This window comes from Argiope bruennichi, chromosome X2 (genome assembly GCF_947563725.1).
Source record: "Argiope bruennichi chromosome X2, qqArgBrue1.1, whole genome shotgun sequence".
In the NCBI taxonomy this organism is placed as follows: domain Eukaryota; kingdom Metazoa; phylum Arthropoda; class Arachnida; order Araneae; family Araneidae; genus Argiope; species Argiope bruennichi.
In genome coordinates, this window is record NC_079163.1 from 59,350,752 (window position 1) to 59,462,677 (window position 111,926).

The 111,926-nt window shown below is 30.5% G+C and overlaps 1 protein-coding gene across 1 annotated transcript; it reads right to left on the reverse strand.

Moving 5' to 3' along the window:
* Positions 1 to 18,210: 18,210 nt before the first annotated feature.
* On the reverse strand, positions 18,211 to 97,545 carry LOC129959786 (synaptic vesicular amine transporter-like). Its single transcript, XM_056072678.1, has 15 exons — positions 97,440 to 97,545; positions 86,671 to 86,938; positions 83,758 to 83,816; positions 81,498 to 81,581; positions 78,588 to 78,680; positions 78,428 to 78,517; positions 78,310 to 78,350; positions 78,164 to 78,227; positions 72,670 to 72,765; positions 62,580 to 62,658; positions 62,415 to 62,466; positions 31,243 to 31,306; positions 25,415 to 25,534; positions 25,001 to 25,137; positions 18,211 to 18,340 (listed from the first exon to the last, which is right to left on the reverse strand). Exons 1-15 carry the CDS (start codon positions 97,543 to 97,545, stop codon positions 18,248 to 18,250), a joined length of 1,446 nt encoding a protein of 481 aa, XP_055928653.1. The 3' UTR covers positions 18,211 to 18,247.
* Positions 97,546 to 111,926: the final 14,381 nt, after the last annotated feature.

The window sequence follows — 111,926 nt, forward strand, 5'->3', positions numbered from 1 at the left end:
AAAATAGCATAAAAGGACGAGAAAATAATATAATGGCCTGGGCGCTGTTTAGAGTTTATAAACCAATGAATGTGACTGGGGAGGGAAATCATGATGCGTCCCGGACGCCAATATCCCTCGCTACACCACTGTTCCACAATGTTTCGTTTCGTAGATCAGGTCAAAATCAAATTGCACTATTCTTAAATTTTTCTTAATCTAATTTTTCAAGGAATACTAATATATAAAACGTAATTACAGCATTCCCAAGAAAACAACAACACAACCAGCTTGATATAAAGAATATCTCAGAAAAATCCAAGTTCTCATTATTTACACATTTATCTGTAATTTTATTTTACATTGCTTTTGAAGCCTTTCAGAAACAAATGCAATGAAAATCAATTAATTTTAGTATTACAAACATGTATAAAATAAGCAATACTGTAAAAGCAGCTCAGGAAAGAAATAAAGATAATCCTCTAGACTTTTATTAATCTTAGCTCAGAGCAAATTATCAAGCAAATTTATTTGTAATCAATTTATTCTTAGAAGTATGTTTTATATGTATTATTCTTTTGGAAGTACATCCCATTTATAGTCTGTTTAAAAAAAAAAAATAAGAAACTATCTTCTTCAGTTCAAAAGCAAAAGAAAAAAATCAATAAAAGATTGGTATCCGAAGAAGAAAATCTAAGATATAGTTTTTTGAATAGCTCGCTCGAATTTTGTTTACCCTTATTTCAGTTCACGTTATGCTCGAGAGAAAAAAGAAAGCACAAGAAATGGAGAACTTCTATTTTATACTCCCAAAATTCAATCCTTCTGGAAAGGTTTTAAATTCGTACCTAATCCATTTTCCATCACTTTAAAGTGTTCATGGGTAGGAACTTCCTGTACCTCGGTAACTGGATTTCAATAGAATATACATCTCGGGCAAAACAAAATATGAAAGAAGAGTCACAGCTACAGAAAGATAGTTTATTTATTTTTTCAGTTTCCATTAACGGAGATTGCTTTTCGATTCACATTTCATAAGATACGATATCTTCCACAGCAACAGGATTTACATGCTTGTTACAGTAAAATTTTCTATTTTAGTGAATACGTGCAAAGTGAAGCGAATGCTTTTGAAGTTGAAACATCTAACGCGGTAGTGACATAAAATCTGTGAATGGATAAAAATGGAAACTATCAAATGAAGGCAAAATAATTTCAGAAGTTTTTGTGTTCTTGAAACGATATCTTCCACAGCAACAGGATTTACATGCTTGTTACAGTAAAATTTTCTATTTTAGTGAATACGTGCAAAGTGAAGCGAATGCTTTTGAAGTTGAAACATCTAACGCGGTAGTGACATAAAATCTGTGAATGGATAAAAATGGAAACTATCAAATGAAGGCAAAATAATTTCAGAAGTTTTTGTGTTCTTGAAACGATATCTTCCACAGCAACAGGATTTACATGCTTGTTACAGTAAAATTTTCTATTTTAGTGAATACGTGCAAAGTGAAGCGAATGCTTTTGAAGTTGAAACATCTAACGCGGTAGTGACATAAAATCTGTGAATGGATAAAAATGGAAACTATCAAACTGAGGGAAAATAATTTCAGAAGTTTTTGTGTTCTTAAAACAATTTATATCAAGCATACTAAATTAACTGTTCAGTTAATCCTTTTCTTACAAATTTATTAATAATAAAACATTGCATTCAATGAATTTAGTTATTTTTTATTTAAATAAAATTCTGAGTCTTTAGGTACAAATCCACAATATCAAAAATATGCGAGAACAATTGAAACCCTTAAACAGTATTTCAAGAAAATTTACAGTTTTTATATCTTAAGAAGACAAGTTTTATTGCATCTTCTTGATAAGTGTAGAATGAATCTGCTAATAGCATTTACCTGTTTCCTGATTGTGTGGGTAATTTGTAAATCAGGATTAGGAGTTGCAGTACAATTTTTAATTCAGAGAAGTTGGAATGACTGAAGTTGAAAGATTCCGTGTAAAATGATTGTCTTAATCGAGGTATTCTAACATTAATACAACCAATCAATTAATGTGTATTGCTGTAAAAGATATTTCTTAAAGGCTCAGAATTTTTTCTTTATTCAAAATAAATATTTTAAAGAATTTATCTGTTTAATGTTTGTATTTAGCATCAGATTCTAAATCTTCACAGAATTACTTGACCTTTATATTATGCCTTGGAAGAAAGTTTTTCGTAAAGGATATTTATCAGGAGTAAACAAGTTTATGATCCTCACGTTTTAGGACTTGGCTTAGTTTGGTTATATTAACGTCCCGTTTTGAAAGAACACTAGGGCTATTTTGGGACGGACCTCGTAATTTTGAACCGCAGTCAGATGACGAGGATGACATCTGAGCTGGCATCCTCTCTCTAAACTTCCACATCACGCCAGAGGGAGGACGTTTGGCCCCGACGGATTTAAAGTACACCAGGCCCACTTACACGGCGGTTCTTCGGTGGAATCGGGTCTCGCACCTGAAATTCTACGGTTCCGAAACCGAGACCTTACCACCAGGCCACCACGGCCCTTTTAGGATTAGGATTATACTATCAGCGTTTTCCATCTTTAGAAAGTAATCTACTTTGCACTCACTAACAACACTGAACAGAACGATGCAGTAAAACGATCAGTCAGCGGACTACCAAAAGGACAAAATAGTACAATGGTGTGATTGAAATTCTAATCGATCACTGGTGTAGTAGTTGTATAAAATACCGCATGAAAAGACAGAAAGTTGCAGCTATACCATCAGTGAGTAAAAGGTTAAGTATTAATCTATGTGTTAACAACTTATTCATAATCTATTAAAAATAAGCATAAGGAGTTCTTTCTCCTGATAAAATAAAATAAAGCTAATATTAAAAATTTCGATGCAAAGGAGAGAGTTGAATGAGCGTTCCCCTTATTTGACCTTAAGCTCTAAGTGGCTTCCAACTTTGCATTGAGCTGGAAATTTTGCAGTAAAAATTTGGATGTAATTACATCTCTCTTTTGCATTGGTTTCCAGACACGATGATGAAATCAGTAACCATGAAAGGATTTTCTTTTTTCATCCATATAAACTTTGACTTCGTTTAATTAAAACTAATTATTTTCCTTTTTTCAATGAAAAATGAATTCTGAAAAATGTAAATAATTTTAATCTTAGACATGGTGTTTAGGGAAGTCAGGGAAATGGAAAGAATAGGGTTTTCAGCTAGAAGAATGCACTAATCATTCATGATGCTTTGGTTTAAACATACTCTTTTTCAAATACAACATAAAGTGCTGGTTTTAATTTACAACTATTCAATATACTAAAAGAGCAATTTAAATTATTCAAAATCAAATAAAAGTTGATAGTTCTTTGAATCACTCTCAAAAGTAAATTACTCCAACAAATGCTTTGATTTCTAGTCGTGCTTCTAAAGTTTTTTTCGCTGAAATATTTTTCCCATACTGCACTTTTAACATGCGATTTAAAACACTTCACTAAATCTTCAAGATCGTATCCTCTACTAAAGAGAACTGAGCATTAAATTCAACTATGGAGTACCCTTTGAAGAATAGGAGCTATGCTTATGATGTCATCAAGAAGTATAATTGTATCTAAATATTAAAACCAGACAAAATGAAACGAGCATTATCTATAGAATACAGAAATTAAATTAACATTTAGGAGATAAGGAGACACTTATAAGACTAATTTTGAATATTAATTTACAAGTTCCACTTTTCATCCTATCATCATCATCAATTCGTAATATCAAATCTTTTAAAGGAAACAATTTTCTTGTTCAAGATATCATGCAATAATACTTTTATAATATAACATTCCATGAAGTCAATAAATAGAGTTAAAGTGTGCTAATTAAACGAAGTGGGTTTCTGGTTCCATCATCGTTTCTGGAAATAATCACATTGGATAATGTGATAATTGGATAATTCATAATGTGCAGGAGTTTCAACTTCAGACAAAAATGGAAAGTAATTGATGCCGTTGGTAAAAGGATTCAGAAGAACGCTAAGCTAATCTCTCTTTTATCCTGTTGCGTAGGTTATGAATATTCACTTTAATTTTTTTTAAAAATATAAGTTAATTTTTTTGAATCTGGTGAATGGAACAGTTTCTGCTCCTTCATAATTTATTGCAAAACAGTAGTTTAGTTAAGGGTTTGTATTTAAGCTTTTCCTTTCAAGCGATATGGATGCAGTTTTATTTTCTTTAACTTTGCTAATGTACAAGTAAACAATTAAAATTTCAACTCCACAATTGAATCTTTTTTGTCTTTGCTCTAATTAGCTAACTGATCATTTTACTCCCCTATCCTGTTAAATACCCAATGAAATTATTAACAATTCAGTCACAAAATTAAGTATACGCCTTTTATCTCCATATATTCTAGTTATATATTCTAAAGTTTTTCTAACAATTAGGTTCAAAAATTACTCTGGACGGTATATTATTCATTGCATTGGATATCAGCACTAAACAAGAGAAGTACTGATGCATCTTTTTCAATTTTTTAACTCATTTTCGTTCCTGCCACTAAAATTTAACCTTTAAAAATTATATAAAAATATACACTCTTGGAATTTGAAACTCCATAAAGCTCTAAAAAGGTCAAAGGTAAAGCATGATAACATTCTGCACTCGCTTAGATTTCAATGGTAATTTTAAAATCTGTTGCTTCATTATCATAAGATAGGCGCTAAAATTCAATGATTCACTAGTGTACCTCTTGGAAAAGAAATGTCACAGAGCTGTAAAATTTAACTATAAAAAATTATTATGAAGGAAACTTCTGAACAGAAAATTGATAAAGAACCCCTGTGACAATCGGAGAAATATTGAAAAGTTGCAGGCAGAGGGAAGTACTTGAAATAAGCCAAGAACAGGGCGACCGCTCATTAAAACAAGTCGGATGATTATACGAGAAGTTAAAGAAATTCCGATTTATTCAAAAAAAATGTTCGCACGCCAAATTAATATTTGATGTAATAAATGAATTTGAAATGTTATGCAATCATGTGATAATTTCTGTTTGCTAGGGAAGCCAGAACACATTAATCGAAATAAAACCGTTAAAAAACAGAATTAATCGGAAAGACTTGACTTTGCAAAAAAGCATGAAAAAAAGGACTCAAAATTTTCGAATACTGTGATTATTTTCGCATGAGAATAAATTCAACATCTACATCTCAGGTGAACATAAAAAAATTTGGAGAAAACTAAAATAAGACCTAATAATATGAGGTACAATTATGGTTTGGGCTCCTATAAAGACTTCTGAACTAAGTAATTTGGTTATAATCAAGGTTAGAATATATAGACATAGCTGTTTGGTGATTTGAAAAGGTTATGTTCATAAAATTGCCTCTAAATTAGAATATGAGATGTTAAATGTCTTGCAACAAGATTATGATCCCAAGTATCAGGAATACCTGCCCTGTGAAAACGGCTCAGAATGGTGCCAGGAACGACTAGGCACCATTAAGCATATATGTGACTAATTGGATTGTAAATTATAAACCAAAACATCAAAACTAAAAATCATCTCAAGAAAGTTCTTCTAGAAAATTGTCAGAAAATATCATCTTCTGCTCAAACTCAGAAATCAGTGCCCTGAAGAAAAAAAGAAAATTATTAAAGTCAAGGGTATACAACAAATTGTTTTTAAAAAGGAAATTTGTAAAATTTTCTGTTTTTTTCACTTTATTCTGTTTGCATACTTGCTTTTCCGATGTAAAGGAGTTGCTTTTTTACGATATTTTTAGAAATAGATATTTATATTTTGTAATAGTTTGTTATTTTGGAATAAAGTTTAATTTCACTGTTAATGATTGAAATCATTATTTTAGTGTGGCTATAAAGAAAACTGATTTTTTTCCCGAAATATATCTTTACTACTACTTTGCTTACTTACCTTTGTGAATATATGTATTGTTTATTTTTATTCACTTTTCTTAATAATTTTGCGTAATTTGTGCTTTTATTATAGTATTTTTCTAAATTTCTTCCTCTTTTTATTAAATTTTATCTTGAGAAGAGATTGATAATGAAGTTATTTTACCCCAACTAAAGTTTTCTAAAAGTGAGTTAATAAGGGAAGGGAGAAATTCAATCTAATTTTCTTCGTCTCATTAAGCTATAATAAACATTATTCCTTAAAAATTGGCATCATTGCAGTAAAATATACAGTTATCAGTAAAACTGACAAAAAAAATGAGATATTTCATTCCAAGCATCTTAATAACATTCAAATGAGCGAAATTCATTATTGGTGCTATTGCATCTAATGGAGAAGTAATCTTTTGCGTGCTTTAAAAATATAAATTTTCTGTTGTTAAAAAAAAAATCAGCTGAATTATCATGATGAAAAATAATTTTCATTTATATACTTCAAAGTACTTTTAAAATAGTTTGAGAAAGAATAATAAGATATTAAAATACCTTATCAAACAAAATAGGAAAAATATTTCAAGTTTTTCTTATGATTTCAAAATTTTTTAATTTGCATAAAATATTAATAATTGCTTGCGTGAGTGCTCAAACGCGCGTGTGCGTGTAATTAGAACAGAATTTTACGTGTGCAACACAAAATTTGTGATCTAATTAGATGACTTCTTCTGTTAACTTTTTTCAATACATGTGCAATCCATTTCATATTTTTGATAAACATTAAAAAAAAACTTTATCAGCGCCAAAACATTTAAGTTTGAACTCGTTATAAATATTGTCATTTTCTTCAAATGCTATAAGATTATCGCTTAAAATTATCAATGGTCCATTTCAACGAAGTCATATTCAACCATAAAATGATGAACAACATCAGTCTTCGTTATTTGAGGCACGCATAAATAAAATCAGAAAATAGTCGGTATCAATCTTCTCAATATACAACCATAACTTTTATTTGGATGCTACAAATCTTTATTATTTATATGGCATTTTGACTGACGCTCCAATTTCATTTAAATTAATTTTATTTTTCTTTTTTTCTCATCTTTCGCATGTGTTTAGACATGTGTGTTTTTCGCATGTGGACTTCAAAACAAAACAAAATAAACAGTTTCTTTTTTCTGAAGCACCAACTAACGTTAAATATTCTATTTTGGGTTTAAAGGAAGTTTAGTTTTAGTTTAATTTTTACTATTTACTGGTTTGCTAGATAAAACTTCTGATAGATAATTCTCTAGATTCCTTAACGAAAGCGATATTTTACGAAATTTGATTTATTTTCACCAAAATTTAATTGAATCTTTTATATCAAGTATCAGGAATCGTCAGTTTCAATTTCCACTGTCTACTACATTGCAAATTCAATTATTCATAACTTTTTTTGCAATATTATTGAACAAAAAAAAAACTAGAAGACATGTCAGCAACAACATTCAGAGATTCTAAAAATCGCAACGAGAATAAAAATTAAATAAGAGATTTAATATTTACCCTCGATTTTTTTAAAGAAATTAAATTTTAAATAAGTACGTATATCTGACTTCATATTAATTTTGTATACTAGTCTGATAAACTAAAAATTAGTCATAAACAGAAAATTAAAAAAATTTCATTTTAAAAATATTAAAAAAAAGAAAAGAAATACTACTGTTTCAAATGGGCTTAAAGAATAAAAACTCATATAAATCTTGTTACGCATGATTTCATTTTGAGAATTGACTATCACAACATTTCTAATTTAAAACGACTTAAAAATAAAACTGATATAAATGGACAATCTAGATCAGGAGTTCAAGAAATAAATTACAAATCAAATCTTTAAAACCCATTACGTTTCTATTCTCTCAAATTCACGTAAAAAAAACTAGTGGCTCCTTGCGGAAATGTCTTTTTATCCTAAAAACTTTGCAATGTTTCATACATTCTATGATATTAGATACTGATTTGGTAGATTCACTCATTAACACTTTATTTATATGACAAATCATTAAATTTACTTCAGAATCGCTCTTTAATTAATGCAAGAGAAGATGTTTTAATTAATGCAAAGCTTAATGCAACAGAAGATTGTTCAACTAAACAGAATCCTGAAACTGCGGTTGGGGCTGTTCCATGTAAATAAGTTTTTAAGTAGGTAAATTCTTTTATTTTAATCCTTATTGTACAGAGATACCTCAAATGAATTCCAGAAATTCTCTGTAATCTTCTCTAAATATAAAAATATCCAAACAAGGTACATTTAATAGCATTTCATTTCTAGCAATTCTGAAACATAATCCCCATTATTATTATTTCGAGTTTCGTTTCTCCGAATAACATTTCATTCCTTTTAGAATAATGAAAACAGCTCTCAAGCTTTGTTTTTTAAAAAATGATGGTCCTTTGATATTTATCATTAATAATAAGTTCGCTTCTAAATCCTTAAGCTCAATAATAGCTTATATTTCATATCTAATCTATTTAATTCATCAATTTTCTTCGTTATTTAGTTCAGTAAATTCGTCATTAGTCGGCAAATAAATCGAACGCTCGATTTTGTTTACAAATTTCATAAACAACTGTCTAATTGATGCTCCCTTAGCTTTGATTCTATTCATTGTTTACCATTCTTTAACAAAAGGTTTAATTAGCGTATCAAATAATTAATCTGAGGAACTTATTTCTATCAAAAGAATCACAGCATTATATTTTATTATTTGTCTAAACATAATGCTGAAGTTCTTTGTTCACTAATTGCATCTGAAAGTCCCCAAGATATTGTATCAAATTCGGTTTAAATATGATTCCGATAGCTTTTCTTATTATTTATTAATAAGCGCATGTAGAAATTATGACATAAACATGCAGATGAAATAATTATGATATAACTGAAATCACATAGCATAGAGCCACATCCTAATCTATATTTCCTCCACTTCCTTCCAGAGAGTGGATTCAATTTCGATTTCACAAAAATATGAATAAAAAAGATTCTTCAATTGGATTATCTACTTTTTCATGACAGAAAGTCACAATAGGCTCTGTAAAATATTTCTTAGTTTGCTAATTAACAAGTGTGTCATAAACAGCTTCAAAAATATATTTTTTTCACTTAAGTACCGTTTGAGTACTTCGCTTGAAATTGATCGGATGGCGGCTTTTCAATATATTTTACCAATATTTCGGCAACTGAAATATTGAGCAAATACTATTGATCCTTCAGATTAGTATTTTTTATTCATCTAGAGGACTGGATGTTCCATAATACTTTTTGTTTAATATCGGGATTATGCTGTTAATACCGTCATTGTAGTTCGTCGTAGATTTTCAAGTGGCATTTCGGGAAAAGAAGGAATAAAATGCCATGCAAAAAACATGAAAGAAGTGCGTTTTAATAACATAAGCTGTATTTTAAATAATTATCTGTTGATTGTTATTTCTCCGTGCATTCATGTCATTCGCTCTTAAGTAAAAAATGATAATGCTATTTAAGATATTAGTTTTACAATTTGTTATCATAAATAAAAAATAAATTAAACTAATGTATTTCTTGGTCTTTTATTAAAGGTGATGATTAGAGTTTAGGGTTTGTATGTTGTTGCAATTTCAAGGGTTTTTTTTTCCGAGAAAGACTTTGGCAGGAAGTTACTGTTTAAATAAAGTTTTTAGTTTTAAAAAATATTTTTTATTCTTAAAAAATTGCCTAGTAATAAGTAGATAAGGCAAATTTTACATTTTTTTTAAATTAATAAAAAAACAATTGATTTTCGCCACTTTTTATGACTTTCAAAACTTTTGCGGAAATAGAAAATTTCTTCGGTTTATTTTTCACCAATTTGCAGCTTTTTCGGGATTTACTGTTATGAAAAAAAATAATTTAGATTTTTTTTCAGTCCATCCTATTAAATGTACTAAAAAATTGTGTATGTACAGTCAAGGGGCACAGTCTTTTATTTTCTCTATATCTGATATGGAAACATGAAAATTTAATTATTACTGAAATATAAAACCAGATTACTTATCAATAATCTTAGATATTAGTTAAATTCTATACACTTACATATAGCACCAATACAGTTCGTCTGCTGCAAAATTACCCATCATTGCGTATGATACATGGTCTAATAACAAACTTGCGCTGTCAAATCAAAGTTGCAAATCAAATACTATTTTCCCAGCTTATGTGAATACTTAGTTTCTTTTGACAAAACGAAAATTAAAAAATCTCTTAAGTTATAAGGAAACGGCACATCATTGTATTTACTTAGAATGCAACTTGATCGAACTCCTCGAAGAAACTTTAAATTCATCAAATCCTGGAATAAAAAAACTATCACTGTGCTTTCATATATTATAAGAACGAACTGTGGAAATTATTAACTGACTTTGATTGCCAGCTAGCTGAATAAAATATTGGATTCGGAAATGCATTTTTTATCGAAGGCATTTTTTATTCACTCAGAGAACTGGATGCTCCAGCAGCTACCCAATCGTCTACGTCCTAGTTTGGCAAGAAGCCAGCATCATTCGTAAGAGAATAGAAACTTGTTATTTATCGCATTCCTACGAAGACTATAACTGTCACATTCTAACAAATCTTGATAATGAGGCTGTTATGGTACACATTGCAAAACTAATTTCTAAGAAGCTATTATTAACAGAGAAGCATGATTTCTGACTCAATTTATATCTATTCGTGAAACAAACTATAACTAAAACTAAAATTTTAAAACGAAAGGTGTATACTGGAAATGTTATTTTAAAATATTAATTTAAAATTTCTATTTCTTTTCAAATTACGAATTAGGATTGGAATTTGATAGATGGCTTGTTTCTGTGACTTTTGAAACACACTTTTGAAGTACATCTTGGTTTCAAACAGTTAAATTGAGATATAATCAAATTACTTGAACGAAAAGTTGATAAATTTAAGTGATGATCAGAAAATAAAAGTTCCTAAATATAAAATATATAAGAATTTTACATATCTAACTTTTTTTTCCCTTTCTAGTACCTTCCAAATTTCTACTAGAGATTTTCCATCCCTTCCATCATTCAGTAATATTTATAATGTGGAATGTCAAATCAGAAATGAGGCTTTAAGAAACTTTAATAATATTTAGATTAATAAAATGAAAACAAATTTGAATAAATTACCGTAATTACAGATGATGCAGAAACGTTTCGTATTAATTAAAGTGAAAGTGTTTCAATTTATTAGTATTTAATTAAATAAATTGCATTTATTGCAACTTACATTTAACCTTTGGGTACATTTGACGCATCAGAACGTTTGGTATTTAAATTTATGTTTCCACCTTCTCTTTTGTAATTTTAATTAGCTTAATTCATCTCAATATCATGGAGAAGTATATATTCTGAATAATAAGGAATAAATGAATTCTTACGTAAAAGCTGCTGCCTTCACATTTTCAAAAAATTAAAAGCACTTCAAATACAAAAGTCGTTTCAAATAAATGTGTTGTCAAAGGGTCAATATAAAACGTAGACGAGAGATTAAAGCTCTTTCGAAAAACGAATATGTATTCTTTCCCATTATTCATAAATAAATAAATTAATTAATTAATATCTAACCTTAATTTCACGCAGTAACTAACTACATAAATTGTATATTTCAGAAGTGCTTGTCATGCAGATAATGATATTTTTTCTATGCGCTGTCTTTGTCTATGTCTGTATACTAAAATGTATAAGAAAAGAAAACATGAGAAAATAGAACTCACTGTTTACCCGTTACGTAAGAAATTTGCTCTTAAAATTTGCACGTTACCTTTATTTATAACGTTGATTATGTTTTAAAATAAATTAAAATAATATGCTAAGAATTCATGAAAGTAATAAAAGTTTTTTGTTTCCTAATCTAGTAGAATTAGAAGAATTGTTATTACAGAATGAATGCAAACGATATGCCTTGAATGATCATTTGGTATAACTCCTTCTGATAATGTCCAGTAATTGATTGTTTTATATTAAATCTCAATATTTTTCTTCAAGTTTTAATATTTCTACATATATGGGTTCCAAACTATTTTTTCGTGTTCAGGAATTTACAACCCCCTCCCCCCCGATCATCAAATCGTCATGTTACCTACATGCAAAAACACTTTTAAGAATGTGCTTTCACTTAAAAAAATTCGTTGTTAAAACAACATTTGTTATTTTTTTATAAATTTTTTATAGTTTTCAACAATTCTCGGCATTTGATATTTTTGCGATTTTTACCTACTAAAGTAGGGACTCTTTGCTGTATGGTGATTTTTTTTATTCTTTTGGTGCCTACTGTCATCTCTCTGAATTTGTTGGTCGAATTTAACAACACCCTGTTTTTGCTCTGATTTCTTGTACCATTCGTATTTTCTGACAGCTCTTTCTAATCGCCAAAAGTAGGTCAACAAATAAAAGAGTCCCCGCTATTAAAAAGATTAAAAAATTATAGAACTCTTTTATAGGTGCACGCGAAACTGTATTTTCAAAAAAAATATTTTAACTACTTTATATTATAAAAAAATATTACTAAAAAATATATCCCTGCTGGGAAAATATTGAAACAAATCTTTAATTTATAGTATAATTATGTGAGTCACTCTTCTGGAATTTTATTATTCAGAAAAGTGCAAACTGATGTACCATACGAAATGAGTTAATATAGATGCACAACTTGTTAAAATTACTCATTTTATACAGTTTGATAATCTGTATAATCTAATACCTGTAACCCGAAAATGTTGTCTGCGACTCAAAAAAAAAATCATACCAGAGTTAATTTTTGTTTTCTTTACAAAAAAAAAAAACTATCTGTTCTGTGAAAACAGCGCCTTTTTGTTTTTATCAATTTTCTAATTAATAAGTTTAAGTTTGTTTTCTTACCTTTGGATCGTGGTTAAGACTAGTTAAATTTTATTCAAGACCCATAAATAGTAAAGAGAGTCGCAGAGATGAAATGACCTTCAATAATCCTCTAACTACTATTCAAAAAAACAAATTGAAACGAGCAGAATCAGGAAATTTTCCAAATTTATAACATTGAAGTCATGGGAGTTTTTTATTGGTTTGCCTTGCAATAACCAAAATTCTGGGAACCAATGTTTTATGTTTTGATTTTGAGTTAAAATGTTCCAAATGTCTAACTTGTCTTTTCTTTTTAATTACTCTGCTCATTTAGAAAATACTACGAATCCATGCTCTTCCCATAAATAAAATATATAATTTGGCAAAAATGTTGTCTAGTTCCACATGTGCTTTGAACTCGGTTCATCACTCTCGGTTCAATGATTTCCAATGAGATTGCCATGCAGTGGGAAATAAACGTCTCATTTCTGAGTCTAAAAATAAAACTCGGAACAAAATCTATACGTTGCAGTTTGACGTTGGATCACGCACACCGCTAAGGCACGCTTATTCAATGAAATCACATGACTGGTTGCCTTGACACCAAACCACACGAGGTTCAATTCAAAAAGAACACAAGGTAGCATAGCGATATATGAATACCAAGCTTTTCATTATGCTGTAATTGTAAAAATCATCAAATCTTAGTGAAAAACGCAGTTATATTAATGCATATTTATTTAATGATACTAATTCACATATTGTAAGCATAAATACAGGGTGTTTATAAAGTCCCGGACCCATTTTGATGTTTAATAACTCATAAAATAATAAAGATATAAATACACTTATGACATTTATTGATGGAATAACTCATATATTTTCCTTTTCAGGTTTGAATATTTTTACTTTTGTAAATATCGTCTGCGCGTGTGGTTAATTTCAGATAATTTCATTTTCCAGTCTAAATATCTGTACTTTTCTAAATATTGTCTGCTTATTAATTGCATTTTTCTCTCTTTTGTTTTTGGCAACTATTGCAATGTTATGTTTACTTTTGATGTGTTTGTTCTATGTAGTACTTTTGTATGTAATGTTTTATTCGAGAGGATATTAAGGAGAATGCATACACCACAAGAGAAAGCACAGATTTTATGGTGGTTCATAGAAATGAAATCGATAGTGCAAGCACAGAGAAATTTCAGAAGAATTTACCAAAAAGATCCTCCATCCAGAAACAGCATCTTGCGGTGGAAAAAGAATTTTCTAGAAATTGGAAGTATCGAAGATAAGAAACGTTCCAGACGTCCTTGCACAAGTGGTTTTGATGTTGAGCGTGTCAGAGAGACATTTTTACACAATCCTAGAATATCTGTGAGATCAGCGGCAACAGAATTGGATATGCCAATTTCGACGGTGTACAAGGTTATCAAGAAAAAATTAAGACTGCATGCATACAAAGTTCAAATTGTTCAAGTTTTGGAACCGAACGATAGACCTAGGAGGATGGCCTTTGCAACAGATATGCTAAGGAGGATAGAAGATGCTGCTGATTTTCTGAAGAGCATAATGTTCTCCGATGAAGCATCCTTTCATGTTTCTGGCATTGTTAATCGCCATAAAGTGCGCAAATGGCTCTGTGGATGCCGACATGCTTGTCTCTACCTGGCGTGAAATTGACTATCGACTTGATATTCTCCGTGCGACGAAGGGGGCACACGTGGAAGTTCATTGACAAGGGTCATGAAACTTTTTGAGTCTATTTAACCATTTATGTTATTAATTTAAATCTATCTTTATTATTTTATGAGTTATTAAACATCAAAATGGGTCCGGGACTTTATAAACACCCTGTATTTATATATTACCACAAATCTCACGAATATGCTTTAATACAGAGGTAAACCAGACCGTCGAGTTTTTTTTCTGTCTCAACAAGTTTTTTTTTTTTTTTTTTTTTTTTTGAAAAATCGTTTGTCCCCTCACCTCTTTTTGATTACAAATCATTTACTTTAAACCTTTATTTACCAAATTATTTTACCATCATTTTTTTAATTTATTGCTGAACCATTAGTTAAGTTTTGGTGCAGAATAAACCCAGGAAGAAGAAGAAAAAACATTTTTAATCAATTACAATAATTTAATTAATTAAATTAATAAATAACATATACTGCTTTCTATTGGAAACACATTCTTCGTGTTCTTTCAAACACTGTTAGAAAAAATAGTCATATTTTATATTGTGAAGATATCAGTCGAATTTAAACTGTACTTAAAAGTACCGTCGGTAAATAAAGGGTTAAACCATCACAACCTATTATGAATATCTCTACTTCTATAAAATGCTTTCACTTACCTTCGAGAAAGATTACTTGTATTATTGCATTGATAAGACTAAAAAAGCCCTTAGCGTTTCGAAAGTAAATAATCTTATTTTCTGATTAGCGTGAAGATTTAAATCAAATCATAAAAGCTAAAAGTGCTTGTAGACAAATTGCAAGCCTGAATTTTAATCACCTTTATAAGATATTTTAATTACATTAATGTTAAGCTATTTACTTTCTTTTTATATTTATCGTGGTTTATTTCTTTAAATACTTCACGCTTCTAAGATTTCATTTTGATATATATATTTTTGATTTTTTTTAAAAAAAAACTTTCTACTAAAAGTAGATGTACTTTAATAAAAAATGTTAATAAATATTATTTTCTACTTTTTATTCTTTAGCTTTTTATAATTCTTTATTAATAATGTTATGGAATATTTAAAATATCTTTTCTCGTTACTATGAGATGGCGCGGCGCATTTAGAATTAATATTTATTTTTGATTAATAGGATAATTCAGAGTTCAATTCTAAAAATATTAAAATATATTTCTGAGCAAGCAACTGTATAACAAATTTCAAAAACAAAATGCATCAAGAAGTGAGTGAAAAAAAAAATCGATCATAAAATTCTTTTTTTACGAATATGAAACAAATCAAGTTAAATAAAAATGTGTCAAAAGCTCTGCTGGACCTCTCTCATACACGGTTAAGGGAAATTTTCTGTTATTAAATAAAGACAATTTGTCTTCATATTGAACTTTATGATTTTACTTGGATATTTTTAAGTGCTACTCATAGGAAGTAGACAATTTTATTTATTTATTTTTGCAATGGCCGTGTAAAAAAATATTAAAAAAATTAACATTATTGAAAACTATTATTTTTCAATATTATTGAGTGTAATCGTGCTGCTTTATAGTAAGCAAAGTATAAAATAAAATTTCCCATTCGGCTAATTTTTAAAAAATATTCCACAGATAAAACTATACATGTAGGAAAAAACTATATATTTATAACTTATGTTTATATATGTATATATATAATGTATTTATTTTTTGTGTTTTATATATTTAATTTATATTAAATTTTGTCTCCTATGTCACTTATAGCGTAGTTGCGTAACCACTAACTTCAAAATAAATTGCTTCATATGCACTAATCAAATTATTCTATTTCACTTCATTTTCTTTATTGATCTTTGTTTGTTGACTTTCAATCATCACTATATTCTCGTCACTTCTAGGTCTTCTCCTTTATAACTATACTACTTGGCCTCTTCTTTTTCTTTGGTTAACTTTCTCTTATCTCCTTTGAAATCTGGAATAAAAAGCGTCTGCGTTCCTTTTCAAGAGAGAATAATATCGCAACTTGCGATACCCCAGACATCTGACGTGGGTATTCTGCAGATATTTTTAACTTCAAAACAGACAATGGATTCACTAGCAGCAGGGGCTTCGCTAGCGCATTGGAAATAAGGATTCCATATCATTGTTGTCATTGAATGATATAGAATTCATATTATATTAATTCAAAAACTACTTTTTACAAAAAAAGAATTGTACATATCCCAGAATATATATATATATATATATATATATATATATATATATATATATATATATATATATATATATATATATATATATATATATATATATAATTTCCTTCATTGTAGGCTTGTAGGCTAATGTGAGATAATACAGCTGAGATTTAAATGATGTGATTATTCTGTGAAAACAGATAAGATTTCCCTTTTTTCCATGGCATATTATTGAAAATTTACAAACACTTCATTTAGGATGTAAGACTTGAATAAATGTAACAAATAAATAATAAACTCATTTGAAATATGTAGCTAATTAAAAGAAGAAACATAAAACAGAAATGGATAGTGAGACATTGGTGTAAAGAAGCCAGTATTTATATAGCTAATCTTGTACAGTGTAGTGAAAAAAATGTACAGTCTTTGTAGTCTTTCCTATTCTTCGATGCTATTTGAAAGATATATTTCCTATTCTGATTCGGAAGTTCCGACAGTACTTAGAAGATTCAAACAGACTATAAGAATCAAAATCAGTTCCTTCAATAATAATTCACTCTTCATTTGTAAGAACATTACCATGTGAATAAGCCGCGATGATAATGGAATAATTTTTGCCATCGATATTAATTATAGTAGTTTCTATACTGGAAAGAATATGTGTAATTTTACGAGCAAAAGTTTAAAAAAAATTGTTAGTATACGTGTTGCCATTTATCGAGTGCTGCATTGGAAAAAATTATTTTAAATATTTAGCCATAAAACCTGTCCTATTATTCCATGCATGTAAACGGAACCTACAAAAACACATGACCAACATTTTCTTTATCTTTTATCACTTCAGGGTACATGGAAATGAATTGTGAAAGTGAGATCTTCACAGGGAAAATAGACCTGGGAATGTTTCCGAGCATGTTAATCTCCCCTCATTAGAAACCAGGCGCCGAACCTGTCTCATTTGATGTCGGAGGATAGATCTCCCAATTCACCCCCTACATAGTAGATTCGTATTTCAAATTTATTTTATGCTTTTATTCACTAAAATAATCATTATAGGAGAGTCACTCTTTTTGTGGGATATTCATAACAGTAGAAGTTCATAAATTCCGGAGCATTTTGGAAAATTCTAACCTGGATTGTTTTAAAGTTAATGATATGAGAATAAAATTCCATGTAGAATAAAATCATGCGCACAGTACAATCGAAACCATGGGCACAGTACAATCGAAACCATGGGCACAGTACAATCGAAATCATGGGCACAGTACAATCGAAATCATGGGCACAGTACAATCGAAATTCATGGGCACAGTACAATCGAAATACTGAATGGTGAATGCTGTTTGAAAAAAATGAAACAATTATATGCTTAGAACATTTATTGAAATCAAGAATTCCTTAGTAAATCTGTCGTACATTTTTTTTCTTTTTGTTTTCAGCAAGATGAGGAACGCAAATCAATATTCTGCTATAACAGCTTGCGTTCATTCATTTTGTTGCCTGCAAAACTACTCCAGAAATTATTAACAACTATCGAATTTAAGCAAAAGACACTTTTATTGTATCTGTAGAATCTTTTTTTTTTTTAATATTACTTATTCTTCATTGGCGAAAGAAAAGTAACTAGCCCATCCATCAGTTTTAGTTGGTTCTTTTGAGTTGCATTCAGGTCCGTTTGAATTTATAGGCTGAAAATAGAACAAAAAATAAATGAATATCTTTTAAAGATGAAAAGTGAACTATAAATACTTTTATTCAGTAAACATATCACTAAATTTAAAATAATTCTAAACAATGCAGGTGAAGTCATTTTGGCTAAATTTAATTTAGTTCAGCTACATTTACAATCAAATCTGAAGCAACATGAGATATTTTGAGAGGGTTCTGATAATTCTGAAACGTAGTCAACTGATGAGATTAACATCTGATCCGGTGCATCCTCTCCAATTTCCACGTCATACCAGCTGGAGGATATTTGTCTTCGAGGGACTTAACGTGCACCAGGTACGCTGACAAGTGATTAGTCAATGGAATCGGTTTTCAAATTTGGAATCCCCCCGTTTAGGAAGTCGAAACCATCTCACAAAGCCATCGCGACCACATGTGGTATCGTTTTATTAGCTTCATTATTTGTGTCTCCGAAATAACTTTTGTATTGGAAATTCAGAGGTGAATGTTGGTGATGATGTGGTACATATCGAAGTAAATGAAATTAAAATTACTGAAATCAAATAACTGCTGAACTCTGGGACAATGTTAATGTCTTTATTTGCGTAACATTAATACTTTCTTTCAATTTTGCAATACAAAGGCAGAAGGCACAATGGTGGATAATTGGTAGCCACTGAAAAAAAGATGGTATTCAAATCTTAAATATTCAGATCTTAAAAATAACAATACACCGTCGGTGCACACTGTCAGGATGAACTTCCAAACTACGCACATACAAAAATATTAGATATTAACAGAAGAAATAACTTATAGCAGATATAGCTAAATTGATAAAAATAAATTATAGCTAAATTGATAAAAACTCTTATTTCCACTCAACTTACCACACTGAGATAAATATCAAAATACTTCACAGAAATGTTATAGACGGAATGTTAAATAGAATAAATTCATATTCATTATAAAGAATGCTATTATATTTTCTTATAAATTTTTCATCATAAGATTTGATAACAGAAATTACAGTTACCTCAGAAGACTGGCGAATTATCTGGGCATTACAAAGTATTTATAGAATTGTTTCAATAAACAACATGAAATACACTTAAGCAACGCTGGATCCTCAAAAAAGTGGAACAAGTTTTAATTTCCCTGAATATCACGCTTAGGCATATACTTCCAAATACAAATTTTCATTAAATCAGGTGAAAAATTGTATGAAAACACAATGGATTTTGTAGAAGTTAAAAGTGAGAATTTTAAGAAATTACACTTTTATGCATTCCCTCGTAACGAGAAAGCGACAATTAACAAATTGTTCTTTTTATATTCATCTATGCACACACAAAGTTGGAGAGGGGGTGCCAGCTCAGGTGTCGTCCTCGTCATCTGACAGCGGTTCAAAATTACAAGGTTGGTCCCCAAATAGCCCCAGTGTTGCTTTAAAACGGGACATTAATATAACTAAACTAAACTAAAACAAAACACACAGTTTCCCGTTTCCATCTAAAAATTTGCACAGGTTCAGTTATTTCTAAATTTTGAGAAACATATCACAAATTTCGATGGAAACATGTATTTCAGAAATGCAGATTTATTCGAAAAGGACTCTGCCATATGCTAATATTTGTCTATCAGTACATCGTCGCAACAACATGACTTGAAAGAAATTTACTAAACACACATAATGTTTTTTCACTTTGATTGGTCGACAGTTGTAACTTCGACTTTATAAAGAAAGGAAGAGAAACTTGAAAAACTGAACATTTGAGATATTTTAGAAAAGAACTGGAATTATGATAAAGAAAGTAAAATTCTTTGCTCACATCTGTGCACTTTTTAAAAGAATAGCATATTTTAGTAATAATGAAAGTGCGGAAATGCTGACAATTTAAACAATACTTAATAGTAGTGATTTCTTGAAGCATACGAACATCGCTCTCTGAATTCGCGGTAGGGTTTATATAAAAACCGACTTTTTGAAAAACCGGTTTTCGAATTCGATATTTCCAAAAAAAAACCGGTTTTAGCCGGTTTTCGAATTTTTGTCAAAAAAAAAAATGAATAGGGAAAAAATAAAATATTTTTCCCTATTCTATTTTTTTTATTTTATTTTAATTTATATAAGATAACAAAAAACGAAATCAATATCAAAGTCAAAATATAAAAAACAAAATTAAAGATTACATATACATATTACTGACACAAAATAACGAAAACTCAAACAAAAATTTCAAATAATATTTATATTATTTTCACTAATTTTATTTTCTCCAAAGAAAATAGGATTTTAAAAAATATAAAATATCCACTGAACGGTGGCCAAGTCTCGTTCTTATTTTGGACACAATATTGCCTGAAATTGAAAATTCTCGTTCACTAGTTACTGAGTTTAAAATCAAATTGCAAATCTAAGGGTTTTTTTTTTTTTTTTTTTTTTTTCTTTTCTTTTATTCGTTTGTTCAAATAATGAAAATTCAGCTTTCAGTGTCCTTGGATTTGTAAGTTTTTCTTCAGGGTCTTCAAGAAACTAAACAATTATATTATTTCCGACAATTATTTTATTAATTGCTTTCAAATGATTATCTAGATTGCTCGTAGATGATCCTTTGCAGCTCTACATCTTATTACAATGATTTCAGATTGCCTTGTCTATCCCGAACTTTTTGAAACTATCCAAAACTTCCGACTTACTCATTTTTATCTAAAAATGAAATTAAAGTTATTGAATAAATATTTTGACGTTTATTTTGCAATTTTATTATTTTAACTATTAATATTAATGCAATTTAAAATAATCGAATCTACACATTTTCTGGGAATTTTGAAAAAAAAAAACACTTCTTAATCTAATTCCGATGCTTGCTAAAGACATAATTTATGTTAAAACGTTGCGAAAGAAAATATGGAATATTTTAACACCCTGTGTTTTATTTAAAATTCCATTAAACAGAAGCCAGAACTTCTTAACTTACACTAATTTTTGATAGAAGAAATTTATATAATAAAATTTAAATTTTAAAATGTAAAATAGAAAATATAAACCTAAAAATTAAACATACTTAATACTTACATTATTTTTACCAAATTTAACAGCTTTATATTTTTGTTTCCTGTTTTCAACTTCACAATATTAAGCAAACCTGTCGTGACTCGAGACGGATCGGATTCTGAGACCACATTTCGACAATTCTATTTCATTAAGGGGTGAGACGCGGAACGATGAGCACATTTGACCTTGGATTTCTCGCATTAGATACTTTTTTAGATCTATTTTTTTTCACGTGTATATGAGTGTTATGTCATTTCTGACAGCATTTTATTTTAACTGAATATTTCGTATTGATATGGCTAGTTCAAGTGGTGTAAAAAAGCTTTCAGGAGTGGTACGAAGAAAATTTTATGTGATATCATTAAATACTGTGGTCAAGAAGCAGAAAACGGGGAATTATTTATTCCTTTCACACGTTCTTCGAAACGAGCCAGTCAAATTGCTGACGTTTCTATTAACACCGACTTCATACCGATAGACAAAACATCCGACTAGAAGCAAGAGATGAACTTTATCAAACTTTTGTTTCACCTAGAAAAAAAAGTGAAAAGGGATATTCATGAAAAACATAAATTGATGAATTCGATGCGCAACTGTGCAGTGCACAAGCACTGACCAACGCAACTTGAAACGTTAAAAAAATGTGTTTGCTGCCCGTTGCATAGAATGAATAGCAAATCAAATAAGTTCAAAATTAATTTTTACATGATTATATGAATTATTAAAACCAGTTTTCTTAATGTAAAAACCGGTTTTAGAATGTGACTAATTTACTTTAAAAAACCGGTTTTTTAATACCGGGTTTGAAAACCGTCAAACCCTTGGGAAGTATCTTTTCTGAACGATTTAAGTAGTAATAAGCAACAGTATCTTTACTTTCCCAAAAAGGAACGAAGAAGATAGACGTTACACAAATGATACAGGAATTGATATTTAAGCTTATTTTTCAAGTTACTCTCATGCTTGAATACGAACAGTCGGTTCAGAGCTCAGCATTTCAAAGTGATAGTGCAGACAATATTTAAATTAATAGCTGACATTCAAGCGGCATTCGTAAAGTCCATGGACTGTTACAGCACTTGCATGAGCAATTGCACGATCGATGTCTAGAATTTTACAACTGGGCCCTACTTCAGGGAAAATCACAACCTCCTTTCCTAAGAAATGTAATATGGACAGAATAACATAGCTTTCATAAACAAAGAAGCCTTTTAGGATTCGATTGGATTGAATTTTGGTGTTTATTGGCGCAAGACCATATCTGACTATATTGCGCCAGACATAGTAAAAAAGAAGCCTTTTAAACGATCTCTCTTGGGGCAGTAAAAATCCATTCTTCGTACAATAGATCATTATCAGTTAGAATTTTCGATAAATATATTGTATGGCTTGTTTAGAACCTCGCTGGTTAGTCCTCTTTTACACAAAAATGTTTATCGTTCAACTGATTATGATTTGTATTATGTCTGAACTAAGGAATGAATTTCCTTTGGCAATACACACTCTACAGATCTTTACTGACAAATTCAAAAAGCCGCCTTTATGTTGCAACTTATGAACAGGATCATGTATACATAATTATTATTTAAAAAATATAGCTTTATATAAATGTTGAAGAATGCGTTATTATTTTTTGATTCTGTCATTTTAATAATATTTTGTTATATGTATATTAACCCTGAAAATTACAGTGGAAGATTCGTTCATACATGGTCAGAATCAAAAAATTATCCAAGGCAATAAATTTGTCTTTTAATATATCGAAAAATTGTATAAATAGAAGCATGAAACTTTGTGTCCTTATAGATTAGTGTAGTAAAAATAATTAAGTCATTAGCACATTTTGCTATTGGAACCACACAATTTTTTTTTTTTTTGAATTTACTATTTTTATTCTCTACGGAAGTTAAAAAATTGGGCACTTATTTGATGAAACTTTGCAACTGGAAGAATATAGGTGATTGCAGTAGTTAAAGAGATAAACACCTCTCTCGTCTTTTTGCGATACCCTGTATAATATATTAATAGGAAGCAAAATATATTTGAAATGCGTTTATTTTGTCAATATTTTTCCCTCTCTAAAATATTGCAAGAGGGACAAATTCTCATTATAATGCAAATGATTTTCAATAAATAGTAAATCCAAAGGAAATGCAGTTAATTTATAATCTCAGAAGCCTGATGATACTTTTATGTATTTCGAATACTGGAATTGATATTTCCGAATCAGTCCAAGATCCACAATAGAAACCCGGTAGTCGGGTGATTTTTTTAAGAAACGGAGAGTAAACCTTTTGTGATTTCAACGAAATCATTTAGTCTTTATTCTTACTCTGTATAATTCCTTGATAAAATGTTTTCTCAAAATTGACAAACTATTCTATTGTGCTTGTTTTATAGCCCATCCTACAGAATTCTCAATGAATATGAACATATTATTAAATAATACTGCTTATGACATCTTTAGATTGTATTCTTTGGTAATTTGTTGAGTTATTAGACAAAGAAGGATAGAAAAACATTACATTGATGTAATGATAGACTGACTACTCCGTACCCCCTCCCCCAGAAGGCACACGGAAAAAGAATCACCTGATCGCCGCAACAGCAATACTAACTGGAATTGTGGTTGAGTTCAAAGGACTACACCGGCCACGGTACAACCCTTCCCTAAGGAATTACGTCGCATCATCGGTGGAAGGTAGTCAACCCCCACCTTTTCATACACCCACAAAGGTGGAGAGAAGCAACCACCATGCCGGAAGTTTCTCATCCTCAATCACGAAGTGCCCCCCACATGGGACAGTACATTTCTGTAAATTGGATTTTAATATAAACGATTCTATTGAATTCTATTTTCCCTGTTAGATGAAGGGATAATACCATATTACTGTTCACTCGATCCTCTCACTTTTTGAAAATGCTTTGTTTGGAGATGAATCAGGCTCTATAATTATTTCAAGAGCTTCTGTATCGTACTCCTTATTGATTTTCTCATCTGATGAAACTGCAGATAATTGTTATAAGTATACTTTGAATTCAGAAAATCTCTGTCATTAGTTCTGTTTGCACTTAGCTTGACACGAAAGTTGAACTTAAACTTATGATGAGAAAGAAAATAAAAATGTTGAGTGGGAGTGTTCTTTCTTCAATTTTCATTTTCCTCTAAAATTCGGTACAGATCTAAAGTTTTGATATAAGATCACGTACCGGTTATGTATTGTTTCAGTTATGTATTGTAGTTTCGTCTGTTCGATGAAGGGCAGATAATGCCATATTACTGTTCACTCCATCATCTCATTTTTTGCAATCGCGTTCTTTGTAGATGAGTCAGAATGAATCAGTTCTTTAGAGATGAATTCCTTGATTTATCTTTTCACATACACGAATAAGCAGACAGTGTTTCTCAAACATAAAAGTATTGGCTCTGAATAGATTATTTTTTAATGCTTGTATTTAATAGAGGAAACTGAATGGCATTTATTTCGCTGTTATATTTATACGAACGATGAACCCAATGAAGCATAAAAGGTATTGACCTATACCTTATACATAAAAAATATAATGTATATAATAAATAGAAAATGCAATATATTTTTTAAAATATTAAGTTGGAAGGTCTTACCCTATTCTCTCCTTTTTGACGAGGGATTTCTCTCAAGAAATAGCAAAGTGGACAGTAGAGTAGATTTAGAATTCCAATGCATCGCATGACCCAGGTAAATCCCATCTTTTTAACCAAATAACCTCCAAACAAAGGACCTTGAAAATTTCATATAAATCATAAATATATGAGAATCTGAAAATTTTTTGATTAATTTAAAAGCATTTTCCTCAGCTAAAAATCCTATTCACTTGAAATTTTATTTTCCTTATAAATTTTTCTGATAATGATTAAATTTATAAAAATACAAATTATCTGATATTGCTGATTTTAAGGGATGTAGTTAATAAAAATTATTAATGCCCTGTCTTATTGATTGCTATATTTTCATCACAATTCAACTACAACAACGCAAAATTATGAAATCCATTTTACCTATAGAATAAGCTAAACACACTGCCATCTCAGCAATTGCATATACGCTCCCATAAAGACCCATATACCTCACATCCACTATGTTTGCAAGCAGAGGCATAAGAGAAGCATCTATAACTCCTGAAAAGAAAAAGTTTCCTTCTTGAAATATTGAGTAATAGAAATCTTTCAGCTGATGCATTATCACTTCCCAAGAAGGAGGAAATTCAAAATTTCTCTTTCAAGGAAAGATTTTCACTTGCCGCCATTTAAATGTGAATTTCATGTAGAGTACTTATAGACAATCATAAGCCCCGTTCCGATGCCCTGTTGCCTTTACGGATATGGTCGTAAATCTGCCAACTGACCCATTCTATGACCACCCCTGTCTGTAGGCGTCGGTCGGGAGCTTCCCGCAAATTGTCGGTAAAATGAATCGACATCAAAGAACTCCGGAAAACCATAAGAGAAGGGAAAGATGGCAAAATGTGTCTATCTCAAGACACACACAGGTCGTCGGAACTGGGCTATAGACTGACTACTCCGACCCGCCCGAATGTACGCGGAAAACCTTGAATGACCGGACCGCCGTGACAGCAACACTGGCGGGAATTGTGTTGAGTCCTAAGGGTCATCACCGGCCACGATACAACCCTTCCCTAAGGAAGTATGTCCTGTCATCGATGGGAGGTATCCACAAGGGTGATGAGAACCAACCACCATGTCGGAAGCTTCTCATTCTCCATTACGAGGTGCCCCCATGGGATTCAATATTCATAGACAACAACAATAACCAGTTCCTTATTTGTTGAATGCTTATTAATTCATATTAAATCTGTCATTTTTTTGTTACTGTAGTCAGTTTCTTAGCAAAATACATGTAGTACGTTTATTTTCTCTTTGCTGAAAAATGTTCGCAGCTTTTATCTTCAATACAATTTATTCTCACGAGCGAACTGATTTATCGGTGGACCTTCAAACTTTAACTGTGACAAATGCACTGAATAAATATTTTTTAATTTTTTTTTTCTATTTTTGACAATAGAACAAATAATCTTCAAGCAACTAAGCGTCCTTGAAGTGAGACGCACTTAAATAATATGTAGTGTTAAACAGTGAAGAAAATATTTCATTCTCATATGACATTTAAAAGAAAGACATCAGATGAGTCACCCCACATTTGAGAAATATCACTATAAGCAGCTCATCGGCGATTCATTCGAAGATCCAGTATAAGAATTATTTAATTTCTTCCCAATTAACCAATCACTAAGCTTGATTCCCAAAAAAAGCAAATAATATTATACTTCATCTTTAAAAGTTATATTTAGAATTGTTAAATATATTTTTCAGCTCAAAATATCTGCCATCTCTTTTTTATAGAGTAGAATTCTCCTCAAAGAGTGACCTTCAGAGACCCCATTCATAAAAGCAGCAGCCTAATGCCTGCCGCTGATGACACTGGCGTATTTTCAACAAAGTCCAGGTCATTCAGTAATTGAAAATTGATTGCCGCCATCTTATTTTCAGAGTACATGAAGAGAACGAGATGAGGATAGAAAAATTTCAGCGATGAATGCAGCTTTTTTCAGCAAGAAATAAATTTCTCTAGCCATAAAAGCATATGAATTCAATAGCGTTGCTGGATGAAAAGAATTCATCTTGAAATATTAAAGCAAGCAGAGTCTGGGATTTGCTTCCTGCATATCAACTGTTTATACTTAAAAAATGATTTTTTTTAATGTGAAGAAGTATAAAAAATAATATTGGAAATAGCAACTAATATTATTTTTACTATAACATGAATCGCAAGCTTTGGAGGAAATCCTCCAAAACTTTCTGGAATTCATGTAACAGTAACGAAAGATTAACTGTGTGTTTTATTAAATTTTATAAATATATAATTTACTTTCTCTTTAAATTTGGAGCTATTATTTTAAAACTTTTCTCCACACCACTATTCCTTTATAAAAAGAAATCTTTAAAAAATTTTAATGTATTAAAATAAAGCGCGTATTCAACTTTTTTACTAACTATATTTTATTCTATGATTATTATTTTTTTTTTTCATTTTCTCGAATTGCATTTTTTTTTATTTAAAAAATAGAATTCTCTAACTTTAGAAAAAAAAAACCTTAATGATAACTTCAGTTAGAAAGTACAAGAGGAAATATTAGTAAATAATTTATTTAATCAAAAGATTACTTATGCAAGGTAACTAAATATTTTCACTTATATGTTTTGGAATTTTATGCGTTCGAATCATGTTTAAATATCTTTATTTTTAGCAGTTGTCACAGAATAAACATGTAGCATGTATTTACAACTAAAAAAACGGAGCATTTCAAGCAAAAATCTATAGGAGAGTTCATCTCTCGACTTTCTCTTTCACAGTATGTTTCATCTTACAGTGAAGAAAGAGCTCTTAAATACCCCGTTTTATTAAAATCCAGAGATTTCATTTTCTAAGGATTACAATATTTTATCTTTCTAAACTTCGCATGAGAAAAAAATAAAGACAGAAATAGAAAAATTCTGAGACTAAAACTTTTGGGGGAAATCTCATTTCTCCTTACTTTTTTACACGTAGCAACTGAAACTCAACTCGTCGAATGAAGAAAACTTGTAATGATTATAGTGTATCCTATCTAAAGTGATTAAAGCAATAAAATATTATCCATAAATCTTTCCTTACTTAAATTTACCTGTCACAGAAAGAGCAGTAACTGCATATTGTCAAAATACAATTTTCTTCTAATCCTCTAAAACTAAGGAAACATATAGCATAGTGTCTGTGATTCTGCTGTAAGCTTCCTCTTTTTAAAGAAGCAAAAATGAGAGTTACAAAATAATATATCATTTTTAATTATATAAATAAGGTTTTAATGAAAAAAATCTTGGTCTGAAAATATTCCTAAAAAACAGGCTAAAGTTATTGGACAATGATTGGATAAATGTCATCTACAAAGTATTCTAGAAACAGATGCTGTCAAAATAAGAAAATATCTAAAAACAAATATCTATAACATTTATTTATTCTTGAGCATAGTAAAGGACATCTTGAAATTTCTCAATCTCATGTTTGTTGCCAAAAAAAAACGAATTTCAAAGCTTTCTTTCTTTTCTTCAAACTTAAAAAAAAAACGGATTAAGAAAAAGGATTCTTAATACGGTGGAGAAAAATTCAGGTTACAATACTGTTAAGTGTTTAAAGCTCATTAGTTGTCAAAAGTTTTAATCTTAAAAAAGGAAGGTGGGGATAATTTCTGTCAATTTGCTGTGTTTATTTTATTGATATTATGTAGCTTAACAAAAAAAAAACCCTCCCTTAAAGAAAAGGTTTTAATGGTTTTGCCTATGCATATTGTTCGGTTTCAACAAAGAATTTAAGCCAGAAGCATTCTGAGAAATTCCTGACCTCAAGAATGAAGTGATTAATTATTTAATTCTCCGGCACTAAGCTCTAGAAAATATGCGCTGTAATTTCTAAAGGTCCAACCTTGAATTCATTGCAAACTACTCATTAATTCCTTTCTGTGATTAGTTTAAAGAAGATGAGACGGTCAAATTAATATTTCCCTTACTTTCTATTGATTTTATTCCTCGAATATTTTTTATTACACTAATTAACATTGAAACAAGATTTGTTTTCTCATTAAAGTTAAAGCAGTTTAGTTTTAGAGATCAATAAGGAATTAAAATAAGGAATAAGGAATTCGGGAAAAGGTGAAGTTTCGTTTATTTCCTTAGTATCTTGTTGGCCACTTGTCTCCGAAATGCGGTTTCTGCGCAAAAACTGTGAGGGACATCAATATTGTATTCTTACTGAGTTTCATTGTATATTTTAAAATTTCTATTTAAAAGAAGATTGTGTGTTATTTGAGCAATTCTTTTAAGAATCTTTTATTTTATCAGCACCTGTTTAACCTGTAACCGTATATTAGAGATTACATGGTTTAATGAGACCACATAGTTAAATTCTTTTTCTTATTTGGCATCCATGAAAAATTTCATAACCTTCTCGAGAGTGCCAATTATTCTTTCTAAATCAGGCTTTTCCTTTAAAATCTTCCAGGAAACCCAAATATCGATTGGTCAAACAGAAATATATAAAGCATACCATATGAAAAGCAGGCAGAGTTGTCTATATCTTTTAAAGGTTTTTCTTTCTAGGGAATTAAAATTATTCCTGCAATTTTCTAAAGATTTCCTCCAGAATTTCAACTCATCACTCGCTTTAACCTGTAGCGCCATTCTGTTAATACGTAAACATGCAAAAGCAAATGAAATCTTAAAACTGGGAAATCTCAACAAAATAAACCCACTGTAATAATCATAAATGTGGACTAAACTCAACTGAATTCTACTCGGTAAAATGTTTTCTAGTTGATGAATAGTTTTTTCTACAATATGAGTGAAAAATTAAAGAACTCATTCCTTTTAAAAACTTATTATCAGTTTTTGAACAACATGATAATAGATGACGAAATAGTTTGACACCAATTAATAACTAACCTAAAGATCATTAGTTCTTGTTTTGACTTGCCCGTGTATTTTAGCTGAGGAGATTCCAGAATGGTGAATAATTCACATATCATGATGACTACTGACTCTTTTTTAAGTATTTCAAAGCATCATTAATAATTTTAAAGCATCAAAGATTCTTCAAAGCGTCAATAAATTTTCGTGCATTTTCTACAAACTACTCTATTTGAGTGAAAATGTCCTAAATTTTAATGTTATCATCTTCTAGATTTCTTTCCTTCCTTAATTAATTGTTATTTTTTTAAAAATTTTTTAAAAGATTTTTATTTTAGAAACATTTTAATCAATTAATTATGAAGCAAATGGGATAAATTATTTTAGTTTTTTAAGGATTCTTTAAGTTTTTCAATTTTCAGATTAATCCTACAAATTTTTAAAAGTTTTTCAAATCACAGTACCTGATTTGTATTCTACTTCTTTCTTCCACTTTATAGCAATACACAAAAAGGATTTGTATTCTACTTCTTTCCTTCACTTTAAAGAAATACATGAAAATGTTCATTTTAAAATCAATATGCCGATTAATATGACTATGCTTGTGTTCTTTCTTCCATTAAAGCCGCTTACCCGTAACATGCCCATAGATATATCACTGAATATATGTGGAATGTGAGGGTGCTGTACCTGCAGATGAAAACTGATCACAAATTTTTCCCAGATTAAAAGTTTAGGCCTTTAAAATATTCTTTTTAAAATAATAAAATGATCATTTTAGATCAAGAAAAAAAAAAGATTTTTAAGCACTTGAGAAAAATTCAAAAATTAAATTGTTTACTTAAATACGGCGATTACCCCTTCACTGAAGTTGTTCATTCATTAACGTTTGCTTTATTTCACTTTCTAAACTTATTAATATAATTTTAAACTTCCCGTCAAGCAGTTATTATTCTACAGTATCTTTTGCAATGGTTTAATTTCTTTTCTTATAAATGACTTCCGTTGAATAGTTTCAATTAACTAAGATGAAAGATTGTGTATCATCTTAGTTGAGAATTCTCGAGGCATCCAAAGATTTTATTCTTTCGATTTTTTAACTATTCAGTTTAACTAATCAAATACGTAGGTGTGAATGTACACATGCAAACTTATCAGAGTAATCGTTGTAAAAGGTATTTCGCTAATGATCATTACTCTATTAAACTATATTACTATCTAATTTTTCTTTCTTTTTTATAGGACCAAATGAACATTTCTCACTCACAAAAGTAGCAATTTTTCAAGCTTCTAAATTTTTGTTTTAGGAGTCATTAGGAATTCGGTTTTCAATCTTTTAATTAATAAAAAAAAATATTTGAGTTCCTTACCAATGCCCAATCCTAAGCCAAAATGTGGAATCACAAGTTGCAGAATATGAGTCGAAATAGGAATCTGTAAAAGAATAAGAAATTATACAAAATTGTACCGCAATACAAAATATTTCGCAGCATAATATCTTCGTTTACAAACTGAACACATTTAATTATCTATTTATTTGCAAGTTAACAAAAGATATAAAATAAAAGTGAAGATTTTTTTCCCTACATTTTCAGTCATTATCACAAGAGTTTTGTGAATTATGCATTTCAGTCATTATCACGTGATTTTTTGTGTATAAAAGGATTCTCTTTCCCATGAGTTCCTTCGATTCAAAGGGGCCGCGGTCGTCTGGTGGAAAGGTCTCGGCTTCGGAACCGGAGAGATTCAGGTTCGAGACCCGATTCCACTGAAGAACCGTCGTGTAAGTGGGTCTGGTGCACGTCGGGGCCAAACATAATCCCGATGATGTGGTGTGGAAATTTGTAGAGAGCGTACCAGCTCAGGTGTCGTCCTCGTCATCTGACAGCAGTTCAAAATTGCGAGGTCCCTCCCAAAATAGCCCCGCCCCGTGTTGCTTTAAAATGGGACGTTAATATAACTGAACTGAATTGAACTAAACTAAACGACCGAAGTTCATCAAGGCTACCGATTCAGCTACGTTATGTTGCTGAAACATCATATTCACTGTTGCAAAACAACCAATGCGTGTCGATTATTTTTTATTTACTCCTACATAAGATCGTTGTTTTTTTTAAAAACAATTAGTTTTCTACCTCACAAACAAAATTTCCTTATTCCCAACTTTGTAAACGCAATAATTTTTCCTTTTCAACCTCTTCTATTTCATTTTTGATAAAACAGTTTTTGATTATATGTCTGTTTTTTATCGAAGTCACAATATCGCCTAGTTATTTTCAGCAATTTATTTCATATACAAAAAGATAAAAATAACACAATTTCGCCTTATTCCGTAAGTGGCTTTTAAACCTCAAAGGTTGGCAGGAGTTGTATGCACGCGAAGTGTTTTTCGAATTTTCCTCTTTCATCACACCCTTCCTCACAACTGCAATCATGAAACATTTTCCTCCAGGAATGAAGAAAGCTACGCTTATTAATTGGGAACTGGAACTTTCCTAGGAAAATAATCTTTACCTCATTTTATATTTAAACCATCATCCCCTTAAAAATGCAGAAAAAAATTCAATTGACCCAACATAATGATTACAAAATTATGTATGACAGCGATTATGTATCAAAACTTTAAAAACAAATTTAAGGCAAGAATTTTCTATACTCAATGGTAAACAAAAATAATTTTTTCAAAAAAAAAATAGGAGCAAAAATGAGTTTTCGTTCAGATAAGATACACAAAATTATAAAATAAATATAAGAAGACGAATATGCCTCAATAATTTTCAATAAATATGCAATAAAGTCACTCATTATTTTGGTAATAGAATTGATGCGAATGCCTAATGCATTAGAGAACAAAATTTTTTCCAAATAATCTGATTGCATCCATAAAAGATGATATTCTATTTTTTTTTAAATTATTTCTTGACATTAATTTCCTCAACACAAAGAAGAACAAGATCTCAATATTCTATCCCTTACATCAAATTCATTTCCAATTAAGTCGAATTTTCATATGTTTTTAACATATAGATTAAAAATGGGAGCAAACAAGTTGGATGGAAGTAATCTCTTTGATACTCGAAAAAAAACGGCGATTATGTATATTTATAGGCATTTCATCTAAGGTTAGACCTATTTAGCAAATTATGATATGCAAATTGAAATTTTTACTTCTTTGTCATACTAAGTAAAAAAAAATGTTTATCAAAGTTATGAGTTCAATTTTTTTAAGGTTTTTTATACAGATTCATCAAAAGATAATTTGATTATTGAATTTTGAATATTTTAACTTTAATTTGAAATCAAAGTAATCAAATTAATTTGTTGCTTTTTATCTTCGAAGTGAAATGGGTTTTTTTGTTGTTGTTTTTTGCTACGCGATCTCTTGCTTTGAGTGAACACACTGAGCCGCTTGTTTCAGCCAGTCATTTCAAAATGATTGGTGACAATCATTTTGTTTAAATTGCTACAACCAAAGAATGGTAGCTCTACAGAGCTTTATTATATCTTTTGAAATTTTTCTTATGATTCGTTGGATTTCATTCCAATTAAAATATGAATAATGTTGATTTCATTTTTCTGTTTTCAAAAGCTATATGCTTTTTAAATTTTTTAAGATGTATAATGGAAAGATCTAACGACTTTCCTCAAATTTCTTCGCTTTTCTTCGGATTACTGGTATTTTGGTTCATTAGTTACTTTTAATGCGATTATTTTTTAAATATTTGTTTGTTTCTCAGTTTTGACTATAAATATTTCAGCTTGTTAATTTTTTATGACTTACTTGAAATCTTGAAGGATTTTCAGATTTATTTATTTTTTCTTATAAGAATTCTTCTTTAATGATTTTGCATTTCAACTTTTATTCAGCACAACATAGCCAAAACAGTCTCTTGTGCCATAAAATGCATTATTCCATTCCATTCCATCAAAAGATATAATATTTAAAAGTTTTGATTAGAAATATTTCAGCTTGTTAATTTTTCATAGCTTACTTGAAATCTTTTTTAAGGATTTTCAGATGTATTTATTATTTCTAATAAGATTCTTCTTAAATTATTTTACATTTTAACCTTTATTTAGCACAGCATAGCCAAAACCGTCTCTTGTGCCATAAAACGCAATATTCCATTCCATCGAAAGATATAACATTTAAACTCAACAGAATTCTCTCGAGTGCACTTTTACTAATTACAAATGTAATTCTTATTTTTCTAAAACAAATAATATCATCATATTGTTCAGTAAACAACATTTATTCACATTCGAGTAATTCGAGACGTGCAAACAGAAGACGCGCATAGAAGATCAAATGAATAAATCTAAAGTTAGAACGAAAATAATCCAACCAATTACAAAAGACTCGGAATTATAATCAAATGCATTTACTACAACTTCGGTAATATTATTTTTCATTCTAATTCCTGGAATCTTTTGAAGTCGAAGCATTTAGTTGCAGATATTCCGTTGCTTGGATACTTCCTACTCACAGCGCCTCATTTCTAAAAATCATTACAAAAGTAAAATTACTTTGGAAAGGCTTAATTAGATTAATCAAATTACTAATGGGTTTTTTGTCGACTGCGGTCTCTTTCAAAGAAGAAAGATGAAATTAAGCATCTTATTTCATTTTCAAAGGAATTCGACTTTTCATATAAGGGAGCGTGTGTTATTACTTTCTAGAGAGAAAGACCGTTTTGATCATTTCTACACTGAACTTAAGATAGTAAAACAATTTTAAAATTTCGATTTTTACTGTAAATTATAACTAAAACTGAGGTTAAAATAAAGTCTTCAGTAGGGGAAATGGAAAGAAAACTACTTCTTATTGTAACATAATTTTAAAAAACGTTTCTATATAAGCAGCACGTAAATAAAATACGTGATAAAATTGAAAAAAAATGAATAAGATATTTTTAAAAAATTCGCAAAAATAATGTCAATGAAGAATTTTTTAACTTAAATTGATGAAGTGTAAAATAAAATATTCCATTATTATTTTATTTTACAATTTTTTGACATTATCTATAAAAAGGGAACTTACAATACTAGATTTTTAGGGAAATAATAATTTTCATTTTCACAAAATAAATATAATAATAATAATTTTCATAATATAAATAACAATTAATAAATAATTAAAATAAAATTAAAAAATTGATAAAATATATAAAAATTCGTGTGCCGCCAAAGTGGTGTCATCGGCATTTGCTCGATAGTTTTCACGCAACGCCAACGTGATGTCACCGAGCGACATAGTGGTTTCTTCATATTACGATCGTTTGAAAATAAGAAAATTCTTAAGAACTTGAATTCATTTCGTTTAAACTCTTCATGATTAACATGAACCAACAGAGACTTTTTTTTAAATTATTAATGAATGCATATCAACAAACTGTGACTACAGAAAGTATTTTGACCTCAAGAATTACTTGTGCCTTCTGTATTTAGTTTAGTTTAATTATATTAACGTCCCGTTTTTTAAAAGCAACACTAGGGCTATTTTGTGACGGACCTCGAGATTTTGAACAGTGGTCAGAAGACGATGGCGACATCTGAGCTAGCACCCCCTCTCCAAACTTTCACGCCACACCAGCGGGAGGACGTATGACCCAAGCGGATTTAATGTGCACCAGCCCCACTTACACGATGGTTCTTCGATGGTATCGGGTTTTGAACCAGAAACCCTCCAGTTCCGAAGCCGAGGACTTACCACGAGGCCACCTCGGCCCTCGTGCCTTTTGTAAGTGCTTTCGTATGTGTAGGTGCCGTCGAACTTCAAGAAATGAAAAATTATTCTTCACTTTCGTGGTATTTGTTTCTTTTTCAAGATTCCAAAGTAGGAAAAAAAGTATATTGGCCTTTGAAGTTGACATATTTTTCTTTATTTGTACATTGAGCATTTTCATGATTTTCTGCAGTGCAGAACGACTCAAGCTAGGGTTCCTCGGAATCAACTTTCGAATAACCAATAGGGTTAAGCGCCGCACACCTGTGGCTAAGAGCCAACCGCCTCGAAGAGGATGCCAATTCGGTGAATTTACCAGTGATATGGATAGATTATGATAAAGATAGCAATCGGCCACAACAGATCCTGTCTATACTGCTTCGTTCAGTGGTGGCGGGTAGTACGGCTGTATACAAGAAGAAGAAGGGTTAAGCACTGCAGGATATTTGGAATAAAAGACCTACCTCCTATTTTATATATCCTTCTGAAAATGTAAACGATTGCAACTTAAATCAGCTTAATGCAAAAACTAGATATTAAATATCAAGGATTTTTTCCTGCTTCTTATAGAAATACATGGGTCTCTTATTTTTTATGGAGGTGGGTGAGGTGTGAAAATTTGGAGTGGGTGCCAGCTCAGATGTCGTTCTCGTCATCTGACCGCGGTTCAATATTACGAGGTCCATCCCAAAATAGCCCTAGCGTTGCTTTAAAACGTTACGTTAATATAACTAAACTAAACTAAACTTCTTATGAAGATGCATGCATCAATTCTTCATTTTAGAGTTAGTCTGCAATTTCCTTTAAAGGAATGTTGCGGCATTTCTCCATATAGCGCACCTCTTAATATATTGAGAATTCTGAGCGTTTCAACAGTCATTTGATTTGTTCACAAAGCCTTTATCTACATGATCTCCAAGGTTTGCCAGCAAGAAAAATTTCTAGAATGAATTAGTAGTAATGAACTTTATTTCATCCAAACTTTCAATCACAGTCTCTAAAGCCTTAATAGGAGCCACGGTTTTAAAATGTTAGTTTGTCGAATAAATTTGATTGAAAGCAAAAAATTTATCAAATGTTTTTCATACGCTTTGAATTTCTTTTATGGGTTTCTTCGTCTTTTAAGTTCAAATGGTGGTCACTTAAGAGACAGGATATCTTGTTGCATGCACGCCATTAATAGAAATTCAGGCACAACAGCACGGTCCACCTTCGAATCCAACGTAGGAAAATAGCCATTTCTCTAGATATTACCAATAATAATACTTTCTTTGGTACTAACTGAGATCTACAAGCTTACAGATTGTTAGTTTCATAATAAAAGAAGAGCTAATAAAGAATGCAATCCTAAAATATAAGATATTGTTTCAATCTGGAATGGAAACTTGAAAAAAATATATTGGCATTTGGAAAGAATATTGATTATTCTATAAAAAAAGAGAGGGAGAGAATGGTAAGAAAAAGAAAAATTAGAAAAACAAAAATTGAGATCGGGTCCAATCGAAAAGTGCAGCCTTTAGAACAATATAAAAAATATATATATATTTGCTAATGATAATCAAGGGATCACGATGTTTAGTTATATTAACATTCCACTTCAAACCAACACTATGGCTATTTTAGGATGGATCTCATAATTTTGAACCTCGGTCAGATGACGAGGACGACACCTGAGCTGGCACGGACGTTTAGCCCCGATTGATTTAGCTTGCACCAGACCTGCTTACACGACGGTTCTTCGATGGAATCGGGCCTCGAATCAAAGGATCACGAAGGGCTACTCCAGATTCGAATCTAATTATATCTGAATGTGACATTCGATTATCACTCTATTTAGACCATGAAGTGTTGAACTTCGGCAACACATGTCTGGAAACTCAAAAGAGGATTGTTCCGAACACAACATTAGAATATCTCCTTGAATTATTAACACCAATTGGAATTAACTTTGTTTTGAAGCAGAACCTTTCGCCATATCAAGACTGATTTTTCAATGGATAATCATAAGTGCGATTTGAAAACTAATTCCTAGCTTTGTTACATGTGCAATAGAAAGATTATATTAACCTTTTGTACTCGAAAAAGTAATTCGGTGTATAATTATTCACTTAATACATAGACTTATTTATTACTCCAAAAAATAGATACAATTGTTTTAAGTTGAATTTCCCAGAAAAAATGAATCTACATCTTTATACCATTCTGCAGGTATTTTTAACAATTAAAATAAAAAAATAAATTAAAATATCAAAATGTTGCACCTTCTTGAATGGTGAGTGAAAGGCACCATCCGAGTGCAAAGGGTTAATTTTCGTCCAATATTGTAATGTGTTCTCTACAAACGCATATATTTCATGCGGACATTCCATTTGAAAGAGTAGTCAAATTTGCCTCTTGCGCCACTAAATCCCACTATCCATCCATCCATCCATTTGAAAGAGATTAATATTTTTATTGTAAATAAAGCCTCAAGGTCAAGAAAATACAGCTCCTTGAAATGAAGAAAAAGTAAGTTAATTTTTTATATATATATATTTATTATTGTATGAATATGTAAATACTTGTTGATTCTAATAAGAATAGATGTTTAAATTCTTAGCAAAAACAAAGATAAAATTATTTTAAAATACTCGATATGAACCTTAGATTTGAAAGAGGGAAACTAACATAATTTAGGATAAAATTTTTCATTTTTAATTAACCATTTTAAGTAATCAACTTTTCATAAATTGCTACAGGGTAACTTAGCAAATCATTACACAATTATTTTAAAATCGCCCTCATTTTAAAAATTTCTAAGGATTAATTGTAGCCTGGATGCGTTTTCTTGTAAGCAATGTACTTTTGTTTTTAACTAATCATTTTAAATAATCAATTTTTCATAAATTACTACAGGGTAATTGAGTAAATCATTACATAATTATCTTAAAATAGCCCTCATTTTAAGAATCGCAAAGAATTAATTGTATCCTGGATGCATTTTCCTGTTAGCAATATGCCTTTGTTTTTAAAAGCCGATTTCTTCATGAGTTTTATTTTTTCAAAATATTTAGCCTGTTGACTTATGACCCTAGTGTTACTTTATTAAACACATATTCGTATCTTTTAACACTTTAAAGGGCCATTTTTTCTAGTCATATTATGTTAAAATGTTTTTAGGCTTGACATTAAAACAAGAAAAGGGATTCATTTAGCTTATTAGATAAATTTAATTTGATTAATTAATAATTAAGTATTAAATCAAGACATATCATTTTGTGTAAAATAAAGAACTAAAGCATCTAAGTTTCTGTCTTTCTAAAAAAATTTGTCAGAACTTATGCCAACCTACATAAATTCATACGAAGATTGATAAATTTGGTGGGAAGCATACTTCCCATGGCCCTAGAAAGGGTTAACTGAGAACGGAGCAATGAACCGACAGTTCCAATAGTTCTGATTATTTTACTAATGCGTCAAAATTCGTAAGTAAAAATATATATAATAGAAACTATATCAAATAATTCTTTCTTCGTTTTAACCTAAAAACGTTCAGTGCAATGTAATATATTCTATAATTGATTATAAATTCCATTCCTGTCATTTGTAGCGAAGGCAAAAACGGGACCCTGCTTCTTGAAATCTACCGCATGTTACTTTCATAACTCATTAAGCTTCTCTCCCTCTCTCATGGAACAGTGCTTATTTTACTAATGCATCAAAATTATTGGAGGCATTCCTAATTAAAAAATATATATATTAGAAACTGTACCAAGTAATTCTTTCTCCATTTTAACCTAAAAACATTCGGTGCAATGTAATATCTTCTATAATTGATTATAAATTCCATTCCTGTCATTTGTAGCGAAGGTAAAAATGGTATCTTGCTTCTTGAAATCTACCGCATGTCACGTTTATAGCTCATTAAGCTTCTCTTCCTCTCTCGTGGAACAGTGCTGAAGGTGAGAAGCGATAAAACTGATGCCTCCTGTTTAGAATTTTTCTTCATATCCTCCGATCTATTTTGAAACGATTTTTTTCCCTGCAGTGAATATCAATGCCGATAAACGTTATCGATTACAGCCATCGATTCCAAAGACTTTTGAGATTTTCCAGCTCATATAAATTTTTTCCACTCCCTTTTTGATTTTAGTTTTCTTATTTTGGTCTACATCACAAGAAAAGTTTGATTATTTTTTTAGAAGCATTTGTCGATTAAAGAATATTAATGTTTTATATGCGATTCTCTTGATTATGGGGAATGATCTCTGGATGTGCTGCCACAAATAAATAAAAAAAAATCATCACACTCTATTTGCCATCATGCTTTCTCCCAAAAACCATCATTGCATATTCTTTTTTTTTTTTTTGCGAAATAAATCAAGGAGATATAATTCATGCTCCAGATTAAAGGGAAAATGTTTAAAAAAATCCTTGTATAAATATATAAAATAATTAAAAACAGTATGATGGAAATATCCATCCTCATGCAAATTTACATGCTTATCTCAGTACAAAATCTTCAATGTCCCTCCTTTCTAAATTTCTCCACTTTTATTAGCAAACAAACCTCAGATTAGTTATAAAAAAATATTCAGGAAATCGCACATTTCTTCCAACCATAACAATCAGCGTAATGACAAACTCAAACCTCTGTAATGATTGTGACATTTGATTTTTTTGACAGTCACATTCCTTATTACGCAATAGTCGTGAAAAAAATTGCCAGCAACAACCAATTTATAGTACACCTGTTTTGAGAACAATTTTTTGTTCACTAAATGTTGTGATGGAAATTTCCATCATCATGCAAAGAAGAGTTAACGTTTTATATGCGATTTGCTTGATTGTGGTGAATGATCTCTGGATGTACTGTCACAAATAAGCAAAAAAAAAAAAAGAACAATCAAATTCCATTCGTCGTCATACTTTCTCCAAAAAGCCATCATTTAAAGGGAATTGCTTTGTTCTAAAACATTTCTCGTTTAAAAAATTTAAAGACTTTTACATGTGCAAATAGAATCCGACTTTAAAATTTTCAATAATCACACCCCTTTTTGCCGCTAAATTTAATCATCATATTAAAATTTATGCCCACATATCAAATTTCATTGCTTTATTTCTATTAATTTCCAATTATTATTATTATCAAATCTTATACCAGTTTTCAAACTTGACAAATATCAAATTTTTAATGTTCATTTTTTAATCAGAAGTACGAATATCAAAAGGTGTCCTGCATTTCATTGATTTGGAACCCTAATTCCCTCCAGAAGGAAAACATAAAATTCCGCAATTCTTTTGAACTAGAATCCTTTCCACAATCTACCTCAATACTAGATAAACAAAATAACAAGGCATACTTTGGATAGAATGCACTTTTTTAATGTTTTTTTTTATTATTATTTATTTCAGTGGTGATTCAAATTAACTTTGCAGACTGATTCTACGTGAACTGTGAGGTGCCCTCTCTTCGATTTAAATACATATTCCCATTATTTTTCAAAGCCAAATGACGAAAAAAACAGTTATTGGTAGGCATATAAAGCATTCTTTTTAAAGAGAATTTTCTCCACATTCTTTCAAATCGATTTTTTTACAGAAGTTTTCTCTTTCCAGACATTCTCTCCTGAAAATAATAACACGGCAAAAAATCGAGAATACTTGTTTGAGATGAAACACTTTTCTTGATTCCTGGGGAATATCAGATGCCATTCAAAATCTCACGGGAAAATTTTTCGCTTGGAAGTACTCTGCACAAATCAAACTTCAGAATTTTCTTTCGCCTGTTCTTATGAATTCGTTTTCCGTTTCATTTACTAAAAACAAAATTTAATTCCATGTCAACATAAATTCGCATCACAATGTTATGTACATTGAATAATTAACAGAAATCCTGTGAATTAAAATTTTGTCTACCTTAATCACGAATATTGTGCAGTAAAATAAGTTTAATGATCGTAATCTATATTTTTCATAGTTTTACTCTTTTAGTGCGATTTTCAAACGGCTGGTACCGCACAAAAATGACATAAAATTACAATTTAACCTGAAATCCCTCCAATGAGCTGCTATTATATACTTACGATATGTTGCATGTAACCAAGTCATTACTTGAGAAATAAAAAAAGAATAAACCAAGCAGGGGTTTTTTTTTTCAGTCTTAAACCGAATGGCAGTAAAAATTGAGTCAAACTACGATCGTCCTTAAAATCAACATTGGATGACATAGCATTCAGTATGTCAATAATATTGAACTGAAGAATGGAATCAATTCGTGCTCACGTGATATGGGTATGCTCCGAGGCATTTCGAATCCATAGCTTATCTTGTGGAGAAAAGAGTCATGACATAAGAAAATCTGTAGTTAGATGTCATATAACTGTGACGTCACCGAAATTGATGCAAATATTGCATTATGAAAAGAGTAGGAGTATTATGTAAAATGTCAAAGTCGAGGCTTCTGACGATGAGGAGAGAAAATTTACAAAGGAGTTTTTCAAGCCGAAATTATGAAATAGTTTAACCCTTTCTAGGGCCGTGGGAAGTATGCTTCCCACCAAATTTATCAATCTTTGTATGAAATTATGTAGGTTGGCATCAGTTCTGACAAATTTTTTTAGAAAGACAGAAATTTATATGCTTCAGTTCTTTATCTTACACAAAATGATGTCTTGATTTGTTACTTAATTTTTAATTAACCAAATTAATTAATTAATCAAATTAAATTTATCTAATAAGTTAAATGAATCCCTTTTCTTATTATAATTCCAAGCCTAAAAATATTTTAACATAATATGACTAGAAAAAAATGGCCCTTTAAAGGGTTAAACAAAAGATTCCACATTTCGATATAAATTCAGAAAAAAAAGTAATGCTCTAGGACTACGATGCCTTGCTTGTTGGACGAAAGATGTAAAGCAAACAAAATATTTTTAATGAAATTCGAAGATATATCATTTCATAGAAAAGAAAAAAAAAAGGATAGATTAGTATATAATATAGTAGAACTTTGGTAATCCGAATACCAGGAATTCGAACTCCTTCTTATTTTCAGAAGTTTTTACTGAGAATTGAAGAAGAAATAACAACACTGATATTTATTCCTAACTTAAAAGAATATCCTGAGAAGGTATTTATGAATAAATAAGCACTTTAATAAATATAAACAAAATCGGTCATCTTTTGTTGATGCAGGGAATTATACCTACTTGACGATCCAATTGTACCTGTCATAATCAGTCAGATGCTCCTTTTTTAATCAAAATCTGCTGTTACTTCTTTAGTTAATTAATTCTGTAAGATTTCGTACAATTTAAACAATTCGTACAATGGAGATATTGGGAAAATGATTCTGCGCGTTTCATTTTTCATAATATTTCGACTTTCAACTCGGTAAAACTTTTTATAACCGTATTGCATCTATTTTTTACGCCCTCCTTGGAAGGGACACTCACTTATTTAAATTCTTGTCCTCCCTTGTATACTATATACTTTTTTTAAACAAGCAAAATTGGCGATAATTCCTTTTTTTTTTTAACATATAAAGGATTTAAAGAAGGAGACATTGTATTAAGGTCAAAGAAGCCGCATTAATCAGTTTAAAAGAATAAATCATTTCATTGTTTTATTAATTATAATGACTAAATTTTGTTTTCATTTAGCTTTGAATTTATCTATTTCCCACTTTTTCATAACTCATGCACTAACAAATACATGAGAAATAAATGTTTGGTAAATCAGTTTCAGGATTTTATTGAAATGGATATTACTGTATTTTTTCATAACAATCGAAGAAATTTGCTCGCCACTTCTTTCTGAGAATCTTGTTTTTAATTAGCATTTAAACGCCGTCGCTTTTATGGATGCCAATATCATGTTTATTCTTAATAAAAGTTTTCATTTCTTAATAAAAGTTTATGAAACAATTGTCATGCACTTACATACGTTTTTGAAAAATAATGTATTAATTGAAAAAAAACTGCATTTATCATACTTCTGATGGATTATTGAATATTTTTATTTAATAAAATTAACATATAATTATTGCTTACTGATAGAAGTTCAGCTAAATTATTTTCAACTATGAAGATTCTCAAACTTAAATCTTCATAGTTTTAAATAATTTAGCTAAACTGCTATCAGAATAATTGTCGAAATAATTGTCAAAATTATTGATTTTCTTTCTGTACCAAATATTTCAACAGAATTTTTAAGTACTACAATATTTATAAATAGAAAAAGCTTTATTTCTGCTAATGGTATAGTTTTCTAGTACTTTGCATATTTAAAGTGCCTCAACTAAAATCCATATTTGAAGTCATCTGAATCGGTTAAGAAATAGAACAATCAAAAATTGGATTAGAATTTTCATTTTTGTATTTTAAACTTATTAAAGGTTTTTATTAAAACCTCTTTGATGAAATGTAATTTTTACGTTCATCTCTGATTAAATTTTTTTTTTTTTTTTTTTTTACGAATTTATTTTGTTAAATTAAATTTCTAAAATTAATCTGCCAGTTGACAGTATTAATGAAAACCTTATTGAAATTTTAAAAGGTAAATACATTTTAAATACTTAAGATTTTATAATAAGAGCATTAAAAAGATAATAATTTCTGGATTTTTTCAGTCTATCGATTTCTATATCAGTCGAGAATCTTCCATGTTATTTCGATATTCTGAACAAATCCATAAGATAGTAAAATTTCATACATCAGAAAAAGTGAAATTCAAAAACTGGAGAAAGCTTACAAATATGTTATCCTTAAGGAGAATTATGAGATTTTTCATACATTTTTCACACTTCAAATGCTGCATTCGAACTTTCTTTCTTAGTGAATAAATGCAGCAATAAGCTATCATGGCGCCATCTATTGGCAATATAAAACACTAAACATTATTGGATTTTCTATCTTAAGTTATATAAAACGCTATATTGTCGGATTATTTAATTGTTGCTTTTACACTACGGGGATCTTATGAAATATAATTTTTCCTTTTATTGTCAACCTTCACAGAGGCAAAAGTTTTCGTACAATTGCATATCTTATTTAACGAAATTGTCATTGAAACTATATTTCTAAAATTCTTATACATATTCTTAAATATATTTCTTATTATTTAATATTAATATTAAATAATAATAAATTATATTAAAAATGTATAATTATATATTTTTAATATAATAAATATTTTATAAATATAAAGCTATATTTTAAAAAGTAATTGTGCCACTTTTTTCTACTTCCAATATATTTAACATACAAAAAAATAAAATAAAGACAACAAAAATGGAATAAATAGTACAAATTCAAATAGAAAATATGAAAAGTAAAATACGAAAGATACGAACGAGTAGTATAAAGAGAATAAGCTTTTTGTTTCTAAAAAGCGAAAAATATCCATCAGTATTGTAATGATATCTCAACAATATTGTATGGCATTCAAAGAATCGAACAGCAACGTGAAGATATCGCATCATATCTTTTGTTAATAAAGATTCATAAACTGCGTTAAAAAGAAAAAGAAAATAATATTACACTCACAAAATGGTGAGAAAATGAAAAATCTAAAAGAGAAATAAGACGAAAGCGTAAAGAAAAAACCATAAAATATTGCTCATCAGAAAAAAGATATATTCCATCTCATTTAATGCATGGTTCCTTATCTCTAGAAATGGTCTGCGATTGAAAACTTATAGGAAGATAAATGTCATTTATCCTCCTAAAACACCGTACATAAATTAAACAAAAGCGTAGCAAAAAGAAAAGAAGAAAAGAATATAAATATATGTATGAAAAATAATATATACAAAATATGACATATCCAGATGTGAGAAAAGAGAAGGTGAAAAAAATGCCTTATTAGCTAATGGTCATTCATAGGGAAAGTCGAATACGGTTAATGAATTTTTAAGTGAATCATTCATTGGATAAGGTTCAGATTGAAGAGAAAAATGGATAAAATGTGAAGAGAAGGTATGAAAGAACGTGTGAAATTAATCTGAATTAGAAAGGAAATAACCTTAAATGAAAAACCATTATTTATAAGTTTGTTTTAGACTAGAAGCTGTGTGATAATAATTATAAATAATGTTGATATAAATTTATTCGATGCGAATATAACAATACAATGGTTTGTCGACATTTATTGAAATGTATTACATATAGCATACATCTCTAATTTGAGCTCTTGCTTATTTAACACTGTTTAGTGTTGCCAAATGCGATCTTAAAGCAAGATTTCCTCCCTTCTTTCGTTCAAGCGCAGTTTCCAAAGTTAACTTCGCATAAGATGGCAATGAAATTTCGACTAAGATAGAAATTTCACGAATTAGTTGCTATGATCCTGCCATGTTACCTTATAATGCATTTGTACCACAGCAAAAAATCAAGACTCCTTTTGAAATAGGTATCCTTAACGTAATTGAAAGGATAAAACGTAACATTTTTCATCATAAAATTGGCGTTTACAGAATTTCTATTCAAATTACTGATTTTCGAAAAGTTTAGTTATATTAAAGTCCCGTTTCTAAGCAAGACTAGGGCTATTTTGGGACGGATCTCGTAATTTTGAGCCGCGGTCAGATGATGAGGACGACACCTGAGCTGGCACCCCCTCTCCAAACTTCCACACCACACCAGCGGGAGGGTGTTTGGCGCCGACAGATTTAACGCGAACCAGACCAGCTTACACGACGGTTCTTCGGTGGAATCGGGTCTGAAACCTGAAACCATCCGGTTCCGAACCCGAGACCTTACCAGCAGGCCATGGGGACCCTGATTTTCATAGAATTTTAACTGCATGCAGTGGATAACTAAATACCAATGCCGATTCATCAATGTGGCCTTTGCTGCATCAGTTCAGCTGGTAGTTGACCACTTAATTAATAAGCTAGTAGTGATATGGAAAATAGTTGCTCTCTGGAAAGTGTTAAAAGCGCCAATGTCCCTGGAGATAACCGACGTATATAAATATCTCCAGCACTACCAAACTAAGTGCCGAAACTGGGAATTTCCTGAACTATTAACTGTCATCCCTTGTTCCGTTCCATGCTAAGTGCTGGCTTACCTTGTATGGATTATTTGAAAAAAAATAATAATAACCGACTAATTCGATAACTACTTGTATATTGACCAATTATTGTCTGTCAACGGATTCTAAAACCCACCGCGCTTTTGCGCATGCGTTAGTATGGATTTAATTTGACAAAATAGGGGTGAGAGGAAAGATGAACGAAGATGTTTACATTTAACAATAAATAGAATTCCGGAAATGAGCACATCCTTCCGCGTCTCACCCCTTAGTGAGATAGAATCGTCGATAGGTCGTCTCAGGATACTGAAATGAACAGTATCTACATATATCAGTTTCTTAATTGTTTCCGCTAATACTGCTACTCCAGAAATACAAACTAACTAATTTTTCTAAGATTATCTTCACAAAAATTTGCAAAAAATTCTTCAATAGCATTTATAGGATCTTAAATATAAACAGCGAATTTCGAGCAATGGAAATTTTAAACTAATAAGCTCTTGAATTTTTGTAGCTGAAAATAACTTGTTGTTGCTCCACGAAAGAATCAACACATTCAAAAAAATAAATAATAAAAATAAAAGCTCTTTCGTGTTTCTCTCACCCACGTAGAAGAAATTCCCTTTCTTCTCTCTAATGAAAATATTTGCGCTATTTCCTCAGGGAACAAATGTAAGTGTAGGATATTAATTCATTTGTTGTCAATAACATTTAAGGGATTAGTGAACTTATATATTAGGTTCATCGGAACTTTCTTATATTGGCCTAACAATGTAAATGAAAATTTATGTCCAAGCGAAACCTGATCAACAAATTATTTTCAGAAGTAAAAGTTTCGGAATTACAGATGCGTTGTCCTAGCAAGAGATTAATGGGAAAAGTTCCAGTTTTTATGGAGAAATTTAAAATATATTTTCCTTGTATTTTATATAATAAATGAAAATTTCATTTCAAATTCAAAATCTTCAATTATTCACATTTTTGAAGAAAAAAAAAAGGTCGATTTTTTACTTATATTCAAATGCAACAAATATTTAAACTCTATTATTGAAACATATATCAATCTAAAAATATCTTTGATTTTAAAATAGATATACTGAATATTTTTAACAAAATATTGCATTTTTTTAAATAATTTAAAACATAAATTCTATTTGTACGTTTTTTTTTCATTAACAAGTCTCGCAATATTTAAAAAGAATAAGACTATTTATTCAGTTGTATAAAATTCCGTGACAATGCCTAGAGAATGTCAACTAATTTTAAACACAAATTACCTGAACACGTTTTAATGCGTTTGCCCTTTTTGTTTTTATACATAGATTGAGATAAAACTGAGCATCTATCCAATAATATATTGATTTGAACTGACAGTTCGAAGAATTACGACAGAACTAATTTGGAATACAATATTATAAAATTTCCTGCTAATGTAAAAAAAAAGGGGGGGATTTTATTTGATGGAAAAAGATTATTTCGTAGGAAACAATAAAAAAAGTTCATTTTTCATCGAGTTTTCTATCAGAAACGCAATAATTAAAATGCGAAGCATTTATATCGATGCAATTTTTTTGCTCTGACATAATACCGATCAAGCAAAACCTCTATTTTCCTTTATGTAATTCCTGATGCTGCAATGAAAAAAATTGTTTCTAAAAATATCTGAAAATGAATATTTTTTCTCTTTTATTTTACTCATTCTTTGCATAACTAAAATCCTGATTAGCTACAATTGAATTATGTTACATGTAGTGCAAATGTTGCTTATGAATAACGTTTTAAAGAATCAGCAGCTAGAAGATCAGGTATTACTGATATTCTGGGGAAAAAATCGATTATTTTCCCTCTCAATTCGTTATACTGTGGAAAATTTCGAAGTTCTTGAGAATTGAGGAACAAAAGCAATAAAATTGATATCTTTCAGTATTCCTAAAATCTTAATGTAGTAAAAAATAGCAAAAATTGATTAATTTTTACTAGTTTTTGGAATTTCTCTGTTTATTGAATATTTTTTATGTATTCAACGTGACAAAAGTAAATAAAAACTGTTAAAATTATTTTATAACGTCCAATTACGAGTGTCTTACAAAGATGGCAAAAAAAAAAATGCGTGAAGTTGCTTTAATATGAATTTTCATTTCTAATAATCATTGGGGCTACGTTAGCGTGGTAGTAAGGTCTCGGCTTCGGAACCGGAGGGTCTCAGGTTCGAGATACGGTTCCATCGAAGAATAGCCTTGCAAGCGGGACTGGTGCACGCTAACTCCATCGGGGTCAAACGCCTCCCCCCGCCGGTGCGGCGTGGCAGCTTGGAGAGAGGGTGCCAGCTAAGGCGCCTCCCTCGTCATCTGACCGTGGTTCAAAATTATAAGGTCCTTTCCAAAACAGCCCTAGTGCTGCTTTGAAACAGGACGTTAATATAAGTAAACTAAATTCTTATAACAATTTATAATCTTCCCACATCGTGTCAACGTACATGCATCGCAGCAGGTAATTGAGGTCTTAAGAATTATTCGTTTATTGTGTTTGTGGTTGGAATAGTGCAAAACTAAGCTTTAAAATTAAATATTTTAGTGAAAATACTGCAAGTAAGAAAAATGAACAGAAAACACATCTTAATGTCCCTTAAATATTTCTCATAACCTTTTTCTTCTTACCAGATTCTACTTGATTTATGAGAGAAATCTAACATAACATACCCATACCAGCACACTCGTCAGGGATCATTAGTATATTCTCGATATTTCAATTGTCATAAAATCTGGGGAAAGCATTGAAGAATTCGCTGTTTACGTTTCTGTTGCAATAGCACCAATATTCAGATTTATTTGAAAGAAAGACAAAAAAAAACTTTCAAAATAAATGAAACTATTTTTTGAAGTTATTCTGGGGTTATATATGCTACAGTGTCTTGGTGAACGAGTACAATGTCCAGATGCCCCCCCCAAAAAAAAAATATCTGTAAAACAATTGCAATAATTCATTACGATCTCGAAAACTGTCTTAAAATTATTGACCCTGTGATGGAAATGCATTTTTATGTATATGGTGAAACATTGATGTTGGCTGTGACATTGGATGATAGAAAGCACATAAGAAAACTTGTTCCCGGACACATTTAAAAACGAGGCAGTCAAACTCAATTTTGAAGGAAAACAAGGATACGATTTAATAGAATGAGTGCGATTGAACTCCTGTTCAAGACGATAGTGATGATGAAATCAATACACTTATTCATTCTGGTGCATAATCTCAATAAAAATATATATTAAAATAGTTTCAGATAATTTTTTTATTAATTTTGAAGGATTGCTAGATTTGAAGGTCATATCCGAATTTGATAAATTATATTTATTCCCTTTATAACCTTTGCTGTCTGACTAAAACTTTAAAAAATGGATAAATTATGAAAATTTCTAAAAATAATGAAAAACTATCAATTTTTTACATTTAGGGCTCATGAATCTAATGCTTTTGAATTTTGTTTGAAACACAATTCTAAATAATGAATACTTTATTTCATCTTCATCATGGTTTTCTTAAATGATGCCAGACAGAGTAATAAGTGACTGTTTCTGAGTGATTGATTATGTCTTTGATTTTTACCCTTTGACTCATTTTAAAAACATACTTTATCAATCTTTAACACAGCGCCTGCTGCGTTGACTAGTTTGTGTTCCACATCTACTATCCAATTGCACCGAATCTTCTGATTAGACAATGCCTTCTCTACTATAGTAAATAATGAATACTTTATTTCATCTTCATCATGGTTTTCTTAAATGATGCCAGACAGAGTAATAAGTGACTGTTTCTGAGTGATTGATTATGTCTTTGATTTTTACCCTTTGACTCATTTTAAAAACATACTTTATCAATCTTTAACACAGCGCCTGCTGCGTTGACTAGTTTGTGTTCCACATCTACTATCCAATTGCACCTAATCTTCTGATTAGACAATGCCTTCTCTACTATAGTAAATAATGAATACTTTATTTCATCTTCATCATGGTTTTCTTAAATGATGCCAGACAGAGTAATAAGTGACTGTTTCTGAGTGATTGATTATGTCTTTGATTTTTACCCTTTGACTCATTTTAAAAACATACTTTATCAATCTTTAACACAGCGCCTGCTGCGTTGACTAGTTTGTGTTCCACATCTACTATCCAATTGCACCGAATCTTCTGATTAGACAATGCCTTCTCTACTATAGTTATTTCGAATATCTGGCGTGAAACTGCAGTGAACGTGGCAAAGAATATTCTATTTTAATTTATTTAATAAAATAAACATGTTTTATACAAACTTTATCAAAATTTCAATTGTTCAATTGAATTTATTCTTAATTCTAATTTCTAAAAGGAAAGGATTTTTTTAAAGAGGCAAGAAATTGAAAGATTTTAAGAACTCCCAATTTAGAGCAGAATTTTTAAAAATTGTTCATGTAATCTCTGTCGCTCCATGGTTATAATTAACCATATTTGAAATAAATGCTCGCAGCAACGTATGTTACTAGTATGTATTTAAACTAAAGCAAAATTTTGCGATTTCTATTTTTCTGTAGTCCAGTGAAGCTCGAAAATTTCAGCCTTGCTTTAAATAAACAATTTTAAATCAATTATTGGTTTGCTAATTAATTTTATAGTGTTAATTAATCTTGTGGAAATATCTTTATCTTATAGTTTTATAAAATTTATTTTTTAAAACATTTTAAAGTTTTATGAATATTGTCAAACTTTATACAGTTCTAATTTTTGCATACAGGATAATTTTCTGCTATTTTTGATTCTGACACGTTTTAAATGTTTTTATACTAATATCCTCAAAAATATAGATTTTAATCTAAAATTTACTGAATTTCCGGGGCCGCGGTGATCTAGTGGTAAAGTCTTGGCTTCGGAACCGGAGGGCTTCAGGTTCGAGATCCGATTCCACCGAAGAACCGTCGTGTAAGCGGGCCTGGTGTACGTTAAATCCATGGTGTGGAAGCTTGGAGAGGGGGCGCCAGTTCAGGTGTCGTCCTCGTTATCTCCCCGTGGTTCAAAATTACGAGGTCCGTCCCAAAATAATCCTAGTGTTCTTTTAAAGTGGGAGGTAAATATAACTAAACTAAATACTGAATTTATGAGATTTATGAGAACTAGAAAAAGTAATTATTTTTCAAACAATTTATCTAAACAGTTTTATTGCAACAATGAAATTCTTGTACTCCAGAAGGGAACACTTCAAGGCTTACAAAACGAAGAGTCGAAGAAAGGTAAAATGAAACGCATGCGAAAATTTAAAGAAAACGAAAATAATAATTAATAAAAGCAACATAGCGAAAAATTAAAATTTGAGTCTTGATATGGCAAAAGATCCGACACATGCCATAAATTACTTTCGATTCATTCTGTAGCAACATGCGAAATATATAAATATATTGCATTCTTATATTTAAATAATGGTGATTTTTTTTTTCCCTGTTCACTCCATTGGCTTGGACATTATGTTGTATGCATACTTAAGACTTAAAACATATAGTTCATTTTTTTATTGAAAGAGACTTTCAATGAGATCAGAATTACAGATTTGGGGTGCTTAATGGCATCATTTTTTAAGGAATTAAACTGGCATAGCCTTATAAGGATCTAATTAGATTTTCGGCATCAAAAGAGCGTTAAATTTTTCCTTCCAATGTGTAAATAATATTTAATAAGTAGGCATATTTCGCATATTTCTGTTACCTCTAAAGTTAATACGGGTGTCCCAATCTCGAGGTACCCAAGAATCTGTCTTTCAGATGTACCCTCACTTCTTCTTAACCCTTTTATTCTTTCCGATTCTAAGAATTAGTGCCATGCGTTCACGTTATAGAATCTGTAAAGAGTATTTGGAAGTATAGTTGCACGGTTTCCACTTCGTGGGTTTTTATGAAGTTTTGCAATTTCAAGCACTTGATTGTGGTGTGGAATAGTGAAATAATTTCGACAAATAAACTTATAAAAATAAAAATATATTATCAAATAAAGTAACAATTCCTATTTATTCCATTCATCTGTGAATTACAAGTCATTTTTGAATATGTTATTACCGTGATTTTATCATTAATTCTCTGTTTTTATCGGGTGCAAGTATGAAATTCTTTTGGTTATTAGGCTGTCGGTAATACTTAAAAAAGAAGAAAATTAGTATTTTTTATATGAAAATCTACTTTCACCCGTTTTATTTCTTTTAATTTATGTATATTCTTTTATATTTCTAAAAATTTTGAATGATTTTCAAACTTTTCACTTTTCAGCTCTCATTATTTTCAAACTTCTTTATAAATATGCGCTATACCCGTGTATCCTGCTGACAATATAATCTTTCAATTTTTAATTAAAAATAAAGTCATTCGAAAATATTATGCTTCTCAGTACGAGAAAATTTGTAAATTAAACACAGTGAAAATAGCTTTTTTTAAAGGGTAATGCCCCCCCTCCACCCACAAAAGAGAGATAATCACATCATCCCTCAGCGTTGGCCAGAAGCTCATCACTCGAAGCTTAGGAAAGATAAGAGCCATGGAAATGTCACCACTGATCAGATTTTGACTAACCACAAGTACCCAAGTACCAACTTGGGCCGAACCAGAATCTAAATGGCGCTTACCAGAGTTAGGCTACCACTGGTGACTCTCACTGTAGTCTCATTAGTCGACATGTATCACCGTGGCAACCACGCTTGAATGTTTCATCAGGCAGATTCGCCCAATAAAGCAAAACGCTTTTATAGAATAACCCATGGGAGAGATACAGTCAAACCTGTTTTTGTGTTATCTTTTTCTGTGCGAGTTTGCCTGTGTGGGATTTGTTTTGTGCAATATATGTGGCATTATAACTTGGTTGTAATTTTTTCTATCTCTGTACATATATACATTGATACAATATATATATATATATATATATATATATATATATAAGGTATGTAATGATATTTTAAAATTTAAATTAAATCCTAATTAATATCCAAAGTTTTATCTTAATTTAGCCCATATTAACTTCATTCTAAAATGTTCTCTTATTTCCATATCCAATTCCACCTCCTGAAATCGACAAGTTCGCACATTCCGAGTGAAAGAATAAAAATTGACCGATCTAAACAAATTCTTTTAAAAGATCCCTATAATTAATTCCCTTACCTAAATCTACACACGTACAGAAATTCCTATCAGAATCTCACAGTATATTATCATCAGGATAAATATTTCTGGGGATTTCTTTTTCGCTCTTTTCTGCTCTTGTATCGCTTATAAACGGACGCCATTTTGTCCGCGCTTCTTGTACATAAATTATGCCTTCCGGGATGGAATAAAAGCGAAGTTTAAAAATTCAAAGTGTCTTCTCTCTCTCTCTCTTAGGCAACGAAATTGTTTTAAAATACTTATAATATATATGTTACATCAACCAATTCCAATATGTACATACATATTACACCAAGTAGCAGCATCAGTTAACTACGAGCCTTCGAAGTGCACACACACATCTTTTAACCATTAAGAATTCATTTTATGGTAAAATTGAAGGTAAATTAATTTTTTTTATTTAGATATAGTTTTTTATTTTATTTTTGAACATAAATACTCCCTTGAAATTAATAATTATAGCCAAAAAAAGTGATAAGAAAAACGCATTAGGAACAAAAATTTCTATATTAAATAGATTTCTATATAGATATAGTGAAGGATCCACACATGTTGGTAAGGATTTTAAATCAAGTGAATCCATTGTAAAAGCCATACAAAAACTTATAATTAAAATTAATGAATCTATTTACTGTGCAACAAACGAAAACAATAGAAGAGTATCACACTCAAGAATTGTACATCATCAAGTGGCGATTATGAACCAGTTCATTACTAGAAGATGCGCTTTTTGGACTAAGACAATTAATACTAAATTATGTGCATTTTAAAATAATCTCCATGTTTAAAGTGAGACATTTCTAAATGTTTTCATGTGTAATTTAAGTATTTATTTTGTTAGGATAGCACTTTCTAGCTATTTCGTAAATCTTTGATAGATTTTCTAATTGAGTTTTTTTATGCATTCCCTTTCCATCGCATAAGAAAAATTTCTTTAATATGCTGTACAAAATTTTGTTATAGATATTTATGAAGTTTCTGAATATTTTTTGCCCGGTTTCTTTTACGTGATCCCTATTTACCGCACAAAAACAGGTATGACTGTCTATCATGAACATGTTAAACCCCCAATACCTCCCCAACTGCCGCTTCTTTTGAACTGGATAGGCTACGTGAGGCTTAATTTTTACATTATATGTCAAGTGATATATTAATATGTCAAACGCATAAAAAATATGTCATTTGAAAGAAAAAGACGGTTTATATTCTAATACTTCAAAATACTAAGCGCTTGACATAATTTCCAGTATCTCGTTTTAAAATTGCTTTTGTTAGATGCCCTAAAAATAAAATTCGAATTCGCCATTTGAATATTCTACAGATAAAAATAAATAGCTTTCCTTCCTTGAAATCTTCTCTAGAAAAATTTACGAGAGTTTTTAAAAAATTACATTTTATTTTCATTTTAAAGAGATAGATAGTCTTCATATTATTTCTTCAAAATAATAGACATGCAACATATTTTTGAATGTATTACCTTTCTAAAATTGCTTCTTAACAAAACAAGTGTAATAAATAAAACGAATTTGTAATCTGACGATTCAACAGATATGAAAACTTCCCACCTTACAAATCCCTTTGAAAAACAACCAATGACAAGAATGAAAATAATTTCCTGAATATTCTGATATGATATTTATTTAAACGGAGATCACGAAAACAACTCATTCGAATTTTTTGAATGCTTGAGAAGAAATGAACTTGACACAAGAAACTAAGAAGATAATGAAAAAAATGCTCTCCATGTCAACCGAGTCTATTGTTATAAACAGACGCTTATCGGCTCTGTGCTATTGGATGACTGAGAAAGAAAAAATAAAATAAGATTCAGAGAATACAATAAATTTGAGTGCGTTCGGAAATACATTTGGTTTCTTATCTCGCATCGCTGAATCTAAATAGATTCGAATAAAGAATTCTCGATGTGCAAAACTAATCTCCATGCCCAAAGCCATATTACATATTCAATATCCATAATCAGTTATTTCCTTCGTTTGAAATTGTTCAGCACTGTAGAATTGTTAGAGCCGTATTTTACTGAATTTATTTTCAATTCAATTTTGATGTTTATCGACAGGAATAGAAATATATTTAAAAGGTATAATTCCGCCCTAAAAAAATCAATAAAAAGAAATTAATCCCAAATGCATAGATGTTAGTTTTTAAAAATACCAACTTTTTTTATACATTTATGAGGGGAATTGAATTTTCATTTGACAATATCACTCACTATTAAGAATAATCCTCATTTACGATTTTGCAAAATGCATACAGGTATTACAAAATATTCTTTTATTTCTCGTGTACTGGATGTCCCAAAAATGGAACAAGCTTTTATTTCCCTAACTATTGCACCTAGACATACACTTCCAGTTACAAAGTTTCATTAAATAAAGTGTATGAAAATTGTATGAAATTGAATTTGTATGAATTTTACTTCAGAGGAAGCTGATAATAAAAAGTTAAAAACATTAACTTTTTATACGGCCCCCATAGTGTAAAACTATCAGTCAGTACAATTTTATCTTGCATTCATCTATGCACACGCATATGCACTATGCATAATTTATTCAATACAAAAAATCTATCATACGACTATACAAACATTAGCATTATCATTCAATCATTATGACTTAAAAGAAATTTTCTACTCATGCATTCTGTTGTTCACTTCGACTGGTTTACAACTGTATAACTTCACCTTAAAAGAGAAAAGCTTGAGAAACTGAACATTTAAGATATCTCGGAGAAGAGAGATTCCAAATAAGAAAAGAATTCTTCAAATTACATGAGTGATGTTAAGTTTTCTTAAGTAATGATATATTTCAGTCAATCTGACTACTCCGACCCGCCGAAAGACACATGGAAAAACTTGAATGACAGCACCGTCGCGGCAGCAATACTGGCGGGAACTGTGGTCGAGTCCTAACTGCCAATCACCGGCCACGATACAATCCTTCCCTAAGGAAGTACATTCCGTTATCGATGGGAGGAGCCAGAGCCCCACATTTTCGTGTACCCATAGGGGTGGCGAGAACTAACCATCATGACAAAAGTTTCTCATCCTCAATTACGATGTGCCCCCTCCCTCCCGTGGGCCGATATATTTCAGAACGAGGAATATTTTTAAATACTGATGTTTTATGCTATATATAATCGTAATGCGTATGCATGTGCATGTAAGTATTGGTAGAAGAATGCAATTTTCTATAGATATCGGAAATATTAATTTGAACAAGTTTTGTAAAGAATTCAGTTATTTCACCATTTTTCAAGATTTTGTAAGATTTATAAATGCATTACCATTTTCTGGCACTCTGGTCTTTTAATAGCTTATTGCTATGTAGATATTATTCATAAAATGTACATTGAAAGACTGGTTCAAACACCAGTCTGAGGGTCTAAAATGTGATCTAAGTCAACAAATTTGCTTTTTAATATCTTTGAGACTATGGAACTTTGTAATGAATGCAAAAAATGTAATGTATGTAAGAAAGAATACCTTACTGACATTTTTATACTATAGTGGCTGTATAAAAAATAATTTTTGAAATTTTCATTATCAATTTCTAAAATATTTAAATTAGGCAAATGCATATCTTAATTAATTAAATTTTGTAACTGGAAGTATGCTCCCAGGTGCAATACTTCAGAAAATAAACGTTTATTCCATTTTTTAGGGACACATTATATGAGAATAGTATATCATCATTTAACAAGCAATACCACAAATTTCAATTTTCAAAATGCCATTAGAGGTTGAAGAAATTAAAATTTTTGCAATCCATATTGAATATTTCTAATTCTTTTCACATTAGACACAGAGCCGGATTATTAAATATGTAAAGTAAGCCATTGCTACGGGGCCATACAATTAGTGACCCTCAGCCTTCAGTATTTTTGGAGGGTATTTTGAAAGTTATTTAATTTTGTGCTTTCATTGAAATATAAAAGCAACGCAATCAAACCTATGCAAATTAAAATCAGGTATCCTTTAAATTAATTTTAAAACATTATTCTAATAACATTCCTAATTGCCATTTGCAAGCTTTGATATGGTGTTATTTTACATTCTAGATTGTGGGGTCTTATAATTTTAAAAAATACCCCTTCCTGTTATGAAATATTATCTAAATCATGTTAAGAAAAGTTCTGCCATTTTTTTTTTACAAATTTGTTTAAAATTACTTTAAAGTTAAAAAAAAATTTTATACGCGATATACTGAAATCAACTTCCTAAGAAATGATCTTTAACTAAGCCTTTTGTTATTTCAGTTCTTCAATATTTGCTACTTAAAATGCTTATAAAGAGGATTAAATTGAAATTGATAAATATTAGGTTCTGAAAGTGAGGGAAAAGGAAGCCATACGATTAGCATTACCTAAGGGACCCTAGAATGTTTAATGCAGCTCTGATCAGACATGGGCATGAGATTATATGTTCATATCGGATGTGAAATTAAATAAATTGTTAAGGATTTTTTTTTCCCTATTGTAAAATTTGGAAGATAAGTGGCACTGTTTATTGCGCGACGATATAAATGTATGAATGAGGCAGAGCTAATTTTCCACCTCATCAATGAATTCTAAGAGTATTTTCTATTTAAATGTGCCTATTTTTCATTTTTCTTGAATTATCATTGAATCACACACAATCTTGAGTTATATATGAATCACACATTAGATCAAGAGTTGTAACAAAATGGAAAAGCGAATTTTCAATTCATGGTATATTAGTTAACGAGCCTGATGGTGTTACACTTTACACTGATTGATCATGAACGTAGATGGACAAATATGACATATAACAGCAGTATAAGTGAAAAAAATACCTTTAAGCGTGACTAAAGATTCGTTTTTTGTGTGTTTTTTTTTTGTTTGTTTGTTTGTTTACAATTTTGGAATTTTTATATTAAATCGGTAGCGGCTCGCCCATGCAAGGGCTGCAGAACAGTAGATTCCCTCGAAATTAATGTTTTTAACTGTATTTTCATTTCTTTTTATTTGCTTGCTTTTTCACACTGAGAAATCAATGCTCGTTGCTTATTTTTCTCTTTGCTACATTAATTAGAATACATTAATCAACGACAAAATTGAAAAACGCAATGAAAATGTAAAAATGAAGCGGGAACTGAATCAACGAGCAAGAGAAATGCAGTCGGAGTTGGTTTGCGAATTGCTTATGAAAGTCCACAAAGCAAACAACTTATTTATTTATTTTTGGAGACTAAAAGCTGTCCTTCTCTCTTTCGAATTTAAAGACATGAAAGCTGCAATCAAACCAGCTCCGGTTCGAAGACACCAAACTTTTTTCCTTCTTTTTACACTCTTATTCAAAATTCGCCTACGTTCATTAAGTCTTTTCTCTCCACTATCGTTTGTCTGTCATTTTCCATTTATGAGTTTTGATTTTGATTTTTACTATCTTAACAGAAACGCATTTGTTTCATTGGATATTCATATTCTTTTATTAGACGTCACTCTTCGGGAAAAAGAAAATAAGAACACGGATAATTTTCTAAAATGTTATTCAGATGAACATTTTTATAAGATTATAAATTATGATTAAGAATTACATCTAAAAGATGATTAACTTGACAGATCATTTATTGCATATGTTATCAGTATTCCTTTCTAGACAAGTTTTATGGAGCGGAAAGGATGAATAAAGAAGTGAGGGAAAGAGAAAGTTGTGATATTTTTATCTACTAAATCATCATTTTACCAAATACATAAGACATTTTCCATCGAAAACACTGCAAAGAATTTATGTCATATATATTGGTTACTTTATATTTTTGAGATGCAACAAACTTCATATCTGAAATCAAAAATTTTAAGCTAATTATGATTAAAGTAGCATTTTTAAAATTACAATCTCTTGACAGATATTTTTCCCAGCATTGCTAATTTCTAAGCTGACAAGTGTAAGTGAGCCACTACTGCATGAAATATTCATTAATTTATTCTACTTTCTCGCTACAGAAATACTTCGTGTTGCCGTTTATAAGTTACTAGAAGAATTTCGTTGTCCCTTTTAAAAATCTTTGAATTTCTGTATGATTGTTGCCTGAATTATTCGTTCTTTAAAAACAAATCTCATTGCTGTTATTCGGAACTTTAATTTCTAATTCCGTTTTCGTGCATTATCGAAAGCATTTAAAAAGAAGGCATTGATTATCAAAGGTTTTTCTTTTGTTGTATGTTGTTCCAAGTTAAATATTTATACTTGTATTTCTTTATTCTATACAAAAAATTTAATAAGTTCATTTTACACTGAAATTCAAAGAAAATTATTTTTTTTCCCAGTGCAATATAATTTATCTATCAGCTATCTGTAGAAACTTCCTATTATAAATTTTGTTTAAATGATTATCGTACAGTTATCTGAAGACGATTCCTGCTAATAATTTTATTAAATCTTCCAAAAAATTTAATTAAATTGTGTGTTTAAAATTGTCTACTGTTCATATTTTGCCAGGGTAGTATTCAAAAAATGTGTATCCCTATTTCTAGCAATTTTGATTTAGTGTTTCATCAAATGTGTAATCTTGTTGTTGTTTTATTTAATAAATGTGTCCTATTCTTTATAATAAGTAAATGTAATAGTAATATCGTCATTAAATTTTTTAAAAAATCAGTGATTCTAATCACTTTAAGTGTAAAATACGCATTTAATTAGACATCAAAAATTTAATTCCTTCCAACAGAAAAATAAATTTCCAACAAAAATTTCCTTATTTTGAATATATGAGTAAAATATTCTCTCTAATTCAAAACTACACTCCTGTTCAAAAAATAAACAACAAATGCAAAACTCGGAATAAAACAAAAATTATTTAATGGATATGCGTGAAAGTTGCACACTAGGTAGGTGTGGCATTACTCGATCACATATCAAACAATAAAGCAAAGAAGAACAAAAATGCATATTTTACAGTCGTCGCAGCACGACAGCCCAAATTGGTAGGCAGAATGTGCAATGGGAACCCCACGATAATAATGGGTATGATACATACTAGCTGAAATACATGCGTGGCAACGGCGGAGCATGCTGGTAATAATATCGTTGATCGCTTGTTGTGGCAATAATGACCATTCATGTAATAAGGCTTGTTGGAGCTCGGGAGGGGGGGGAGGAGTGCCTGGAGGCACACTTCAATCTACAGTTTATCTTCCCAACATGTCCTATGGGATTTAGGTCCTGTGATCTAGCAGGACACGCTATCTGTGGAATGGTTTCACACTCCAGATTATTTTCCACAAATCGTGCTCTATGCTGGATCTATTGCAGCGATAAAAGGGCGCACAAGAGAGTGTAAGATTTCTTCGCGATATTGGACAGCTGTGAAGTTAACCCCCATCTAACGAGTGGAGGTCGTTTCGAGCGTTCATTACTATGCCTGCCTAGACAAGTAAACCGCCAATTCTATAATGGTCCCTTTCGACAATGTTTGAAGCCCGATAGCGTTCCCCTGGCTCTCGCCATATCCTTACCCTTCAGGAATCGTTCTGGTTATCAAATTGAGACTCATCCGAAAAGAGACGTGGCCTCACTGCTCTAGTGTCCAACTGCGATGCTCACAGGCCCAATGCAACCGCACTCTGACATGCGCTGGGGTCAAAGGCACACGACAGGTCGTCGTACGAATATGCCGCCTTCATGCAGTTTGCGCGATACAGTTTGGCTGGATAAGTGCCTTCCTGCAGCAGTTGAGAGCTGTGATGTCTGTTGTCGCGCTGTTAGTGTCCCCCGGCGTATGGTACATTGTAACTGGAATTATCGTCTGACGATGTGGTGATTCTTCGTCGTCCAGACCCATGTCTTCTACTGGTGTTTTGATCCCTTTGATAATGGTTCCACAGTCTATGGGTGGCATTACGAGGCACATTCAGTTCTCTGGCAACAGCAGATTGTCTTACACCAGCTTGCAACAACACCAAAGTCCTCCAACACATCTCATCATGAAAATAGTTTCTTCTGCTCATGCTCTCCGCTTTGGTTATCTCGAATTTTGCAGAATTAGCGCTGCTTGCGAACTGAAGCATACGTTCGGTAAGCCCCTTTTTAAGGCGTTACTGCGTAACTGAGGGATTGCGTTTTATGTTAATTTTGTTTACCCATTTGCATTCGGCGATGCAACCTCTGTCTCATATATCAACCGCGTGTTTTAATTCACCGTTTTGCATGTGTACCTCGCCTTTTCGTTTTTGTTACTTATTTTTTGAACAGGAGAGTGTACTATCTTGAAAATATTGTTCTTAAAAAAAAAAAAGAAACAGTATTCTCGTCTATTTTTATTTGGAAAAATAAGCCTCAGTTTCCTTTTCCAATTTTTCAGTAAACTGAAGCAATTTATAAGAAATAAATTTTCTGTCATTAAAAAAAGCAATATTTTCATCAAGCTGTAGTTAAAACACTTTGATTGGGAGGAAAAGGAAGCATTCCCTATATCTGAAAGAGTTCTTGGTTGTAAGTTATTCTGCAAAAGTGAATATGAAGGCGCATCAACGTAAGTTTTTGTTGCGTTTAATCGTAAAGGGGAAGAAACTACGAAAATGAAATATCTTCTGCAAAATAATTGTTTTCTCAGCTATCTTCAAAATGGAAATTATAAATCAGTTATACTTACCATTAGAGCGCAGACACCCACAATAAATAATGAGACCATTGCCGTGACCCATCTACAGAAAAAAAGTTGCGACAAGTCAGTTTTCAATATGAATAGATATTCAAATGATATGCAGTGTCATGTCTTTTTATATAATAAGCATTTTAAATAATTCATTTAACTCACCTGCCCACTTTGAATCCCACCTCTCCAAAAAAGTTCGTGCCCACAAAATATCCAAGACTATCTGGTATGAAAACTGTACCTGAAAAATAATTCTTCAGTTCAAATAAACATCTCCTGTAAGTTTTACATAATAAATACAAATACCAAAGAAAACTTTTATCCAAAGAGTGGTTCTTTTGCATTTTTCAAAGAATATGGGAAAATATCCAAAAAATAAATGTGCGCATCCTAAAAATTTATATTGAAACATCATATAAATTATAAATAAAATAATCGGAGACTTCGCGAAAGAGGGAGTACGGGAGTTGCTCATCATTCGACAATATTTGAAGGGATAACAAGATATTTTACTCTGGAGAGTGAACAGTGCAGTTGTGGTGGGATTGGCACGGCACTTCATTATGCTACGAAATGCATCCTCACAATCTCTTGGCATATGAAAAAAAAAAAACCATCGCCAAACCATGAACAAGAATGGCTGAAAAGAGTCGTCACCAACTTCCTTTCCAGGCAAAAAATCAATAGGATAATTAAATTTATTAGTGAAAATAGAGATATTTTCTTGCCTCCCTAGCTCTCAACATGAAGTGTCATACTGCCGACGTCCTGGCATAGGAGTAGCGCGTCTTCATCGTGATCTGGGCGTCCTGGGTCCGAGTCTCGGTTTGGGCATGGTTGTTCTATCTGTGAGATGTGTGAATGTGCCCCCATGTAAAAAGAAGCTGTGCAAGCGAATGAGTGTTGCGTGAGTAGCAAAGTCGTACTCTTGGCCCTAGTTGGCGCTACTATAAAAACAAGAGACGCTCCTCCACCAGCTTAAAATCGCTGTCTTCGTAACAGCGGGCTTGTCCATGGCAATTGCCATAAGAAACAATAACAACAAAAGTGTCATACTCACAAAGATTAAAGGGAGGGAAGCATCACAGTCTTTTCTCATACATTATCATTCATAAACATCAATCAAACAGAGTTTCTATTTGTTACTATTAATTAAATTATTTTCCAATTGATTTTTATAAAGGCATCCTCATCAAATATGTTATGATAACAAGTGAACACAGAATTCATGAGTTTTTTCATACAGTGTATCTTTCTGCATACAATTATTCCAAATTTTTCTTTAATTTTTAAAAGTTCACAATCCTTGTAAACGGTTTCATGTCATTATCGTTTCTTATATGCTTGTAAATTCTGTACATAGTTAGTTTTGTTTTTTCTACTGTAAATATTTTGGTTTTTAAATAAAATTCCCGTAACATGCCCCATCACACCGTTCAGTGACCAGAATGGTTATGGATACGGGAGTATGAGACGGCGTTCTGTTCTGCATGTCGACGATATTTGGATAAATATGAATACAGTGTAAGATAAAAATGAATGAATTTTTATTTTCCAAATCGTTATTTTTGTGAAATATTTGCTGACATTTTCTTGTAATAATTCAGTTTTCTTATGAAAAATGCATTGCAGCTATGAAAGCGGCAAAACTATAGTTGCTATGTAGGAGAAGGTGCTGGTTCTGCATGATGACAATGTAATGTCCGTGTACACCAAAATCGATTTCTTATAAACTCAGAAATATGTTATCTTTTTGCAGATGAGTAAATACTCTATATTACTGTTATAAATATCTATCGATTCACTAACGGCTGCATTTATCAAATCACGTGAGCATTAAATGGAAAGTAATTGCGTAAAAAGTGATAATCTCAACTAAGATATAAATGCCAACAGAAAAAAAATCGGTAGAGACTATAAAAATTTCTAATTGTGTATGCGCCATATGATTGCTCCAAACTAAGAAAAAAAAAACGAACGAATTTTCGCTCATAAAACTTCAATTTAAAAATAACTAGGTTTCATCGATTCAAATTGGAGATACAATGAAAATATTAATCCTGGTTCTAAAAGAAAGTTTCAAATTGAGTTAATGTGCCTTGAACGCCAGTCTTGGACATCACCATGATGAAAAACGCTTAGTTAATGCAAGACATAAAGATGGCATCTATTCTCAGATTTTTACATATCTCGAAAATTCCTTGAAATTATTTAAATTGAATCTATTTACTCTGGCATTTGGCTTGCTGATAAAGTTTGAACTCCAAATAATTCGAATTATTTCTCTAGATTGTTGAATTTCATATTTGAATAATTCGTCAATAATTCTAATACATTTTATTAATAGAATGTAGGGCCGGCGTCCTGGCATAGGGGTAGCGCGTCTTCCCCGTGACCTGGGCGTCCTGTGTTCGAGTCCCGGTTTGGGCATGGTTGTTCTCTTCCTTGTGTTCTCTCTGTAAGGTGAGTGAATGAGTCCCCCTGTAAAAAGGGGCTGTGCAAGCAAGTATGTGTGCTATCTTCATTTGAGCTAGAAGTCAGACTTCTGCCCTCGGGTGCTCAGGCGTCTTTACCCTCAGAAGCTACTTGACAAAAATTTGGCTTAAATAGCCACACGAAAAAAAATTATGTAGGAACTAAAAGTCGTATGCATTTCTTAGTCTTTTTTTATAATTTAATTGTGCTCTATATTGTCTTTTCAGTGATTATATTTTTTAACTGGAAATATTCTTGATTTATTAGAAAGATTGTAGAAAGATTTATAAGCGATTAATGAGAGCAAAAATTCAATTATTGGAATTCTAGTTTCTGTTAAATTTCAGACCATTTTTTCTCTTTTGCCTTATTTTTCTCTTATCAGTTATGAACTTTAAAGCTTAGATTTTTACTCCATCGAATCTGTTTAGCAATTTGACTAAAATTTTGGTATACAACTGAGGGAAAAAAGAGTTGCCCAGCTTTATTATGCTATAAATCAGCTTATAAGAAAGCTAAAATTACCATTTTAAGGATAGCAACATATACTTAAAGATGATGTGCCTCTTTTTTGATGTCTTGAATAAATTCTACAGGGAAAAAGTACCCTGAGTATAAACTTTGGGGAATAAACCATGATTACGGCGGGATATATTTGTCTTTTCTGTTAAGGATTCGTTTCTACACTTAGTGCTAAAATTCCTTCCTTAAGGTAGGTTCACACGAAGCCAACTATTGCGCGCAATAGAAGATCACGCCTACTTCAGGAAAATCACGTGACTGCAACAGGACAATGGCAAATGGTTGTCCCGTCGGGACAATTATTAGCCATTGTCCCATCGACGTTGTCTCAACTGTTCACACGGGAACAATACAGGTATAATAGCAGAGAGACAACAATTGCGCGCAACTGTTAGCCTCGTGTGAACCCACCTTTAACCATAATATGATATAACCCTTTTGCGCACGCGCAATGGTGACATCAGGAAAAAATCCCATGATTCCACAGAAACAGAAATTTCAGTTTCAGTGCAATTTTGGTTGATGAAGTGTAAGAACGGAACCAAAGAAAATTGTATCTATATAAAGAATTCGTGCACGTAAAATGAAATATGTAAATATTTATAAATAATTATCTGTGCCTATGTCCTCGTCTAGAAAATAAGAGATGATAAAAATGAGAATGCTTAGATTAATGATTTCGATGCTTATGTGAACTAATTTATGTTGGGATACCTCAATTCTTCTGATTTAGAAGTTCCAGGAACGACAGGTAAGAGTGAATTTTCTTACATTTAGATTTTGAGGCCTAGGAATCCCAATACATTGATTAGATATGTCTGGGCGCCAGTAATAGTATTTTTTATTTTTGTGGCATTTTAAAAGCATTTGTAAGATCACAATCTACATACTAAAATCGACTGATGCTTCATGCATGACAAAATATTTGTAATGCAAATATCTGTGCGAAGTTTCTTTCCGACAAAGAAATATTCAAAAGCATTAAAAATTTTGTTTAAATTGCGTCTGAGCCTGAATCGCCATTACTCTGAAAGCATCGGAATGAAAAGATTTTTTTTACATGAGAGAAAGAGATAGAATTCAATATATTTTTATTGTTTAAAAGAAATATTAATTTCAGTGTTAAAACTAATATCTTACCGATAAACAGGGAAGAAAGTAACTGATTTTTAATCTTTTTTAGCTTTATTTCTTTATTAGCATATACCATTTCTATTATAATTGCTTACTGCTCATAAATAGACATGAGATCCGCCACTTTATTTTGCGAGCATAATAAAGAAGTGCATTTCGTTCGCTGGTAAATGTAAATCAGCTTTCTTCTATGCTTTACCGACAGCTTAATATTATATACAAATGCTTTTTGACTGCGAAAGAATTCATTATGCGAAGACACGTATACAGGACACGTGCTTATTACAGACGGGGAACGCAAAATTCAAAATATCATTCCAAACGTTCATCCATTTATTCTAAATTTATTTTCCATTAATGTTCTACTTTTCAAGCTATTATTCATCACATATTTTGCTCCGTTTGACATGAATGGAAATTTTAAAGCAAGTATAATAACAGGAGTAATTATATGTATGCGTGAATGTGTATATGTATGAGTGTATGCAAGTGTATGTGTGTGTCTATATGTATGTGTCTGTAGTTATGAGAATAATTATTGTATAGGATGTCTAGAAATATCCAATTTTAATAAATGAAAATTTACATTAAAGCTTTTTTTTACTGAACACATTTTAATGAATTCAAAGAAATTGACATTTATCAACTTAATGTAAAAATGGAATAATAAAATCAATGGAAAATTACGAATCGTAATAATACATAGAAATATAATTTATCAAAACAAACAAATTAGAAATAAATATTAAGTTAAAGGCAAAAATAGAACCAAAAAGAAAGAAATGATGAATCTGGCATGAAGACTTTTTCAAGGGTCACCCTCAGGCAGGGATTTTTTTTCTGTGAGGGGTCTGACTTTCGTCCAAAATATTGACCACTCGTGACCCGAAAATCCTAAGAAATTGAGGTTTTGCTGATAAGAATTAGTATCATAAAATTAAAGACACTAAATTACACAACACCTACTTCTTATCGTATTTACCTACCATAAATACCTACTAAAGTTTTTCTATTTGAAATTTCTATTTTTAAATCTAAATAGGTAGTTTTATGTTGATTTTTGTTCGTTTCAGTTAAACTTAAATTTTTTGAATAACAATCAATAACAACATTAGCATTATCTATGTATAATAAAAGTAAGTCATCAATAAATCTCCAACTGTTTAATAAATTATGTTTAATTATTTTTTCTCATAGTAATGCAAAAAAATATTGGCTAATGCACTTGAAAAAGCTGTCCCCATTGGAATTCCCTTGACTTGTTTATAAAAATTAATTCCGTTACAACATAATTTTTGGAAATATTAAATTTACGTAATTCACGATTTTTATTTTACGATAAGAAATGAATTTAACTTCAAAGTAATGAAACTTAGTAATTACCTTTCTAATTTAAACTCTAAAGTTGTCAAAAATTCGATTCTCACAATTTAACAGGATTAAAAAAAATCTATAATAGCAAAATTTCTTGTATTGAAACAACAAACAATCTCATTAAAAACTCAACTTCTAATGATTTTCCCAAAGAACTTTTGCTATATAGAAGTTTTAATAAGAGAAGATTTATCTATTTTCTAACATATTTTTTTCACAACTAAACATATGCCTTCTAGTTTATTTCATTTTGGTTGTTAACTCAATAGAAGGCGCTGAGATCGTTTTATTTATTTCTTATGATGACGAGGCACTTTGATAAAGCGTTATAGGCTTATGCAGATTGAAACGCGGAAGATTGAATTTAATGCAACGTTGTGGGCCCGCACTGATAGGTTTATTTTCTTCACAAGTTTTTAGAATTTTTAGTTCCAACTGGTATGTTCTTTGCTTTTATATTTTATTGATGTTTTATGATAAAGTTGTCTTTTTGTAGTTTGATTTGGTTCAATTTTGTTGTGGTCTTGCTTAGATTTAAAATTTTGAAATAATATTTTGCTTATTATTGCCTAATTTATTGTCTTTGATTTTATGATGCTAATTCTTATGATTATATACAATATAATACTGATTACAATTACTTCAAACTTATGTTCTGAAATCTGTGACCTTTGTAAGAAATATGGAGCATATAAACAAATATCAATAATTTTAAATAAACACAGTCGTTTTCTTGTTACAAAATATAGAGCTCGTTATACATTTATTATAAAGAGAAATAATTTTGTCGGCATATTTATAAAATAATTACAATCATAATTACAATATTTACTACGATATGAAATTCCAAAATTTTCCAGTAATTTCTTATAAGTTTCATTATATGAGCCGATGAGTGAAAATTCCAGTTTGCCACAAGAACAGACTTCACATATCATTCACATTTAAAAGTAACAACTAATAATTATTGTGGCAATGAAAAGAATAATTTTTTTAAACTGATTTAATATTTTTTGTGCTGAAGAAATTTTTTATATATTCTTAAATTACAATGAGGGAAAACTTAAGAAATACGTGATCAGTAGTATTTCGATGCCAAATAAAATGCTGCTAACATTTTGAAACTTGTGCATGCGCCACTAAATGCATCGTTTTACAGACAATATAGAAATATTAAAGTATCAAAATAGTACACTTGGAATGAGCTGAAATTTTGCATTCTTCCATTAAGTGGCCTTGTCTTTCGATTTATGCCCGAATTTAAGATAAATGAATGATAAATATGTACTCAAAATGTGTAGAATTCTATGCTTCCAAAACAAACAAAAAATTAGTTCATTAAGTATATTATTTCTTCAAGATATGAATAAAAATCATAAATTTGGTTCGCTCATAATTTAAAAACGAACTGACTTAGACAAATGAAATTTGGTTTCCGGTAAGAATTTTCTATGTAATTTTAAAATTTCATCAGAAAAATGAGTGGTGTCATTGAGAATTTTTGAAGTTTGCTCTGATTGCAATATATAAGCGATTCCTTATAAAATTTCTAATTAAAAAATCTTTAAAATTACGTTGATTTCTTTCGAATGATAACTTATGTATGATGAACAATGTCAAAATGAAGCTGTCTGGTGTTTGTTTTTTTTCCGCGAATTTGAAAAAGGACTAGACAGAAGTTATTTTTCTGTATATTCATCCTACGTTCATTGCTTACTCGAGAATTTTAAACACTTAATTAAACTTTCTCGAGTAATGATTATTTTTTAAATATTTATCCATAAATAATAATGCGTTTTAAAATTCATAGCAAATTGCTTGTTAATATAACGTAGAGTATATTTTTAGCTATATTGGAGAAAGAGATCTAAAAGTTTTCGAGACATTATACATAAGGATTCTCTTATAAAATCTTTATTATTTATGTACTTTGAATGTATTTAAATAAAGTGCATATATTTAATGAATCGTCAATAGCGATAAAATAATTAAAATTTTTACTATAATTCGAGCAAATTTACTCTACATCTTTAGTGTTTTGAACCTTTAAAAAATGGTCCTTTCTAGAAAAGAAAAATAATTCTTTAACTGAATTGATAAAATCAATTTAGAGTGTCATTCAAAAATGTTTTAAAAGAATTAAAATATTTACAAACTGACTTAATCTCTCTAATTTCAAAAAAAAAAAAATTCTGGAAATTTCAAAAGCAGGATTTAAATTATGAATTGACTCCAGCTTCAACTTTCAAAATTGTTCGTATCATTCGAACATCGCTGTTTTAAGAATCTTGCAAAAGATAATTTAAAGCACTGAAGTTAGTTTTTAATCATATTTAAATAATCGTAACGAATCCTCCTGGATTATTTATTCCTGCCTTTTCATTAAAGACATAGTGATAGACTTGGCTTTTATAATATCGTAAAAAAGTGATCATAAAGTTCTGTAAAACATTTGATTTAAAGAAAAAAGCTTCTTACTATCTGTTATTATTCATAAAAATAGATTGTATCTTTATAGAACGTTTTGTGGGTTATTATCATTCATGATTCTTTATTTTTATATCATTGATTTTATAACCGTTTTTCAAGATTTTCCCTCCTAAGTACTTTCGTTGCATTCTAAGCCCTTTAATCATATGCAGTACAGAGACAGATTTTGTATATCTTCAAATTTTCGTTTAAAAACTGCCAATCGAAAATTTTATACTTCCCAATACGAATACGTTTGTAAATTGGGCACTATGAAAATATTTTCCTAATTCGACAACATTTATCGTTAAAAACGGCATTTTTGCTGTATATCTGCTGTCATGTCCCAACAAAAAAGTAATTATCACCATGTCTTTGACAATAATAGTAACATTTTCATTCTGCACTTGTCACTGAATTATTTTTAGAAGTGTTACACAAATTACAATATCACTGCATTAAATCATGAATTCGTATTTGACCGAAAAATTTTAATTTTTATTAAAAAGGTGTCAAGTGATATATATTTTAAAATAAATTAACTATCAGATTGTTTTCAACTTCTTAAAAACCTTCAAATATGTGATTTAGTATTATTGAAAAATCAGTTCTACTAGATTTTTTTAAACAAGCACATTTAAGCTGTAGAATTAAGGTTCCTAAAACTTTTTCTCTAAACTTTTAGCTTTTTCCGCATAAAAGTGTAATTATACAAGTACTAATTTCTAGCTAAATTTTCAGTCAAAACAAACTTTCATTCATAAAAGAATATGTATTCGGAAATGCATTCAGTCTTCTGATTGTTTTTATCAGTGATTATAATGCATAAAACTTTATTTGTTCCCCTTCCAAATCTATATTATTACCAAAATACCAAATCGAATATACTGCCTTACGATACTACAAAAATAACTAATGATCTTTAATGATGATTAGACTAATCAAAGAATATTTTTGCCTCCTGTGCAAATCGTCAGTCAATTGATGTGATCCCATTTTTTAAAGCCTGAAAAATGAACAGCTCTATCTATAAGCACTTAAAAGGAGGCTTCAGGAAAATACACCGTGTGTTTAGAGGAAGTAAGTTCTCTTCGACGAAAATACTTATTCGTTATTTCATGCATATCTTTGATTATCCAATAACCAACTAATTTCTGGCTGTCATTTCTATCTATGATTATCTTAATTACAGAGAAGAATTTCCATTAATTGCTTAGGCATATTCTAGGACGTTATTGCCTAATACACAGGGTTTAAATTCTAATCTTGACTCGCTAGCTAATTTCTAAATCGTTAAAAATAGGCTTATACTTCCAGCTGGAAAAATGCTTTAAATGACATTAAAAATTGTATTTTACGCTGTTTCAAAGAAAATAAAATGCTGAAAAAAAACTAAAGAAATCTAAATTTTTGCACAATCTTCCGGTCCTAGTAGTTATATTTAGTAAAATATTTTTTGGCAGGCTAACATTTTAAACACACACACAAAAAAAAAATCCGTTATGCTTGAATCAAAACTATTCCATGGTGATATTCAAAGCTTCATAATTCGATCAGTTTTGATAGCAGAAGAGGTTATTTTTTTTATCTGAAATGTTAGTGCGCCTAAAATACTTAAATATGATTATTACATCTAAATTTTTACAGTCTCTCGATCATATTTAACTGTCATAACAATAATAATTTTTTCATTAGTAAATTTGTTGACTAAAACATAAAACACGATTCTTTGCGTAATCTAAAAAATTGGCAACTGGAGCTATACGCCTATATTTAATAGTTTAGAAATTAACTATTAGACCACGATTAGAATGGACACTCTTTATATTTTAGAAAGGAATACCAAATATTGAATTTTAGATGCAAGATACAAAAGCAATTTGCAACTTGCTTATTGTGAAGTCAATTTTTCTGTAGTGTGCGTGTGTGTGTCACTAGTTTAAATTAACGTTTTTTAAATCTTATGGCTTAACCTTTAATTAATTGTGCTTTTAATTGTTAAATGAATGGTTTTAAACAGTTTTATTTTCCCCCTTTTAATTAAATGAATAAGAAACAACCGAATACTAAAAAATAATAGATGAGATCAACTGCTAATATTTATTCCATTCATATTAATTTATGAGAAAAATCTTTCTAGGTTTTTCATCAAATTACTGGCAAAAATTTTCTTTAAAAAATCTAGAAAAAAAATATATTCTCCTATTCATTTGCAGCATCTGCTGAACTCATTGTTCATTTAATCATTTAAATACATTTTTAAAGAAAACCTCCTTACCCAGCTGCCATCTTGGAGGAGACATCGATTCCATCAACCAAATAGGTAAGCAAGGTTCCAAAATCGCAATGGAAAAGGTTGATATGCTTATAGCACCTGAAAAGAAATGTAATCAAGCAATGTAGTGGAAAAATAGTCTATAGCAAAATGTTGTCTTAAAAGGTAAAATAGTTTTCAGTTATGTAAAGGAGAACAACTTCCCCTTGAAAAGTTCAAAGAAGGATCTCTACTCAAGAGAACGACGCAAGCCAAGTCGCATATTACTGCCAAAAGAATTTTTCATTTGGAAGAAAAAACAAATACTAGATCATGCATACAAATTTTAATATTTTGTCAATTTACTTGTCAGTGGAATCTTGTACGTCACGAAATTTCTCATTTTTAGCAGGCCAAACGTTGTGGCCGGGTCACGAGATATCTCGTTTTCATGTTTTTTAGACTCAGTCGATGCATAATCAACCAGAGGCAAATATTTAACACATTAAGGATCGCAAAGAAATCTGTAAGACGTACTCTGGGACAGCACGGTTTTGGGCAAAATTGTACGTTCTAAAATTACCGTAACTTTGTTATTTATGAAGCAATAACAGACGGGGCACTCAACACGAGAAAACTCGTGAGTGGTCAGTAACAGATAGGACACGAAACGCGTAAAAATTCGTGAGTGGTCCTTAATGTCATAAAACAAGATACTGCTGCAAATCATGCCGAACACCATTGCACAAGGGTATGTGCTTTACCAAATATCACACTCTAAAGCGTTATTCAAGTCTGTGAAATAATTAATAGGTATATTTGTAAAACATCTTATATAATAAATACATGTGTAAAATACAGAGTCATATTTAAGAATACTTTATGTAAATATAATACCAAATGCAAATTAAAAATATGCATATATGCATCCTATTCCTGTCAAGCATGCTTCTAGAGCGTTCAAAAATGTGCGGGCCCTGGGTGCGCGTTGAGCGCTGTACGCAATATGTTAAATTGACGATGAACAAACTCTACAAAATTCGACATCAAAATGATATTTAATAATTAATTTCTTGGTCATTAAATAAATATGAAATAGTAAGGGATGTGGTAAAGACAAACATTTGCACCATTAAAGAAAATTTTTGAAAATTTTGCTTTTTGTAAAACAAAATCTATCCTCTCTCATATCTATATTTCTGTTTAACATTTTATTTGTAGTATTTTAATGTCAGCTACAAATGCATGGGGAATTAAAAAGTAAAATACTTTTCTAAGGACATGTAATTTTTTTCAAAATATTGATTTTCATCATAAATATATTACATTTTCGCTGATAAATATTTCTTACCCTAAACTGATTTTAAGGATATGTGTTTATTTATTAGTCGAACAATATAAAACTGTTTTGTGGTCAAAAATTTTCTATTACTTTTCTGCAAGAAATCCTGAAACTTGTAAAAATTGACCATCTGAATCGAAAATGCATGGATAACAAACTATGGAGTCGCATCAAATGGGCATAAATAAAAAAAATTAAAAAATCCGTTTTTCTCCAAATCTGTTTCATCTACAGAGAATCCTAAACCTCTCTCAGAACAATGGATTCCAGAAAATAATAAAAGTTGCGATGAATTGGAAGAAATCCGGCCAGAAAAGCGAACCCTCATTAAACCATTCCACAAAAGCACCGAGTTGAAAGACTTTAATTGGCGTCATTTGTCTCCGAACACATATTCGGACTCGCGTCATCAGTTTGTCCTCATTATCTCAGAAGGAGTAAAGGCGTAATATTTGTTGCACCCTTCTAAAAATGAAAGTTGCCTTAGAGGCTTCTTAAGCTATAAAAGAAAGCTTGTAACCTCACGCGCGGCTAAGGTATTAAATGAAGGTTACGTCTATCGAACATCACTTTGCTTCAGAAGAGGGAAACAGGATTACTTTGGGGCGATAAGTTTTCGTGAGATGGATTTATTTTATTTTGTCAATCCACACATGTCAGGGAAATAATAGTGTTCGTATTGATTCTGTTATGCAAATAATTGAAAACGAAAGTTACAAGCGATTTTTTTAACTATCGTTCACTCCCTCGCACAAAAATTTTCTTGAATAATATTCGACATGCTAGATGCCATTCCATGCTTTTTGTGCAATTCTTTATTGCTTTAAAAATAAGTAGAAGAACCGTTTGAAAATTTTAAAATCAGAATAGAGATTCGAAATTTAAAGTATTGAAATTAAAATTATTACTCTAAAAATGTAACATCTTTAACCCCTTCGCTTACAATGACGAGTCTGACGCGTGGATCGAATTACTGAATTATTAATATCTATATCTGCAGTTAAGTGAAAGTATTAAGTAATTAAAAACACAATTACAATTCACTTGGAAACATTTCAATACCTGCCTGTTAGTCTGTCGATTGCTGCTCGTTTAAACGAGATTGCTCAAAGATGTAATAAGCTAGATATATAAAATTTGGCATTAAAACTGTAATTTTGTGTGTCACAATTCTATCAATTTATATCCAAAAAAACGGTTTTTTATTACTGTAAAGTAACTAAAACATCAATTGCCATTTTGAATATTTTTAATAAAAGTATTCATCTGCATTACAGACACTATATGTATGCAGCCATGAGGGCAATCATAGTTTTAAAAAAAGCAATAAATAAAAGGGTCAAATTACTATTAATTTGCATACAAATTCTGCGATAGTGCCGCTTTCTTTTCGAATTTATTACAAACACCAAAAACCATAGAAAGAAGCTTGAGAATACAATTAACAGGATTACATCAAATATGAACTATGACTTTGTAATGACACTTTTCAAAATGGACTTTTGAGATAAAAATATATCATTGATTGTAATTAGAACAATTTTTATCGCCCTTATTTGAAAGTTTATAAAGGCAATAAGGCAATAAAATATAAATGATTCGTTAAAAATCGCAAGCCAGCAACAGAAATAATCATCTAATTAAATTCTTAATATCCTGCATCTATTATACCAACTGATTAAATATATTTTTGATAAGATAGGAAATATCACTTCATGTGAAAATCATCTGATCTGCAAATTATCCAATAGCGATTTCATAATAGTTAAAAATCACATATCGCTACGACTCGATCGATAGAAACGTTTAGAAATAATAGTCAATCCTTCAACAAGCAGACATGTTAAGGTATTTTCAATCGGAATTGGAAATACTGCATGTTTTTGGAAATATTTTAGAACTATTATAAATATGCAAGTAATTTTTGGTTAACCCCGAAGTTTTAGTTTCCCAGGCTTGCTACCATGTAAAATTTTTACTATGTTACATTTCACTTTTTTTATCACAGCCGTATTTAAAAATTTGAAAAATATTATTTTTAATTTTAAAAAATTATTTCATCTATTTGTGTAGCAAAATTATGTTTAAATGAATTTAAAAAATTTAGAAATATAATTTCAGAGATATCGCCAAAAGTTTTCATGATTCATTTAACATTGGAAACTTTATAACTCTTGAAATTTTCATCAGCAGCTTACAAAAAAAAATTTTTTTTTTTTGGGGGGGGGGGGGCTATTTTCATGATGAGCAACCTATTGAGCGAAAAAGAAATTGGTAGGCGCAATGGAGAAATTTCGATGTACTAATTATGATAATTATCTCAGTTGATCAATGTACCGATCTAAACAAACCTATCCTCTTGAGCCATTTCACTCGACATCAGTTTTGTGAAGAGGCGATAATTAATAGCAAAGTTAGGTGTCCCATTATTTTTGTTGATGACTGTATTTTAGGTTTGTTCTATGAGCTGAATATTTTAAACAGTTCAAAGAAAATATGGTCAATATCCTTTTCTTGGCTGCAGAAATGTGAGTAAGGGTTACCATCTCGTTCAAAGTAGGCTCGGAAAGATAGCCATCCGGGTAATTACACTTATTATTACATCCTCTTTTTTTAAGCCAAAGAGTAAGGGGGGAATGGAAGGAATATTCTCTAGAATTTTTGAGTACTTTCAGTGTGATAAATTTGTTACACATTTTGATGCGAGATTTTCTTATGATTTCTTCAATTCTATCTAACTATAGGTTTGACTTTTGTGAGAGAATCCACTTTTTCATTTCAAGAAATGGCGAATGTCCAAGAGTTCGAAACAATAGAATCTTTTGGTTCGGTTTTTCTCTAATTAAAAATTTTTTTAGCTATTCTGTTTTAATTATTCGCAGTGATTAAGAAGATAAGCTTTTAAAAACGTGAAGATCGTAGAAACTGCCTCTAAGCAACAATAACTTATTTTGGGAAATTAAAGGTCATCAGTGGCTCGACCAATCGCTAGAGATTCGGCAGCAAAAATGGAATTGATGGGATGGATTTGATAAGAGAAGGATTGATATAAATAAAATGCTTAATTATAATAACTAGGCGTTTTAATGTCAACTGTTATTAAAGCAGTATTCCAACAATTGCAAAATTTATATAACCTGCAAATAAATCATTTTCACGTACTATGGTGCAACGTGAGCTTTGGATATGCCAACATGCATATAAATAAACATATATTTTGAAAATATTTTAAAATTGTTTATTTTATTTTTAAATTGAATTCCATTAAATAAAATCTAACTAAAAGCGAGTAAAAAAGACTTAAGGTGAGCTAACTGGGCACTGAAACGGTAAAATTATAAAAATACGAAACTAAATTAGATCACATATTTACAAAAAAATACTGCAACAAGTTTAAAAGACAGCTTCTAAAAACGCATGTCAAAAGCTGCTACGTAACAAATTTAACTCAAGCAAAAGTAAAAATGATCGAAGAAAATTACTTTTAACTTCAGCATTGGTAAAAGCGCATGAATGATAAATACTATAACTAAACAGAATAGCTTAATATTTCAACGGAAAAAGACATTGTTATAAAAGGATTAAATAATTTTAAAAAGTTGATTAAAATTAGAGAAAACCGTCTTTTAGAAAGAAAATTTGTCACTAAAAAGTTAATTTTCAAATTTTAAGATGGCTTAAGAAGAATTTTTGTGGAATGATTTTTTCAAAAGTTATGGCTGGAAAACAGAAAACTTTCACCAATCACCCCACTTCTACCCCTTTAAAAGGCAGTAAATCGATTCTAGATGCTAAGAAACATTTAAAAATCGCGTGTACCAAATTTCGTTCGAATCCGTGAAGTGTGGCATTGCATACATTTCAAACAAACAACAAATTTTCAATTTTATATTTATAGAATGAAATTCACATTTAAATATTCCATACCTTTTTAAAGTTTGCTTTGATAATTTTAATAAAATTATATAAATTTAGATTTTTTCTTCTTTTACTTCTTTTTCTTCTTTATTTTAAGTAAACATTTACAATAATAATTTTATAAAGTAAATTTTAATTCTAAATTTATAATTTTGTTTGAAAAACTAATTTTTAATTCATTCTAAATTATTTCATAAAATAAGATTTATTGCATTCCTTTTGTTGCGATCAAAAATGCAAACATTTGAAGATTGTTACCTGCTGCAAGTAATATGTATGGATCACGAATCAGCTTCCTTATACTTGTTCCAACCAGAAGTCTCTGAAAATAGAAGTCACTTAGTAAAGATAAACCATCATATGTTTTCGAGTCAAATTGAGTAAAAATTGATAGCAGAACTTACTTCAGGCTCTAAACGAGGGCGTAAAACCACCAGAAGCAAAACTAAAAAAAAGATCATTTTTATTTGCAACGGAGCATCTATTTAGGAATCGATAACTACTTTATAATCATTGACCTACCCGCATCAAGGAAAAGGAAGCCAGAAACAATCAAAAGAGGTGCACTTTGACTAACGAAGTCATACAGAACTCCACCAAGTGGATATCCCACTAAAAAATTGCAAAGAAAATTTCAAAGCTAGAAATTAAAGATTTTTCAAAGATTGCAGAATGTATTTACCTAACACTCCAGCTGCAATTCCTCCCATTATAATACCCATAATTCGGCTACGCTCTTGATCATCTTGGTATCGGTCCGCTATGACAGCCATCCCTAGATTACATAACAAATTTCATAAAGATTAAAAACTAACATGTTTTCAGTAGGAAAGAAAATGAATTTTTAACACAAAGAGATTTAGAAAATATACTTCTATCAGTGCAAAAGAAAGCGATTTTTTAATTTCAATTTTTCTGTGTTATAATTCATTCTGAAATTCGTTACCTAATAAAGCAAAATTATGGAATTAAAATTTAATCAAATGAATCCATCAGTTAAGTTCTTAAAATATTAACCCTTTGACTACTAATACGACATATATGTCCAATTAAAATTTTAAAATTATTTTAAATAACTCTTGGCAAATGCAGTTTTGGGGAATTATTTGATAGTTATACCTCATCTTCTGACTTAAAAATCATATTGAAAAAATTCGACCTTATTCAGAATTTTTTTTTCTTTTCTTTTACGTATAAATTGATGAAAAAAGATTTTAAAAATTTCGTAGTCAAATATATGGTCATCCAGAAAACACAATTATACAAAATTTCAAAACTCTAGCTCTAAAGTGAGTGCCAAATCGATAGAATAGAAGCATGGCAAGTTTAATAATACGTTGTAATTGGAAAATTGATCGATCACAACATACTCAAGTCAGAAGTATGTTTCTTCTCTTCAATGAAAAAAGTTGGAATTCTAGATTCGACTAAAAAATTATGAAAATAATTGAAGTTTTACTTTCATTTAAAGATAGTAATTGTGGCATATGACCTATATATCAACATTCCATAATTAATGGAATTGTTTACTTGCAAGTACTACACCTATGGACAAAATATTATTTGTAGATACTGTACTTGTGAAAGAAACATTATTTACAGATATTGCCAAATTTAATGTTCTTTCTGTTTGGTCTTTTACTTTTTTTCTGTAGTACTGTTCTTTTTTTCTTTCTGAGAAATTAAAATGTATTATTATTTAGAGATTTTTTAGATTTCTCGATGAAGATATGCAATGCTTTGGTGTTTTGATTGCCTAATTTTGAGTACTGTTTTTCCACTGAATTTGCTAGAGGTTTATTGTTTTTATGCAGTTGGATTGAAAGATGTTTCACTTATCATTAATTTTAAACAATTTTTTGCTCACATATTTGACTGAAAGTAATAGTTGAAATGTTTTAACTCTTCTAACAATCCTGTTGAAATAATGCGAGCTCTGTGCGACTGTTACCATCTCTTCAAGGCTTGGTTAGTATAAAGATAAAAGTTGGATCCACAGGTCCATATATGGCTACATATTTACATTTTAGCACCTGACTAGTTGTTAGACTGTATGAACTACATCAAGTTTTCCAGTTTCTTTCTTGTATAGGAATTTAAAATGAAATTTCGAAGCTAAAAAATTTTATGAATATTCGAAAGAGTTTTGAAATGGTAGGAAATGGTAAGAGGACAGGACTTAGCGAAGTGGAAAGATAAAAACCTTCTTGACGGCATGCACAATCATTCGATTCAGCCAGCCAGCCAGTCAGTCAGCCATGTCCAGTTGTAAATAAAATTTCGTTCCTGGGACAATGCCCAAGAATTGCGATTAATTTATGTTAAAGTGTCAAAAGTGTGGTGGCCAAGTTGTTCCTTCTTCTTCCCATTCTCTTTACCTAGATTGTGACGATAAATATATTAAGAATTTCTTCAAATGTTTCTATGTTGGGAGGGCAAAGTTTGGATTGTTTTTGCTATTTTGATGGTAGTTTTGAGAGAGTATCACTGCAGATGTTGCAATAATCGATTTTTATATAGCCCATTTTGAAGCTTCTGGTATTGCCAAGAGCTCTGCTTAAAACATACTTTTCTCTAGTAACAGTTTGACCATCCTTTCATGCAGTTTTGTGTTATTCTGCAAAGCCACGAAGGCACTACTTGTATTTCCCTCCATTTTTCAACTATTTATGCAAATATTGTCTTAATAGAAACTGTAGAAATGGGAGATGGGTTTGTACTTGTAGCCTAACCATTAGTCCACAACCCTTAAATTTTTTTAAATCCTTTCAATTTTGTAATGTATCCCTTGTCGTGTAAACAGCCTATTGGATTTATTAATGGAAATTTCCTCGTCTTTGAAGTTTTCCACAGGAAGTGTGCTGCAAACATCTTATTTTACAAGATATTCAGCAAAAACCGAAAACAAATCAGAATTTTGTAATTGTTCAAGAAATTCGTGATTTAAAGCGTGTATCGGAAATACAACATCCTGAATAGTATAATTATACTACTAACAAAAGTGAATCCATTCTCTGCTTTTTTAGTGTCATCAAGGCAGTGAATTATCCTTTGTATTATAATATCAGCACAAAAAAAAAATTCATACGTAATTTTCATTTTTAGTTAATGGTTAGTGAACAGTTGGAGTGAAAGCGAGTCTATTTTTATTTCGGAAAGGCATAAATTGTTCTTTTTTTTTTCTGTCATTTGATTAGCACCATCGGAAAACAGAGGCTTTTTCCTGTGGGACATATTATCCCAAACATTTGGCGCATCTTCGTTTCTCTTCTATGTCCAAAGCTTCTGGGATTTTCTTTTCTATTCTTCTCCTCTGCCTTTTTCTTATCTAATTCACTGAACGATAATGAATCGCTGGCATTTTTTATTTCCAAATGACAGTTTTTCTAAATCTATCCTGTGTTGTTAAAGGAGAATAATAGAATTTCTAGAATAAAGGATAGAATTTTTGTACTCAAATAAGTGTTTGCTTTTTATCTTATCCATTTGGTTTAAAGTAATAAATGTTGCAAAGTAATTTGAATAATATAAATGAATCTGTTCTTGTATCAAACTTATATCAAAACTGAGTGCGGAAATCTGAAATATTTACCTCCTATGCAGATACAAGAAGATCCGATTCCGTGAAGACTTCGTGCAGCGAACAGCACAGAAAATGTGTTTCCAAATGCAAATACTGAAAAACATTTCATTAGTAATTACGTTCGACCTTTGCATCCATTTAACCGTAAACCAAAATTTTTAAAAATGATTTAAGTATAAACAATATATTGATAATGCAAAACAGTTTAAAATAAGTACTTCAAAATATGTTGGAAATTATTTTCTTAATCAGTAAAAATTTCATGTCTAATAGCATACAAAACATAAAAGCTTTCTGACGGATCTGACTAATAAATTGAACATTCTCTTTATTGGAAATACTTTCATAAACGGCTTTCACTGTTGGCTAAAATTTCGATTTAAGCTGAAATGTCATGGCAATCGTAGTTTGGTTACATCCACAGCATGATTATGAAAGGGTATAAATATTCTTTTAGTGTGTTAAAAATAAGTTATTCATTTAATATTTCTGTGAGAGGCTTGAAGATGAATGGAATATCAGCAGGATTCCAACAGTTTTTTGCAGAACGAATAAAGAAAAGTTGACTAACAGAAAAGTGACCTTTCTTATCACAAACATATAAATTATTAGTTTGAATATTCTTTATTTTCAAGTGCGATCTACAAAGTAAATTTATTGCAATCCACCCCAAAACAAAAGAATATATATAGCAAAATGACACTTCTCACCCTCCCCCTTCCTTATTTCACTTATACCTTTTTTTACGATAACCAATGCTGTTCAAACCAAGAATGTTCATAAATTAATAAAAATTAAATACCGATATTCATCCTCCGAATTTTGATGGTTATTCTCAAAAAAAAAAAAAACCGCCATTATTTGGAATGCGTTTACCTACACTTTTTCCAGTCTTCAAGCACTCCTTGGGGGCTATTTTTGGTAGGCCCTTCAGAACTGCTTCCGCGGCTCTTACGACTACTTTTAACGGTGGAAAACGCTTACTTTGGAAGTGTTTCTTCAAATTCGTGAAAAGAAAAAAAATCGCATGGTACTAAATCAGAGTTACAAGATGGACAGGTAGATATATGCCGTTGATTTCTGAACGATAATGAACAAGTCTTAGAAACCACAAAGCATAAACACATGTCATGTACAGAATTTCTAGGGGAATATGTGAATGATACTCAATGAAATGTTCAGTCTTTCTGATAGGTCTGTAAATGCGATTCGACCAATTTCCCTCATTATTATAGCAGCTTTCTTGATGTTTACTAACGATTGAGCAGTTACTGGAGCATCGGGTTTATTTTCCTGTGAAGTTGTTTCCCCTCTTTGAACATTTTAAACATCTTGCTATGCCTATTTGAAAGGATAGACCCTCAATGCGCTTCCTGTAGAATCAAACAGACTTTATGAAAACGATTTTTAAGGTAAAAACAAAATTCCATTGTGTTTGTCGCGAGTCATTTCCATTTTTGTCATAGATGAAAGTGAAATAATTAGTACTTGATTGACTGCTAACACCATAGTAGTGACGGCGATTCTTTCCTTATCCAGCTACATATGCAATATTAATTTTTCTTGATATTTTTTTAACCGCCTTTAAAATATTATCAGTCTTTATTGAATAGCCTTCTTAAGATAATTTGTTGGAAAGCTGCTTCATTAAACACTACCGATCTCACTGAAACCGTTATCCATTCCAAAACTTGTGGCAGGATTGTCCCAGAACTTGTAAGCGAAGCCCTTAAGGCAAGGTCTCGAGTTCGAAATCCAGTTCCATCCAACATCATCCATGTATTTAGACCTGGTGTCGAGGCAAAAATTCTCCTACTGCTGCGCGGCGAAAGGTTGGCGAATGGATGACAGTTCGGGTGTCAGTGTCGTCGTCTGACCGCGATGTATATTGACGAGGTCCATCCCAAAATAGCTGTTGTGTTGTTTAGAAGCGTGATGCTAATTCAACTAAACTAGAAATTTTAGAACTTATTTTTTTTTTTTTTTCCTAATATGATATTCTTTGTTTAGTCATTATAATTCCTAAACTTCTCTATTTCTGACCTCTTTTTAGAGTGAAAAAAAAAAGATTTTCAGAGAAAAAGGACTGTATATCAATACAGTAAAATAAAATGAGCTAAAAGTAATTGATTAAACTTTTAAAATCGAAATATTTTTTAATATTTTATAAAATTTTCGCGCGGGTTTTTTTTTTTTGCAACCACATTTAGGTTTGTAACAATTTGTTTAAAGATATTGAATAATAATAATAAAAATAAAAAAAACTTACGCAAAGACGATAGTAGTAATGTCAGAACCCCAAAAAATATTGGTGTTTGGTTTCCTATCCTATAAACAAAATGGGAAATCTTGTAAATGCCTTTATACAAACTCTCTTCATTGAAATCACTACATTATTCAAAACAAAATGAAAGCATAGAATTAATCGGTTTATTCTTGGCTCAATTTTATGTTTGGATTCATTAGCATCTAAACCAAGAAATATCAAAGAGTAATCCCTTAGTCGAAAATTTAACATTTAATACATTAAAAGCAGTCCAATTGGAAATGATGCATTTTGGCTGCTGTAATCAAAATTTATCTGAAATGATTCGATTCAACATATGATTTTCGTTTATTTCATAATGTTATATAATAATCCTTTCCGCTTAAAATAATCATTTCAAATAACTGGAAATTTCAAAAACTGGCTCTTTATTATCAAAATGACATATTAACACAGATAAAAATTGATTTTACAAAATCTGGTATCTTCTAGAAATTAATTTGAAATATATAATTTTGGATTTAATAATATTTGTAATCATGAATTATGAAGCATATTAAAAACTAAATTAGAAAATAACAAATGTTCTAAACATCGCATTATTAATGTAATAAGTTGGAAATATTTTTTTATATAGATATTAAAGAAATATTATAAAAGTATTAAGACATAATGTTATCTTGATTGAAAATGAAAAATATATGATAAGTAATCATAATTTCCATTCAATTGAATTATTTGTATCAGAAGCTCCCACTATAATTTGACATCCACATTTTTGATAGAAAAATTACTATAAAAGCACACGAATTAAAAATATTTATTCATAGAATAGGAATATTAGTACTAAAATATTAACTAGTATAGTATTTACTGTTCTAGTAAAATATCAAATAGATTATGTACAAATTAGGATATTTATTCTTAGAAATTTAAAATATTAATACACGATAATTTTTTCACGATGAAATATTTTTAAAGCTTTTCACAATATGGATGCAAACTTAAAGAAAACCAACCGATTACTAAGAGTAGCTTGCATTAGGTGTTGTTACTCCCACGTGACCACGCCCAATTTGTAGATAAGATTATGACATTTTACCCCTTGTTTTTAAGCTGCGATGAATATCACAAGAAATAAAGATAAGATGCTCTCTTGTCACTGATGTAATATTGCAATACATTTCTGCTAAATCACGTCCTCCCAGTGGTGTGAAGTTTGGAGATGGGGTTGCCAGCTCATGTGTCCACGTCATCTGACCACGGTTCAAAATTACGAGGTCTATACAAAGTAGTCCTAGTGTTGCTTTAAAACGGGACGTTAACATTACTAAATTCTGCTAATTCACAGATATAATGAACGTGGAACATCCCAGAGATCTATCGACAGAGAACACTCTGATCGTACCACCTTGAGTCAATGCATGGAGTTTTTCTAAAGGGTTTACTCTACAGTTAAATTGAATTCAGGCCATAAATTACTTATGCCCTATAGTAAAATATTGAACATTAGTCAATTTCAATATTATTGAATCAGTTTCACCTTTCAGATTCAGCAGGTCTTTTGTATAGGGATGGGCGCATTAAAGTTGCTTTTTTACATAAAAAAAAGAGCAAAATTTGTAAAATGGATATTGCATGAAAACTCCAGTTCCTCGATCCTTCAACTTCAATAAAAATGGTCACGTGGAAGTGCTTTGCCCACAACTTAAAGATTAACCCTTGAGGTTCCAGTTTGTTCATAGCTTCTTTTGAATTTTACTGTGAATTCTTGATCATATAAACAGCCTGTCGTGCTTTCATAATCGCAAATTTAATCGCTTTATATGTACAGTGTATTTTAGAAGATGTTATTTTCCCCCTTCTGTGGAATAATTTTCAAATTGAGAAATTCATGCTTTTTTGAAAGCCTATATCTCGAACTCCTTTAAAGCTGCAGAGTTTGTTTGCTTTTCTCAAATTATAGAAAATTGTTCTAATTTAAAGGTGTTTCGTAAAACTGACCACTCGAGAGTTGCTTTAAAATAATTGAAAACTTTAAAAAATTTGTTTTTGACGACAGATGGCGCACCCGATCTTGGCATGTGCGCATGTGCGTTTTCCGCTTTGATCACATCAAAGCGGAAAACGTGGAATTTTTTAGTATAAGCTCAAATTAATAACACAACGTATCAAAAAATCAAAACTGCCCTACATTTAGAGCAGGAAACTCAGTTTTTTTTTTCAATGGTTTTACTGCACAAAGAAAAGCAAACTTTTTTCTAAATAGATGGGTATAATTTCCTCCTTTACATAGCAAATTATAGTGATACTGGAGCTCTGTCGTTAACTTAACACAATGTTAAATTTTTTGAGATATTAACTACGCATGGATACAAAAGGAATCTACGGCATAGAGGGAAAAGGATTTTAAAAATTAATTTAAACTAATGCATATATTTCTCAAGAAGCGGTACATGATACATTTGCACAATTCATTCGCAAGCAAATATTTAAATCATGAGTACAAACTGTATACCTATATAAATTGCCTTATAAAATGTGAAATTTTACATTGTATAATCATCTGTACTCCATGGATTGTTTCCAAAATAAAATCGCATCTTTACTCGTTCAAGACTAGCGTATGACAGTTATCTGCTGAAATGATGCACTTTAGTTAACCTGATCGGGGTGGTTTTGATTTTTCTTCCAAAATATAATAATTGATGAGAACAAATGCCTATTTAAGAATCACACTTCGAAAATAGTTCTAAGGTATCAATAAGTCATGCGCAGAACCTGCAGTTTTAAGAGAAAAGAGGAAAGAAACAAATGAGATCTATATATATACTAAGTTCTGGAGAAAGAATTGTTGTTAATTAAATAGTACTTGAGTACATGATGAAATCCTTAATAAAAAAATAGGATACATACCTGTTCGTAAGAGGCCCTACTACAGGATTCATGACAAGCTGTACAATTGCTTTGGAAGCTAAGAGCAATCCCACTTCTTCATTTTCATCGTTCATGTCGTATGAAGCTATTCTGCGATGAAAACTGACATATGCATTTGAGGAATGGTTTTGGCAATCTAGAGGGACACCTGAACAATTTTCTTTATTCTCAACAGCAACCATGTTGAGATTAGTTCTTTCAAGAGTTTCGTTTTCCATCTTGTAAAGTACGTCTGGTATGATAGGTACTATTAAGAAATTTTCTTTGTTAGATAATAAAAATAATTATAAATAATAAAAATGAGAGTTCACTTTTAAGAAAGGTAGGTTACTCAAAAGCAAATAGAAATAAAATATTTTACAGAATCAGTTTCACACGTAACTGAATCATCCACCTCTCTTCTCATATTAAAATTTTAAAAACGAGTCGATTTTCATAAGCTTCTGATATTTTTCAAGTCAGAAAAAATATTCAAATCGACAGTTACGAGTCATTCGTGTTCTGGTGTAGGGAATTTTCCACAGCCTCTACGGCCACGGTGGCCTGGTGATAAGGTCTCGACTTTGAAACCGGAGGGTTTCAGGTTTGAGACCCGATTCCATCAAAGAATCGTCATGTAAACGGGTCTGGTGCACGTTAAATCCATAGTGGCCAAACATCCTTCTGCTGGTGTGGAAGTTTCAAGAAGGGGGTGCCAGCTCAGGTGTCGTCCATTTCATCTGACGGCGTTTTAAAATTACGAGGACCATCCCAAAATAGCCCTAGTGTTGTTTTAAAACGGAACATTAATGTGACTAAACTAAACTCTACAGCCTCTTCGAAATGCGTGTTCGGTACTTTCAATGGAAGTTTTCTTTCATTTAAATTAGTAAATCCAATCATATTAACTCAAGAAATCTAGCAAATTAATAAACCAAACCACTATATCCGATTTGAAGTTTCTATTGATAGAAAAAGGCTAAGATTGTCATAACCTCATTGTGGAGAAAGCAATATTATGCAATATTGTGAAAGAAATTGAAAAATCTATTATTTACTTCATGAATATTCTTAACCTTAAAAATACAAGGATATATGTTCTAGTGAAATGTTCTCAAGCGACACCATTACAAACTTTCTGAGAACAAGAGAGCAACATTACGGCCCATGAAGGACATTCCTCTGCAAGGTTGCATTACTATTCTGATTTGTCTTTCCATAACATATCACTTGCAGATGTTCGTAACACAGCTGTTTTGTTCGCGTATGAATACCTCCTGAGAAGTAGAATGCTGTTAGGATATTCCTATAATATGTAATACATAGAAAGCATAACTAAAATTTGTTTTGCGTATCAAATGCTATACAAATATCTATTTAAAAAATGAAATGATATTTCTAACACTGATTTTTGAAATATGAGGGTTATTCAGGAACTACATTCTGTCAAGCAATTAAACAAGAAAATGTTTATTAGAAAAACACTTTTATTGCATGATGAAGTGCAATGCTTAAGCTATTTTTTAAAAATAGCTGCCACTGTTTTGAAGTATTTATCATAGAGAGCTCGATCTTTATTATGTCCTCATCGTAGAAAAATGTAGCCTGCGATGATGAAATGAACAGCAAATTTGAGGAAAATGCATTGACAGTATCGTAACGGTAAATCTCCCATTCTTCTTAATTTTCTCTTCAGCCTCTGTTAGTAAAACGTCATTAATCAGAGATAGCTGCCCGCTTTGTTCTTCATCGTGAACATTTTCACATTCTTCATTCAAACTTCGTACCTACATCCTTCATATCGAATCATTCATCACGTTTTGTCCGTAAACATAACAAATTTGTCTTTGAATTCCAATTAGTTTAATACTCCTAGCATTAAGAAAGCGGATGGCAGGACGTAATTCTCATGAAGCAGGATGTTCCTTCCATCTTTTAAGCATTTTAAAGGCTATAATAGCGATCTAAAACCGACTTCTATTAGTTGTTGATGAGTCAGTCAAGTGGACGCGTATGAGTGAAATCCCGAAAGCAGCGTTTTTGTGGCGTTGAAAACAAAAACACCAAGAATATCAATTTTATTTGTAAAGAAATTAATCAACTACGCTGTGTTCAAGTAGAAAAGACATTAATTCTCCAGGTTTCCTTTATACAGACAGCCTCATCATGTGCTGAGTTAATGAAAGAACGACAAAGTTTAAACAAATAAAACACCTTTATAAAATTATATAAAAATAAGCAATGAAATCAAATTTTATGTGACATTTTTTATCATTATTCACTCGACAAAGCAAACACACGCTCTAACGTACAGAAACATTAAGCAGCATTTAAATATACCCTTAGAGTTGACCCCACTCTAAATACATTATAACTGACACTCCAAAAAGAAAATATAATAATAAAAAATATCCTCCATGAAATAAAAATGAACCCTGTTGAATTTTAGCGTTAACTCCTTCTTCCCTTAAATAAAAAATATCTTTGCTTAAATTGTAATTGGTCTCAATTCTAGAATTCCTCATTTTTAGTTCATCACACAAGTGACATAGCAATTAAATCAAAAGAGAGGAATATCCCATAAAAATTACAACATATTAAACCAAAATATGTAGCATTATATTGTTACAAATCTGTAATTTTGCTACCCGGCATGAATAGTGTCATCGTAGGAAAAATCGACAAAACCGTTGTAAGATCTGTCCTGTGCGTGCTGAGCTTGGCGATAATTTGGTGACTTGCCGATGAATTTGGCTACTTTGGTGACAAAATGGATAATGCTGGTAAGTTCGAGAACTTTCACAATCCATCCACTAAGACCTGAGATACACCCAGGTACGCCCTGATTGGTCTGGAAGATTCTAGCTCCGCCTCCCGGAACTATAAAAGACAGGCACTCTGAAGCTGCAGGGAAGTCGTGTGTGAGAGTAGATGGAGTCGCCGACAAGTAAAAGATTAGAGGATTAGACAGTAAGCAAGCTGCTGAACTAGCGATTAAATGCGCTGCGTTATTACGATTGATTGACGGTATTTGTAGAAAAAAATTTTGTAGCAATATACTTAGATCTACAATATGTAGTTTCAGCAGTTACATTTTAAGCACTCTCATCAATTTTGCATATCAAATTAATTAGTTCTATATGTATTAGTATCAACAGCATATTTAAAATACACTTAATGGAAATATCTCAAATACTGCATGCAAATAGAGACATCCATATTAGGTTACGGCAGAGAAAATTTTTAGAAAACCTAAATAATACTGCTTTTGGAATCCAAAATCGAAAACTTGTCTAATTTCTTTAATAAAGACGACTAATGATTCACATCACAGGATACACAAGAACGCATACCACAGATAATAATTAAGGATCGGTGAGCAGGCAGAGAATCATATCAGCAAAAAGTTAACGCCTCGAAAGTCCAGAGCATACTCATTAGTGGTTAAGGCAAAATTTTCGAATTTCACTCGGCAGGAATCTAGATTTAGCATGACTAGTAGCGTGCATTTCCACACGCCAACCTTTCATCATCTCAATTTAGGCAAAAAGATTTCCCATCTTTCCCGGTTCCCCATACAATCATCTCACAATTGTAATAGGGAAATATGGACGATTAAAGAAAAGATAAAAAATGTAAAAATTAACAAGTGGATAGAGTTTGTGTTAAAGTCCATATTGGAATATATGGTAATGAAAAGGAGGATCAAAATGCAAAGTCGGCGGCACAGAAAGAGTGTTGATATAATTGTCCCCAAATCAAATAGTCTTTAAATGGGAATTAAGAGAAGAAATAAAGCTACAATGGTTTGACAGATGGTATATGTCCAAAAAAGAAAGAGTAACTTATGATTTTACTCCTAACCCATAAATAAAAATAAGATATCATCCACTGGTAATCCAAATTATATATATCAGGACAAGGGAGATTCCCCGCATATTCCAAAGATTTGGAAGAATGCAAGAAATTAAATGAACCTGTAGAGGAATTGGTACTGTTTGCCATTATTTAAAGGAATGCATAGAAGTCGCGGCATTAAGAATCTGAAAGTTCAAAATGATGACTGAAGTACAGTACTGATGGTACCAGGTAATCTTAAAACTCTGAAGGACATGATGTTAAAAATTGTCAGTTTTTTACCAACTGTTTGAAAGTTTGAAAATGTTTGGATTTCTGTTGTTGTGAAACGTGAATTTGGAGGTATATTGTGAATTTCGAGGAGATTTTCTTTTAGTGAGGGCCTGTTCCTTGTTTAATAGGAAGATAGGTCAACGGGAAGATGAGGAGAAAGGTCAGTGATTGACCACTTTGTGGCTAGGGGCCAGTAGCCTCGAAGAGGATCTCAGTTTGATGAATCAGTCAGTGTTATGGACGGACTATGTTAAAGATAGCAGTAGGCCACAACAGATCCTGTTGGTACTGCTACGTTCAGAGGTGGTCGGCTATACACAAGAAAAAAGTCCCGCTTCCGATAAAGTCGATCCATATCTGTCTCCAAATCTACCTCTTCTTTTTTGGTACTATTTTAAACGTCTGATATGTTTTACCAACAAACATCTCGGGAACAATAAATAATATGCGCCTAAGCTCATGCAAGAGCTTGTAAAAACTTTAATTTGCTAACACATCCAAATTTAGAACGGGATTCATTAGTCAACCAAAAATAATAAAAGTCTGACTGAGACAAGAGGTCAGGAGGCTACCATGAAAAAACTATCTTTAACTAATCACAACTTATCAATAAAAAGATGCAGGCGTCCCGATGATCAGGAATCAAATTATAATAATGTGAAAGAATTCCATACTCAATCCTAAACAGGGAGGATTCAAATTAATGAGCGACGTCACACAATGGGTTCCCAGAAAAGCAGATTTGATCGTCGAAACATAGCATTAGAAAGACTGACCAATTTAAAAACCCTAAATTTTTAAAATCTAAAAGGAAAAAATATCTCACGCGTGCAGCTGTATGTAGGATAGGGGAAACACAAATTTCCATCCAATTGTTAGGTCACAACAAAGAATCAACTTTCTTTTAATAGATTTGAAAACAATATTCATAAATGGAGTTCAAAAGTGATAGTTTTGATTAAAAAATTTTTATAAGAGTAAATTTACGGATTTAAATAATAGAAATGTCATGAAAGTGATTTTGGTCAGGTAACAAACAATTTCAGTTATAATTGTCAACAAAACACTTCTTAGACAAAAATTGAAAACAGAACTTAGATCTGAACACACCTTGTGCGTGTTCGATAAATATTTGTCTCAAGGCTACCGGTTGTCTTTTAAAAATGATTTGAAGCGTACGGCAAAAGAATGTGATAAAAAAAATATCATCGTGTTAAAATATTTCTAAATCTGTATTCTCAAAACACCATCATGAATTTATAAAATGACATTTTCTTCAAGACAAACTACATTCTTTTATCTAAGTGATAACAATATTAAAAAATAATGACATTCGTTAGTCCTTACATGATCATTTCCTGAATTATCAGAATTTAATATTCGAAATTTCTGACCTTGATTCTCTTATTAATGACTTTTGTACATGCATTGGTGTGAAATACTATAAGAAAGAATATTCTACCCAGATATGAAAAATCAATTGGCGTATAAAATTCATCACTAGAATTTTGGAAAAAATTCCATTAGAGATTCTGAAAATGAAAACAAATGAAATGAACACCATGCATAAAATTACTATCGATTGATTCAAAAAAAAATATTTCCACAAAGAGGAAAATCTTCAAATTCTTGCAAAATCCGCTGTTTACAGGTGAACACTATAGTTAAATTTTATTAGAATATCTGAAAACGTTCTCAAAAGTAAATTGCAAATTTCTCAGATTAAAAAGTGTATATCCGAAATATGTTATATTGTTAAAAAATGTAATTTATTTTTTAATTTACAAATATGTGAAATATATAAATTGTAGTTGGGGTGTAAGTGATGTTTAAAAAAACGATAAAATTTCATCAGCATTGCAATTAATTTTAGAGCACATAATTCGAATTTTAAAAATTTCAAGAAAAATTCATATGACTATGAAAATACAATTTATTGGAAAAATTTTTGAAGAGTAGGATCATTTCTTCATATGCCAATAAAGCTAAGGTTTACTCATCGATATCAAGAAAATATCCATTTAGCGATTGGTAAAGAAATTTTCTCTCTAAAGTTTCAAAGCGTTAGAATATCAGCTTCCTAAGCACGTTTAGTTTACGCTGATTGACTAAATTTTGAAAAGTTTCAAAATACTTGGTAATGTATGAAAGACTAGTAAAGCTTAAGAATGAAAAGGTAGTAGAATCCTCTCAGATCGTATAATGGTTGAAAAAGTTCATCAATGATTAGTAATGACATTTCAATTCACTTTTGAGAGGCTTTTTTATAATCGGTGGTTTGAACAATTTCTAATACACAACTTATGAAAGAGGGTCCTTTTATACTTTCTCATATGCGAAATATACAAAGAGAAAATATTATATTACACTTGTCAAAAACTTTAGCTTCGACATTTTGACAAATTCGCATGTTTGACTTCCTTGGATCAAATTTGATAGTTTTAAAATTTAAAGTCTAAATCCATATCAGATTTTAAATCAAATCTATCTATGTGTTGACCGTCTGTCGATCTGTATATTCCCATGCATGTGAACATGATGACTCAACGCAACGCCTTTGAAAAATGAAATTTAGTTTATGATCTTGTTATTAAAACTGTTTATCTGTATCAAATGTTGACTTCAGTCGGTTCAGAACAATGTGTCCAAAGTGTATACGACAGATATTTTTTCACTATAGTTTGAAGCACAAAACACTCATACATCGGAAAATTAAAATGTGAGCACTCATGGGGCTGATGGCCTTGCCTGTAATCCATACTTTATATATGGGGGGGGGGGTATCATCTTTATTAGAGTCAAGAAAGTTAAAGTAATGTGAAAAAAGGGGTAGTAGGGTAAAGAAAGGGAAAGTAGGCTATTCCCGCTAGGTTTTAACTTCATTTCATTCTTACAAATTAAATATAAAAGAAAAAAGTTGCACAAATAACAGAAACGATATTTTTCCATTTTTTATTCCATTTTTTACCTGTATTCGACACACAAAAAAAAATATTTGGAAAATAATTATTTTAAAAACATGAAAAATTGAAATGGCATTAATTATAAGTAAATCATTTATTTAAGAAAAATAAACGTTTTTTAGAACGAAGTGAAAAGAGTATTTATATATTTTCGTATAACATTTTAAGCAAAATTGATCTATTAAGTTTCACAGGAAAGTATTAATAATAGTTATTTATTTTAGAATACCCACTTAATATTGAGATACACAACCTTTTCAAACATAAATAATCACACACAATCCTTACATTAGCTCTTAGAAACCAACTAAAACTGTAGAATTCTCTTTTTGCAGTTTTAATGGATACAGTTTTCTTCTTCAAATTCAAATCTTCTTGAGTTTCATATTCTTTTCTAAAATTTCGAATCATAATTCCGCCATTTTCTCAAAACTTCCTCTCTAAAATTGAAGTAAAGTACAATGAAGGAAAAAAAGGCCACGCAGCTTTATTCTGGCATCGTTAATAGCACTATCATAAAAAAAAATTGTCTTTCGAAAGAAATTAACATACTCTTAAAGTTATTATTATTATTAAAATTTTCCTAAAGGGCCATCTTTATAAAGAAATAAAACCAAATTTCAAAATTGTCAACTACAACACCCATTTCTCTCATCACATTTCAAAAATGCATCTAAAGTTATTCTCAGAAACCAAATTTCATCACTCTAGGTCTATTTGTTTTGAAATTATATCCAACAAAATGTTGGCCATCTAATGTTAAAATAAAATTTTGACCTTTATTTATATCTTAATAAATAGTATAGTTTATTGACCTAAACTCTTTTTGTTACAAAAATTTAAAATTTTCTGCATATCTTGCGCATTTATCATTAAAAAAAATTTAATAAGCAGAAAAATTGGAATTCGAATTTAGAAACTTTTAAATTGCAATGTACCTGAATTTGGGCGTAAATCGAAGGATAAGACTATTTTATTTTAGTTCATTCCTTCGAGTAGTTTTTCCGTTACATTAAGTTTCTCGTTTTGCCTCTGAAACAATGCATTTAGGGGGCGCATTCTCAAATTTCAAAATCTTGACTGCTATTTATTTGGCATTCAAATGCTATTGATCATGCATTTCTTAAATCAAATATAATTCCATGTTGATGTAATGTAAGAATATATGTAAAAAATTTCGTTTGCACAAAAAAATATATGAAATGAAAGTGAAAAAAAAATGCTTAATATTGTTGATATTTTATTAATTGTGGTAAGCTAAATTTTCACTTATCGGCTCATATAATGTCATTTGCAGAATAAAACAATTTATTTTCTAAAAGAGTTTTATTCATAGTTAATTTATAACAAAGTCCATATTTTCTGGCAAAAAACAGGCAATGTGTGTCTCTTTCAATTTATTGATGTTTATTTATATTTCTTAGAGAACTCAAATTTCATGATATGAATCTATAACACAGTAATTGTAATTGTTAGTTGCTTGCATGTATTTTAAATAGCGCCATCTAATGGTAAACATGCGAAGTATCTCTAAAAATGATAATGGTTTTGGGTTTTACCAATTTACTATTACTTTATTGTTATCATTTTGAAAGTTTTCCATTTAGTATTATTGAGTTAAGAAACTTATGGTGATTCTGCTCCAGCATATCCCAATTTTCGGTTTTGGTTTCACTGTTTTAAGGGTGGTGATTACGATGTCAATGACAAAGAACGGACTGGAGCACCAAAAAATTTGAAGACAATCAATTGCAAGACTTATTGGACGAAAATGGGAAAAAAGGTGTAGAAAATGATGGAAAATATTTTGATTGATATATATTGTACCAATTGTTTTCACTAAATGCCTTTTTAAAGTGAAAAAAATTATCAAAATACATACAAGCACCTAAAATAATATTGCATATAATCATAAATGGAATAAAAATCAGACATCAAAACATTATTAGATAACTAATTTTATATTAACATTTTGGATGTAAAATATATATATATATTCCCTACACATGCGAAAACGAAGAATTTCAAACAACATTAATGATTCATAAAATACTGATTAATCTTTTATTTTATCACAATTTTTGTGAGTACAAAATTACGCATTTTCCCCTTAATATTTCAATGAAAAGCAGAAGCAAATCAAATAAAATTTTAAACCCGCAAATTTTAGTTTACTTGAATGTTGAAAAAAACTTCTGAAAATTAAAGCTTTATAAGAAATTCTCTTGATAAGTAAAAATATTTTATAACAAAAAATTACACAATTTCAAATGAAATTTGTTTTTAAGTTAATAATTTTTTTAAAGATTTGATACAAAAAAAAGACCAGAGATTATGGTTGATTTTTTTATAAACTATTTCGTGTCATTTTTTCTTTGACCTCATTTATATGAACAATAATGATTCGTCAGATAATTCTGTTTAAACGCATTAAAGCTGTGTTCTTATTTCCATTTGAAAACAAAAATGAACTTTTAAGAACTAATGCAAGAATTAAACATTTATCTGTTATCAAACTTAGAAGGATAATGATTTTGTTTTTAATAAATTCCATTTAGATGTGTTATTTCGAGCTGTAACTCTTTCTTATTGATCTCATTACTTCATTTAATGCATTTGGGTGATAAATGCAAATTCGATTGAATTCGTTTTGTTGTGTTTAATCAAAAACGCTCTAATATAATTTGTAGATTATCAAATCGGATATTTCTTAAAGACATCCTAAGGAACAATTATTCTCATAATAATAAACATAATAATTATTTCTATAATTATATCTGCTTTAAAATTTTCAGTTATATTAAAAGGAGAAAAAATTTGATGAATAATAGCGTGGAAAAGTGCAACATTAATGGAAAGTAAAGAAATTTAGAATAAATGAATGAACATTTAGAATGATACTCTACGATTAGCGTTCCCCGTAATAAGCATGTATTCTGTATATATACATATTTTCGTATAATAAATTCTTTCGCAATCAAAAAGCATTTGTATTAAGTTGCCAGTAAAATAAGGAAAAAAACTGATTTACATTAATCAATGAACGAAATGTACTTTTTTTATGCTTGCAAACTTTAGTGGTGCATTTCATATCTGTTAATAAGTAGTAAGCAATGATGATATTAGGTTCTTGCATGTAATTATGTAATTTGATCATTTTCCACTTTAAAAAGGCATTTATAGAGAAAAATTGCTACAATATATATCAATCAAGATATGTTCTACAATTATTTTCCATTTTTGTCCATCAAGTCTTGCGAATTTTTTGGTCCTGCAGGCCATTCTTTGTCAGTGACATTGAAATCACCACCCTTAAATCGTTGAAACTAAAACCGACAATTGGGATATGACGGAGCAGCATTACCATAAGTTTCTAAAAGTGTCTGAAAAGTGTCTAAAAGGTCAGCAAATTTCTTCAAATCAAACAAAAAAAAAAGCTATGAATGGCGAAAGTGCAATTTCTAGCGTTTCATGATTGGGTCTTCATACACTGAATAACTCAATAATACTAAATGGAAAACATTCAAAATGATAATAAGTAATAGTAAATTGGTAAAACCCAAAACCATTGTCATTTATATAGGTACTTCGCATGTTTACCAATAGATGTCGCTGATTAAAATACATGCAAGTATCTAATAGTTTTGATAAACAATATATAAGAAAACAACTCACCAACGACGCTAAGGAGCAAATTATCTAAGAAAAATGACAAATACGTGACACCTATGAGAAACTTTCCAGACTGCTGCAGCCTCCACAATTGCTCTCGCCACAACATTCTCTACGCTGAAGAACCAAATCAAATGTCCTCCTAAAATAAAATTTCTTGTTTATTTGAATATTAAATTAAATAATTGTAACTATTCCAAACTTTAGAAATTTGTATATTGTCAAAATTTTTAATCCTTGTTAGCAAATTTAAAGAAAGGTTGAAGAAAGAATTTCATGAAGATAAAGAGTTGCAATTCTTGCAATCATTGTTATTCGTTAAGACCCACTTATAACTGTTAGACCCTGCATTATAAGAAAAAAGAATATACATAGTAGCTATTTTTGTATTAAACTTTAAATATTAAGATTCCCGAACATTAATTAAAACCTTTATTATCTAACTTGTTTTGATTTCGGGTTGCTTCAGTTGTACTGTGGCATCCTAACAATCGTGTAGAATTTCAAAAAGAAAGAGAAAAAGGAAGGAAGAAAGAAAGAAAAATGTGTCATAACTTTATAAATATTTTAATGGAAATTTATAAAAGCACGCACGCACGCACACACACACACACACACACACACACACACACACACACACACACACACACACACACACACACACACACACAATATAATAGAGAGAACGAATGGATAGTGAAAATATAAAATAAGTAAAATTCAATGTTGATCTGAATGCTGTTTCCCACTGTCTCTTTGAGGAAAAAAAAGTAACTTGCGTTTTCATTGTACATTTAAACAAAATGCACTCTTAAAATAAAATCCCTGAATATCTATATGACTGAAAGTTTTTCTTAAGAAAATGCCAATGCTTTGAAATATGCAACACTTTCCATTCTGAATTAATTTCCATTAAAATTCCCGAACACTAATTAAAATCTTTATTATTTAACTCATTTTGATTTCGGCTTGCTTCAGTTGTACTGCGGCATCCTAACAATCATTTCCATTCTGAATAAATTTCCATTAGCAATAACCATCATTATTAAACATAGTATCACAAAACTGGACAACATAAAAATTTTGGTTAGTAAAACTAAATTAAAATGTTGTTCTGTTATTATATAGGGAGATATTAAACTTTCTGAATTTTCACAAAGAAAGAATTCATTTGTATACTGTCAGCCACGCTGTATGCTTTTAATATAAGATTTATCGATTAGATGGCAACTTAAGAACAATTGTAATAAAGTGATCGTGTACCCAATATCGATTATTACTCCATGAATAAATTTAACTTATGCATCATTATAAATTCAATTCACTGAAGGGAATTATTGAAATGTTTCAATAAAATTTTATAATGAAATAAATTAGATTTTTAGATTATTTTTATTTCTATTTTTAAAAAAGAGTTATGTTGGGTCATAAATTGTCTTTGAATAATATCAGTGTAAGAGATTATTTTTTACAAGACACCAATATGTTTTAAGTTATTTTTATAAAAAGTCATTAAATATAAAATATTCTTTAAATATGGTAATAAAACTTATTACATAAGAGTTTTTTTAATCTGATGATTTTCATTTCCAAGGATACGGAATGCAAGATAAACGCTCGTTTCAAAGACATATATATATATATATATATATATATATATATATATATATATATATATATATTTAATTTTGTCTATGACCATCAGTTTTTATTCTTGGTATTTGAATGAATGATTTCTTTTGAAATGTAGATACCCAGTGGTCATTTCATCATATCCCTGAGCAACTTTCTAATTGTTCAGATTTATTTATAAAAGCTATTTATTCGTTATTATTCTAATGCTTCAGATTAAAATAGAAATTTGAAATTTTGTAGAACTGTACCATGGAATATTTTCTGAAAATTACCATCAATATTTTAATTAGGGTAGAAGTTTAGGAGATTTTTTCAACAAAATGGGGGATAAATAAGCATGACGGAAGCATATATCAGCGGCAATAATCACATTAACAATAAAAATCATCACATCGAAAATCGCTTAGATCAATATTTTACAACATGAATGTCATCATTTTTAGAAATTACGGTTTTTTGCTTATCCTTAAGTTTTTAAAGTGGTTCAACCTAGCATTTTGAATGCTGTCAGAAAAAACCATTCTACAAATTATTTCATTCCCCATACGTTAAAAATTATCATAAATTTTAAATATTTAAAATTTTCTTATTAGCAACGTATGATAATAGTAGTTTTGAAAAATTACTAAGCCAACTGAATTTATCATCTCACAAATAATCCTTTACCATGTCATTATTTATATTGAAAATATTAGCACTGTTAGCATTTCAGTTCAATGATCTCCTAATTTATTATGCCAATTTCTTCACTCATTTGACTGAAAATGTTAAAAGCGTGATTATAACTGTACAACTTAATTCACTGGAAAAAAAAACTTTTTCCTTAACATCTGAAACGCATGAGTTTTCTTTAATTCATTTTTCTTTTTTTCCAGGACTGATATTCTTGGAGTTTCATTTCGTGAAATCCACTTCTAGACATGAAGGACCGCATTAAGAATGAAATATCAAAGAGGCCCATTTATCTGCCAGACTGAAATAGCCGAAATTTGGATAGCGGTAACCTTCAGGTAACTTTATTTGCTGTAGTGTTGGTGCGCAATTTTTATGCACTATTTAATATGAATTTTAAAAAATATATCTTATAAAAGAACTGTAATTATAGTATGAAATAGTTTTCTCTGTCGATTCTGTTATTACTACTATTAAAAAACCCTCCAAGCATTAATTTACATATTATTGTTAAAAATTAATTTAAATAAAAAAAATATACGTGTTATGAGTAAACAACTTTGTCAAGTAATTAACAGAAAATTTCTGTTTAATTTTATGATTATTGACTCGAAATTTTATTTGTTACTATTAAACGGGTAAAGATATATAATATAAAATTTGATATTCGAATATAAATTTTGATGTATTAAAATTTGAAAACTAACTGGCGTTGTCGTAAGGAATTCTGAAATCAGAACCTGTTTCAATATGCAAACGATACCAGAATATTGTTTCGTTGTTCGGTTGTTGTTTTTATTTACTTTAAGTGAAAAGTTGTTATAATTATTATTATTTTCACGGATTTAATGATGCTGGAAAGTCTCATATAAATAAAACAAACAAAGGGGAAGGAGAGAGGTAGGAAACATTGCTATTAAGGATGAAATAAACATTGAAAAAAAAAATCCGAATTCCTAATTCAAATTTTGAACGGCGGTCAGTTGTTTCAACTACACAAAACAAAGCTATAGAGTAACCATGCTTTAACAAGTTAATTGTGGAATTTATTTTTACGAAGTACATATTAGTAAGAAGTACGTAATCAAAATTATGCGATGATGTGTATACTCGTTGAATGCAATGCAAATTGTTGCATATTAAATTTTGCGAAAAAATTATAGAAAATTGAATAAGACTTTCTTTTTTATTAGATAAAAAAAATTACACGTCGATTGCACTAAAGTGAAGATTTGGATTCGAGTATATACACGTCGAACACAATTAACTGATTAAAATGGTACACGGTTCTCAAATTCATCTTCTAACTGAAATGACTTTTAAAAGTTTTATACAAAATTCAAATTATTTTGCATTCGAAGCAAAAACTTCTATAAAATATGTAAAGCAAAGAACAAAAAGGGTAAGAGCAAAATGATGCATTTATAAAACAATAAGAAGTAAATGCATGTTCTCTTCTTATAAGCATAGAACATTTTCGTCTTTTAATATTTTGTTATATTTTATGCCATACCAATAAAACTAAAAGTTATCAATGTATATAATAAACCTTTAACCAGAAAGAAAGATTGTTATGATTCAACTGACTAATCATAAATAATATGATAGAATTTCGCATTGCAACTCAAAATTTAATTTTTTTTTTTTTTTTTTTTTTAAATGCGTTGCATTTTTAACTACTAAGAGGAGAAATGGCAATCCTATCTTAGTGAGATACAATTTCAAAAATACTAAATATAAAACTTTTGTAAAATGTATGCCATAATAAATAATGAAAGTTCCCACTGGGTTAGAATTAAAATAAATAATTTTTTGATGTTTTCATTAAAAGTATTTTCCAAATTTTCCTGATCAAAGAATTGATAAGATTAAATATGACTCTATTGCATATTCAAAAAATTTATTTTATGTACCGAATATTTAAAGTTCATACTAATTAGTATATTCAATTAATTAAAATTTCATAAGCGTCATATATTTGGGCAGTTCAAGATATTTTATATTGAGTTTAAATAAGATGATTTTTTGTTGTTAATTCATAATTACGGAATTCGAAAGTTACCGCATTATCACCAATCAATAACCTGATTATAAAAGTAAATTTTACCTGTTTTTATTGAAATTCATAAGGCATCAATATTTAGCAAAAAACATTTGAAACATAATAAGCTATGTTCGATTAATCGTTGTAGAAAAATGCAAAACAAGTTTAAGAGTGTGGTTAGAGCAGCAAAACTTGTACGATATTCATATTTCCAGACTTTTATATTAATACAAGTACCTACAAATATTATCCACATGTTTGAATAATTAGAATAATAAATAATTAATAATAATTAGATTGAAAATGTATATAGAAAGCATTGGAAGATAAATGCATGTTCCAAATAAAGCTGATATAATCAAAATGTTATCATTTTTCGTACACAAAAGCTAATAAACCTGCATGCATATGAAATAAAGGCTTTTATGAAATAAATTTAAAAAAATATACGTATTATTAAGGAAACGTATTTTTCTTTTTTATTTGAATTGAGTAACTAATAAGTAAATTTTTTTGTCAACAGTTGTTCAGCTCATTCCACCATTGTTTTTTAATTAATGCGACAGGAACGGTTCAACCGCATTCATATTCCTTTTAAGCATCTAATAAATCTTGAATATCTAATAAAAGGTAACTCGTAACATATCACCCCTTCCATCATACCTTTCAGGGATACAAAATGAGAAAAAAATACGTTCACTGGAGACTATGATGAGGAGAAAGTAAGAGAACAAAATATAGCTCAAAAACATCTTAAAATCAATACTCTTTTAATGCTATTTACCACAAAAGAAAACGTGCATAGCTTACGAGAGAGTTCTGGAATGCTCCTTGAAAAGAACGTGTGCACTCAAGGATCTTGCTATCCCATATGGGGTAGAGCACTTCAACAAGCCGCCATCTTGTAATCGGATTAGAATCCAAACTCATCTTCAATTGGTTCACTTCGGTGGAAGATTTAAGCCTCTTTAGTCAAAATCCGGAAAACAACATGCGGCTAGGTGTCTATTAAGGGGTCAGCTGACAATAAAATTCAGAACTTTTAGCTCCCTTTTTTCCTGGTAAAGAATGTTTTCCTCGATAGAAGAACAAATAGTTGATAAAATTGAAGACAAATTTTTGAACCGTCTTTTTGTTTTCCACAAAAGAGTAGAGGGAAGCATGAGGATAATCTATCTTCAGTTTTATAATTGGCTCAAAAATTTGTATTGTGAAACTGTCAACAACCCCCTGTTTTAAAGTTTGAATCCAAAATTCAATCAACAAACAAGTAAACTATTCATACCTAACAGAACAAGTTGAACAAAATTATTTTTTTCTTTCTAATGATCAGGAACTTTTTTCCCCGACGAAAAAAATCCTTATAAAAATTTAGATGAGAAATTTTTATTCAGAATTCTTACTAAAGACATTTTCATTTTTTACTTTAGCTACTTATCTCATTTTGTATAGTAATTTTCTTAATTTGTCCGCAGTAAAAGTTATCAAAAACATATTGACCAGGGAACGGGAGATGTATTTTTAATTTTAAAAAAAGTTCCAGATCTTTAAGAGTGATTAGTTGTAGATACCTTTTCGGAACGGTATTCATGATAAGTGAGAAAAAGAATATTGCGATATGTTATTAATCATAATCTCATTTACTAAGTGCTGATCCGAAATCCAGGTAATGTTCCTGTTCCTTTTTCATGTACAGAAAAGAATTCAAGTCACCTCGTTTGATTCAGCGAACCCAACTCCATTCAACGATAATCAGTAATGCTGTAATTGTGAAAAAACAATCGGTAGAAAAATCCCATATGATAGTAATCAGTTATGAAGAGCTGTAAAGCAATTCTGCAACATCACCTTGTTAAACGTTTATTCATGGGCAAAAGCAGTTAATCTAAACTAATTACACAAATGCACAAGCATCGGTCTTTATCGGTATCAATCGGTCTTTACAAAGTGATATTTCGTAGCAGACCGTAAATGGATTAATGATTTTAAAAAATCCAAAAAATTCTAGTTAAGTAGAAAGATAATTGTCACATAAGTTGAAGGGGCTTAAAATTATTAATCCAACTTTGTTTTATAAGAATGACCATTTGTGAAGGGCCTCTAAAATGATTCAATCAGTGTTTCTAATCAATTATTTACAAACTAGCCACCCTTTGGTGACTATCAAGTTCGCCCAGATTATTGACTTTTTCTGCTGTTAAATGAGAAATATAGAATGCATTTTTTAAATTTCATTTTGTTATTTAACACGACTGAAAAATCTGAATTTAATTGAATAAATCTGCTACAAATATTGTAGATGGAAAGGAAGGAATGTGCATACTTCGAAATAAAAACGGAAGTGGAAATCCTATTGATGCCCAAACAAAGCATTCTTTACCTTAATTTTAACATTATTGACAATCATGAATGCTTTGCAAGATGAATTTGAAGTTAAACATGACATTAAAAACATTATAACTGATTGAGTATTAAATTTTACATAGAAATATAATTGATATCTTTAAAAGAGTAATTTTCCGAGTTTTAAGACATTGTAAAAACTATTTTTATGAGAACATTTTTGCTAGATATGGCCATCAATTTCTATAGTTAAGTCATAGAGGCTATACATCTGGCGACGGCTAAGACTAGTTTCGCGCTCGATGAAACTTTGAATTTGATGCCTATTTCTTGATTTCTTTTACATCTTATTTCCTCTTACTGAATGGAGTTTTGAGAGACATAGCGAGTACCCTCAAGAGGATTTTTAAAAGTATTTTGAAGCTCCATTAATTAACGGAGCTTCAAATGAAGTGCAGCTGTAAAAAGCTCAATAAAGCAGTCTGAAACATTCGTAGACGGACTCGTTTGTATTCGACTAATGCCATTCGACAATTTGTAATAAAAGCAATATCTGCCCCACGAACGTTAACCTTTTATTTATTTATATATAGAGAGAGGGTGAGATAGACTCCTTTTTCACTGGATATCGAATACACTGGAAGAGTATACCTAAAATGAAATTATGTATAATTGATTCTACTTTTTAATCTAGCCTGCCTGAAGGCACCAACTAAAGCTTCAGCCTTACAGAAATACACTGAGCCCAGATGCTTGAACTATTATTAATGCCATGCTCGTATTGGTAGTTATTAAGTAACCATGCTTTTTTAAAAACTGAGGAGGACTGTTTAAATAAATAATGAATGCCTCAACGGAAGCGAGATTATGCCTAATTTAAATAGGAGGCAAGACTATAAAGTTACGAATAGAGATTTTTTCTTTCGCAAATCAGAGAAAAAAGAAAGATGCATAAAACTGTTATCAAGGGTGGTCTCGTGATGGTAATGTAAAAATACCGTACTGAAGTCTGCTCGGCTATTGAAAAGGAAAATTGGCAAATTCGGTGGAGGGCTATAGTTGATAGCAATCCTGTTAATTTATATAAACGTACCGATTGCTGTCGGCTATAGTCATTTTCCAGAGATCCAAATTCGGTATATCACAAGTTATTGCGGATATAAACTGCTTCTTTAATTGTATCTTCCGTTCCGAAAATCCTGTGGCATGTTTACTTCGAGAAACCGTCAGAACTGTCTACAATGATGATATGAAAGAACTGACTAATTTCGATTGAATGTAAATGAGTTCAAAAATAAAATCCACTTCCATCTCAGTGTTAGTCATTGACCAATATTGGCCATATGGAAGTCTATGTGAAAGGCTTTTGCTAAATTCTTTTCGTCTTAAAAAATGGGCAAAATGTATTGTGGCTTAAGAGTTTTGATGACAACGACCTCTCTCAATATCTCTATGACCATTAGATGCAAAATGAACAATAATAAAAACATTGCGATAGCTGCCATGAATTGAGAGTTGGGGGCTTGTTCCATTATAAAAGGCTGAGCCTCATACTGCAATTGCAATCCGACGTGCTCTTACAAATATCAAAATTTATCATTCAAAGGATTTATTACCTATTGAACACAAATGGAACATAATAGGACTGTATTCCTAATAGGTAATGACAATTGTTATTCTTACTGAACAAGAGCATAAATCGTAAATAATTGTCTAGCTCAGGGGTGGCGAATCTTTATGGATCAATTTGCCATTTTTTCTAAAGAAATGTTTAATGAAGTTTAGACGTGCCATCAAATAATTTTTACTTGTGATAAATGGGAAAATAATAAAACTAAATACTAACAACTCATAACTCCTTATTTGCTACGAAAAAATACATTTTGCACTATATAGTAGTAAATGTTTTAGTTATTCATGTAATTCAAATTAAAGTAACATTAGTGTGACTTCTGTTGTTGTAGATTAGATGACAAGTAACTTATATTAGGATCGTAAGATGTTATTTTTTAGTAGAATGCATGCTGAATTGGAGTCATCTGCCAAACAGTTTCTAAGCTCTTTAATGTTTCTCATCTCTGAAAATAATGACTCGCAGGCATAGGTGGATGAAAATATGGTTAAAATAGCATGAATCAGCTTCTTCAGTTAAATGTGTCTGGAATCGAATTCCATGTTTCCAAAATTTCGTTACTGGCATTTTTACTTATATTGCTTGTTAATCTTTCAATTTCAATCAATTCCAACTTTTTCCTTGTTCCAATAAATTTTTGAATCCATATTCAACTTGACTGGAAATGAATCAGTTGCATTTCAAATTCTTCAATTTCCAACCAATCGAATTGGGGCAAGTTCAGTTTATGAAATGAAGCCACATGCAAACCGCTTTGATCGGTGGCGTGCCTAAAATATTGTGTCGCGTGCTATTGGTTTGCCATCCCTAGTCTAGCTGAATGGCATCCGATATTTAAACAAATACATGCACAATTTAGCGAATTTATGTACATTTAGCAAACTGATGTCAGAAAGATGTTCTACTAACAGTTCCGTATACCAATTAAACACTTTCCTCGTCGTTTTTTCACTTATACTCTTGAAATTGTAATCCCTGTTATACTTAATAGCAATAAATACGTTGTTTATTTTAAGAAATTTCATGTAATTCTTGTGATTCTTTTCCCATCAATGTAGAATCGGAAAACTATATAATAAATCACTAGCGCGATTGCATTTTCGACATTTCAGAAGCGAAATTTGATTATACTACGAAAGCTGTCTCTCTCCAGCTGAGATGTCGTCGTCTTCCTCTTCTATTTCTTAATTAATCCTCTCATAGCTGTTGTAATTCAAAGAATGTAAAAATATCTTCTATTCAATGCATACCAAGCGTTTATTTCAGCAGTTTCCTTCAGAAAATCCTACAGGAGAGCAACAATCGATGGTGTATATCGACAATCCTTTTTTTTTTTTTTTTATTCCCGAAGTTAAGAAAAATGTGCCGTGTATATTGATGTTTTGACTATAGATTTTATACGTGCACGTTGTCTCCTTGATAACCAGAAACCAAGAGGAGAATTAAAAAGCTACATTAGTTATTATTTAAAAGAATGGAATTTCTTTATAGAAAAATATTTATCGGTTAAGTCTTTTGATATGGAGCATATAAGAAAAGTACTTAATTTCTTATTTTGATACAAGTTATTAACAATGTGAAGTTGGGCAACATTATCATTTGATTAAATATATTAGTTGGTAGATCTAAATTAGATTCAAAATTATCTTTTTTCATCTTTTCAAAATGAGGAGTCCCTCGGGGGGGGGCTAATAATTGTGAATGAGAAGCTTCCAGTATGACGGTTGGTTCTCGCCACCTTTGAAGGTATACGAAAGTGTGAGGGTGGCTACCTCCCATCAATGACGGAACGTTCTTCCTTTGGGAAGGGTTGTACCGTGGTCGGTGATGGTCCTTAGGACTAAACCCCAGTTCCCGCTAGTGTTGCTGCCCCGGCGGTCCGTTCATTCAAATTTTTCCGTGTGCCTTCGGCCGGGTCTGAGTAGTCAGTTCATAATTTTCAAAGTGAGGAAATAGAAAATCTATGCTGGACGCTTTGCAAAATTGTTTGATGCTAAGAAGGAGAAATGTTTTTAGCAAACACGGCTCTGCGTTTATTCTGTTGGGTCGAAAATGTATCTTTCTTCCGATCCAGATTTTTAAGAAACGGATTCATTCACCTTTAAATCAAATCCCTTCGCATATTTCATCTTGCGTTTAGCCCAAATTAATCAAGCGTAGAAAATTCGTAGAAAATCAAAAAATCATTTCTATTGATTTTAGCTAATTATTACTAGTTGGACAGTTTGCAAATTTCTAGGCGACATGCGTCTTTTAACTGTATTAAAGTAATGCATTTCAGAATAAAACGGAAAGGAAGTAAAAATAAAAAACCCATACTTTAAAATTTCTGAATATACTTCTTCATTAAAATCAGAGCCAGTTTTTTCCAAAATAACTGCTTTTGAAATGACAGAAAATTATTTGAAATGTAAAGCGTGCGTTACAGGCTGAGATCATTAAATTTGATTCATAAACAATTATTAACGTGCAAAATTTCTGAAAGCGTTATAATACATAGTATGTTTGAAATATTGTTATTTTAATGCAGCTCCAAAATAATATCAAATAAACTATTGATTTCTTTTATTTCCTAGTCAAGAGAACAGAGTTTAAACCCGAAAGTAACAATGGCGTAGCGAGAGTAACTGGCACCCTGGCATAATATGCCTTTTCGTCCCCCTCGTTGTGTTGCCAGTAAATGGCATTCAGAGCATGGCAATACTTCCCCGATTTGAGATATTTCTCCCGTACTGAACGCCACTGGAAGGTAAGGCAAGAGAAAAATAAATGTTTCGACTTCTTACGTATTAATCAAACGGAATAGTTTATTCAGGCCTGGTTTTCATTCACTTTTTTAACGTTAAACTACCACCGTTTTAAATGCATTGCTACTTAAATAAATTTCCTTTTCGAGGCGAACCATCTCAAAATTTTTAGATTGTTTTATTTCTCTTGAATAGGTCATAATATTTTGAAGTATGTGAAAAGCCGATACCATTCTTAATATTCTAACTACAATATTAATAAATAAAAGGAGAAGTCTGCATGTGTTGCTATCTGGAAAGAATGTGTTCGAAAATAACATTTAATGGTCCTTATTTCTATGGAAAAAAAATTATTTCTAATGTTTTACAATTTGTGATTTCTTAGACTATTTTTATTTAAATCAAGAAATTTATTATACTGTCTAGTTAATAAAAGCTTTCAGAAAAAAGCTAAAAAATTATCACGAATCAATGTAATTTTTCATTCATACTTTCGAGATATATTTTGATGCATTGGATTTTCCACTGAGAAAAGTCGGAAAATTGAATGTCATTCTGAAGAAAGTGTAAAGAAAACTTTTCTAGGCGTCGCGAAGTCCCCTCTCTTCTCACCGTTATCATTCGATTGCAGGTGGCATTTGACTCCGCTAAAGTGTTTTCCCAGTGTCAACAAGTTTTCGTCCTCTGCTAATGAAGCCAATAATGATTGGAACTTCCTTTTTAAACGAAAGCGGAAGGGATAAACGAAGTCACTTTGGATTTAATAGAAACTTGCGAATAACTGTAAACGGAATTAGTTACTGTAGAAGATTGATATCTTTAAAATTAGTTAGAAATACTTTCTTTCATTTCAAATTCTATTAAAAATAAGGCCAATAAATTTTAATAATAAAAAAATTACTTTTCTTATACGATTTCGAATAGAAGTTCAAGAAAATCCATCTCCATCAGTTTCTTTAATCTATTTCTCGCAGTTAATTATTCCAACATGTCCTAATTTTGATATTAATACAAAAATGCCATGATTTGCAGAAAAAAAATACTCCAAATTTGAGATGATCATTTTTATCTGTTTAACCCTTTCTAAGGCCGTGAGAAGTATGCTTCCCACCAAATTTATCAATCTTTGTATGAAATTATGTAGGTTGGCTTAAGTTCTGACAATTTTTTTTTTAGTAAGACAAACTTCAGTTCTTTATCTCACACAAAATGATGTCTTGGTTTGTCACTTAATTATTAATTAACCAAATTAATTAATCAAATTAATTTATCTAATAAGTTAAATGAATCCCTTGTCTTATTCTAATTTCAAGCCTAAAAATATTTTAACATAATATGGCTAGAAAAAAATGGCCCTTTAAAGGGTTAAAAGGATTCTTAGTTCAAAATTTTATCAGATATTCTCAAGAATACAAGATTTGAAAGATTAAAAAAAATAGTTTCATAATTCTAAAAATTTCGCTTCAAAAACTTATCAGATTTTTAAATGATTTTTTTTTTCGTCCTTATACTTAAAATAACAGCAATAATCAAATGTTTAATATATCCTTATTAACATTTGTTCATTTTTAAAGAAAAGAGTTCCACACTAACCTGAATAGTTTGATGGAAACGAATTCCAATAAATTATTTAATGAAAAATGCATTAAAAAAACTACAATATTTCTTGAAATTTTTTATGATTGAGAAAGAACCATACTAATGTGGCTTTCAAAACTCTTTCCTTAAAAAAATACAGGTAAAAATTTATCTCATCTCATTCGGAATAAAAGTGCACAGCACTGAATTCTATGTTGTTATGTAATTCATGTCTAAAAAATGTGCATGAATGATTCTATGATTATCAGTAAAGTCTAGGCCAGAGGTTTATAGAAAGGAGAAAATTCACGGATAAGGGATATATAATCAAAGTAAATTTAAGTATCAAATAATATATAATCGTATGTATATCGAAATTTATTTAAGCAATATCTATATTTATAGTGAGAAAAGACTGTTTCAAATAGTTAAATCAAGGTTTCTATCATATTGTCATCTGTTCACAAATTAAGAGTATTGTAACGAAACTTTTTATAACGTGGCACGGACTAAATGGCTCAGTGATAGAAAGAGCCCGACTTAGCCTAATTGGGGCCCGGGCCAAAAACTTCTTTGCCCCCCACCACGAAAATTTAGCTGAATTCCACCCTAGAAAGCTATGGACTGACGAAATATAGATTTTTTTTGTGTTCATACGATAGATAAATGAAGAAGCTAACATAAAACTAACGGATTTTACACTGTACTGATATTTTGTTTTAAAAAAGTTCATTAAAGAAGGAAACGTAAAATAAACTTTCTATTCTATTTGGGCCCACCCACTCCCTCTGATGTGGGGGCCCGGGGCAATTGCCCCGTACGCCTGCCTTAGTTAGGCTCTGGTGGTAGAATACTATGAATTAAAAGCGACAGTTTGCAAGTTCGTATCTAACTGAAGGCAAGTTGCCTAAAAATTATTTTTTTATTGATTTACTCTGTTATTTCTTATTTGTTCTCAAATGTTCTTATAATTTCTGTATCTTTCTAAATCTGGACGATTCAAGTCATTTCGTCTTGTGAGTAAAAATAAATGTAAGATTTAGTTCCTTGAGTAAAGAGTTGAGATTAGCAAGTGTTATCTTTAACTTTGGTTAGTACACGGTTTATCTATGCGACAACATTTGAAAAGTACAGAAAAGGAAATTTCAAGAAGCAAAACATTTTTAATGAAGTAAAATTCTCATTCGTCTCTTCTGAAATAAAATTATTCCGTTCCAAGCTGAAGTAAACCATCAGACAGTGCTAACAGTAAGGAGTTCCGCAGTTGACGGAATGCACAAAGGATTCGTTATTGTGATGGAGAGTGGATTACAATCGGCTCTTAAATCTGAGATTTTCACGAGCGAAAAGTTTAATTTGCAATATAAAAACAATTCATATTATTTCTGTCCTGTTTCGGTCTCTTCGGATTAGGACTCTTTTGGGGCGGATTTTGTAAATTTGAACCAGGATCAGTTGACGAGATTGACGCTTGAATTCGTATCACCCTTCTTTATCTCCTAACTTCAGCATCACAAACGGCGAGAATGCTGAGATCGGATTACATAACTTTAACTAACTAATTACCTTAAATGTTTTCTTCTGATCACTAAAACTATAATTTGAAATCTAAAACCAGCGATAACGATCTCCCCGAATATTTCTCGCAAACTCTTCAATAAATTTTTATCCCCTTCTTTAGCCCCCCCCCGACATAAAATTGTGAACCTTGAATAAGATTGCGCATACCTTGTATGGTATTCATGAACGATGGTTAAGAAATAAAGATTTTTGGCTTGAATCTAACATTTTTACTGACTTTATCATGAGAATATGCATTTTGGATTCCTTTTTTCCGA

Coding starts and splice junctions, on each gene's coding strand:
- LOC129959786 (XM_056072678.1), bottom strand. CDS start 97,545: ATGTTGTGGCGAGAGCAATTGTGGAGGCTGCAGCAGTCTGGAAAGTTT. Junction 62,659..72,669: donor TCCTCCAAGATGGCAGCTGG/GTAAGGAGGTTT, acceptor ATTATTTTTCAG/GTACAGTTTTCATACCAGAT. Junction 25,138..25,414: donor GTGTTTAGCTTATTCTATAG/GTAAAATGGATT, acceptor GAAATTTTCAAG/GTCCTTTGTTTGGAGGTTAT.